General features: G+C 32.2%; 1 protein-coding gene across 5 annotated transcripts; it reads right to left on the bottom strand.

The window, feature by feature from the left end:
* Positions 1-50,038: 50,038 nt before the first annotated feature.
* LOC142333265 (uncharacterized) lies at positions 50,039-106,574 on the bottom strand. 5 transcript variants are annotated; one of them, XM_075380277.1, is made up of 5 exons: positions 106,501-106,574; positions 104,423-104,572; positions 103,480-103,629; positions 81,436-81,661; positions 50,039-50,970 (listed from the first exon to the last, which is right to left on the bottom strand). In XM_075380277.1, exons 2-4 carry the CDS (start codon positions 104,498-104,500, stop codon positions 81,575-81,577), a joined length of 315 nt encoding a protein of 104 aa, XP_075236392.1. In that variant the 5' UTR covers positions 104,501-104,572; positions 106,501-106,574; the 3' UTR covers positions 50,039-50,970; positions 81,436-81,574. The 5 variants fall into 5 exon arrangements, 3 of the variants coding, with proteins under 3 accessions (XP_075236392.1, XP_075236394.1, XP_075236393.1); XM_075380279.1 differs by lacking the exon at positions 106,501-106,574 and adding an exon at positions 106,134-106,489; XM_075380278.1 differs by lacking the exon at positions 50,039-50,970 and adding an exon at positions 76,812-76,984.
* Positions 106,575-144,179: the final 37,605 nt, after the last annotated feature.

Here is a 144,179-nt window from a genome sequence, read left to right as displayed (position 1 = left end):
ACATTCTTCATCGCTTATTATTTTCCACTCTGAAAAAATAAAACCGATATGTGTACAGGTATATTTATGTTACAGACATATTATTATCGATTAGTTACACTAAATAGCTTAAAAATAAATAAAACGTTGTTTGTACCAAAAGTAATTTAAAGCAAACTTGTACAAAGGAAAGCTCAATGAAAGAAAAATTTTTTACACTTTTTACCAAGTAATAAGTGACAAAACAGTAAGGAAATTTTGTTACTGTTTTAGTACATTAATGTTTTTTTAATGGCATTTTTTTCTCATAAGTAAACTACTTCTTCCTCTAACCAGTCCCATATTTGCATTGGAATAGCACTTATTGTCTTAGTAAGTGACCTTGTCGGACGCCTTGGCAGTGTCGAGTTCGCAAACAGGTTTCGCAAGATGTTATTAAATACGTATGTGTTCCTGCGATCTACCGACTAAACCTCCACCCCTGGCTACTCAAACTTCCTGGTACAGCTGGTGTGCACTACTTCTGGAAGGGGGGAATGCGCCCTCACACACATTCAGACACCACAGTCAACAGACACTGACCTCACACGACCACAAGTTACCTCACATCAGACTAAAATCACACCACATACTCCACGACATCCAATCATCGCTCCAGAATGCCTCACGCCTCACAGTCCACACATCGTGCCACAATCGATCGGTCGCATCCGATCGCATAAACAAACACCTCACAGGCAATCGAACACTACAGCGTACTTAACTCACGGGTAACTAATCGGACGCGGGAGCGGGGTGCCCACGACCTCATCACACCCAGGCGACTCCCACACGTACGGGGAACCCCCTAGGCTCTCAGCCGCGTGCCTGTCCACCTCCGAACCCTCCGACGACCACTTCTTCTACCCCTGCGAGACTCCTTCCAGATGTACAGCTCCCCCATGATTTTCCTAACAAACCTTGCTACAGCCGTCCAGTTTTCCGCGGTTTCCAACATGATCTGCTGCAATTCCCTTCTATCTATGGTGTCCAATATTTCTCTCCTCGCATCCTCAAATCGGGGACAACAAAGGAAGACGAAATACGCTGTCTCTTCCTCGTTTACTCACACCGGACGACTAGCGGAATGATCAAGCTTAAACCAAAAACTATATTCTCTTAACCCAGCGTGGCTCGCTAGAAACTGTATGAGACTGTAATCCGACGAGCCATGAGACCTCTCGCACCAACTTCTTAGGTCCCCGTTAATGCGGTATGTCCATCGGTCTGTATCGCTAGTGTCCCACCGCATCTCCCATTCTCTCCTCGTTTCTTCCATAATGGAGTTAGCCACTCTCCTTTTTTCCGCAGGTGTTGACACCCGTTGCTCTTTAAACTTCTTCCTGCGGGTGATCTCCAGGTCGGTAATATTCCCGCCAACACTTGGACTGCCTCTCGAGAAAATGTGCGAAGTGCAGCTGTAATACGGAGGCAGCTCCTTCTGTGTACCGACTCAAAAGTACCCCTGTATACGCCGTATCTAGTGATCCCTCCCCGTATCTCGGCACCGTACAGTAACGTGGAGTATATCACTCCAGACAGAAGCTTCCTCCTCTGCTGCCTCAGTCCCCCGCAGTCCGGTAGTAATCTGGCAACCAGACGCATCACCTTTTCATGCCACAGACCTGCTAAAAAAAATTAAACGTTGAAATTTAAAGCGAATGAAAATTCTTACCTCGATTGTAGTTGAAATGCGGTGATGCTACGCTCCGCTTTAGAGATGGGTGTTTTTTAGATATTTCCGTTCGACAAAGTTTTGTGTATATAAATAATGTACTACAATCTATAAATCTTTAAATATTGTATTCCTTATATAGAAGTTAGAAACTGAAATTAATGCATCATTAAAACACCCTCACAGTGTATCCTTACAGTGTAATCCTCACAGTGTAATTACTTATGAGACTTATGAGACAGAGCGTTTCTAAAACGGTGGGCTGGCTGCACTTTTTAGAATTCTAATCGTAAAACCAAACAAAAAATACCGTTAGGAAAAATGGCAATTTCTCCTTCGTTCTCCCACGGTCCGCCATCTTGTGATTTTTATATAAAAATGTATATCTCAAGTTCGGAAAAACGAACCATATTAATATTTGGTAAGCGTCTTGGTAATAAAGTATTAAAATTAGCGAAAAACAGGTCTTAAATACCTTCGCAAATTACAAAATGGCGGCCATGTTTATTTTCCAATCCGTTTTATCTCAATAAATATTAGTTTTATCAAAATTTATATTATTTGCTAAAATATTAAGCCTTTGAACAAAATGATGTTTTATTTTTTTTTTTAAATCGGTTAACAAATAGTCGAGTTACGGGAAAAAACTTTTGTGTATAATTATTAGGTGTATTATTGTGAGAAAATTATTACTTATTTGATATAAATTTACAGTACTAGAATTAACAATAAATAGAAACAATATTTCATCGAATTGAACGTAAAGTGGAGGTCATGAAAACACACATAATTACAACATCAATTTTCTCTAGTAACTCGGCTATTTGTCAACCGATTTTAAAAATTAAAATGTCATTTTGTTTAAAATAAAAGGCTTAATATTTTAGAAAATAACATAAATTTTGATAAAACTAATATTTACTGAGATATAAAGAATTGAAAAATAAACATGGCCTCCATTTTGTAATTTGCGAAGGTATTTAAGTCCTGTTTTTCGCTAATTTTAATACTTTATTACCAAGACGCTTACCAAATATTAATATGATTCGTTTTTCCGAACTTGAGATATAAATTTTTATACAAAATTAGTTTTACAAGTAGAATCCGAAAAAGTAAGCCAGCCCACCGTTTTAGAATGCAAAAAATCAAACAAAAAATTTAAAGAACAAAACTCAGTAGATGACTTTTAGAGATGCATTTTTTTTAAAAGGTAACTTTACGATTATTAAAGCAATTATATAGTATATATACATACAAAAAGTGAAATGCGCAATGGCTGCCATGTACAGTCGGCAGCACTACTTTACGCAAAGGCAAACTTGCCACTCCGTCTTCATGGAGCAGTGGAAAGTCGAGGGCTTTTGCCGTAAAAATGTTTTACAAAACTAATGAGAGTTTGGAGGGTACACAGAGGGAATTGTAAAGTTCCCATTCTTTTTTGTGTCATCTGAATTAACGCATAAGGTTTTACAGTCAGCATTATTCATCGCGTTAAGGCTATACAATCGTGAAATTGTCTAACTTACTTTGTGATCCAAATAGCTTGCAATTTTTCAGCAACATGTCACAAAGAGAGTCAAAAGTTTTATACGTCATAGTTTTGTCTCCGTTGTATGCGCAAATCGGTTGACATACAAAATAAAGAGGACACTGAAAATCTTTATCGGTGCAGTTTACTTCATACGTTAAATAAGTTTCACTTGTTTCTATATTTAAAATTAACGAAAGCCAGTAGACACATATAAGTGAAACTAATAAAAAATATTAGTAATTTATCTTTGTTTTATTTCTACTTTACTAGTAAAAAAAGACCTAGGATAAATTTTCTCACTACTTGGGAAATATAATTTTTTTTAGGGAGGGACAGATACCCGACTAACCCACACTTGCATGCTTTGGTGATAAAGTAACAATCAACACTGGAAACTACCAACAATATGTTGTTAAAATTAACCTAATTCGGACGTATATATACGTCCATTTCTCGATTATACAAAAGATATGAAAAAATAAAGTTTAACTTTTGAAAATGACGTCATCCAGAAGACGTATATTTTTCATTAGACATACTTCAAGCCTTTCACCAAATCTCTCATAAAACACAACCGTTTGCGTTACGGTAGCATTTTCCTTTCTTATAGTCTTCTGAAGTTCATCCAAATTAGGGGTCTATTTACGTACACTTTGGATTTAGGAACTTCCTTAGGAAAAAATAACATCTACTGAGGTTACGAGAACGAGTAGGCATTGTTTGGCATTTTTGTTACATTTTGGTGTAACACCAAAATGGTATTAAGGGAACGCTGTTCAAATTCGTTTGTTTTCTTTGTTCTCCTGTCATCTTCTTTCTTCCTTACGACATGATCACTCGAGCGGATAGCCTTGATTAATACTTTTTTATTATCCTTAATCGTTAACGTAGTGCTAATAGTTAAGTGATAGGTGATAAATAAAACCGTATCATTTTCTTACCGTTTCGTTGTAGGGTAATTGCAGTAAAATATTTTACTATTATAATAAAATTTATGAAATAGTTGATAATAGTTGTAATTAATCGGCAGAAAATATGTTTTTAAATATTACACTACCTAATTATTTTGTTTTCTATTACAATAACGTACTTAGTCATCGTACTTTATTAATTAATTTCGCATTTTATCGGATAAATTTGGATTTAAAGTAATACGTGTAGTTTATGCTATAGATAAAGTACCTTATTTTAAGATCGTATTTTGATTTTAATATCAACTAAATATATTAATTAACGAATTCATAATAATTATTTATAAATTACGTATTAATGAGGTGTATTACGAAATAGTTTAATTTTGACGAATGTTAGTTCTGCAGTTTACATTAGCCGTACTACAGGTGTCAGCCAAGCACGATATTTTCGGTTAGGTTGGTAACGACATGGCTGCAGATATTTTGGCTCAATACTATATCACCCACCGGGTTGGTCTAGCGGCATCGCAAATCAGCCGATTTCCAAGTCGAGAGTTCCAACGTTCAAATCCTAGTAAAGGTAGTTACATAATTTTATATGGATTTGAATACTACTAGATCGTGGATACCGGTGTTCTTTGACGGTCGGGTTTCAATTAACCACACATCTCAGGAACGGTTGACCTGAGAGCGTACACGACTACGTTTCATTTATTTTAACACATATACCTTACGGTGGCTCCGGAGACAGAAAAAATCTGATGTGGGAACCACATGACTTCCTTGTACGCCTATTAAATTTCATATACACATTTTTTTTTAATGAAAATGTACATAAAATTTTATTTTATAAATAACTTGTGATATTTTTTCATCCTTTTTTTTGTTATTGTTATTATTAAATTATATTTATCGTATCGATTATTTTTTACAATCAGAGGTTAATAATTATTAATGAATCGATATATTTAAATTAAAAAAAAGAAGAAAAAGTCTGATTTAAACCGCCTTCCCCGTGTAAGATCCAAATATTTCATTAATTAACATTTTACTTGTCTATAACTTTGAACCGATGAAAATAAGTACCGCTTATGATATATCGCTGAAAAGCTCTCTCTGAATGAGGGTTTATTACTGCGGTTAAGAAAAAGTCCAAAATCCAGTTTTTTTTTTGTAGTTTGAGCTTTTTTGGACACTTTTGGACCAGTCGATTGCAATCAAAAGAGAGGTGCACAAATAGATGTTACAACAGTCCTAAATCAAACATTTCAATACCCTACGGCTAATCGTTTTTGAGTTATGCGAGATACATACGTACGTACGTACATACATACATACATACATACATACTTACATACGTGCGTACAGACGTCACGCCGAACTAGTCAAAATGGATTCAGGGATGGTCAAAGTGTATATTTCCGTTGAAATTTGAAAAACGAAATTTTTCGTCATCGCAATACTCCTTTACGTTCCAACGCGATGCAGTCGAAGTGGAAAATTGACTTATTCATTATTTACGGAGATATAAACCGAAAAACGATTCGTAAACTGTTAAAGATGCGACCTGAAGTTTAAGAGGTGATAAATTAATTGTACGGGCTTGTATAAAACTTTGAGCGAGATTCGTAAGAGTAGTTTTTTACGACAAGCGATTGAAATCAAGCTACGCGACAGAAGACTAAAAAACCGGTGCCCTTTTCCCTTATGACAGCAAAAATATACATTTAAAAATGAATTTTAAAGTACGTTTAACATCATCAAACGCAGAATGAAATTATGTTAATTTTGATTCGGCTTGTTTTCGAAAATCGGACGGGGAGTTTTGTGTTTTTATAAGGTTTGAAATTCGAATAGTCGAGCGTAGAATGTACTTTCTGATTCCGTCGAATAAAATATTTCCTTTTTGTAAGAGGGTTAGAATCATAGAATCATTGTAATAAGGATAAAATCAAAACCTAAACCGACAACGATTGTTAACGTTTATATGCCTACAAGCGCCCATGATGATGATGAGGTAGAGTGTGTATACGAAGAGATTGATGAAGCAATTAAACACGTAAAAGGAGATGAAAATTTAATAATAGTTGGAGATTGGAATGCAAGCATTGGAAAAGGCAAGGAAGGAAATATAGTGGGTGAATACGGGCTGGGCAAAAGGAATGAAAGAGGGGACCGACTTATAGAGTTTTGCACGAAGTATAATTTAGTAATTGCCAACACCCAATTTAAAAATCATAATAGAAGAATATACACTTGGAAAAAGCCAGGCGATACTGCAAGGTATCAGATAGATTATATCATGGTTAAGCAAAGATTTAGAAATCAACTCGTTGACTGCAAAACTTACCCTGGAGCAGACATTGATAGCGACCATAATTTGGTGATAATGAAATGTAGATTGGGGTTTAAAAACCTGAAGAAAAGGTGTCAGATGAATCGGTGGAATTTAGAGAAGCTTGAGGAAGAGGAGGTAAAGAAGATTTTTGAGGAGGACATCGCAAGAGGTCTGAGTAAAAAAGATAAGGTAGAAAATGTAGAAGAAGAATGGGAGAATGTTAAAAAGGAAATTCTTAAATCAGCAGAAGCAAACTTAGGCGGAATAAAGAGAACTGGTAGAAAACCTTGGGTTTCAGACGATATATTGCAGCTGATGGATGAACGTAGAAAATATAAGAATGCTAGTGATGAAGAAAGTAAAAGGAACTATCGGCAATTAAGAAATGCTATAAACAGGAAGTGCAAACTGGCGAAAGAAGAGTGGATTAAAGAAAAGTGTTCAGAAGTGGAAAGAGAAATGAACATTGGTAAAATAGACGGAGCATACAGGAAAGTTAAGGAAAATTTTGGGGTACATAAATTAAAATGTAATAATGTGTTAAACAAAGATGGTACACCAATATATAATACGAAAGGTAAAGTCGATAGATGGGTGGAATATATTGAAGAGTTATACGGAGGAAATGAATTAGAAAATGGTGTTATAGAGGAAGAAGAGGAAGTTGAGGAGGATGAAATGGGAGAAGCAATACTGAGATCTGAATTTAAGAGAGCATTAAAAGATTTAAATGGCAGAAAGGCTCCTGGAATAGACGGAATACCTGTAGAATTACTGCGCAGTGCAGGTGAGGAAGCGATTGATAGATTATACAAACTGGTGTGTATAATTTATGAAAATGGGGAATTTCCATCAGACTTCAAAAAAAGTGTTATAGTTATGATACCAAAGAAAGCAGGGGCAGATAAATGTGAAGAATACAGAACAATTAGTTTAACTAGTCATGCATCAAAAATCTTAACTAGAATTTTATACAGAAGAATTGAGAGGAGAGTGGAAGAAGTGTTAGGAGAAGACCAATTTGGTTTCAGGAAAAGTATAGGGACAAGGGAAGCAATTTTAGGCCTCAGATTAATAGTAGAAGGAAGATTAAAGAAAAACAAACCAACATACTTGGCGTTTATAGACCTAGAAAAGGCTTTCGATAACGTAGACTGGAATAAAATGTTCAGCATTTTAAAAAAATTAGGGTTCAAATACAGAGATAGAAGAACAATTGCTAACATGTACAGGAACCAAACAGCAACAATAACAATTGAAGAACATAAGAAAGAAGCCCTAATAAGAAAGGGAGTCCGACAAGGATGTTCCCTATCGCCGTTACTTTTTAATCTTTACATGGAACTAGCAGTTAATGATGTTAAAGAACAATTTAGATTCGGAGTAACAGTACAAGGTGAAAAGATAAAGATGCTACGATTTGCTGATGATATAGTAATTCTAGCTGAGAGTAAAAAGGATTTAGAAGAAACAATGAACGGCATAGATGAAGTCCTACGCAAAAACTATTGCATGAAAATAAACAAGAACAAAACAAAAGTAATGAAATGTAGTAGAAATAACAATGATGGACCACTGAATGTGAAAATAGGAGGAGAAAAGATTATGGAGGTAGAAGAATTTTGTTATTTGGGAAGTAAAATTACTAAAGATGGACGAAGCAGGAGCGATATAAAATGCCGAATAGCACAAGCTAAACGAGCCTTCAGTAAGAAATATAATTTGTTTACATCAAAAATGAATTTAAATGTCAGGAAAAGATTTTTGAAAGTGTATGTTTGGAGTGTCGCTTTATATGGAAGTGAAACTTGGACAATCGGAGTATCTGAGAAGAAAAGATTAGAAGCTTTTGAAATGTGGTGCTATAGGAGAATGTTAAAAATCAGATGGGTGGATAAAGTGACAAATGAAGAGGTATTGCGGCAAATAGATGAAGAAAGTAGCATTTGGAAAAATATAGTTAAAAGAAGAAACAGACTTATAGGCCACATACTAAGGCATCCTGGAATAGTCGCTTTAATATTGGAAGGACAGGTAGAAGGGAAAAATTGTGTAGGCAGGCCACGTTTGGAGTATGTAAAACAAATTGTTGGGGATGTAGGATGTAGAGGGTATACTGAAATGAAACGACTAGCACTAGATAGGGAATCTTGGAGAGCTGCATCAAACCAGTCGAATGACTGAAGACAAAAAAAAAAAAAAAAAAAAAAGTAAGAGGGTTAAGGTACAACAGTCTACATAGATCACAGGTCTGTCAAGTAATTCTATTTACCGAAAACCATCAAACCGATATAAAATGTTTTTGGTATTTCATTACTTTTACCCTAGTTACAATTTTAGAGAAATTTAATTTTATAAATAAAAAATGCAAAACGCAAATTAAAATTTCGTTTTTTACGGCTTTAAATTCTGTATGCCTTCACCAACCCGGTAGGGGGAAGACATCCACCTTGTGACGTTACCGGTCGCCGCACCACCCCCTCCGTTTCGAGCCCTGAGATCCTCTAACCGATTACTTCTCTCAGTCGTCAGCCAGGCCTCGGTCGGGATCCCACCGATGTAAATGCCTCGGCAGACATCGCATCGGTAAAATACAAATCGAATTTTGCCTTCACGTAGGCCTCAAACGGTCATCTTCACATCCGACCTAGCATGATTTCCTCAGACTAACTAACCGAAACCGCGAATCCCGCGCCTAGTCTAACTTTGACAACACCGTTCGTGACTGTGCACGCCTCAGAAAACAAACGAGTTTTAAGATAAATCAGTGTTACACTCGTACCGATCAAAACGCCTTCACCGACCGGTTCAAGTTACCTCTTTTACGTCGCATTTATGAATTATAATTTTAAAAAAATTTATATTATCTGTACATTGAATTTTTCCTATCCTATCAAAAAATGTTTTTATAATGCGATTCGTTTAGATAAATTTGTTGTTCGCGTTCATATACCGCAAATAATTTTTTTTTTCACAAAAATAACTTAATTTAAAAACTATATCTAATTACCTGACACATCATTCAACGTTTTTCCTTTAGCCAAATACTCTTTTTTATATAAATTTTTTATCGAAGTAAGAATTAAAAGCAAAAATCATATATCTAATAAAATCGTTTCCGAATGCCGATCGGCTGGTCGGTTGGTGACGATAATTTTTTTAAATCTATATTTAAAAATATACTGTCGTTTAGAATTATTTACATAATTATACTGAAACATGGCGAATGATGATTACTTACAAATTAGTGTTGGATTTAAAAATCCTGATTTTGGCATATTTCTTTTAATAAAAAAATTTACCCGTTTCTGCTTATTTTTAAGAATTAATTGGTAGTACGGCCAAAGTATTTATGCGGTACATTAATAAACTGAAATGATAGTTTAGCAAATAACCGATAAGTCACGTACTACACATTACGATTGTTATTTAAATGCCTCTTAAATATTTTTAAACATTACTAATTATTAAACTGAAAACTTTAAATAAAAAAGTTATTTTTTTTACTAAAAACTTTACTAAAGCCTTTTACTTAATTTTACTTTTTTAATACAGGTATACGAGTACGAAACAGTTTTTCCCTTATTCACAGCCTGGGTGGTTAGTACTGATAAGATAGATCTGAATCTCTTAACCGGCTTCGCCAACCGCTCTTCACATTTTCATTATCAGTAGCGGCTCGTAGCTAAAATCAGCGGGGATCAGTCCTTTTCAAGGCAACGGTTGAAGTTCTATACGTACGTACGTACAGACGTCATGCCGAAACTAGTCAAAATGGATTTAGGGATGGTAAAATGAATATTTCCGTTGAAATCTGAAAACCGAAATTTTTCTCCATCACAATACTTCCTATACTTTGTACAAGTAAGTAAAAACCTACTTTTATTGCAAATTATAAAATAATTTTTTTAAATATATGTACTGTATTAATAAAATAAATCATTTTTATTTATTTTCACGTACCGATTTGTTTTTAACTTGCAAAATCTCACAATATATAATAATTTAGGTGACAAAAATCAGCGATCAAAATTTGCATTATTATATTACATTATTATCTTTACAAAATTAAAAATACATAAATTATTTTGCCGATTTTGCTACAAAATAATTCCCGGCGATTGGTTTACCAAGTTTATATTTTTTCATAAATGCGCTCGTTTTGAAACTCTTTCTTTCCGCCCTATCACTGAAAAGAAAAAAATACATAAGTAATAAATTATAAACCTTTGCTCGCTTCAACCGGTAGACCGGAATCACATAAAAGTATTACATCCCACCATGTAGGTTTGAAAATACAGTTGTAAGATGTTGCGATAGCACAAGCAATAAATGCGCTGCTATTACACGTCAATAAATGTTTTATTCTCTTTGTATTTCTATATTTGAGCCGACAGTGCCGACGATTAACATATTACTAATTAAGGTATGCTTTTTTTTCGATAGTTTTATTAAATAAAAAGGAATCTAAAGTTAGGTTCGGCTAAATAATTTTCTTTTACATTTGTTTTACTTATGTAAACAGACAAAAAATTGTTTGTTTTATGATTCGCATAAAATATCTATACGGTTTTTAACTTCCAAATTAAAAAATATCGTTTATTATTAGATCGCCTGTTAAAAAATCAACACCCGTATTGGTAGTAACTATTTACGGGATAGAATTATCATAAACATCGCAAGAAGGTCGACACTGTTCTGAAAAAAATTATAAAGCTACAGGGGTTAACTTGTAATAACAAAAATATCTTTTCTTCTTTTTCTTTGATCCCTAGCTGGCGACTGGAGGGAGAGACTGGCCGCGCAACCGGTATACGATGCTGTGAGTGCCGCACTTTTCCGAACTTTGTTCACAACACTTTTCCGTGCTTTACCGTCTATAGCGATGATCCTGGCCTGGTCGAGATCAACTCGCCGATTCCTCAGGTCATCTGCAATTTGTTTTATCCAGATTTTCTTTGGTGCAGCTCTTTGAATTGTAGCAAGTCGCCTACAGAGGAGTCTGTGCGGCAAGCGATCTGGATCCATCCGGTACGCGGTTGACCAAGCCGTCTCAGCCTCCGCAATTGGATCTGCTCTTCGACTGTCGGTTCCTGCCCGCATCTGGTGATCTGATGACTTCATTTCGGATGCGGTCGTAAAGCTAGACCCGTATGATCAGATGCAGGCACCGCATTTGGAAACCCTGTAGCCGGTTCAAGTCTGTTTGGAAGAGGGTCTAAATTTCTGATCCGTAGAGCAGAATTAGGATGATAAGCGTGCGGAAGAGGCGGATTTTTGTCTGCATGGTAATCTTTGCTCGCTTTCGTAGGCACCATTTTAGCGAGACGAAAGCTGTAGCTGCCTGCCCGATCCTGGCGTGGATTTCAGCTGTAGATGCCGCTTTGTTTTACTGGACCGGCGATCCGAGATATGTGAATTATTGTATCTGTTCGATCTCAGCTCCTCCGAGGTAAACGATGGACTTTGAGCCGTCAGTTTTTAGTACCTTCGTTTCGTCAACATTGATCCTCGGTCCAAAGGACTCTGCTACACTGGAGATCTCATACGAAATATCTCGGCATCACTGGCAGCAAATATGGCGCTGCCGACTGCAAACATCAGGTCGGTTAGATAGTTATCCTTATCATACTGTACTCCACACCTCTCTGCAAATGCTTTTCTCATTATAGCGTCGATTAAAATGTTTAATAGTAGCGGAGAGATGACATCCCCCTGGCAAACTCCTGTTTGAATGGAAAACGAATTAGATAATTCGTTTCGGATTCGCACACAGCCGGTTGATCCGTTGCATGATGCTTGGAAAAAGCGAACGGTTTCCTGGGGTACGTGTTCGGCTTTCAGTGCATTCCACAGTGCAGACCGGTCGAATGCTGACTTGAAGTCGATGAACGCAACAACTGTTCGTATTCCGCACTTGATTTTTTTCTTCCATCAGCTGGCGGATGGCGAAGAACTCATCACATCAGCCACGATGCGGCCGAAATCCAGTTTCCTCTTCACGGCTCGTCTGTTCACGATTTTTCTGCAGTCCCACTTGAATGACTTTCATAAAGACTTTGCCGATGATTGAAAGGAGACTGATGTCACGGTAGTTTTTGCAATTTTGACTGTCCCGCTTTTTACGGATCGGTATGATGAAGGCTTTCTTCCATGTGGAAGGTACATACTCTATGAGCCGGATCGACTGAAATAGCGTGTGGAGTCGGTAAAACAGAATGTCTCCTCCAGCTTTGATCGCCTCCGCTGTGACGTCATCCACTCCCGGTACTTTTCCATTCTTCAATGTCCTTATTGCTGCTTTAACTTCTTCAATCGTTGGTTGATCACGACCAGTTCAGTCTGGCTATGGGTAGTGACTTGCGCATGGCGCGATGAAGGCGAACATGTATTTTGGGCCGAATTAGGTAGTGTTCAGATCCACAGTCTAGTCCTCGCATGGCACGCATATCCTGAAGCGATTACCGGAATCGAGAACTTTTCAGAACATAGCCCGACGCTGCAGAGTCAATGCCAGATTGATTTTGCCAAGTGATTTGGTGCTTGAGTGGATGTTGGAAGATCCTATTTCCTACAACCAGATTATTTTATGCTGCGAAGGGCAATAAGCGAAGGCCATTGTTGTCGATTTCATGCCTGAAGTTGCCCTTTGTTAGCTTCCATCCAAGCCTATTCGTACCGACGCGGGCATTGAAATCGCCGGCCAGAATGATCATCTCAATTGTTTGGATTAAATCCAGCGTGTGTTGGGGCTGAGTATAGAATTCATTCTTGGCTGGATCGAAGCTTGTTTCAGCAGGGGCACGGACTGACAGGATGTGGGTCCTGATAGAGCCATCAATGCTGAGGACTGCTAGCCGACATGATATTGGCTGGAAGGTGACTACGTTTTAGCCGCTCCTAAAATATATTTTTTTAAATATTAAATCAAACATTAAAAAAGTACATTCATCAGGAAATACACGCAATATTTATTTTAATAGTAGTCTAAAGCACGATAATTGCGGCAGTTCAGTTGTGGCACAACGTTGTTTTTTGCCAGCAAGCATATGAAGTCAGTAAATGAACGATTGCCTTATACGTAAATCTGTTGAGGAGGACGGCAGCAAGCGAAGTACTGAGTACGGCCGTGGCGAGCGCTCAAGTCTGTCGTCTGTTTAAGCTGACAGTCAGGTATCTGGTGTCTTGTTGCGCCATGGCGATTTTCCTGCCATTCTGCTGTTTCAGTGAAAGTTCTTTTATGTAAAACGTTTACATTAATTTTTTTAAAAATGTAACTTGCTTTAGTTAAAATCCTAGGATATTCTAGTGCATTTATTTTCTAAGTACTTAGTTCAGTTAGTATACTTTTGGTCTAAAGTTAAGTTTGGTTATGTTATTTTAACCAAAAAAAATGGATGGACGCAAAAGGCTTAGCGGTGCAAAATACCGAAAAGTAGCGGACCAGAAGATAATTAATTTTAATGAAATAGTAAGTAAAACCGTAAAATTAAATAATTAGAAAAAATATTAATCCAGGGGAGACTTCTTCCCTACCTGATTCGATTAAAGAGTATCTACGATCATCGATTGAACGCAGCGATGCTATATTGAACGCACCGTCGAACGCAGCGTTGAACGCAGCGATGCTATATTGAACGCGAATAGATTATTTGTTTCAGTTTTTAATTTTTTTATATATAGAACAATGTATAAGAAGGAGAAACAAATGATGGAAATTGATAGATTGAATAAAGATTTTAAACGTAAACGTGCGGCTTTCATGTTGGGTTTAGCCGAAGAGGAAGCTTTATTCCCTAAACGTTTCAAACCGATAATCGAACCGATCCAACAAATTAGAGAAAAAATAGATAAACCAAAACCGTCTCCTCTACCTCTGACCGATGGAGAAATTGATATAGATAGAGTAGGACGGGAATTGGGCGATAGACTGATGAGTAATTTAGACAGACATGAAGAGAGATGTGAACAGAGTTTATTGGAACAAGATTTAGAAGTTTCAGATGATGAAGAAGATGTAGCTTCTTCTACAATGTTATCTCAACAAACAACCCTACCATGTGAACAAACTCAAACTGCGTATGAAGGTGACGAAGAGCTTGTTAAATATATACATATTTTGCCAGACACTCCGTCTACACAAATTTCTGAGACGCAAGAAACAATTACAGGTGAAGATTATTCAGAAGCTATAAAACCATACAAACAAATGTTGAAGACCGGTCCAAAAGTATCTCTAGATCATGTAAACGGTGTGAAATACGATAAAAATACAGATACGGCTACATTGGGCGATATTAAAATTGAATTTGTCGGTGATAAAATCCATTTGGGAGAGATGATATATTCGGCCACACCGGGCGTTCTCGAGCTGTTGTTGTTTAAAAATCCAGATCTGAGAAAAGTTCACACGGCAGATATGCAAACTTACGGTGAAATGTTGAAGCGTACCGGTGCTCACTTGACGGACGCCGGCGCAGTAAAAACGAATAAATCTTTCAAATACAACGAAGTCATCAGAAAACTGTTCCCTTCAAAAAGACCCGTCAAATCAATTTCACCATATAAGACACCATCGTCATCGTTCAGCGGCACCGGGCTGTTGCACGCGCAACTCAATTATAATCCGGTCTATTTATATTGGCACGATCCAAACGATCTGGTAGCTAGATTGCATACTCTTGTAGGCGAATATGACGCTGGAAACAAGGGCGTTTCTAACGAACTGATATCCATATTAAAGAATTGAAACAAGTTGAATTTGAAGAATAGATTATTTGTTTTTAATTTTAATTTTTGCAAATATAGAAATGTCACGATTAAGATTAGGTCGTAATGGACGTCGAACAGCGAGAAAACGAGGGCCTCCTGGGGAAGGTTTTTCGTCGACTAGTGATGGAAATTATGATATAAATCACCATAGATTATGCAACGTGTCCGATCCTATCGGTGATTCGGATGCGGTGAATTTGAAACATGCCAAACAAATTTCGTCGGGTTTCCCCATCACAACCGATGGAAATTACGATATAAAAAATCATAGGTTGTGTAACGTGTCCGATCCTGTCGATGATGCGGACGCGTTGAATCTGCGTCGAAGCAAAACTATGTTTGATGAATACACAATCCATCTGTATGAAAAGTTTATAGATTTAGAATGATTAAATGCATACGATGAGGTTATTAGAAAATACATAGAAGATGAAATGGAAAGGCTTGCTAACGATACTTTACGATTTATAAATGATGAAAACATCAAGCTTAAAACAAAAGTTGATAGATATATAGATGATGCGATAGAGACGGCCATTAAGGAAATTTTGGAAGCGATTAACAAAAACAATAATGATGGCATAAAAATAAATTTGGTTCGTCATGATGAATAATTTATTTGAATGAAAAAATAATTTTTTTTATATAGAGAGATATGAAGGTGAAGAAGAAAAATATTTCCAAGAAAAAAGGCGGACGCGGTATAATCGGGTCAGTAATCAATAAGGCTGTAGATTTATTACCGTTTGAAGCTCATATACCAGGTTACAATTATTGCGGTCCGAGCACGAATTTGGATAAGAGGTTGAAGCGTGGTGATAGAGGCTTAAATAAATTAGATGAGGCGTGTAAACTGCACGATATAGCATATTCGAAATATTCAGATAATAAAACAAGATCACAAGCCGATAAAGCGCTTGCCGAACGGGCTTGGAAACGTGTGGTCGCACCCTACGCAGTAACTAACGCGATGAAACTTAAATCCAAATTTGGCGGTCGATTGAGATTGAAGAAAGGCAGCGGTACGGCTAAGAAAAAAAAAAAAAAAATAATAATCGATTCAATACCAAATCGCGCTTTGTACGATCACGAAATGATTGAATACGTGAAACAATTGAAAATTCCACACTTCCGCGGTGTTTTTATGTTGGACGCTTTACCGAAAATGATTTGGAAAAATGAATGCTCGATAGTGAATTTAGACACTTCAAACGGCCGCGGTACGCATTGGGTTTGTTTCCGAAAAATCGACAAAAACGTAGATTATTTTGATAGCATAGGCGATGCGCATCCGCCTCCAGAACTGATGAATTATTTCAGAAACTCTAACGTAACGTACAACTACAATAGATATCAGACCGATGATGATGTGATTTGCGGTCGATTATGTTTAGAATTTTTATCCGAATAAATTATACGTTTTTTGTTTTTTATTTTTTCTAAATAGATATGTCGTGTCTATTATCGATTGACGGTAACAGTTCGATGATTAAAAAATCATTTTTTCCTCCGATCGATCTTTCAAAAGGCCAATACGAATCGGGTCTCAAATGGTTGATGACAGCCAACACTATCCCGAACGTCGAGGAAAACAAAAATAATAAATTTTGTTTCGCTTTGGAAAAGGATGTCAAAAAAGATGAAAATAATAATTATGTGTTGACAAAAAAGCAATACATAACAATACCAACGGGCAGTTACGAAATTGAAGATATCAGTAACTATATACAGAATAAAATGAATAAAATTAATCAAACCATCACATTGCGAGCTAACCCAAATACGTTACAGTGTGAAATTAAAAGCACCGTATGGATAGACCTGTCGGATACAGATTGCAGTATCGGCAGGCTGTTGGGCTACGGGCCGATAATTCTGAAAGCGAATGCAACGCATCTTTCGGATGAAATAATAAATATCGCTTCCGTGAATATAGTACGCGTGAAATGTAACATTATTTCGGGCAGTTATAGAAATGAAAATCAAGACCGCATTTTATATGAGTTTCCGCTGAGTGTAGATCCGGGTGATATGATTGAAGAATATCCTCCCTATATTGAATTTCTACCGGTAGATGTGAGAGCAATTTACGATTTAGTTATATCGTTGACCGATGAAAATGATAATTTATTGAATTTGCGTGGTGAACGAGTAAACACGATGTTAGTATTGAAAGAATCAAGGACCCATCGGAGTTTCTGAATATAATATTGTAATTTGGATTTTTATTTTGTTATTGTAGATAGACATGCCGCTAGTATTTGAAAGTGATGATGAAATTAATGTTAAAAAACGTTACAAATTGACCGAAGAAAGCGTTAAAAAATTAAAATCTTTAGGTTTTGAAATCGTCGACAGGAAACTTAAAAGCACCATTACGTTATTGAAATAAAAAAAATTAAACTTTCTCTATAGAGATGAATTATTTAATAGTTAATAAAATAGCGCGTACAGATGAGTCCCTAACATATAATCAATTTCACAATCACTATTCCTTAGCGAATAAAATCGAAAAGGAGATTAAAATCCCTATAAATCAACCAGACGTGTATACCGTTCCGGGTGAAAGTTATTTGATTGTTTCCGGTAAACTCGTCGGAGCAGACGGAAAAAAATCAACTACTTCAGAATTAGTTAATTTTTGTGTGGCCTTCTTATTCCAGGATATACGATATCTTATTAACGCGCAAGAAGTAGCTTCGGTGAGAAATGTAGGCGTGACAACGGTTATGAAAAACGCTCTTTCAATGACAAATTCTACGTTGACATCTGCCGAAATAGCGGGATGGATTAGTGGAAAAAATAAAGTCCATTTAGATGAAAATGGTAATTTTAATTTACGCGTACCGTTATCGATGCTGTTGGGTTTCGCTGAAGACTATAAAAAAATAATCATAAACAACAGACAGGAATCGGCGTTGAGACGTTTTGATAGCGATGTAAACGCGATATGCGCTACGGTTTCCGACCATAAATCTACGATAGAATTAACAGACATCGTGTGGGTTGTTCCGTACCTCAAGGTGGCACCCGAATATGAATTGGAATTAGCTAAAATAAGAGATCAAAATAAAGATGTGCGTATGGCGTTCAGAGCGTGGGACCTTCATGAAAATACGGCGGTTCCTCAAACAAATTCTTTTATACGGAATGTGACAACGTTGTCGCAAATTGATAAACCGCGTTATGTTATTGTAGGTTTTCAAACCGATAGGAAAGATAAAGCCATGAAGGACGCGTCAGAATTCGATTCGTGTAACGTTAAAAATATTTGTGTAATGATTAATTCGAATAAATATCCGTATGAAGATTTACGAGGGAATCAAGCGTTGATGTATAGAATGTTTATTAATTTTCAAAAATCATATTATAAAAATATAGATTCACCGTACACGTTTTCAGATTACAAAACCAAATACCCTCTGTATGTGATCGACTGCTCGCGTCAAAATGAATCCGTAAAGATTGGTGTAATCGATTTGAAGATTAAAGTTGAAGCGGAAGAGAATTTTAAACCAAATACAGTAGCATACTGTTTATTGATATACGATAATGTAATCGCGTATTCTCCGCTGACTGGTAAAGCGATAAAGCAAGAATAATAAGTGAAAGGTCGCAGATATTTTTATTTTCATTTTTTTGCCATCGATAGATTTTTAGTTTTGTATTATTTATTTTGTGCGAACAAAGGTTAATGCTACAGACCAGGGAATCCCCATGATGTCATGCATACGCTTTATTATGTTATTTGTATGAATGACTTACATTTCTACCGTTTAATCGGTATTTTGCAGCATATCACAAATCTGAAGGAACATATACAATAGATAAATAAATAATTTTTTCCCTCGATAGATTATTTGCATTGAATTATTTATTTTACAATATAGATTTCAAATGGAAATTTTTAAAATTAAGAAATTGAATAATTTCGTTGATTTTCCTAAATACGCTACCGAACAAAGCGCCGGTTTAGATTTAGTTTCAACGATCGATACTATTTTAAAGCCGGGTGAAATAAAAATAATCGCGACCGGCATTGCTATATCGCTGCCTAAAAAGTATGAAGCGCAAATAAGGCCTAGATCGGGTATGGCTATGAGCTATGGCATTACTGTTGTGAATTCACCGGGTACAGTCGATGCTGATTATCGCGGTGAAATTAAAATCGGTCTTATAAATTTGAGCGATAAAGAATTTACAGTGCAAAGAGGAATGAGAATCGCGCAAATGGTAATATCGAAATACAAACGCATATCGTGGACGGAAAGCGAAACATTAGATGAAACCGAACGTAATGATAAGGGTTTTGGCTCGACTGGTCTGAGACAATAATCTGTTAATTCGTATGAATGACTAACATACAGATAAATTTATCATCAAGGCCGCGCTGTTAGATAATTTAACATTAACAAAAAATATAATGTTTATATTTAATTATAATTAATTTTTTATAATGTTTCTGTTAACGATGAATATATTTTATTTTTTCGTTTTTGCAAATGTTTTTCAGTAACATATACAATAATGAATCGTCAATAAGAAAATTGTGATTGCGAAAGAATGTGAAATATGTGATTTCTTCCTGTAAATGCTGCATATATGTAACTTTTTCTCTAAAACAGTGTGCACGTCTTAAGTAAGTTGATCGATTGAAATTGCAAACTCTACCCACAGTCTGGACGACGGCTCTCTCCGGGCTGTGGCTCGTCTAAAAAAATATAAATATATTTATGCTTTAGACCAGGGCTTCTTAAACTGCACACTTTGAACACGCCATGCGTCGGGGTTGATCTGATCGTAATTTGTTGTCATTGCACTGGTAAAGATTCGAGTGTAGTTATTTTTCTGTTTGTACTTCAGTTTGGACTCAGCTTTGTCTTCGTAGTGACATGTGTGTATTTACTGTGTAATTTTCAGTTGGTGTTTTTAATTATTACGTTAAAGTTCAACTACATTTTGTTTAATTATTTATTATTATTTAACCATCATGGATAAATGGCTAATTAAAATTCCAACTAATAAGTCTGCCACGCCGTCACAACCAAGTTGCAGTGCTTCAAATCCGACTTCTAGCAAAACAAAAAAAAGAAAATATGACGAATCATATTTGCAGTATGGCTTCACATGCTCTTCTCACAACAATGAAGAACAACCAGTGTGCTTAATTTGCAAAGAAGTTTTGGCTGCAGAAAGCATGAAACCGTCAAAACTGCAACGACATTTGAATACTAAACATGCAACGTTATCAAAAAAGCCAATAGAATATTTTGAGCGTCTTTTGCAAACATCAAATAAAGAAAAGAACACTTTGGAGAAGTATGTTACTTTGAATGATAAATATCTATTGGCATCGTATGAAGTTTCGTATTTGATAGCAAAAACGAAAAAGCCTTTTACTATTGGAGAGCAACTTTTACTACCTGCAGCTATAAGAATGTCTGAAATTGTTCATGGAAAACAGTATGCTGCTGAAATTAGTAAAATTCCATTATCAAATGACACTGTGTCCAAAAGAATTTCAGACATTAGCAATGATCAATTTCAACAGCTTCTTATGAGGCTTAAAGACAGCTCAAAGTTTGCAATACAACTGGACGAGTCGACAGACATTTCAAAAATGGCACAGTTGTTACTTTTTGTAAGATATATTTACGAGGGAAGCATTCATGAAGATATACTGTTTTGTCGTCCTCTGGAAGGTCATACTCGTGGAAAAGATATATATAAAAAAGTAAATGAGTTTTTTGAAAAAGAAGGATTAAATTGGAAAAATTGTGTTGGTGTGTGCACGGACGGTGCTGCAGCAATGACCGGACAAGATCTTGGTTTTACAGCATTTGTTAAAGCCGGAAATGATCATATTACATTTACACATTGTATGATTCACCGAGAGGCACTTGTTAAAAAAATTGCACCAGAATTAAACACTGTGTTTTTTGATGCAGTCAAAATCATTAACTTTATTAAAAGTCGAGCACTTAATAGTCGATTGTTTAAAAATTTGTGCATTGATATGGATTCGGATTATACAAGTTTATTGTTACATGCTGAAGTTAGGTGGCTATCAAAAGGTCGAAGTTTAAAACGATTATTAACTTTAAAAGATGAAGTTCTTATATTTCTAACAGAGCAAAATTCTAATTTGGCCGATTATTTTCAAGATAATTTATGGCTTCTCAAGCTTTGCTATTTGGCAGATATTTTTGATAAAATCAATGATATGAATTTATCAATGCAGGGAGTCTGCGTTAATATGTTTATGTTAAAAAATAAACTTGAGGCCTTTGTTAAAAAAATTCTTATATGGAAGAACAGAGTGGAAAGTGGATCGCTCGAAATGTTTCCATTTACTGACGAGTATATAATTAGTAACAATATTTCAAAAAAAGATACTCCTATAACAAAAATTATAGTTAATCATTTGAAGGATATGGAAGTTTACATGCATAGGTATTTTCCCAATGATATCGATACACAACAATGGATTTGCAATCCATTTTCAATTGAAATGGAAGAAATTAATTTTTTAAACTTAAAAGCACAAGAAGAATTTGCCGAATTAACAAGTGATACTACCTTGCGACTTAGATTTTCTCAAGTGCCTGTGCATGAATTTTGGATAGAAATCAAATCAGAATATCCCCTACTATCGGAAATGGCAATGAATAAATTACTGCCATTTTGTACAACATATTTATGTGAATCAGCCTTTTCCACATTAACTTACATAAAATCAAAATACCGTTCAACTTTAATAAACGTTGAAAATTTATTACGATCTGCACTAACTCAAATTGAGCCTAGATTTAATTATTTGTGTAAAAATAAACAATCACATCCGTCACATTAATATTGTTTGATGTTAATAATATGTTTTTATTAAAAAAATTGTTACAAAAGTTTATTTTTTCTATTGAATATATAGATATAGTTTTATGTTTTCTTATAAAAAAATTGTTACAAAAGTTTATTTTTTCTATTGAATAAATATATATATAGTTTTATGTCATTCTATTTATTGTGTTTTATTACGACCGATATCCCGTCAACGTTTCCAATTATATATATGTGAAATGAATGGGTACGTATTCTTTAATCCTTATTTTATTTACATTGTAAAATAGTGCGATATTACATCTACATCGACGGTTAATATATATTTCATTATATGGAGGAGGGGGTCGTTTAAAATTTCCTAAGCTTGAAGGGGGTCGCTATATAAAAAAGTTTAAGAAGCCCTGCTATAAAGTATAAATGTGATATCGATATCATTATTAAACTCATAGAACATGGAGCTGATATTAACGTAATCGGTAATAATGGATTGACACCTTTAAAACATGCTGTTCATTCTCGTATGTTTAAAGAAATTATACAAACACTTATTGATAATGGTGTGAACATAAACACACATAATGAAAATAATAATACACTTTTATTATATATATTAAAAAATGTTAATTAAAGAGCATGTGAGTTTTGTGATTCAGAAAGGTGCTGATGTAAATATTTGTGATAACAAAGATTTAACGCCAATAATGTATGCTATATTTATACGGTAAAAAACATATTACATTAGAAATTATATCTACATTAATTCAAAGTGGCGCACATATAGATGCTATTGATAAAGATGGTCGTACAGCTTTATGCTATGCACTTTCTAAAAAAGGCTTTTATGATGAGGAAATTGCAGTGTTACTGTTAGATAATGAAGCTAGTGTTCATAAATGTTTGGCAAATCTTTCTGAAAAAGAAAAACCTTTACTTTATACTCTAGGTAGTATCGCTCATGTAAAAATTATAATTGAACTTTTACATTGTAAAGAAGATATTAATGAGAATGCTGGAGATGATACATTTTTATCTAAATTATTTTGTTATAATTTCCAACTTGCTTTTTTGCTTACCATGGATCATAAACATTTAATAAAGAAAGATAAGAAATTAATTTCCAATATTTTTACAGCATCTCCGGATATTTATTTTGAAAAAATATTATTTTGTAGTGATTTAGATATAAATGATTTGGATGAATCCCTTCGAATGGAATTGATGTATGTTCCGATGTATGTTCAATATCAAAAAAGATTAATTAAACTTATCAAAGCAGTGTTAGAAAAATTTTATCCAAAATTTTCATATTCTGAGTCGAGTAAACTACTTAACTTTGCTTTTTTACCAGACATTATCAATGTGTTAATTATATACGGTAATGCTGATGTTACTGCAAGAAACACATATGGAGAAATAATATGTCACAACATATTACAAAACACAACCTTTAATCGTAATATAATACAGTTTGTAAAATATTTACTTTTAATTCTTCCTGAAGAGTTGGATAGATACTCTCAAGTAAAATTAAATTATACTGATTTTATTAATGATTGTAATGTAGTAGATAATTTATCATTTTTTAAATTTTGTTGTAGATTATCAGAATATGAGATGAATCTAATATCAGAATCTGATAATTTTTGTGTTTACAATGATGAGGAAATTAAACAACTGTTTCCAATTTATTATGATATTATTATTATGAAAATAAAAAAATTACAGATTGATTTAAGTAAAAGACAGTTAATAAATACTTTAGAGAGATTAATTATAACCAACAGAATCATTAAATCATATGACCCCAAGAAATATGAAGCTGATAAGAATAATTGTTGTAATTTTGAACATTCTGATCACTTATGCAAATGTGTTTTTCTTAATTATGACATAATATATTTTATTTCTAAATATTTGTATGACATAGATGTTAATTTATTGCTTGCTTCATTATAGTTTTGATTTGAAATAATTATTCTATTACATTATGAGTGATAAAATGTTGTAATAAATAATAAAAAAACAATATATCGGTAGTACTATTCTTTCTCTTCCACGTTTCATAATTTTCTGGAGTGATGTATAAAAATAACAACAACAACTGTGAATATTACTCACTTTATGTCAATGTTACATGTCTTCTCGAAAGTGTGTGAATAACAGCAATGTTTTTTGTTATATTTGTGGACAATTTATATTGAAATCTCAGAGTAGGTCTATGACTTCATTAATTTAAAAAAGCTTATAAACTTTTGGTTGCTCAGTTGGAGAACAAGATGAACCATGGGCTCCACATAGTTGTTCAACTTACGCAACTGACCTTAGAGCTTGGGTTACTGGAAAAAGAAGTTCAATACCTTTTGCTGTGCCTACGATCTGAACCCAATGATCATATTTCAGACTGTTACTTTTGTCTCATAGGTTGCTGATCATACATCCAATACAAAACATTTATCACATATCCCAGTATACTATCAGCTTCCCAAGACCTGTATCACATGATGAAACCTTACCTATTCTGAAAAGGCCAACAGAAGATAATCTTACAAGTGAAGGATCAGGGTATTTAAAAATGGACAAAGTTAGTGTAAATGCTGAGGACAACTTGCCACCCACCTAATTTCTCAGATGGAAATGAAAGAAAGCAGAGCTTCTAGCTTCTAGACTACAGGAATTGTATTGATTGCAGGAAAATGTCAAAACATCTGTTTATCACAATCGTGAAAAAACATTTACTACCTTTCATTTCTTCAAATATGGCCTTTTCCACAGATATTGATGGAATTTTGAAATCTGAGGTGCGAACATAAACCAGAACAATGGCGATTATTTATAGATGCTTCCAAAGTAAGTTTGAAATGAGATGAAGTTTGAATCTAGATGTTTTTGAGACTGAAGATTTTTTCCACGCAGGATGTGCTCTTTTTGAATCCTTGATATTCTTCTATTAGGACTGCTTGTTCATCGACTCTGTAATAGCGTTATGGAGGATTTTGTAGGTTACACGGAGAAGTGATATTCCTCTATAGTTGTTGGTGTCGGTTAAGATTTCCTTTCTTGAGCAGTGGGTGAATGAGCACACATCTCCAGTCATTTGGTATCTTCTCCGCCTTCCATAACTCCTTGCAGATCTGATGTATAGTTTTTACTCCATATTTTAACATTTCTGCCATGACCGTCTTCTCCTGTATATCTTACTCTACTAAAGGGCATTTGTAGGTGTGTGTGTGTCCATCCCCCCTTAGCTTAGCACTGAAATGTACCAATCACTACCGGAAAATCCCGGATTCGTTGGTATCAATTTTTAGAGTTAAATATCTAATTTAACTTTTCTAATATGAATTTTCATCATTAAAAAAAAAAATATTTTTACACAAGAGGTAATCAATTTTGGACATCTAATAATCCCATTCTGAGATGGTGCCCGCCAGGCCTTAGCTGTGGACTCTGCAGCTAGTTAATTACTAAATTCTAATTCTTATATAACTCATTGAAATAAAATAATTAAAAAATTTCTCAACAATAAAAAAAAAAATCAAATAAAAATTGATTAATTTTTATGCTACAGAAACGTTGTAATATGATAATTACATGTACAACTGCTTTTGTCACTGAAATGAATTTTAAGTTGATTTTACAGAGGGTACCTCCCCTCCAATCCTGTTATTATGCCAAAAACATAATACAAACAAGTTAGTCTCACGACTCCTTGCCTAGGACATCTTGGCTCGCCCGCACGCAAGAGAGCAGGGAAGTCGAGGTGCTTCCGATCTTGGCACGAAGGACCCTGATGGTTTGAGTAGACAACGTTTTGAGGGGAAGAGTATGTGAAATGCATGCCTGGAACCTAGTACGTTAAGGCCGGGAAGGGCAGCTCTCCTGTGAGGGGCATCTCAGCTATCCAGAAGCGGAAGTCGGGTTGTTCCTATGATGCAGGGTAAACTCCCGATGGGGGGGCAGCAAGTCAGGGTAGGTCTATCTGCTACCACGACACTCCGGAGCGATCGAGGTAATGCTTTATGGCTGTATCGGGTTGCTCTGGGAGTGTTTAAAAAAAGGAAGAAAAAAAGTTAGTCTCACGAAGACGGGTGGGGATTTTTCTGTTTTTAAATTTTTTATTTTTTTCATTTTCATTCACATTTCCATGTATACACCAACACAGGGTCGTGAGACGGGGGAGTATTGTACAAAACCTAAATTATTTCTTATTCACTAGATACAATAAATAGCTGAACGAAAAAAAATTATTTATTCAAATAGTTTTATTTATTATTTTAAACAGTTACTCATGAAAAAAATATATTTAAAGTATGAATGCATTTACAAATAGAGTAGTATAATGTGTATTACAAGCACCTTCCTCTCACAGCCAAGCTCGTATTTTCATCTGGTGCACTATACAAATAACTATAGTAGTAGAATTTTAAAAAAATAGATAATTGATGAAATCTGACGAACCTGAATACCTATTATGAAGGATACGATACCTACGCTTGTAATATTCCACTAGGCTTTGTATAAATATCAAAGATCATTTTAAATAAAATTTACAAGATTTGATTGACTGATAGATTTGGATGGTATTTCTCCTGCCACCACCCCATTTGGTTGCCATAAAACATAAGACCGAATATCTGTGCCACAAATGGCTACTGGATCTGTTGCCCTAACCGAACCTACAGCCCTTAATCTTTCCAAGCAATCCTCCTAAGCTTGCACATCACAGAGACTGCGTCCACCGCTACTTGCCAAATGTGGTTGCTAAACAGCAACTTCTCATCAAACAAAGCACCTAGGCACTTGTGAACTTAACTCAGCTGATTACACAGCCTTTAGATTTAATGTTGGGGTTACAACTGTACGATAATTCGTCTGCACCCTTGAGAAGCTCATACTCACATAGGCACAGAAATCCTTAAATGTTGCATGTCCATCCACCCCTCTGCGGCAATTGACAAATCCGCCTGCGCTCAATCTTCTAACTGCTGCCGTGAGTTACTACGAACTAATAAAAGACAGTCATCAGCGAATGCCTGGGCCATGACCCCTTCTGGGAATGTCAATCCCAGAAATCCGTCAAAGACCAGGTTCCACAGCAAGGGACTGAGAACGAGAAACCCTGCGAGCTTCCACTGGTGACGGACTTTTACACAGCCAGGTGCACATCTCTAAACAGAGCCATACAGTTAGACAAACAATCATGCACTACGGCGTGCTACAAGAACATTGCGGCATTCCAACTCATAGAGGACAGAACTCAAACACAATGAAGGAAATGCTGCCTCTATGTGTATAAAAATTTCCGAAACATATTTACCCTCCTGGGTGACAACTGTCCTCGAAAGCTTCCCCCAATTCAGGCGTCACCATACGCCATATTATGCCATGCGACCTGCATTGCTTGCAGGTATTTTATCTCAAATTCTTATTAAATAGTAAATAATAAATACATGTCATTACCTTAAATTTGCAAACATCTTTAGAGATGATAAATATTTCTGAAAATAAAAATTAGGTGATAAATTTAAAAGGTGGTATTTAGTGGTATTTAAAAGCAACCATCAAATTTTTACTAAGTTAATTATTAAAAAGAATTTTTGTAATTTTAACTTAAATATTATATGTCTAATACATTAACAATGATGTTTTTTTTCACTTTACTTAATCCATTAACTTTAAGAAATAACTATTTTTATTAATCTAGTCTATGAATTGCAAGAATAAACAGAAAAAATATAATTTTTTTATCAATAATAATTGTGAAAAAAAAACCAAGAAAAACTTGGTACATACAAACAACTGCCTTTTTCATGAAGTACTGTAACAGATCAACAGCAAGAATTAGCTCAAAATGTAACAGAGCAAAACTTCATACAATTACACAAAATGAAGAAGTTTACTTCTCAATTGCTTTAGATGAAAGCACTAATAAAACTGACTCTGCGCAAGTTTTATGTTTTATTCGAGCGACAACTAAAGATTTTCAGTATTACAAAGAACTTCTTGCGCTGGGTACACTAACTGGAAGAACTAGCAGATTTGACATTTTTGAAAACTTAAGAGAAATATGTCACCAATTACAATTAAATGTCAGTAATTTAGCCAATGTCTGCACCGATGGCGCACTTTCCATGAGAGGTAAAAAGGAAGGATTCGTTGCTTTATTAAAACAAGAAGACTTAAACTTGAAAAAATTGATTTCATTTCATTGCATTTTGCACCAGCAAAATCCACCATTTTGCAAGAGGCTCAGGATAGATCTATTGTGATTGTCAACTATATTCGCGTAAATGCAATGTTTATCGTGAATTTCGGCAGATGTAGACTTTAGACAAGGAAACATACATACAGTATTAATCTACCGTACTACTGCAAGGTTCGCTGGCTATCAACAAGGCAGGTTTTGATAAGTTTTAATTTTACGACGAATTTTAAACTTTTATCAAGAACAAGAAGAACTGTGATTATCAGATGAAGCATTGAAACATTGCATTTTTGTCTGATATCAAGAAAGAAGCCATAATAATAAAGGGAGTCCAACAAGGATGTTCCCTATCACCATACTTTTTAAACTTTACATAAATCTAGCAGTTAATGATGTTAAAAACAGATTTAAATCCAGAGTAACAGTGCAAGGTGAAAAGATAAAGATGCTACGATTTCCTGATGATAGTAATTCTTACAGAGAGAAAAAAAAAATTGAGAAGAAACAATGAATGGCATGGATGAAGTCCTGCGCAAGAACTACTGCATGAAAACAAAAAAATTAACATTTTTCAAAACATTGCTCTCTCCCTCATGTAAATCTGCACAACAATTCCCGGCGTGCAAATTTCAGAATAGTTAACAATGTCGTCAAATCACATGATTTATGCACATTTTGAAAATTCATAACTTTGTTCAGAATCAAATTTTGAAGTGTTTACTGTAGCTTGTTCTTAAATAGATGTATATATATATATTAAGTGGAAAAATTAGATTTTTGTCCCAAGCCTGCCACCACAGATAAGCTAAAACTATCAAAAGATTTAAGTTTAAATTTTTTTTAAATAATAAAAAAAGAAAGAAAAGGTTATTAGTTCTTACTCAAGGTATGATAAGTATGGTATTGGTCATTTTTACTTATTAGACTTATTAAGGGTTTCAATGTATAGGACCAAAATTAAAGGGAGAATTTGATGAAAAAGAAATGTTTATGTTCCAATGTTTTATTAAAGTTTACGTTAATGTCTACAAAGCCAAAAATGAGTACATGCTGTTAAAAACAATCATGGCCAGTCACAAGCAGGCTGGGATAAGAATAGAAAAAGACCTTTTTGATTGCCATATATTAGGCAATCAACTTACAAAAAAAAATAAAATAAAAAAAGATGAAGCAACCAAAAATAATAATATTCAATTGGTTGAATGACTTCATATGGATTGATTCATCACTCTAATTTGTCTTAACAGTATTTCTGACTGAAAATACTACTTACTTTCGCATCATCTGATACACTGATTATAATGGAAAACTAACAGAACTCATTTTTATAGTTACAATATCCTGAAACAGTAATATTCCTACAAAGTCAATAATAACAAAACTTCTTGCTTTATAAAAAAAAAGAAGATATTGATATAACAATCTTTTTTATTGACTTAATATATTTTTTAGTAACATTTAAAAAGTACGCTTGTTTTTTTTTCTCAGTTGACTCCCTATCCTTAAGTCTGGTCTGCATTAAGAAGCTTTGCTTCAAAAAATTATTTTTGGTATAAAATAGCAGTGAAACAACAAGCTTAAATCATTTTACATAATAATATATCTAAATTGTTATTACTCTATTATTATATGTTATAACAAGCTGTTTTACAATTCTGAAAGGATATCAAAACTATTTATCCTTTAATGAATGAGTCACAATTTTATAAATTAATGCTGTGTTAATTTTACAACCATGAAATGTTTAATGAATGTATATTTTTAAAAGTATTATAAGTGGTAATTTTGTTTTTTGAAGAGAAAAAAATTATAAATTACCTCATATGTTAAAAAGTAAACTTGATGCAAATGTAAAAAAAACTCAATATATCATTAAATAACTCAGTATCTCTGAATATAATTTCCCTGATTCTTTTGGCATATTTTCTTATATTTGACAATATCAAAAACAAAGAAGATACTTATAAATTATAAATAATAAACAAACTTATTTTAAAGTAAATAAATATGTTTAGCAAATAAAATTTTTCATGGTTAATAATATTCTAAGAGGGGGACTGGATCAGGAGACCACAGAAGACAATTATAAATAAAGCTATAATAAATCAATACTAAAAATTGTCAAAGAAATCTTTAGTGAAATGTTTTTGGATAAGTATAATTTATATACCAAACAAAAATTATCTGTTAAATAATACACAATGTTCAGTAATTAAATAAGAAAATTCAAATACATAAAAACAATGGAACCCATACAAGAGTTGAAGGAAATCTTAAACGGAAAATAAAAGCAACCTTGCAAAAAAAACTATTAGGTTTCAGATATTAGCCTACAAAATTTAACAATTTACTTAAACTGCATTATTACCAATAATAATACCGTATCCCAGTTTAAGTATGAACAGTTACACAATTGAGGAACATTTGAACAACTTTAATCATTTGATAATAATTCATTAAAAAGAAAATTTTTACAATTAATTTCATTTACTGAAATGAAAAATGTATAAAAATTATACATTAATTTAAGCCATTCAATTTTGGATTGATCATCAAAGATTAGTGTTATAAACAAGATTTGTTTTGTAATTATAGAATAAATTATTCGGTACTTACGTATTAACGCCACCGCAGCTACAGCTTTATTTAAAATTGAGTATTTATTTTTTTGAGTCTCTATTAATTAACCTATTTAGTCTCTATTTTTAACCTACTATTATTGTTATCATGGCAATAATTACTGAATTTATTAAATAAATACTCAAAAAATTACGGTGTTAATTAGTCAAGGTTAGTGACCAAAGCGAGCATAGGTAAGTTTGGTTAAATTATATTTATAAAATAAAGAGACTGTTTTGGATCTATGAACTCTATATCAGCCTATTTTCCACCAAAATCCGGTTGACTACTTTGTTTTTAAATGAAGCTGTAGCTGTGGTGGCGTTAATACGTAAGTACCAATTACTTTTACTCCAGACAGAGAATTTACTACTTTACATTGCAATGGCAAATTGAGTTTGACATTAAATCTGTTGAATGACTAATACTTGTTTTACAAAATTATTTTATTCATATTTTTCAAAGTTATTTTGTGATAATAAATGCAATATGAATGTACAAGCTACAAGGACACATACTCGTAGAAATGATACTGCCCTAAGTAGTTACTACAAATAACTTACACCAATGTAAATTAAGATCAGAAAGTATTACAGGAAATAAAATATGTAATAAGGGGAAGATGTACTGAACATAACATTATTAAGATACAAAAATATAAATTTCAAATGCTAACAAGCAGGCTAAAATATACAAGGCTGTTACTAAAGTTCTTCTGTGATCATGCAAAATGAATATGCATGTATGAACCATGATTCATATATGAAGAACGTCTAGGAAACAAAAGTAACTGAGGAATGGTTGACCTGAGACTACACTTAATTTACATTCATACATATCATCCTATGAAGTAATACCTTACAGTGGTTCTGGAGGCTAAACAGAAAAAAGAGGACCTGTATCCTAATCCAGCGGGTTGGTCTAGTGGTGAACTCGTCATCGCAAATCAACTGATTTTGAAGTCGAGATTTCTAAGGTTAAAATCCTAGTAAAGGCAGTTACTTTTTTACAGATTTGAACACTAGTTTGTGGATACCGATGTTCTCTGGTTGTTGGGTTTCAATTAACCACATGTCTCAGGAATAGTTGACCTGAGACTGTACAAGACTACACTTCATTTACATTCATACATATCATCCTCATTCATCCTATGAAATAATACGTTACGGTGGTTCCGAAGGCTAAACAGAAAATGAAATGCCCTGTATCCTGGGGCTTTATGAGTGTTTTAAAAAAATTCTACTTTACTTTTGTGATGGGTGAATGATAACCGTGTTTAGAAAGACAACAACAAAATGGAGTTTATTTCAATATATTATATGAATTGCTTATTTTACCTACTTAAAAAATTATGATGATTTATATAGTTTTTAGAACATCATAATTTTTTAACAAAAAATATTGTGATACTATTGTTTTTAATGTAATTTGGTGTGGTAAATTTTGAAACAGACAGGTATACACAAAGCTACTGTACATTCAGAACACCACCAAGTAGTTTCCTTTCTTCTAGATTTCCCTGAGGTTGCCTTGTTTTTTCAGAACAGACTTTATAGACCTTTGTGAACTGTGCTTTTTTTTCAGTTTGGGGTATTTTCTAAGGAAAATGACGACCTGTAAGTTTTTACTGCTGTTGGGTGTGGTTTCCTGTGCAACAACTTCTGCCTTTTATCCTAAATCGATATAATAAATTTTTCTACATGACACTTATGTAATTTAAAACCATTTTTTTTTTGCATGGAAAGTATTTTATTACACATGTAGAAATATTTGTGCAATATTCAGATTTTCTGTCAAGACATGTATATAACATATTTACGCAGTTATCTGTATAATTTTACTTACACATAAAATATTTCTATAATTATACATTTAACTTTATGTATTTGTAGAATTTCACAATATTAAAAAATAAGCCTTGACTTCACAGAACACTTTGCCATTACAGCAAAGGATTACATCAGAGGATGAATGAGGATGATATGGTATGTGTGTAAATGAAGTAGTCTTATACAGTCTCAGGTAGACACATTTCTGAAATATGTGGTTAAAAGAAATCCAACCACCAAAGAACACCGGTATCGGCGATCTAATATTCAAATCCGTATAAAAGTAGAACTGCCTTTACTAGGATTTGAACCTTACAACTGATTTGCAAAAAAACATGTTTACCACTAGATCAACCCATTGGGTTAACAACTAGCGTTATCTATCATTGCAGAATACTACTGAAGAAAAAACTATATAAAACAGAATATTATGAGAGAATGAATAATAACCAGACAAAAAGTTTATGTTGGAAACATCAAAGACTGGTAAGGGATTAAGTGATAATAAGTACACTAGAAAAAAACATTTGAAAATTACTTTTTTATAAGTACATTATATTTAATAATGCATTGTTGCAATATCATAATGAATATCAAATCAGAAACATGCAAGGTATTATTCTTGTGCTATAAAATTCCATTTCCATATTCCATGCAAAAGCTTCAAGCTTGTGTGGCCATAATGTTATATGTTAAAAAATTTATATTTTTATTATCTGGTATAAGATTAACATTCAAAATATGTTAACTGTGGTAAATATGTTAGGAAATGTTTTATAAAGGTAAATGAAAATTATCACGATAAATGTCAGTAAGATTGGAAAAAACAACCAGGAAAATTACCACAAATTATTTGATTGTAAAAGATTACAATTTATAAAATAATCAGTAAGGTGAGTAACAGCATTTTTAATATTTAAATTTGGATAATATATATTTAACAAGAAAAGTTTTAGAGGTTTTTCTACATAAAACCATGCACATTGAAGTCTCCTAATAATGAAAATAATAATTTAACTGTGGCAGCACTGTCAATGTATGTGATAATTGAAACAGAGATACAATTTATTCTTATGTTGTAAATTATTCAAAGAATTATAAACATATTTACTTTGTAGCAATACTTTTTTTGTTTTATTATTACAGCAAGTAGATTTAGTACAACTGAAACAGAAAAGAGAGGGATGTTATTAATGGTGATATTGAAGAAGACCCTTTAAAAATTGAAAAGACAGGCTTAATTAAATCAGAAAGTTTAAAAGTTGAAAATGAAGGGGTAAGGGCATTAGATTTTGCATACAGTGGAACACCAATTACCCAGATGGACCTTTTCCAGGCCAAATCTGGATAATTGGAAAGGATAATTTAAGAAATGGCTATTATATATACTGTACATATTCTAATATTTAATTGGTAACACACTAAGTAAAAAAAATGTATATGAAAAAGTATTACAGTAAAATTAAAATTAAATTTTGAATACATGTGCAATGTAAGAAAAAAACAGTAACAGTATAAAAAAATTCAGAATGTAGAAATTAGCTTTATTAGTTTTTTTTTGTCTTCAGTGATTTGACTGTTTATAATATTAATATTTTCCTTCTACCTGACCCTCTAATGTTAAAAACGACTATTCCAGGATGCCTTAATTTATGGCCTATAAGTCTTGTCTCTTCTTTTAACTATATTTTTTCATATGCTTCTTTCTTCATCGATTTGCCGCAACACCTCTTCATTTGTTACTTTATCGACCCATCTGATTTTTAGCATTCTCCTATAGCACAACATTTCAAAAGCTTCTAATAAAAGCTTGCATATAAAGCGACACTCCAAAAATATACTTTCAAAAATCTTTTCCTAACATTTAAATTAATTTTTGATGTAAATAAATTATATTTCTGACTGAAATCTCATTTCACCTGTGCTATTTGGCATTTTATATCGCTCCTGCTTCGTCCATCTTTAGTAATTCTACTTCCCAAATAACAAAATTCTTCTACCTCCATAATCTTTTCTCTTCCTCTTTTCACATTCAGTGGTCCATCTTCATTATTTCTACTGCAATTCATTACTTTTGTTTTGTTCTTGTTTATTTTCATGCGGTAGTTCTTGTGTAGGACTTCATCCATGCCATTCATTGTTCTATCATATATATATACTATATAATCAGCAAATCGTAGCATCTTTTTCTTTTCACCTTGTACTGTTACTCCGGATCTAAATTGTTCTATAACTGCTAGTTCTATGTAAAGATTAAAAAGTAACAGGGATAGGGAACAACCTTGTCAGACTCCTATTACGGCTTCTTTATTATGTTCTTCAATTATTACTGTTGCTGTTGGTTCCTGTAAATGTTAGCAATCGTTAAAATGCTGAACATTTTATTCCAGTGTACGTTATTGAATGCCTTTTCTAGGTCTATAAATGCAAAGTATGTTGGTTTGTTTTTATTATCTTCCTTCTACTGAAGGAAGATTATCTGAAGCCTAAAATTGCTTCTCTTGTCCCTATACTTTTTCTGAAACCAAATTGGTGTTCTAACACTTCTTCCACTCTCCTCTCAGTTAAGCTAATTGTTCTATAATTCTTAACATTTATCTGCTCTTTCTTTCTTTTGTAACATGACTATAACATTGTTTTTGAAGTCCTATATTACTGATCCTATTTTCAGTTCAAAACATGAAACAAGCATGATTCACTTCTGTTACCACATGATAAAAAAAAAAGGAAGAATCATCGAGGGAAGCGAAATCTTAAACATCAGGCATCAGGCATCAGTATTCACTGGAACTCATTTGTCATTAGAAGACACTTCTATAAAGGACAATGACCAACACAGTCAGTGTGTCTTTATAACCATCTCAGCTCATATGCATAGTTTTTGTATGTCTGTTTGGGTTTGTTAGCTACTTTAAACAAGGGTCTTATTTTGTTTTAGAGAGGTTTAAAAACAGTCACCATTGATATTTACCTATCAGTGGACCAAATTTACATGAGAAAGTCAAGTACTTTGCAAGACAGTTAGTTCAATTGCATAGATTTTAAAACTAGAGTTGGTTGGCTTAAGTTTAGATAGGCATGGAATAATTTTTAAAAATGTTCATAGTGCCAGTGTAAAAGAAGTTTGTAATACATGGATAAACAGTACGCTAAAAGAAATTATGAGTACATACAACAAATCTGACATTTTTAACGCTGACGAAACTGGACTGTTTTACAAATATTTAGACAAAACTAACTTTTAAAGGTGATAAATGCCAAAGTGGAAATTGAAGTAAAGACCACATCACAGTTCTTTTAGGTGCAAATACGGTGGGAACAGAAAAGTTGAAACCTCTGGTAAATTGAACAATGTTTCGCTAATGTTAAATCTTATCTATTCAGTATGAAGCCAATAGAAAAGCATGGGTTTACTAGTGAAATCTTTGAAAAATGGGTCTTTGAGAAACAGAAAGATGTTCTATTTCTTGTCAACTGCCCAGCACATCCAAAATCATTGTTGTCAATAAAATGCATAGTCTTATTATATAATAACTTTTTCCTGAGTCAAATTTTTTTATTCCTTGAATATTCAAGTTATAGCAAATATGTTTCTTGTTAAATATTGTTAAGAAATCCAGTAAAATAAAAATTGATAGAAAAAATCTATTTGAATAGTATTTAATTTTTTAAATTAATGTATTAGTTTTTTTTTTTTTAATTCCCTAGTCCGAATTAGTAGTCCAGTTGTTGGAGATCTGGAAAATTGGCACCCCACTGGATTATCTTATTACTTGATTTGTGAATTTTGGGTTTTTAAGTTCATTTAACTTGTGTTCTGTCATAAAAAAAATTGTTTTTAATTCTGTTTTTAAGTTCATTTAACTTGTGTTCAGTCATAAAAAAAAATTGTTTTCAATTCTGTTTAATTAATACCAACTTATTAAGCTGTGTGTGAATGATAAATGGTCAATATGGTTGGGTAAAACTGCTGTTTTGAAAGTTAAGCGATGACTGAAATGTGTGTAATTTTAACCTCTTTTACATTTTAATAATCTCTGGTTGATTTGTTGTTAATTGCATTGGGTTTCATATTTGAATATTATTAGGTAAGCAATTAGGTAAAAAAGAGACCCAATACAGAGTAAACACATTTTTGACATAAAATTTTATTATAAAATTTAATTCTGTATTTACATTAGAAAAATTTAATATATTACTAAAGATATTTGAAGTAATTGTACTAGGAGCCACCTGACGCAAAGTGTTTTCAGTTACTTTAGTTTTTTATTGTGAATGTTCGTTTTCACTTATTGATAGTGTTGGACTTAATTAATCCTTCAAATAACCTAAGAAAGAAATTGCAACTAGACAAATCTGGGAAACACTTACTGTCCGCTGGCAACAGTAAAAGCTGAAAGAATGTGTGCTAATGAGTTGGAGTTGTTTATGTGCAACACATTGTTTCTTCATCTCGATGGAAGAAGACTTTTTTTCCTCACAATCTGTTAATAAGGTATAGAATTGTTTGAAAATTGTACAGAACACTTTTATATTGACGGTACAGTAAAAAAAATTGCCCTTCTATACAGAAACATCAGGAGTTTCATTCACTAACCTTGATAAATGAAATCATGCCTCAATCTGACAAAAAATATATTGTTGGGTCTATCTGTCCATTGACAATGTTTTTGAGAAGCTGATCCACATTAATTAAGATATTTCAATTTGTTCTCATATATTGTTGCACGATGAGGTTTCAAATATAAATTGTGAAGAATCTTAAGGCAAAATAAATGTTTTAAATTGCTTTATTGTGTCACTATTATATAAATTTTTTGGTCTGACAAATCCTTTTTCAAATATTGGCTATGACCTCTGGAGTAATTAAAGAAGGCCATTTATTTCATTGTGCAATTTGAAATGGGATTCCATAATTGAGAATGTGTTCCATTTAATGTCTTCCTAGAAAGGATTCAACAACACTAATTTGCTTCCAAAATAATAACTTATTCTTACTCAAGAAACAAAACTTATTGCACTGAAGCATGAATAGTTTACAACTGACAGCAGTAGATTAGTCATAACATACACAACCAATAAATGGTGCTAACTGGAGTACAAGCTCTTAATTCGGTTTTTAAGTTTCTTACTGTTATGTATGTAAGTATATATATTAGCACTTTTGCAATGCGCTTCATCAGTTTGTATACACAGTTCAATTGGGGGATATATCCTGTTGTTTTAGCCTATGTTGTAAGAGATTACAATGACTGCTTTCCTTAATGGAGGGCATTATGTTTTGGGTACCTTTAGCACAAACATTCTGTACATAAATAAAATTTTATGTTAAAATGTGTGGGTTAAATCTGATCAAATGAATATAGAAGTAAAATATATTCACCTGTTAAAAATTTGCTAAATAGTTAGTCTTGTTGTAATTGAAATATTTTTATATTAATTCATAAGTTATCTTTTAATTTAGTTATTTTTAATTTACAGGTTACTCTCAATAAAGGAACCTACAAGGGAAGTACCAAGAATTGTATTACTTGCAAGAGATGTGTAAATAATTCTGTACATGATGGAATTATAAAAAAAATCCAGTGTGCGTACAGTGGTGTTACAATAGAAACTTTAGTATAAAATATAAGTAGTGAAAACAAGTTACCTATGCAAAAAGGAAAAAAATTGGTTTGTGAATATTGTAATAAAAGATTCAGCTGTAATTATTTAAAGAGACATATTTTAACTTTTATGCTAAAGAGAAGAAAAAAAATTGTCAAAAGTCTCTTATTCATGATGATGATATAAAACGCACCTTATTACCCATAACAAGAAAATTATGTTTTAAGTTTTCTCAAGAGACATTTAATAATAAATTCCATTTAAAGAGACATCTTAATATACATACAAAAGAGAAAAATTATATTTGCAACTTTTGTCATAAGTCATGTCATAGTAAATACCAATTAAAGAGACATCTTAATTTTCATACAAAAGAGAAATTTGTAACTTTTGTCAAAAGCCATTTTACATTACAGTTTAAAGATACATCTTAATATTCATAGAACAGAGAAAAACCTTTTTTGCAACTTTTGTCCAAAGTCTTTCAGTGAGATATATAATTTAAAATTGCATTTAAATATTCATACAAAAGAGGAAAATTATGTTTGCAACTTCTGTCAAATGTCATTTAATCACAAATACAATTTAAAGAGACATATTATTAATATTCATACAAAAGTTACAAATTATATTTGTAACTTTTATCAAAAGTCATTTTATCAAAAATACTATTTAAAAACGCATAATGTTCATTTAAAAGAGGAAAATTATGTTTACATTTAAATATTCATACTAAACAAGAAAAATTAGATTTTTAATTTTTGAAAGACTTTTAATCGTCTTTAATTTAAAATTGCATGCTAATTAACACCCCAAAGAGAAAATTATTTATGTAGATTTTGTTAAAAGTCTATCACAGTTTGTATTAATTTATTTTGATAAATTTATTTTTGTTTTTTTTTTTTTTTATGAATGTAACTTTTATGAAAGTATAAATTGTGAGAAAATGTAAAAAATTATTAATTTTTTTACCAGACAAGGTAATTTTTACCAGAAGAGATATAAACACAGGCGAACTCATGAATGTACATACATTTGGAAATTTCTATTACTTTTTTGGTATATGAAGGGCATCGTGAAATGTCAACATATGCAAAAACAGTAATACTCAGATTTTTACAGTAAAAATTGTTAATATTGAATTAATTGTTGAAATGGAGATTGTTTTACTTGCTTTGGCAAGTAATCATTTATGTAGACATAGCATTTATTCTATTTCTTTTGTATTATTGTACAGAGTGATAATACTATTCAACATACTTTTATATTAGTATATCGATAAGCAATCAAAAGGTTTTTTGATTTAAATGTCAACTCCCATGTGTACTACATATTGTATACACTAAACTTGGGATTGTAACTAATCTGGTTGGGATTATAACTAATCTGGTTGGGATTGTAACTAATCTGGTTGGATTGTATAAAATAACGTCAAGTTATAGAAGGCAGTTGAATGTTTTGATTGTTGTTAGATAACACATGTAGGTGGTAAGATAAAAATGGATAATAAAATTAGTGAATGGTTAGAAATGGAACTGTGTGACATGAGTGATGAGTCAGAAGGAGAGGAATCTAATGAACAGAGTGATTTATTTGGCAGTGATGCAACAGATGAAGATCCAGATTTGCAAGTAGAATTTGAAGAAGGCAATTCTTCAGATTCTAATGATGAATTGTTATTTAAAAATGCAAAATAAAAAAAGGTCACACAAAAGGTAAAAATAGAAAAAGCAGTACACTTACTGCTTACAGTCAACATCAATTCCTAATAATCCAAATACTCTTAGGCCTAATGATTTTTCAAAAAGCCCTAGTTGAATTAAAATGGCAATGATGATGATGATGATTTTGGTCTACCTAGGGCAGCAAATAGCCCTATTCCTGATGTGATATGGGGTGACGTAAATGGAGACCTCAATTATGAAAGAGCTACAGGACTTCATCCAATTATACCTGCAGAACTTAAGAGGTACAGAAGAGATTGATTTTTACAACTTGTTTGTTGATGAAATTTTAAAGATAATAGTTCTTGAAACAAATAAATACTTGTATATTGAACACCAGTTAAAAATATTCTTCAAGAAAATATGAGATTCTCTCCTTGCAAACCAATTACACAAACAAAGAACAGATGAAAGTATATTTTGGTATATGTATGTGGATGGGTTTGAACAAAAAAATCCTATAAGAAACTATTTTAGTACAAATCCTCTTTAAAAAAGGAATTTCATGTGGACTCTCTAGAACAAGGTTTGAAAGTCTCCTAAAATTATTACACTTTTCTGATAGCTAAGAATGTCCTCCAGAGGATAGATTGTATAAAATAAACCCACTAGTTAAGTCTTTTGAATATTAGATTTCAGAAGGCTGTGGATACACCAAAGTGTATCCACAAAGTGTATCGACGAGGCTGTTTCTTTTCGAGGACATTAAAATTTAAGCAGTACTTGCCAGGGAAATGACAAATGTGGATTAAAACTTTTAAGCTGTATTTAGAAGGCATTTATGATGGTAAAGATTGTTATTTGTTCCTGCAGGGTAACAGACACCACTGCAACTCAAGTTGTCCTGAGATAAATCAATCCTCTTAAACCAAGGTTGAATTCTACATGTAAATAACTTTTACACAAGCATACATTTAGCCAGTGACCTAAAAAAAAAAAGGTTCCCTTGTTGGGTCACTAAGAAGAAATAAACTCAACAGCAAGGAAATTGTAGACAAGATTACAAAGGGGAGAAATGACAGTTGTACAAAAGTTATTGCTGGGAAGTGGGTGAATAAGAAAGAGGTTTTGTTTCTGACAACTGTCAGCCACAAGTGGGAAAAGAGAAAAGAGGTCATGAATTAAACTACCTACAATACGAACTGAAATCTTTTACAGATGTATCTGATCAAAAAGGTGCTTACTTATAGTTCCTGCATGAGAAAATCTGTAAAAACTCACACTATGCATATCACAGAAATTGCCATTTACTAAAAAGTTAATGGCGAACTGCCTAATGAAATTCAAGAAATAAAGCGATCCTATTGATGAACATAGTTTGTATTTAGTTAATTATTACAGTATAAATAATTTTATCAAATTATATGTGAATTATAATATTTGTGTACCACATAGTACACACGATCCAAGTATATTTTCATCCAATTTTATTGTTATGAACCACATGTACCGGAAATGAGTACACGCTCAAAAAAAGCACTAAAATAATTAAAAACAGAGGTAAAATATTATGAGAAGATATAATGGCCTTGTCTGTTGGGTTAAGTCCTGTGAAAACGACCTGGGAGCTGAGCTAACAACATGTTATACGTAAATATGTCATACGTAGTTCTAATCAAGAAACGTGCTTGTTCTAATTGAAAGGCTGTGGTGAATATTATAACTTGTTTAATACAAATATGTGACAAAACAAGTGAATAATAAAAAATTCTATAAATTCCAAATTATAATTAATAAAAAAATCTATTCGTTGTAACAACATGAATGTAATTCTCAATCAGAGTTTCACAACCAATAACTTAAATTGTCTGCTTTTATTAAAAATATTTTATATTGATGGATCAAGTTTTGTCACATGTGCTACTTAGCTCAATGACATTACATTTTTTTTATAAATCATTAACACTGGGCATGGGATTCCTTAATCAGAGATATTGGGGTTAGGATTCTCATTTTTGTCCTTTGTTTTTTGCTGTTTACACGGTAGATTAGGAACCTTACTTTTTTCTAACGTACAGCTGAGATTCCTGACTAGTTTTAATGGGAATTCGTTTTCCACTTAATTAGAAAAAAATTAAATCTTTAAAAAAACAGGTACCATAATGTTTTTAATTTCTTTGATGCACGCTTGCACAGAGTTCAAGCAGACAAAAATAGTTATGCTTACCGTGCTCATCCGTCCTTCAGGCATTCAAATTTTAAGTCATTCTAAACACCTATTAATTTATCTTCGTTCTTGTACGTTGGAATTCAGTGACCGGTAATTTCTGTAATCTTTTCTGCACTTTTATAGAAACTACAATGGAACTTCTAAAGTTTCCTTCTGGTTCCAATTCGAGAACTGTAGATAAATGGGGACTTCCACAATATCGTAACAAATCAATTATCAATATCCTCTGTGCGATATTATTGTTTATCGAATTTTATTCCTGTCTTTTTTTTATGATTTTATCTGTTTTACATAATTCTGGTGAAGAATTTTCAGAAATAAGTATAAGTTAAACGTACGACACATTATCTCACAAGTGAATGAATTTAAATGACTAATGATTTTAAATTATTTTAAAAGCGATATACTATTTTTTTTTTAATTAATATTATAATTTTTAAAAAATAGTGTCATCATAATACTAAAGTCCATGATTTCACAATTTTTTCCTTATCTTATTTAACTGAACGAACAAAACTTTAAGCCCTTGACTCTGACGTTAATAATAAGAACATAAATAAAGGGTTTAATGTGACGAATTCAAAAAATTAATATTTTTCCATCAGTAAATGCCTAACTGAAGAATAAATCTGAAAAAATTAAACAATACCATATCGGTACATCGCATGACTCTCTCCGAAAACATTTATTTGCCAATAATAAAAGGCTGAACCCAATTATAATTATATAATTTTTTTTAAATTCTAATCGGTTAACTTTTTTCATCTAGACCTCATTCCACGCCTGATGGATTCAAACCCAGAACCTTCCAAAAGGAAACCGCTGTGGCTTAGAGGTCCACATAAATAACATATCTAATGATATTGTCAGAATATTAGATATAAATGTTGACATTTATTAACTGCACATGACATTCTAAGTTGAATTAAAGGCTGTTGAAATTCTGTTTTATTTTATATTAATGAGCTGACTAAATTAAGAAAATTTTTTTAAATACAGTAAAAAAATTAAAAATAGAAAAAAATAAAAGGTCTTAATTCGTTAGAAATACAACAAACAAAAATAAAATCTATAATATCGCTGCGTCATTTCTGTTAAATATTTATTGAATTAAAAGTGTAATATTTAACAGTGTAATAATAGCCTTGTATTAAAAATTTAACGTGCATCTGAAGTTTTTTTTTAACTGAAAGTATTAAGAATACTCACCCCGTTTGGGAGTCGAGCAAATCTCGACCAAAAACTCAAACTGGGAATCTTATTACCAGTTAAATGGTTACGCTCTTATGAAAGTCACAACTTTTCTTTCTCATAAAAAAATCTGATGTGGACACCACACGACTTCCTTTTACATACACTTTTCATTAATAACTTATTGTTTATAGTAAAAATATTTTTACAAACAAAAGTTAATAATTATTAATAGATCAATAAATTTAAGTTAAAAAAAAATGTATGTATATGAAGTCGGATTCGAACCGACATGCACATGGTTACAAAATCGACACGTTCTCACTTAGCAATATGAAACGAAACTAATATAAAATGCTGATACGGACAGTACAAAAAGTGATGCACAATGTGATGTCCACAACAATGCAATCTTGCAACTGTCCATTTTATTAAAGAACTGGAGGATCGTATCTCACTTTCAAATGATATAAGTTTATAAAAATGATATACGTGCAGCAAAACATGTGTACATGTAACATGTAATTTAAATGAAGTGCAGCAAAAGATGTTCCTTAAGGAGACAATTTAAAAAAATGATCTCAATTTTTAAAAATTATAAATAATCTGTGAAAAAATCTTCCCAGAGTTTCTAATTCTAAAAACAAATTTTTGTCAGAAGGATGTTTTTGCATATCAGTACGTGAGTATATTGGCCTGTGTTTGGTCCGATATCTCGGGACCTCGTGGGCAGATTATATTTAAACTCTGTAGATAGGAACTACCTTCAATTGGGAAGAATATATTAAATTTTTGCAGTAATTTGAAAAAAGGGATAAGGTATTTTGGGTGAAATAAAATTTCAAATCTTTATTGAGGGAAAAAATGTCTTTTACAAAACTAAAAAAAAATATAAAATATTAAATAAGGTAAATAAAAATATTTGGGGAAGAGGAATGAATCCGCAAAAAATGGTTTTATTAAAAGAAAAAATTTATATTCGTATAAAGTCTTGCCCATCAAACTCCAACGGTCTCTAGTAAAAAAAAACAATTTTTTTGAATTTTCTTTTAAATTTAAATCCATGTCCGTAAGATTTTGATCGCATTTAAAAATTAAACACCTTAGTTTTTTAATAGTCCTTGCTGTTTAGAAAGTTTTTTTTTTTTAATTTTCACCCCTTTCCCAGAAAATTACAACTTTATTTAGAATTATGGCTGTATGTTTGTATTTTTTAAACAATTTTAAAAAGTTAAATATCAGCATTTAGAGATTTTCTTAAAAATTAATCTATTCGTATAACAAATCTATTCGTATTTGAAGAACACAAAACAGTAGTCTCAAGTTCTCTACAAGTGTAGAAACTTTTTTTTTTGTATTTATTTATTTTAGAAATAGGTGTTCATAAAAAATCTGATGTAGACACCACATGATTTAATTGTACGCCTATTAAATTACATATATAATTTTATTTCATTAATAAAATATTTTTTTATTATTGAATTATTATTTATCGTAAAAATATGTTACAATCTGAGGTTAATAATTATTAACAAATCAATGTATTTAAATTAAAAAATAAAGTTAAAAAAAGCGAGGAGATGAAGTATGATTCGAACCGATGTGCCTTCCCCTTGTAAGATCAAAATATTTCATAAATTAAAATTTTTTTTTTAGTAGTAACTCTGGAACCAATGAAAATAAGAACCGCTTATGATTGAAAATCATAAGCGGTAAATCATTAAGTCCTAAGTCCAAATTGTTAAGTCAATTTCAATCAAAAAGGGAGATTTCACAACTAGATGTTACAACAGTCCTAAACCCAAAATTTCAACATCATTGTTTTTGAGTTATGCGAAATACATTTCACTCTACTCCCGAACGGGGAGTCCATAATATTTAAAGTAAAAAAATTCAGATGCGTTAATTAAACTTTAAATCGAAGGATATTACACTTAACTAGGTATTTAACAAAAATGATTCAGCGACAATGTTAGTTTTTCCTTATTTCAATGAGCTCATTTAAAAAAAAAAAAAAAAAAAAATTGAATTTCAACAAAGTTTAATGCAACATAGAATGTCACATTCAGTTAATAAATAATTATCAATCTTATCTTAAGATTTATTTCTTACAATATATTTCTGGTAATGTCATTAGAAATTTGATATTTATGTGGACATCTAGGTCATAGTGGCTTCTTTCTGGAAGGTTCTGGGTTTGAATCCTAGTTAGGCATGGAATGAGTTAATGATTATTTTAAAATATACTATATCTTTTCATTTAGTGATTAATATATTATAAAACTCAGAGATTTAGATGACAAAAAGGCTGATACCCGATTACAATTATATAATGTTAAATCTCTGAGTTTTATAAAATATTAATCACTAAATGAAAAGTTATAGTATATTTTAAAATGATTTAAAAAATTGTAATTGGGTATCAGCCTTTTTGTCATCTGTGGAAATAAAATTTTTCAGCGAGACATGCAATATACAGTTACGGTAGTATCTATAAATTTTTTTGAGATTTTGAGATTTATTCTTCAGTAGGCATTTACAGACTAAAATATTTAATATTTTAGAAATTAGAAAGGAATTACAGGATGCCTTTAAAGGCATTTTGCAAATTAGGAACATAAAGGACAGTAGGAAAGGTCTTGCCGTACCGGATGACAGTCATTTCAGTATCTGTCGTTAGTAAAAGGTTGGAGGGGCAAGGTCCATCAGAAATATAAAAGGAGGCCTGGAATCTGTTTAGGATGAGGCATCAACCTCACTCCCAAATGTGCATCAGAGCAAAGACAGAAGGGTATGTTTTTGGATTATTAAATTTGTAAATCTGCTTCTTGATTTTGAATTTTAATCAAAGTAATTCAGGAGAACCGAGTAAATTGAATTGTAGGACAAAACTGTCGTCGTTGCAGTCAGCACTTGTTTTGTTGGTGTGAGGATAGTAATTTTTGGCGTTTTAAGACAATCAAAAATGATTTGTGTATAGTCTAATTGAAATAAGATAGGTTTTTACGAAAATTCTCTAAAATTCCCTTCGGTGTTAGGAAAGGCGCAGACCTAATATATCCCCTTTAATAAAAAAATATTATGTCTGGAAATTAATTCATGACCAAATTCGTTTTATGTACGAATAACTCAGAATAAGAATTTAATTGGCATCAATGAAATATTAATGTGTTATTAATAATGTGTTATTCGTACATAATAGTATAAATTTTTTTCTTCCTTAACTGAAAAAAATAAATACCGGTGCAAAAAAAATTTCAGTCTGTAAATTACTATTCAAAAAAATTTTGTTATTTTCAACTACGTTGACAATTCTGATGACGTAATTTGTTTTTATAAAATATTTTAATAAAGGTAAAAGCAAAAAAAAAAATCATTTTGAAATTAGTTCCTTCTTTTTATTTTAAATTCAAACATTTATTTTAAATTCAAACATTTATTTTAATGAGATTGTTTATTGAAGATTACTAAGTTACATCAGGAGGGATTCATTAGATTGATTAAACAACTGTAATACCATTGACCAATCAGAAACACAGAAAAGTAATTAACTTTTTCAATTTTTATAACAAAGTTGTTTGTCTATTCTTATAACAAAGTTGTTTGGATTAGATACGTCATGAGGGAGTCGCTTGAGTCTATAACAAGTAGTAAACAACTCTATATGATTGACCAATCAGAAACACAGAATAGCAATTCTGTTTTTGAATCTATTAACGTCATACACATAGTCGAAATCATTTACCTGTGAGCATCTCGTTCGTGAGGTAACTTTGAACTACAGTCTAGAAAGGAAAACCACCAAATTTAGGACATTATTTAAAGTGAGGGAACATTTATTTTATTGTATAAAACATAGATATTTTTTTTTAATATATCTGTTTTAAATTAAACATTTCTTTCTTAATTTACAGTTTAATGAAAATTAAAATTTAACGCGATTTTTTAAGCACATTACTATTTTTAATTTAAATCTACTGTAGATAAATAATAATCTTCTATTTTACAAAATTTGTTTTAATCAAAAAAAGAGGTGGGTGATGATTTTTGATATGGATACATCAATATGACTAAATATAAAAATATTACTATTTTTTATAAAATTAATTACAGATGAATTTTATGTATAAATTGAAATAAATTTTATTCTGGCAAAAAGTAAAAGACGAATATTTTCAATAAATTTATAGGAATTGCCCGATTTTTATATTACATCTAGATGCATTATTTGTATAAATAGTAATTGTAATTTATATGTATTGAATACATGTTTTTTCTTGCGCTTCACTAACTTTAAATGCTCTACTGAGTACAAATACCTTAGTACAATGAATATCTAGCAGGAACTATCAATTTTTATTGTTTGATGTATCAAATACTTTATTATTGCTGAAACAGGAATATTTGTTTAGAAACTGTATTAAAAGAACTTATTTTGAATTAGGAATGTGCAGTTGTATATCATAATATATATATCACACTTATTCTTTTATACTTTTCAGATTATAATTGTGTTATCTCTGCAGTACAACAATCTGAATCTCAACAATTTTCATTATCTACATTGTTGAATTTCTTATTTCTGTAATTCTTTAGAAAATAAAAGCCAATTATCACTTAAAAATTTATTTTTGTTTCGTATATTTCTAAATTTTTCCTGGATATCAGTTGCAGTTAACTGCATCATTCATTTCTGGGTCTCTCGATTGCAATCTAATTTATATGAAGTAATTTCTTAAAAAAATGATATTTAACAACAAAATTAAATCTAAAATGTCCCTTTGATTATCTACATATAAACAAATTTAAGGATACAACACATACATACATCTATAAATCAATTTTTGACACCATCAAACTGTATTTGAATGTATATTAGTTTTCTGCCTTGAAACATCAAGGAACTATTACAGTATATCAGTCAGTAATCAGTTTAGTTTATTTAAAAGGTCCATCACTAATATAGTTAACGTCTACGGTAATGTTAAATCTAAAAATACACTACATTAACCCGTTTATATGAGAGCAAACTATAGATATAAACCCCCTGATTTTAGTCTTCTAGGGTATATGCCCTATCTTGCCTGCTGGTTAGTTTCCCAAATCTTGTAAAACTGAAATCGAGCACCTTCTCTTTTATTGTATGAGATTACCTGTCACCTCCTATTAATCATTCTGCACCTCCCACCTCAAATGCATAATTTTAAATGTAATTGTATTTCATATCGTTGTTGAAAAAGGACCTCTTTATGGATTACTGTATATAATATACTATATTATAATACAATTTAATTTTTTTCTATAATCCTCCAGATAAAAGATAACTTCAATATTACTTTCTATTATTTAATACCCCGTTCTCACCTGGATTGTTAATGATCATAATTTGATTCAATTTGCTATTCATCAGCAACTTGTAATTTATAAAATTTTTAAATGGAAATTTTATAAATTACAAGTTAATATCATTTACATCAAACATACTTTTCTTTATCTTTGTTTCAATAATATAATTTATAGAGCTTGTTTTGTTTTAATTCCTACCCAGATCGGCCATATTATACTGTGAAAATGCATTTTAAGAGAATCTTAAAAGGGGTAATTAAGAGGTCTGGATAGTAATGCATGCATTGCAGAGAAGTGAATGTCTCTGCAGAGTGAGTCATGGAATGGTGGCCTCCAGGAACAAGGTTGTATGAAACCCTAGGCCCTGGAAAGCAGTGCACTGCCGAGGTGGTCTGTTTTTATCGTCGGTACTCATGGGACATTAAGACCACTTTCAAAATCACATTATTTATCGTGGTTGGCGATCCACCTAATAAAAAAAAACCCCACCAATTCTGATGGAGATCAGAGTCGATCCAAAGAGGCAGTACAGAAGAAAACAACAAGTGGTGAGCAAGAACGTGACGCTTTGGAACACCAAACGATAGAAAAGACCGCCATGGAAGTACAGGTGGCGTCACAAACGGGCAATAACATTGTTCCCCGAATTGGAAAGCAAGACCGGTAAGAGTATGGGTACACCTCTACCGACCGGGGAGTCAACCCCCGCCGCCTCTGACTCGAGCCAAGTAACGCAAAGGCAACGCCACTCCATTGAAGCAGACACCACTGACCAAGTAGACAGACAAAATGATGGAACAATAGAATAACAATAGAAACAATAACATAACAATAAATTTTGTTTGAAATAATATTGACTGGGTTTTTAAAATTACCCTTTTTTATAAATTATTTAAATTTTGTTGATTTCATTGAAAATTAATCATTTAAGAAATTAAAAACATAATTTAAAATATAGTGGCAATTTCTTGATTAAATGTAGTTTCTAAATATGGTTCACGTAGTATATAATATATATTTATTTTCAAATATATATATATATATTTTTTTTTTTTTTTACTTTGATAGCTTATATAAAATAATAAATATTTCTTAAATTTTTTTTTTGGGCACATCTACAGTTAATTTGAAATATTTTAAATTTTGAATACCCCTAGTCAGCATTCAGCCACCTGCCTCAAAGGAGAATCATGCTTGCATGTTAGTTTAATTTCAAACCAGGGTCAGCTGATTTTAGAGGTGCCATAATAAATTCTCAGTTTATTTACTAATTCTTTTATTAAAAAAATTAACTTACAGCAACATTTACCTTTTTCTGTGGTAAAATCCTAAGTAGAAGGATTTTTTCTAGCATAACAGTAATCCAAATTACTTCAAAATTTAATCATTTTTATATGTAATATATTTGCCTTGCATATTAAAAAGGCATGAACTGATCTTTTACATATTTATAAAAATAAGGCATGTATCTTTTACATATTTTGAAATTGTGGGGGAAATAAGTGATTGGTGTAAATAAAATCAAGATCAAAGTGTTAAATTAGCATTATCTTCCTCACTACAAAAATATACAAACTATATGAGACTTTGAAATAATACAGATTACCAGATTATATTCAACATCTCATCAACATATCAACTTTTCACTTCATGCTAATCCTATATCTTCAGAGTACCAGATCGACCAATTCTTTCAGCTGCTCGATGGATTAGTCGTGGTGATAGCCAAAGCTGTGTAGCCAAATGGTAATAAGGTACTACTAATTTTTTACTACATTATATAATTTCTTGATAATACTAGTATTTATTAAGATTCCATCCATTTATGCAATGTTTAGCTTCAGTTAGAGCAACCAAGTAATGGAGCTGCTCATTCTGTGGCTTCAACCAGCCATTATCACTTACCTTGTACCAGGGGCCAGGGTCAAGGCATTAGACCTCCCTGGCTAGTCTAGTGGTTAACTCGTCATTGCAAATCAAATGATTTCAAAGTCGAGAGTTCTGAATACTAGAGTTGAATATATACTATATTTGAATACTAGATTGTGGATATCGGTGTTCTTTCATGGTAGTTTCAATTAACCACACATTTCAGGAATGGTTGACCTGAGACTGAATAAAACTGCACTTAATTTGCATTCATACATATCATCCTCTGAAGTAATCTCTGAAGTAACGGTGGATCCAGAGGCTAAACAGAAAAAAGAGAGGGTTAGGCATTAGTGATACTGCAGTTACTTTTATTTCTAAATTTTTTAAAAAATTTTAGGTAGATCGATATTAAATGTCATATGGAACACAGAAATTTTGTGTGGCAAATATAATATAATACAATATAATAAACATCAGTATAGAGAATTAACTTAATAGTGTTACATATCAAGAAATGCCAGTATCTGGTCAATGCCTAATTTGTCTCCGATAAATATTTTATTTAAAATATAAACCACCAAAACACAGTAATTAGATAAGTTAAACTTACCAAATTAATTTCCACTGACTGTTTTTCACAGTATCCTTCATCTTCAGTCTGTATTAAATTCTATTCTTATTATATTAAAACTTCTTTTTTTAATGATTTCTCTTTTATCATAAATTATGTTATGTATTGTGAAATTTTAAATGATATTGAACATAAATGTATCTAAAAAAAAAAGAATATAAATCAGTTAAAAAGAATGAATTATAATTTAATACAAACTGAACTGCAAGATCTAATTACTATGTTTAGGTGATTTATATTTCGCATAATGTTAAATTTATATAATTTACACACACACACCAACCACACACCCACACCCCAACCACACCCACACACACACACACACACATTGGCTTTGGCTAAGGACCTAAAACTTATCTAAGTAAACTTTTTTGATATCTCCAACCATTGGCCCAGGGGTTGGAAAAAAATGGGGTTCTGAAGACAAAAAATTCATACCTCCCTTAATAAGCACAGTATCGAATCGGTTTAAAGTGGTCGTTAGTCCTTTAAACATTACCTAAAACTTTTGTCTGAAACAATTTTTGATATGAACAACCCTTACAGCAAGAAATGACCAAAATATTGCTGGAATTGTAAGGTGGAGTTTGTCATACGTAAAACATATGAATATTTTTTTCACATGCAACCATTGTCGTATCGAGTAAATTTGAAATTTGTTTTAACTTTAAGATGGAAATCTTTTTTATCCGTTACTTAGCACCGGTGAAATATACCTCAGCCTTCCGGCGTGCTGGAAAGCGGATATTTTTTTTAATTTCTAAGATTCGATTATGTCCCGGTTAAAAAAAATTACACGATTTAATAGGATAAATAATATATATGGCTATATGATAAAATTATTATAAAAATCGACTAGAAAATATTATAAGTAAACGTAATATTTTTGTTAATGAATACTAAATCTTTTATTTATCATAAAAATTATACCTTTTCTAGAATATAATCGGTATGTGTAGGCAGACCACGTTTGGAATATGTAAAACAAATTGTTGGGGATGTAGGATGTAGAAGGTATACTGAAATGAAACGACTAGCACTAAATAGGGAATCTTGGAGAGCTGCATCAAACCAGTCAAATGACTGAAGACAAAAAAAAAAAATCATATAAAATATCGTATAAAATAAGTTTCAGAATAAATAAAACAGATAAATGCACATCTCCGTGGCGGAGTGGTAGGTAGCGTCTCAGCCTTTCATCTGGAGGTCCTGGATTCGAACCCCTCTCAGACATGGCGATACTCATACTCTTCAAATTTCCATTCTCACAGAGAAAAATTACCAAAGGGTTGATGCCCGTCATCTCAAAAAATCGTATCAAAAATTATAAAAAAACGTTGAAAAAGTAATTAAATTCATAAATCGGAGCCCCTAAGGTTACATTTTAAAAAAGTACCCGTTCTGCCCGCATTAATACTAGACACAGTTGGACTTTCAATTTCCAAAAATGAAAGTATAAAAAAAATTATATTTTAGCTATTTCAGTTTTACTCAGCGCCCCCATGTTACGGGGATTTAATAAGTTTATTACTGGAATATTATTATTTTTTTCAATCGGTTGGTTCAATCTGATGCAATATTAATAAATAATTCGAAAAAATGGATTGTTTGATTCTCCCTGGTCCAATGGAGACGAAAAATCAACCTGAAAAATCAATTTGTAGCAACTTTCAATTGTTTTGTGATAAACTGGTTTTCGTTTACGAGGTAGAAGGCAAAAACCGATTAGAAATGATGTTGAATATTCCTACCGTTAAACCGATCGATTTAAAACTTGAATACGTACTTTCATTCTACTAAATCTCAATTTTCTGCAATCGCTATATAAAAATTAAAAATAACGAAAACTAGCCCTCCCTCGACTTTGTTTTTCAAAAATTTAATCCTATCAATACCTCATAAAGAACATTTTTAGTCGTTTTCCAAGTGTTTATGTCGAGTCGGTCTGAAGTAATTAATAAAAATACAGGTATGCTACGAACATACAATTCCAGAAATTTCTATCTTGATTTGTTTTATCTAATGGCGGTTACAAACTTCAGCATCTACAAAAGCCCCAAAACCCAAATCGTTATACTATTTGTTTATAGCTATGCTGTTTCAGCATCGACAGAATTTTAGTCGGGAAGTTAAACACAGATGAGTTCAACGGTATTACTAAAACAGTCATTAATACGTGAACGTAGAAAGGAAATCGACCAAATTTTTTTCTACAAACAATCTTCATTTTAAAAAGATTGTAAGGACAGAATAATAATCAAAAAACAACTGGCTTACACTTTTCGTAAAACAAAAGAATACAGACACTGAAAAAAATAAAAATAAATAAACGTAATTTTAGCGTTAACGAGATCGCGTTAAGCAAATTAATCTCTACGATTGGAAATATTAAAAATAAAATTAATTTTGTCAAGACGGTGGGAAATTATTCTTTAAAGAAAATAAAACCGGTTACAGATTCCTACGGCAAATGAAAATTTATATTGAAATTAGAATAAAAACCAATTTGGTTCGTTATAAGAAAAGAGAAATACGCCTTTGCTAGGCGACTAAAAATAAAATAAATTTAAGTAAGAAAACGATTATCGGGAACTTATTGTAACAGCAATGCAGAAAACTATCGTTAAATAAAAGTACGGAAACACCGTTTAAAAAACTTTAAAATTAAAATTTTTTTCTTTTAATTTTTCTTTCTCGCAAAAGTTTCTAGAACGCTAAACGTTACTCTTTAACGGTCGACGGCATTGAATCTTCATATCATCGAGTCTTGAGTTAAAATCTTTTTTATAATACCAAACTTAAAATAAGAAAAGTGAAGTGTAGCGGCCGGTTACAAGGTATCATTTTATAAATTCATTTTTTTAAATTTAAATTTCTATCTATTGCATTTACAACGCTTATTACTGATGTATATAAATATATTTTTATTTAATTACGATTATTTTATTCAGCATAATCTAATTTTATTTACGATCACTAAGATTAGACGCATAATAAATTGTTGCCGGTATCGCTTTTGAATAATAACTCTAAATTCTATTACGCTGGAATGAATCTTCGTTAACTTTATGAAAAATAATTACATTTTTTCTCTTTGTAAAGCTATAAGGAAAAAAGAAATTGTGGAATAAACAAATAGATTTTGAATATTTTTTTACAAACTACTTTCTATTTTTTGTTATATCCGAATACTTATTTAAATAAAATAAATATTAAAAAAGAAAATATAATTTTATAACCAAGAAAAATCCTTTCCGATCGTGGATTTATTGCGTTTTATTACTTTTAGTTGTAAATACAGTAAATTACAGAATGTTTTAAATGTTAAATATATTTATTATCTACTACGGTATATTTTTTTTGGCATTGAACACATTTAAAACAAACGAGGTACAAGAACCGTCATTCAGATAATACTTTTTCTGATAGTAATGATGTTCACTACATCCGCGATCATAGTGAGAACGGAGAGATGTCATTTGTAGAGCTGATAATCACCTGAATTTTAGTTTAACGCAGGTATATAGCAGAAGCTGTTCGTTCAGCTTTAACGAAGAAGGAAACAGGAAACCGCTTCACTCCTGAGGTTTCCTAGTTAAACTTGGTATATTTTGATTGTTGTTCTTAAGAATGTATTTGAAGTTGTGGCTTTTGGCCGGTGTCAGGCTGTTTTAATATTTTCCTGACACTGGTTAATTATTTCTATATAGTGAAAAAATAATGATTCAAGAAAAAAGTTTAAAAAATTCAAAAAATCTTTATTTTATTACTTTTTCTGCTCTCCTACCCCCAAAATCACATCCCAAGAAAACGATTAGGTTTATTTTCATTTAGTATGTTAAATGGAAGAAATAAGAAAATTTCACTGAAAAATGTACAACAAAAGTTATCTAAGGTTTCTTTTTAAGGGGTGGGGGTGAATTATGATGATTTTTTATTGTAATATTATTAATAAAGATTTAAATAAACTAGAAACTTTTTTAAAAATTCCAGAATTTGATATTTTTAAACTTTGATCGATTCTCCCATCACCAATATTGTCTCCAAAGTTACGAAGACAAAAAGAAAAAAAAATACCGTGGACACCGCATGACTATTAAACGCCTATTAAATTACATATACACATTTTTTAGAATGAAAGGTAAATAAAATTTTATTTCATTAATAAATTCGGATATTTTTTTCATATTCTTTATTTTATTTAATTATTATTTATTGTAAAAATTGTTTTACAATCAGAGGTTAATAATCGTTTATAAATCAATGTATTTAAATTAAAAAAAGAGATGAAGTCGGATTGGAACCGACCCGATTAAATAAACAATTATTATTAATTAAATTCTGAATAAGTGCTCTGTTTCTGTCCAACGTATGGGCCCAAACGGACGCAGCATAAAAGACCATACTTTCGAAGACACCTCAGTACACCGTGTACAAATGACGGCCCGATAGCCCGTAATCCTTCCCAGCAATCCTCCTAAGCTTGTGCATCAGAGACACTTACGTACTTATGAACTCTAACTCGGCTGATCACACAGCCTTTATACTTAATGTGAGGGTCGCCTGGGCCGTGACCCTTTCTGCGAATGTCAGTCTCAGAAATCCGTCAAATACCAGGTTGCACAGCAGGTGAACGAGAACAGAACCCTGCGGGCTTCCCCTGGTGACGGACGTTTCTACAGCCAGGTATGTATCTCTAAACAGAGCCGTACGCTTATACAAATAGTCACGCACTACGGCCTGCAGGGCTACGGGAACATTGCGGCGTTCCAACTCATAGAGGACTGAACTCCAACACATACCGGTGTTCTTTGGTGGTAGGGTTTCAATTAACCACACATCTCGGGTATGGTCGAACTGAGAATGTACAAGACCACACTTCATTTACACTCATACATATCATTCTCATTCATCCTCTGAAGTATTATCTAAAAACGGTAGTTACCGGAGGCTAAACAGGAAAAAGAAAGAGAATTCCAACATAAGGATGGAAATGCTGCCTCTATGTCAGTAAAAATTGCCAAAACATATTTACAGTCGGCGCTTTCCACTTCGGCAAGAGCATTTAAGATGCGATCCTTGGTTCCAACCCCTTTAACGAAGCCGTACTGGCCTCGATTAAGAAGCGAGTTCATATCGATGCTTTCCAGAGCCGTTCCACAACCAGCCTTTCAAGCAACTTGGCTGACGGGTCGATAACTGCTGATCTCACTCGGATCCTTTCCTGATTTTAAGAGCACCCTCACCAAAGCCACCTTCCAACAAGTCGAAAAGCAACCCTAGCTTAGGCACCCCGAGAACAGCCTGCCAAGCGGCTCTGATAGAAAATAGCAACATATGATAGAAAATATCCGAGTCAAGTTGATCAGTCCCCGGTGCCTTTAAATTTTTGAGCAAGTTAGGGTTAAACTAGACAATAACTCCATCAAAATTTTTATGAATGTTTAAGCCACCAAAGGAAAAACTGAATAGCAACCGCATTCGTGTAATTTGAAGCCTGCAATTTTTAATTTTTTTTTTTAAACAAAAAAACACGGTATTTCCTTTAAATACAAATGACCTGAACAATTTCAAGCTTTTAAATATTTGTTCTGACTTTATAAATCAGAATGAAACTTTATTAAAAATAAAAGATATGTACTTCATCGGTTAAACGCTGTATGAACTCTTAAGAACAGAAAGACAACACTCTTAACACTTCTTCCGATGTGAATTGGACATAATAAAACCTTTCTTTATTAACTTTTTTCTAATTAGTAAATAGTGAAACAGAATTTTTGTTCACCTGGTCTAAGATACCCGCCTCAGAATTGTTTCATACTATCAAGATGTATTATTTACACGCTTAATAACACATTTCAGCCAGGTTTCTATGTTGTTTGCATGTACCGCCTGTAATTTCATGTAAAAAATGTTACATCACATCGATTATTATACTCAGCAATCCTGATGCTCAGTATATATACAAAATTTGACTTAAACTTTACTGAATAACCGATAACTAGATATTTGAAAAAATCTTTAGATTCAACCAAGTCGATATTCAAAATGTGCGTTTTCAATTTTTTCTAAAAAACTTAATGAATATTACTAACACCGATTGTAAATGCCATGTTATTTCATAAGATATCGATTATTGAAATTTCCAATATTAATATTTTTTAAATTATTTTATTTTTCTGACAGTACATATATGTATTATTACACATCCATAATATTTGATTTAATATTTTACAGCAAATACGACTATGCGTTCTTACGTACGATTAAATTCCATAAGGGCATAAAGTTGTAGATGACCTGAAATGAATCCCAGTTACTTCTAAAAATAGTAGAGCCATCCTCAAGAACAATAAAAATCATGTGCCAGATTTACCAAAAAATGCGAGAAATGATATGTTTCCTACGGCCTTCTTCATCGAGTCAAACATATCAGCATGCCGAGTCTGCAGAAAAAATTCAACTAATATTTAGCTGACAATGGATTTTAGTAAACATCACTGCTCTCATAGAAGGCTGCTCTAACCGGTATCTCTTGTGCTTTGTTATCTTTACATGCATTACAGTTGTAAAAAGAGACCGGGACAAACAGTCCAACGCTACATGTTAATTTTTTCCTTTCTATTTTGAAACAATTGATTATAAACACACTGCTTTAACTCGGTAGGAAATATTCATGCGCTCCTGCTATAGCACTACGTAGATGGGAAAGTGAAAACGCTAATATTGCACAATATTAGCGTTTTCACTTTCCCATCTACGTAGTGCTATAGCAGAGCTGTAACTCTACAAGGGAAAGTATTATAATCGGTCCGATTCGGGCATATGTGGTTTTCAGCCGATCTTCAGGTTTTGACATCTAAGTCATCCAAAAAACCAAAATCCAAAACAAATTTGATTTTGGACTTTTTCTTAACCGCAGTAATAAGCGTTCATCGAGAGCTTTTCAATGATATATCACAAGTGATACTTTTTCCATCGGTTCTAGAGTTGAACCTAAATGAAAATTCAATTTATGAAATATCTGGATCTATAACGGGAAGGCATATCGGTTCGATCAGACATCTCCTTTTCCATTTTTTAACATTTTTTTTATTATTTTTTTTTATTTAATTAAATATATTGATTTATTAATAATTATTAACCCGTGATTGTAAAAAGAATTTTACAATAAATAATTATTCAATAATAATAAAAAAATATGAAAAAAAAAATCAAAAGTTATTAGTGAAATAAATTTTTATGTACTTATAAAAATGAGTAGACTATATGTAATTTCATAGGCATTATTACATGTGTGTGTACGTAATAGAGATGGTGAAACATCTGATTATTTAATAATAATTGAAAATTATAATTTAGAATCATATTATTTTTGGAAAGAAAGGAATGAAAAAGAAAGTGTAACAACTAACTAAACTGGTACAAGGGATTTATTTAATAAATTCAAATATAAAAATATTCAAATTAAAAAAATATTTAAAAAAAAAAGAAATGATTGTTGATTTTTTAATAATTCAAATAAGTGAAGATATTTTTGAAGAAATGTTATTGTATTTATTAGAAAGAATATAACTGATTTAAGTACATTAGAAAAGAAAGATATGAAGCAACTGCAGACTACAGTAGTATAATACATTACCGTTAAAAAACAAAGTGACACCGCAGACAACCAAAAGACATAAATCATTATTAATAGACAAATAACGACAGCTGTCCAGTATATTAAAAAACAGTTTTGTAACTCATGTTAGAAAGAGAGAGATGATAGTGAGTGAGCTAGTAATATTATGAACAACTAACAAATCTGTTCGTTTCTTTTATTCTCTTGGTCTTTTGACTATGTAGGCAAGGCAAATAAAATGTTTAGACTGCAGAATTAAATGAAATAACTATTTAAAACTACATTATCTATACGAATATAATTTTGTCTTTGATTAAATGTTTTTAAAATTTTTACATTTCCAAGCATATAACTTAGAAGGGATACGAGGGCTTTTAAAATATTAAAAGTTGATAATTTTTATTAATTTACTATCATTATTTGTTATTAATTTTTATTACATTTAAAGGAGGTAATAGAAACAGAAAAAATAATTATCAGCTTCCATTACGGTCCAAAAGCGTACTGCCCCGGGTTGTCTGCTACAACTTGATTGTTTTTCAACGGAATTTTAAAAGTGAGGTGTCATTTTGTTCAAAATAAAATGCTTAATAAATTTTGTAATTAGTAAAAATGTTATCAAACAATTACAAAGATATTGACGAATAAAAATTATGATGGCCGCCATTTTGAAGGTGAAGTTTTCAAAATTTTTATTTTGTAAAATTAAAAACTAGATTTTCTAAATTTAATTAATGTTGTTTTACCCGCTCCTGAGAAATATTTTTTTTTTTTTAATATCACAAACTGGCGTCCGAAGGAAAACAAAGCTGAGCAAGACTTATGTTGATATGATTATTAAAAATTTTAATCTGAGAATTTGGAATTTGAATTTTATCTTAACATTTTACTTTTAACAAGTAATTGTGAATAGCGATAAATCTTGAGATCAACAGTCCACACGTAATTACTAAAAATCTATTCCAAATGTTTGAAGTTCTTTACGCATATAGTACGGGCGAACCCGCGACGAGGGATGCTAGTAATCAAATAAAATTTGAACGTGAATTCTTTTCGTAAAAATACCATCACCAAAGAATAAAAAGCAAATTTAGTAAACAGTAATAAATAACGAATTAACACGCAAGATATATTAACAAAAAACAGTTATCAAAATATTAACTACTGATTGAGAATGAGATAATTAAAATGAAACCGCAGCATTTGCAGAAAATAATTTTTCGGGTGGCATTATTGCGGCGCCAATAAGCCGTAGACAGTCAAAACATTAGAGTATTATTCAACAGTAATTAATCTTATTCGATGTTTGTACTTGTGAAAAAAATAAGTAACATTCATATTTCAAATGAGCCGTCCGATTATTTATATCATTCTATTCTACTAATATCTCAATTCGATTATGCCCGTCGCTAGACGAGAGTAATAAAATAAACAATTAATAGTGGAAATCGTAGTAGCAGCAATGTTAAAAGTGACACTAATAATTACAGTTCGAACCGGGTCGGTTCGGTTTTAAGTCTCTCATCCTGTACATATGAAAGTAATTTCGCTCACTAGTAGTTAATTTTCGGTACGGTTTTGGAATAAAATAAAATTTAAAACAATCGCATACAGAATTCGTAAACCAAGAGTAAACTATGCGAGGTATATGACAACTGAATTTCGTTGTAATAAAACAGGTTTGGCTAATTATCCTTTGAAATATTTATTAAATTAAAATCTATTGGGAATTCGGTAAAAATAGCGTTTGATAAATTTAGTACGTATCACATTCTACCTTCATTATATAAAAACTAACAAAATAGAAAAATTCCAGTACGGTACATAACATACAGTACATAGTATTTATTTAATACCTAAGGCAGTATTTGGAACTATCTTGGATTTAAAATGCATTACGATTTTGATTCGACGAAGTAGATGTCCACATTACGGCGGTGAAAGAAACTAGCACCGCGTGAGAATTCAGATAACCGTACTAAAAGATCAGCGAAATCGTAAAAATATAATATAAACAAACTTTGTTGCACAGTTAAATTCCTCAATTAACAAAATAATCTGCTAATTACGCAAAAATGGTAACGTAATTTTTTCCATACAAAAGTAATAAGTGAAATCGGTAGGCCGAATTCAAAAATTAGTCGGATCCAAAGTTCTTTAATAATAAACTCCACTGCCCAGTCAAGGTAACCCAAAATATATTTTCATCATATAAATCTATTTTCATCATCGCTTGAGAGGCGAAATAATAGTAAGTACAAAACCATAAAGTTAAATCGAGTAAATCAAATAACTATAAGAAAATTCATATAACATTAAGGACTTGGAATTTAGCGTTTGAAATAAATTCAATGCTTTTTTTATTGCATTTCATTCAACGTACACGTGTAAAAATTACTTACGGCAGAAAAGTTTCACACAAAAAAACTTTGAGGTGCCGACCTGACGTGTCACCTACTAAACGGAGAATAATAGAGGAAAAACCTTCGCTACATCAAAGAGGTTAACGAATATATATATTTATTATTTGTAACCCGATAACAGGAACGTATAGTAAATTTCATTACATTCTGATTGTTCATTTAAAATAATTAAAATATTAATAATAATAATCGACGTTTTATTTTTTTAAACAAAATCAGAATTTTGATAATTTTCAAAATTATGTTTTAACAGTAGATTTAAATTACAATTTTACTCCACAAAGATATACGCAGTATTTACATCTACATTAGTAAACCTAAAATTGAACTTAAAAAAAAAACATAAATAATAATAACACACACCTCATTGGGTGCAATAAAACTAATTTTTATCTTTCTTTAAACAAAAATATATCGCTTAGAATAAATCCTTTTCTACTTCAGCCTATCACCTTGAATTGATTTTCTTTATTTGTACAAATATAATTTCAAGAAATGCGAGTGCAAATATTTTTTTGGAAATTTTGAACCGAACCGAAACTTTTTTCATATAATACTTTGAAAATAAATTTAAAGAGCATTTCAGAGGACATAAATTAAGAAAATTAATTTTTTACAAAATTTTTTTAACTTAAAACTAGCGTTTACCTCGTTTCCTCTTCTCAAAGAAATCTAAAAAAAATTATCTTATAGAAAAAAAAAGGGTCTTACACTTCGAACGGCGTTCTCCTCCTTTAAACAAAATATTTGTTTAACAATTAACTCGTTGGATATACATTATAGAACAGTTAATAAATAAAGACTGAACTATTGTGTTAAAAGCACGAAAGCGTTTTCATGGGGTTTTTTAACCCTCGAAAATACAACCTGGTTCGCGAATGAAGTGTTTTTTTTACAAATCTTACACTTTTTTGTAATGTCGTAATAAATGTTACATTTTAAAAAAATCATTCGGTCGTACTTCGACTGATTTAAACATTAATTTTTGGTGAAATTATTACAAAAGTTGATCGAATGACAAAAATGCTGTCCGATTCTGAATTCGGCTCAACGAGTAGGGAACGGGAAAGTCACGCGCTACTCTTCTAGTACTCGTGGTATGAAATATTAGAGATACTTACGCTTTTTTTTTAATAACTAAAAAAGTTTAAAATCATGTCACCGTCTACCGTTTGGTTACAGAACGTAACAAACAAAACTTTCTTAGATTTTAAGATACCCTGACAAAAATGCTCAAAATATTATTGAAAATTTTCTGGCAGGTCCTTTAAAAAGTAATATTTTATTAATAAAGAGACACTTGAGGGCACAAAAACACCGACCAATTGTTCTCGAGAAAAAATAGAAACAAGCAAGCGATCACGGTAAAATTTAGACGTTAAAATTAGCCTAATTTGATAGTCGACGGTACACAAAGAACTATTTTTAGTAAAGGAACATGCCTGATCTTAAACTACCACCATCAATGTACCCTTTATGAGTTAGTCGGAGAGTTTTCGATTTGGTTTACAAATTTTAACCTCTCGCAGCAGGTAGTATTTGAACCGGCAAATCTCACATTATAAAACTAATTATTATAGATAAACCTTCATTCTGATCGAGACACAATAATACATTATATAGATTACGTCTAAAAAAATTACAAAAACAAATTATAAGATAAACAAGAGATGAATATTAAAAATTAAAAAACACGACTGCCCAAAAGAAACTGCTGACAAACGTTGTTCTTTTTCTTTTGGTTTGGTTCCATTATGATTTTCTATACTAGTAAACACCCCGCTTGAATTGTGAAAATCGGAAGATCGGTTGCGAAGATGTAATATTTCCGAATAACCGTTATTTGTTAAATCGAAAGTATTTGATAAACGCAAAAGTTAGCTTTCAATCTACTAAGTAACAAATTTTGAAAATCGGACGATTGTTTGCAAAAATATTATAAGAACAACCCATTGCACCTCCCAAAACAGCACCCTATGAGCATTATACGTGTATTACCAATCGATGATCGCACGAGGTTTCTGCATCACTTCACCAGTAGCCTTTTACACTCAGTTCCCCATGGGAAGCCATATTATTAGATAGATAGATCTATTTATTTTATTTTTTTCTATTTTAATATTAAATAGAAATCTTTATTAAACAGAATTTTTTTTAATCTATTTAATATTAGTCTATTTTATTTAACGTAATTTTCTTTCTTTCCTGTTTAGCCTCCGGTAACTACCGTTTAGATAATTCTTCAGAGGATGATATGTGTATGAGTGTAAATGAAGTGTAGTCTTGTACATTCTCAGTTCGACCGTTCCTGAGATGTGTGGTTAATTGAAACCCAACCACCAAAGAACACCGGTATCCACAATCTAGTATTCAAATCCGTGTAAAAATAGCTGGCTTTACTAGGATTTGAACGCTGGAACTCTCGACTTCCAAATCAGCTGATTTGGGAAGACGCGTTCACCACTAGACCAACCCGGTGGGTCAGGAATGGTCGAACTGAAAATATACAAAACTACACTTCATTTACACTCATACATATCATCCTCTGAAGAATTATCTAAACGGTAGTTACCGGAGGCTAAACAGGAGAAAGAAAGATTAAGTTCATCATAATTTATTTTATCGATAATATTATCGGTTGTTGTATTATCTTTTACAAAGTTTATAAGTGTCGTATGAAAAAAAGTATAGTAATGGTCAATGATGGCAGTCTTCACGGTCGCCCCGATCACGTCACTCTTCCAACGGAACCGCTATTAAAGAAAATATTGTCTATGCGGCTGGTCGACAGCATTACGTCATCGAGACTGTTTTGTAATCGTATACATTTGTTTACACATGATTTAAATTCATATAATTGCACAATACTAAGAAATGAAATTCAATTTATCAGCTTATTATTATCAATAATATTCAAATTCGTATCCCCCTATTAAAACTACGTTATCATCCGTCTTTATATTTTGTAGATAAGCATCTAAGCTAGTCAGGCAAGAACGTATGTTCTGGAAAGGCGATCGATAAACGGCAATCAGTTTACGGTTCCCGTTATTAATTCTAAAATTAATACCGACTGAATTCGCATTTTTTAACTCTTTTCTTTCTTTCTTTTTTCCTGTTTGTCCTCCGGGAATTACCGTTCAGGTATTCAGAAGATGATATGTACGAGTGTAAATGAAATGTAGTTTTGTACAGTCTCAGTTCAACCGTTCCTGAGATGTGTGGTTAATTAAAAACCCGACCGCCAAAGAACACCGGTATCCACGATCTCGTATTCAAATCCGTATGAAAATAAGTCACTTTACTAGGACTTGAACCTGGAACTCTCGGCTTCCAAATCAGCTGATTTGGGAAGACGCTTTCACTACTAGACCGACCCGATGTGTTGCATTTTCTAACTCTAGTTACACTATTTCGTGTTTAATATTTTTATCTACAAATAAACATATACCAGTCACTCTTTGCGAGTTATTCTTTTGAATAATACGTTATAACCTAAACTGAAATTAAATTCAATGTCATCACCGATCCAAGTTCGGTCAATATAATAATCTGAAACTTAACTTTACTATTACTTAAGTAAAAAAAAATTTCATCAAAATTTTTTCTTATGTTCATATGAATTATATTTAGTTCTTTTTCTTATGCTTCTTATGTTCATATGAATTATATTTAGTTCATATTTAAGGTTAAAATCTAATCGAGGATTAAAATTTTAAAAAATAGTTTACTTCTATTGTATCATAGCAGTCATAAAGAATACACCAACTAGCAACGATCTAATTTTACCAGACATATTTTGGAACATAATCGTAATAATAACCCAAACAATTTTATTAATATTCTCAAATATACTGTAAGCCGTCGCACCCCTTAAGAAATCCCGAAAACTGTATTTTCGATATATATATGAAGGAACTACCGCATGAAAATAAACAAGAAGAAAACAAAAGTAATGAAATGTAGTAGAAATAACAAAGATGGACCACTGAATGTGAAAAGTTTTTTGAAAGTAAAGATTTGAAAGTTTTTTGAAAGTGAAAGTAAAAGATTGAAAGTTGAAAAGATTTTTGAAAGTATATGTTTGGAGTGTCGCTTTATATGGAAGTGAAACTTGTACGATCGGAGTATCCGAGAAGAAAAGATTAGAAGCTTTTGCAATGCGGTGCTATAGGAGAATGTTAAAAATCAGACGGGTGGATAAAGTGACAAATGAAGAGGTATTGCGGCAAATAGATGAAGAAAGAAGCATTTGGAAAAATATAGTTAAAAGAAGAGACAGACTTATAGGCCACATACTAAGGCATCCTGGAATAGTCGCTTTAATATTGGAAGGATAGGTAGAAGAAAAAAATTGTGTAGGCAGGCCACGTTTGGAATATGTAAAACAAATTGTTAGGAATGTAGGATGTTGAGGGTATACCGAAATGAAACGACTAGCACTAGATAGGGAATCTTGGAGAGCTGCATCAAAACAGTCAAATGACTGAAGACAAAAAAAAATATGAAGGAGTATTTGCAAGCCCCAATCTAGTGATTAGGTATCTCAATTAATATAGTCGAAAACGGGGAAAATTTGGAAGGTTTGATTAAATATTTCTTTTTTTTACTTTTCTTATAACTTTCAAGGCTGACTTTCAAAAAAAAAATGTAGAAACTTGTTTTTAAATCTTTAAATGAAATTTCAAAAATCAAGTTGATATCTTCATTTGTTACCGACAAATTAAAAAAAAAAAAATACTAAGTTTCATTGTTACTTTGTTTTCACTCTTTTATATTCGGAATGTTAAAAAATCCATTTTATTTAAATGGAACAGCGCAAGAACATGTACTCAAATTTTCAACCATTTTTCAGTATTTTTGCTGGACGTTGATGAATCAGTCATTCAGGACATGTTCTTTTATACACACCGGGTGATGTTTAAGTACGGGAACAGCTTTTTGCTGTGTATCTGAGAAGTATTTGGAAACGGGAAGAAATGGAGTTCCACATTTTTAAAAAATCAGCATTATTGTTGGTTTTAAAATTTTATCCGCTATGTTGAATCACTTATTTTTTTTATAAATAGGAAGGTGGACGTATGACGGATGATTTCGATTTAAAATTTTACAAGAAAAACAGTGGTGAAACCCGTTTTTCTGTTAATTCCTTCGTTGTCGAGTTATAAGCAATCAAATTTGCGATGAAGGAAAAATCGTGTTAACAATAAAACGAGGTAAAACGCGCTTTTCCATTTAATACAATAAATACAAAATACTATAATCTTATTGTATTTTACATTCATAATGCATACAATAACGAATTTTAAACAGCGCTATAATATATATAACAAAAAAAAACCAGATATTCAGTAGAAATTTCTGGGCTTGCAAATACCCTTCAGATAAATATCTAAAAACTGTTATCGGCATTTTTTTAAATTCTGATTTTGTAAGGAATGCGACGTTGTACAACATGACAGCTGAACTAACACAGCCCTTGTTAGTATTACTGTATGTTCGATACGAAGAGTAGTACACGCCTTCCGATAAATTGATTAAAAAACATACATAAAATTAGAAAAATTGACTGCGTCGGGAAACGCAAGTAAGCATATAGTGGGGACGAAGCCGTATGGGGATACTATATATATATATATATATATATATATATATATATGCTGTACTTTTATGTTGAAACAAGAAGCCGAAATGAGAAATTAATAATTCGTAATGTTGTAAAATAACAACTGATTTACCTTATAAATCTGTAACAAATTTTTTAATTTCAAAATTGTTAAATTTTTTTCAAAGTTTGCTGTATTAAATAATTTAGAACTGAAAACATTTAACTAAATTTTAAAATTAAATATTGTGATAATTTAAGTAAATAATATCTCGCTTTATGTAGCCGTTTAATTTCTAGTAGTATTCCAAATTATTATTTTTTATTATAATTATTGAGAAGGCTGTTGTTATTAGGGTTTGGGCCATTAATTCATGAACTGTTTACAGTTTGTTATCGGATGTAATTCTGAAGGTAATATGTAATAAAAAAGTTACAACGGGGGATCTCAACTCGTTTTACTTCTATCGCGATTTTTCCGTTTTTCCAACTTTTATTGTTCATAAATAAAAAACGAGGCGTTGAAGAGAAATGGTTTTCGACACTGTATTTTCTGTAACACATTAAATTAAAATCGTGTATCGTTTTCTATTTAAAAAAAAAATTGTTTCAATATGGCGGATCCAAGATGGCTGTCAAAAGATTTCAAACTCATCGTAAATAGAAATTTTCTTACTACATAGATCCGTCTTTGTTTCTACCTCCTAATATTCCACGTTTCATAATATGAATCCGTTTCCGTAGTTTAATTTTAATCTGTACGGTAATATCGTCAGGCGAAGCAAAACAAAAGCCGTTGAAGATAGAAAAGGAACGTAAACGAAACACTATATATGCTTGCGAAACATATGTTACAAACTTCTTTCATTAATGCGGTTGAAAATAATGTTATTCTACACTTCACTTGTGTAATACTAAACGTATTTTAATGTATTAAAATAATTCTCGTAGATCTATATTGCAGTTTAACCGAATAGCTCTTAAGCTCTTAAATAACTGGTTTATTTTCATACCGGATTAGAATTGCATGACAAACGTAACGGTAGTTACAGTTGTTACGGACTCGTCTCTGATTTTTATAAAATTTGAAATATAAAGACGTAAGTTATGAGTTATAAAACAACTTTTTTTTTGTCAGAAACCCCTTTCACCCGAATTAAATCCCTCCTAATTTATGCAGGACCCGCACCAAAAAATCTTTATATTGCACTATACGCGTGTAATACACATATAAACGTGAAAGATCGAAATTAGAGAATGTCGATCGACATTTCTTCAGTGAATGAAGACGCACAACAAATACGTCGGTGAAAGATCTAAATGTTTACTATTTCGTATTATACATTCGGAACTTCACCGGTATATGTCGATAAACACAGATAAGCTGTGGCGGGGGTCGAAACGATAACTAGAAATTAAAATTAAAAAAAAAAAATTACCCGAAACTAAGGCTAATAGATTACGAGAAATCCTGCTAAAAAACCAAGTCCTAAAAAAAAAAAAATAATTACACTCACTTTGCTCGCTAACCTCGTTCGGTTAACATTAAAAACAATTATTGCAATTAAAAATGGTCGGGTTGTATGTATATAATGCACTGATTAAATCGCTTATAAATCTCACTTAACTGTGGAAATACCACAAAAAATAATAATAAGAATAATGGAATTCAAAAGCAGTTTCAACCTATCTCTTGATGTTTCCAAAAAACTGAATGTTTTACCCGTAAGAATCTATACGTATAAAAATTATTAAGAGTATTTTTCAATAGTTGTAAAAGTCATAAAATAATGCGTATAATACAAGAAGTACGGATGCAGAAGATTCACAAATCCCGGCTGTATTTAAAGAACAGTTTCGAAATCATTTATCTATTTAGGACCTAAAATTTATATCACGTTAGACGATAGTATAAAGCGTATAACTGTTGAAAATGTCTTCATAAAGAGGTGAAGAAATGGATTACCAGTATTCAGGACACTACTGTTATGTTTTCTAAATTACATCGAATAAAATTAATATAGAATGAATAAAATTAAAATACGTTCAAATTTTCACGGTTTTGTGCTCCTGTTGATGAATGAACCTCCACCTTACACGTAACGAGTAATATAATATGAACTAGCACCGATGCGACAAACCTTAGATTAATTGTACTTAGATTAGGCTACATTTTTGTATTACTGGCTGTAGAGACCTGCCGTAGGCACGCCCTTCGCAGCTAGACCCCCCCGGACGGGTTGCTCTGGCGGGCGGCGTCTCGGAATGGGATTATTAAGTGTCCAAAATCGATTACCTCTTGTGCGAAAATATTTTTTTTGAATGATGAAAACCGATATAACGAAAGTTAAATTAAAAATTTAACTCTAGAAAGATACTAACGAATCGGAATTTTCCTCTGATACAGTAACAACAAAAGTATTTGTTGTCAAATCCATTCTTAGATACAGTCCTAATTTTTTTTTACCGTTAAGCGTGTTTAATTTAAGGAGGTTTTTAAAAAGTGTTTTTAATATTTTTTTTTTTTTCTACATTTTATCTTCATAAGTTTATACGTTACAGCTGCGCTAGAGCACATGTTTGAGCGTATTTAGCGAAAGATCGTATCGGTACGTTTTACCGACTGCAATCTGAACACAGGGTAAACTATTTAATTTCCGTATAACTAAGATACAGTGGAACAACAATGTATCCGATACGTTTAACAGTTAGCGTTCAACCGGCTGACGATACGTACGCCGTTTGAATCGTGAAAATCGGACGAGCGGTTGCCGAAATACTACGGTGGAAACTCATCACACCCCCTCACCGATTTCCGAACGGCGCCCCGGGGGCACTTGAAAATATTATCATCCGATGGGTACCGCTGGGAGCGGATAGATTTACTTCCTGGGGGGTTGGAAAAAATCTTTCAGAGCGCTAGGACCAACCGATTTCGAGATATTTACGATTTTCTTACCGAAATTCAGATGCGGTTAAAAGGTATTAAATATTCCCCAAAGGTCGTTTTAAATAGTTTTAAATATAACGTATATTAATAAGGTATATCAATAAATAATAATATAACAAGTATACATCTAATCACCGCTAGACATGTACTAACGAATCAGGAGTTTCAGCTAGTGAACAGTACATTCCCGTGCTAAGCTAAGGGGACACACACACACATACAAATGCCGTTTAGTAGGATAGAATTACCTGCGGCAATGGAGCTTTTAAGCGGTCCTCTGTGGCGCGAGTGGTAGCGTCTCGACCTTTCATCCGGAGGACTCGGGTTCGAATCCCGGTCAGACATGGTATTTTCACACGCTATACAGAAATTGTCATTCATCTCATCCTCTGAAGCGATACCTAAAGGTGTTCCCGGAGGATAAAAAAATGTAACTTTAGGTATTCCAGAGAATGGAACTTCGTGTATTTATTTGTAAAAGTATTATCGGAATAAATTTGTATTTTAAATCGAATATACAAATTATACATGTTATTCTCAAACACTGGAGGCGATTAATTTGACTCACCGCATTCAGGGTACGCTGATAGCGACTGGACCTTATCATTTATAAAATTCTGAAAATTTGATTAGATTGTTTATAAATGCGGTGAATTTGATTAATCGCCTCCAGTGTGGGAGAATAACATATTTAATTTGTAAATTTAACGTTAATTAGACGAGATTAGCAAACGTAGGTTACATATAGCGAAAATTTAAACTTCCTTTTTTACGAGCATTTCTTGTAATCTATTTACCGTAAACATTGGTATCGAGTGACTTTTTTTTAATTTTTAGTTATCGTTTCGACCCTCTACCCCAGAACTTATCTGTGTTGTCACATATTCTGGGGAAGGTCTGAATAAGTAAATATTTTGATATTTCACAGATGTATTTGGTGTGAGCCGATATGTACCGGAGAAAATCCATATTTGTCAGATATCGAGCTTTCACAGTAACATACAATAATTGTCGACTAAAATTTTGTTTCGTGTAAATTTAGTTAAGAATAAGGTTAGATTTGCTTAAAGTCGAGTCGAACAGAAATCTTGAAATGTGAATTAATCGGATAAACTACGGAAAATTTCAACCGACTTACTCGTAAACCTAACATTAACCTTGTTCTAAACTAACTATACTCGATTAAATTTCATTTAAACCAAGCGTTTTACTCCGCAAATAATGTATATTGTACATTTACCAAAACCCACAGCGTAAACTAAACCTAAATTAATTTAACCTTAAGTGAATTTAATTTCATCGAAACCAATTTATTCAGTCCCAAAATAAAGTTTATTTACACTTGTAATATTTTGAAATTTCGGTAAGGGTGCTGCGTAACTTGCAAGGGACGTAACTCGATGGAAGGCGTTTCCCACTAATAATTTTAATAGTAACGAATAACTTTCTTTTACATAAGTTATATTCCAAATTTCATGAAAATCAGTGGCGAGACCGTAACTTATATAATTACCAAATTTATTATTAAATGTGGACATAAAATATACAGGAACCAGAGATAGTTAAATTTAAATTTTGCATCTTTTTCATAAATAGAGCGATTTTCCTATAAATAAATTTATTAGTGCACCTTTTTAATTAGAATAGTCGATTTATTATACGTCACACAATGTCTAACAGTACAAACGCAAAGAAGAGTTACTAAATTACCTTTAACTTTCCCGTCTCGATAGCGCTACAGCTCTAGAAAGTATTGAAATCGGTCCGATTTCGGCATATGCGGTTTTCACCGGATCTTGACGTTTTGACGCCTAAGGAACCAAAAAAACCGAATGGAAATTGTCCTGTTGTTAATGTTCGTATAAACGTGTGTTCGGTGTTTGCATATAAATCACCTTATATCTCAAGAACTATTGGACCGATTTAGACCAAACTTGGTCTGATTACTTCTTCGTATGAGGCACATGCCATTAAATTTTTAACTTAAAAGCTCAAAGAGATGAGGCTGTGAAGCAAGGTCACCCTCAGTCTCGAGATTTCGCCTAATTAAGGTCATATTTTACTTAGGCGCATTTGTTAATAATTAAAAAATAACAATATTTGCAAAAAAACTTTTTTTAAAATCGCATGCCCACCACAAAAATTGCTCTAATTTACCCCTATGTTGTGACGTCACAGGTGAGCGGTAGAATTAAATAAATGAATAATATTTAAAGTGTAAAAAGTAACTCGGTCTAACGGGGAAATTTGTTTCTATGTAAGTTGTGAAATTACATTAGTTATATTATATATCATTTGGTAATTCTGAGCAATTATTCCCCAACCTCAATTTTTCCCAGATTGCAATACGTTATATTGGAGGTCAACACGAAGACGAAAGAAGAGACACGATTTGCCCGAAAGTTCGTAGATAACGTGAATGAGCAGTTGAAGATAACAAAAAGGGCAATATCCGTGTTCGGTTATGAGATAAACAAATAAATATATATATATATAATAGATAAATTTAAAAGCATAACCAAACTTAACCTTCGCTAGTCAAAGTTAGCGAGCGAAGCGAGCGTAGGTTAAGTATGGTTAAATTATATTCATAGTTATATTGGTAATGTTCTGGAAAATTTTTTCATTTTTATTTTATTATTTAATTATGGTAAATCATTTATTTACGTACGTCTACGTTATATAGAAAAACCGAATTTTTTTTTTTAAGTCAGTTCAGTACCTCCAAAGTGTGATAAGAAAAAAATAATTTTTATTTTTATAATTCACAACCGGTAGACTGAAAAATATATCATAACTAGTGTGTTAAGATCGGCTTGACTTATGACAAAAAAAGTCAAAATCCATTCGTTTAACAATCAGTTAAAAGAATAAATTACATACATACACATACATAGATGTGCGCGCGCGCACGCAAACTCGCACAAAAATGCAAATAAAATCAACAATAATCAAACAAAAATCAACAATAATTTGATGATTATAAAGGATTAATATAAAAGCAATAAAGGATTAGGACGCGCGCCCGCGCGCCCACACACAAACACACACTACAAGCATGATTGAAACAAGTTATTCAATACTATTTTTTAAAATATAATAAAAATGGTAATACACTACATTCTATATTAAATATATTTACATTATTAAGTCTATATTAAAAAGCACATACCATGATGTTAAAATAAAGACGTTAATTTTGTTTAAATAAAACAACACACATTGATGAAACGTAAATTTTAATTTCGTTTATCGCCCGTAACGCTAAGCGACTGGATCGAGTGAGTTAGGCTGTATACATGTTCGTCCATCTCCGCGTACAATCGGTGATCTTCTGTGTATACACGTCTTCTTAACTCGTACAATATAGATTAATGTTACGGTTGTTTACAGTTTTTTTATTATCAATTACGTAATACGTACGCGCACCCTCACATATACATTAAAAATATATTTAAAACAACTAAAATAATAAAATAAATGTTAAAACATAATTAAAAATTTAATTTTATACATAAATATTTTTATTTATTATCAAAAGTTAATAAACTAAATAAAGGTTTATTTAAAAAAGAAAATAGATTAATATTAAAAAAAATTAATTATAAAACCGTTTAGAAATCGAACTCAGATTTTTAAAATATACTGATTTAATAAATTATATTAAGGTTACCACTCTTCCGATCACCGTGGCGGTGTGGTAGCGTCTCGGCGTTTCATCTGGAGGTCCCGGATTCGAATATCAGTGAGGTGTAACATTTTGCTTATGCTAAAACTTTCCATTTTTACATTCCTTTGTAAACTTGTACGGTGAATCATTCATCAGTTGTAGAAAAAAGAATTGATTCAATTGAATCTCATTGAATTTCAATTAAAATTTTATTTCCCGGTAATGTATTATTATCTATTACATATACAATTATTTATTATATATACACAGTGTATCACGAATTTCTTCCGGGACTTTCACAACCTACTCGCGAAGATAATGGAGAAAATTCATAATAAAAATTTGTCCTAAAATGCTTCGTTTGCGAGTTACGTCGGATTTCAGCTATCCCGGTGAAATAATGTCACTGAAATTTTTAAAACATTAATTAAGGGACAAAATTAGTGAATCGTTTTGTTTTTGACCGGAAAAATCTAAAAAAAATATATCCTAGAACCGTATCTGCAGTAGTAGTAGAAATCTAGTGTGAAATTAATAAATCGGGGTAAAAACCCTGTTTTTAATGTTAGAGGTACAATAACTTTGTTAAATAACTTTTAAACAAAACTTGTAGAGGATTTAATTCTAAACAAAATGGTATAGAGTAAGTTGAATCAAACAAAGAAAACTTTTTCACGTCTCTTTCATTAGCCGTAAATCGCAAACGAAGTATTTTAGGACGAATGTTTAAATGAAATTTAAACGAGTAGATTATTTTCACGAGTAGAAAAGGTTATGAAAGGGCCCGGGAAAACTTTGTGATACAATCTGTGTAAATATATAATAATTTTTATGAGGCTGTTATTCTTTAACGCAAAATCTACACGGCCGATCGAGGTGAAATTTTGTACTAACATAGGTTTTATAACCGAAAAGAATTTACGACTATTACCGTAACGAAATATTCCATCGTTTCATGACGGTAATCGTTTAAATTGCTTGCGGTAACAACCGGATTATGTTCCTTTCCTATATTTAAATTTACTACGGTCAAACCGTTGATCGATCGAATTCTGACACCATTTACAGTTTTTGAAATTAAATTTTCTACAAAAAAAGGTCTCTCTCTATCTTTTGCGATACTATTTGGATTATCGGTAAATATACCTTTGAATGTTCGGCGTACATTCCTTTAGACTTGCCCTTTAGATTCAAACACCTTCAGTTTTCAAATAAAGTCGCTTGCTTTATGCTCATGTAGAAACAACGTATATATACATATTCCAGAGAGAAGAACTGTAATTCTGTATGCAATTTCAGCGTTTAGATTAAAGAAAATTGGTCATTTTCTTGTGGTGTTTGTCGGATAACGCTATGAATCGTGCAAAGTACATTTTTACCCGTACGAAAGAGCGTAGAAATAACGCTCAATTACAGTTATTTTTTTTAATAGTTTTCTTATGTTCGAAATCCTGTTTAGATGAAATTTAGTAACTGAAATCTGATAAACTTCCCGTTATCCAATCAAGCTGAAATTTCACGTGTATGCGAAACACGTGTTTTGCATTTCACGTGTGTCATCTAAACAGGATTTCGAACATAAGAAAACTATTAAAAAAAATCATACACGTTTGGCATGAATTATAATATAATATACCGTATTTAATATCGTTCTAAAACAAACACGTCGAACATTTGTAAAAACATATTTATTTGTTTACTTACGGGTAACAAATCATATGTTTCGGTAACTAAGGGTGTGTTGTGGCAGCGAAACGATTTTGTTACGATTACAAAATGGATTTGTTACTATTAACTATCGTTACTGATTTTTTACTGTAAGTTATCTGATTTTGTTACGACGACAAACCGATTTGTTGTCGTAAGTAAATGAATTCTGTTACTATAGCAAAATCATTTTTCTTCGTGTAGTGTAGATTCTCATCGGAACAAAAAGATGAAACTAGAGAACAAAACAAAAAAAAACTGCAACACACCGTAAAATACGGTTGGAGAAATAGCATGAAAAGCGAGCGAATGAAAGCGAAAAGGCAAAACGGGCGAGATTTGACGAGTTGATTTTTAGCGGGCGAAAGTTGAGTTTTTATTTTATTTATTACGCGCCCGCTACTAGAGTAAGAAAGAATGAGAAAAAATTATAAACCGATGTGAACGAATCGATAGCATTTGAACGAACAAGCGAAGGCGGGAGACCAAAAAGTAAAAGTAAATAAATTTAAAAAAATTTCTCTAAAAAGTAGGAAATAATTTTTCAGTAACTGTAATATAATCAAAGTAATTTTCAATATTTGTAAAAAGAAATCCATTGCGGCTCATAAAATTTTACTGAAGAATTGGAATAGGTGTTCTGCGAGGATTAATAAAAGTAAAAATTGAACAAAAATTAAATTGATAAGACAAAGTAATATTTTGTGAGCGCAAAGTTTTTACTAATGTTGAAAATTTTTACAAATTACAAATATTTTCTAGTTTTTAGAGCAATTTCGTTTTAAAAGAAACCCATTGTTTAACAATTTAAAAAATTTTTTTACGTAAATATATCAAAAATAAGATACAAACCCTTTTGGGGCATAACTATCAATATTCCTGCAGAAGTAATTTTTAAAATGTTATCAATATCCTCTTATGTAAAATTTTACATACACGCGCGCGCGCGCACACACACACGCATGTTAGGATTCAGTATGTAGAATATGTAAGCATTATTAGTGGTATGTATTCCTGGTTGAAGTCTTTGTTACGTATTTTATTTTATTCAGTTTTAATTAAAAAATCACTGTTAGCATTTACACTTAACATTGGCTAATATAATATAATTCTGGAAGAATATTTATATTGAAATAATTTTTTTATACGTATAATAAAATAAAAAGTTTGTTTTTAAAAAAAATATTTATCGTTAAGAAATAACTGTGTGTATGTGTGTGTCTCTATCTCTCTGCGCGCGCGCGTGTGTTACATGATAATTAGATGTACAGTTAAACCCACCTAGGTCTAGTGGTCCATATTTTTACATGGATTTGAATACTAGATCGTGGATACCGGTGTTCTTTGGTGGTTGGGTTTCAATTAACCACATATCTCAGGAATGGTCGAACTGAGAATGTACAAGACTACACTTCATTTACACTCATACATATCATCCTCATTCAACCTCTGAAGAATTATCTAAACGGTAGTTACCGGAGGCTAAACAAGAAAAAGAAAAAGATGTACAGTTAAACCTGCAAAATATTCGACATAATATTGATATTTTTATTTGATGATATATTTTAACAGTTTGTTAGTTATAAAGTTTAAGTTTGTGCAAATATCTTTTTAATAACATTTTTCATTATCCATCATAATCACTTTCTCCGTTACTTTTACTATAGTTTTATCAGTGCTTTCTTGATGAGTATTTAAAATCATAATCCATACATAGTTATACCTAAAACAATATTACCCTAAAATATGTAATTGGTTTTTATACTGCAAGATAAAAATTATTAAAAAAAAAAACAGACTACTCCTGATTGTACACATCTACCTAGAATAACAAACAATAGTCGAGCGAGTTTTTCTTTATTTTAACGGCACTTTTTTCAGATTCATTAGTATAAAAAAGTTAGGGTTCAAATACAGAGATAGAAGAACAATTGCTAACATGTACAAGAACCAAACAGCAACAGTAATAATTGAAGAACATAAGAAAGAAGCCGTAATAAAAAAGGGAGTCCGACAAGGGTGTTCCCTATCTCCGTTACTTTTTAATCTTTACATGGAACTAGCAGTTAATGATGTTAAAGAACAATTTAGATTCGGAGTAACAGTACAAGGTGAAAAGATAAAGATGCTACGATTTGCCGATGATATAGTTATTCTAGCAGAGAGTAAAAAGAATTTAGAAGAAACAATGAACGGCATAGATGAAGTCCTACGCAAGAACTATCGCGTGAAAATAAACAAGAACAAAACAAAAGTAATGAAATGTAGTAGAAATAACAAAGATGGACCGCTGAATGTGAAAATAGGAGGAGAAAAGATTATGGAGGTAGAAGAATTTTGTTATTTGGGAAGTAGAATTACTAAAGATGGACGAAGCAGGAGCGATATAAAATGCCGAATAGCACAAGCTAAACGAGCCTTCAGTAAGAAATATAATTTGTTTACATCAAAAATTAATTTAAATGTCAGGAAAAGATTTTTGAAAGTGTATTTTTGAAGTGTCGCTTTAAATGGAAGTGAAACTTGGACGATCGGAGTATCCAAGAAGAAAAGATTAGAAGCTTTTGAAATGCGGTGCTATAAGAGAATGTTAAAAATCAGACGGGTGGATAAAGCGACAAATGAAGAGGTATTGCGGCAAATAGATGAAGAAAGAAGCATTTGGAAAAATATAGTTAAAAGAAGAGACAGACTTATAGGCCACATACTAAGGCATCCTGGAATAGTCGCTTTAATATTGGAAGGACAGGTAGAAGGGAAAAATTGTGTAGGTAGGCCACGTTTGGAATATGTAAAACAAATTGTTAGGGGTGTAGGATGTAGAGGGTATACTGAAATGAAACGACTAGCACTAGATAGGGAATCTTGGAGAGCTGCATCAAACCAGTCAAATGACTGAAGACAAAAAAAAAATTAGTATAGTCAGCGATATGAAATTTAATATTACTTTTATGCGTTATCTTGTACTCGGGAGTTACCACCTCATATAGCCTACACAGGCACCCGACTACATCAAATATAGAAATAATATTAAATTTCACATCGCTAACTTACTGTATCATGAAAATGTGCTTGTAAGAAAAGAAAGAAAAACAAATATTTTTTGTCGTTTTTCATTATTATTCTAGGTAGATTTTTGTACAATTAGAGTAGTCAGAATTATTTTATTTAGGACTTTTTTGTTGTTTACATAACTTTACCTGGCGTACATATTTTTGTTTTTATCTCGAGAATGAAAAATATTTCTTTTTTTGTCGTTTTATGTTCAATTAATGAAATATTTTGCTTTTACAAGGGGAAGGTACATCGGTTCGAATCCGACTTCATTTCCTTTTTTAAAAAAAATGGAAAGTACATAAAATTTTATTTCATTAATAACTACTGATTTTTTTTTCATATTTTTAATTATTATTGAATTATTTATTATAAACCTTTTTTACAATCAAGAGGAAAATAATTATTAATACATCAATATAATTTAAAAAGAAGTTGAAAAAAAAGATTTCACCGGTGCTAAGGAGGGAATAAAAAAAATTCCCACCTTAAAGTTAAGAAAACTTCAAATTTACTCAATACGACAATGTGAAAAAAGTTTCACATGTTTAGCTTACGACAAGCCCCGTCTTACAATTCCAGCAACACTCCGGTCATCCCTTGCCGTACGGGTTGGTTATATCAAAAATTGTGTCTGACAAAGTTTTACGTAATGTTTAGACGATTAAAGAACACTTTAAAGCGATGCGATACTGTGCCTATTAAGGGAGGTGTGATTTGTTTTTTGTCTTCAAAACTTCATTTTTTCTACCCCCTGAGCCAATGGTTGGTGATATCAAAAAACTTTACTTACAAAAGTTTTAGGCTCTTATCCAAAGAATCGTAGAAACATAAACGAATTCGATATTTTACTTAATAAAAAGGTTATAGCAATATTTTGTTTTTTTTTCGAAAAAGCCCTCCATTTCCATCCCCATCGTCCGATTTTGGCCGTTAATCAACTCGTACGAGATTTTGGGTCGCATCTTTTTTTCAGGGAACAGTTTGAAAGTGATTGCGGAAAATTACGGCAGTTATCGTGTCCACGAGAAAATGAAATATATATAAGCTTTTGAGCTGACGGTGGTTTTGGAGTCTGGAGGATGTGAAACGCGAAGATATATCGAAATTTTCCCGAAGTCGAATCACGGTATCCATTACAATAGGTAGCTTTCTAATGAAATGTACCTAATAGCTTACCTACCTCCCAACACATTACGAATATACTAGTTGGAATTCAGAATAAAATTAACCTGTTTATCTTATTTATTCAACTAGTTTAGAGGAACATATATCAGACTTGAACATGTTTTTGATAGATTTAGATCCGCTAATATTATACCCCGCATTTAAAAATACATATGTAAAATTATATAAATGTGAAATTCGTTTAAAAACAAATCGTGAAAGAATTCCTTTAAATTCAGAAATGAATTTGACAACACCTAAACCACTGAAAATACTTCATATCGATAGGCGTTTTTTTTTTTTGTTGTTGAAAAACAAAAGATTTTGTCAATTTAGATAGTTTTTTAGGTATACACAAGTATAATGGATTGAAAGATCACAATTAACAGAAGCAGCTGATAAATTATTAAATTAATCTACCCGTCATAAAATACCTGAAAAAATTTATTTCTAATAATGATACCGAATTCAATAATTCAAAAATGAATGCGGATATATAAAATTAAAATATATTTTACAAGCACAACATCCATCGTCAACGTGAAAGATTTCAGTCTACGGTAACTGAACATATCAGAATCTTTAATAACCGACAAGAAATTAAAAACGATAGTTTTAAAAATGAAATAAAATATGCAGTTATTGCGTACAAGAGTAGTATTTATTCTGTTACCAAATTAAAACGGTTTGAAAATTTTATGGACATAACCCAACTTCATTGTTAGAAGCAGATATACAGCGGCAGATAATAAACGATTACGTCAAAAATCATAAAGTAAAGAGAAAAATAAATATGATAAAGGAAAAGTCAGTTCGGTGAAAAACAGCACGACATATACAAAAAGTAAAATACATTTAACGACCTCGAAAGGTTAAACAGATACAACAGAAAAATCCTCCTATACAGAAACTAATCTGTATTTAAAATATCTTGCAGGTCCTAACTATTAATTCGGAAACGGTCCCGATAGAATTAGATTTAGCCAAATTAGAGGCTTTTTACCGGTACATTTATTCATTATGATAAAGTAGTAAATCTATTTATAAAATTTGAATAATATTTAAGAATATTTATTAAATTGTTTTAATTATACCTTTTAATTATAAATTGTATAATGTAAGTAAAAACAGTCATAAGTCTAGAGATGGAAGTAATTATTTAAAATTTATTACTCGTTCGAAAATGAATAAGTTAAAAATAGTCTTGGTAAGTAATAAAGTAAGAAATAAAAGACGAATTGTTAATGGTCTCGGTTAGATTGTTCTTTACTACCAATTTACATGCTTATGATGGAGAAAAATATAAAAAATTGTTAGAAGAAATAAAACAAACAAAATGTTATTGTAAATCAGATTAATGACCGGTAGTCTCTTAGTACAGATATTATGAGTTTCATAAAACAGTTAGTATAATTGAAGATAATTTTATGGAATTACGTAATATGTAAATCGTTCTGTTGAATTAGAAAAATTAAGAAATGTAACAGAATTAATTAGTAAAATAAAGTTTTTTTTTCAAAAATATTATTCGTTAAAAGAAATAACTTATATAAATAAAAAATATAGATCGTCTTGTAAATTAATAAAATTAAAATTAGATTTTGAAACTTACCTTATTTTACATCCAATATCCAAAATATAAAATTTTGAAAAATGTAAATTAATTATACACCTTTATCCACTGTTACAAAATGTATTTGAGTTTATTTAAATATTTCTCCCGATTATGAATTCATGTCTGCTACTTTCAAAATGCTATAATTACTGTGAATGTTTATTTTCTAATAATAATTTTTAATGAACACTGTGATACAGAATTTATAAATATTTAATTTTTAAGAACGTGCCTTTGATAAAGATGCTTTGGTTAAAGATGTAGTCCAAATACTGAAAACTTTAACCTAGATCAGTAACCAAAGAAATTTTAATATAACCGTTTTAAAATGAACTCACCGTGTTGGTCTAGAGGTGAACTTGTCTTCGCAGATCAGCTGATTTCGAAATCGAGAGTTCTAAGGTTCAAGGATTTGAACAGTAAGATCGTGAATAACTGTGTTCTTTGGCTAGTTGGGTTTCAATTAATCAACACACCTCAGGAACGGTCGAGCTGTGACACTGTCTGTACAAGACTACACTCATTCATCCTCTGAAGTAATAATACATTATGTGGTTCCGGAGGCTAAACAGAAAAAAAATTAAATGATTATTTTTTTATATAAAAAACGTTAAAATTAGGTTGTGTTTCAATCGCTACTGAGATACATATTATTCGATAAAACTGCATACTACTCCTTCCTGTAAAAATCCGACTGGATTTGGATTCACCTTTGATAAACATGTACATATTGCCAGTTAAAAAGTAAAAATCTACTTTTTGCAAGGAGAGGTTTGCACACTCGGTCCTGAGTTCCATTCCCGGTTTGACTTCATGATTATTTTATACATATAAAATTTAGTTACTTTAATCTCGTTTACTTTATCTAGTGAAAGGTTACGCTGTTATCTTAAAATTTAAAAATAAAAAAAATATAAAATAAAATGATCGCAGTAGGATTAGAATCGCTGAAAAGAAAATATTACAATATAGAAATATAATAAATTACAAAATACCTAAATTTGAAGCAAAAAAATGAATTATTTTCGTAAAATAACTGACGTAATATTTAAATTGACAGGTATATTACCTCCGATAAACGATCTATGAATGTTCGGATAATCGAAATTTCAGATATTAATTTTAAAAAACAGTTACTTCAATTTAGATATTTTAATGTTATTTCAGCTGCAGAAAGAGAAACAAAGAGATTTGTTTAATGTTAACTTAAGAATACTGAAAACAACACGAACGTTCGGATAAATGAACGAGAGAAGTCGGTAAACCGAGAATCTTATAATTAAAATACCTATAATAATTCGATTTTAAATAACAAGATTAATCCACAAAATAAACCGGCTTTCCTCTTTTTATTGTACTGGTACTTAAAATAAGTTATTTTACTTTGTAATCTTAAAAGCAAATTTTTATCTAGCGGACGGCATTAATTTGTACGAATTAAATAAATTATTGTATTATATATTTGACAACTTATATTATGAAAATAATAATATTAATTCGCTATTACTTTTCTTTCTTTCTTCTTATGACCCCCGGAATGTTTACTACAGTTTAAAGCTCATTACTGTCACTACTATATAAATAAAAATAAAAAAACAAAAAACCTGTAAATAAATAGCCTAAAAAAAACTTTTTTTACTAGATTTAATGTAGTTGTATATATCGAGAGATATCGCCTATATCGAATGTTTATGTCTAAATCGATCGGTTTACAAACCAATTTGGTAATTTGTAAAAAAAAAAATTAAAATATTTAGTTCATTTAATTTTCACCATTCCCGTTTATTCTGTCACCACATTATTTAGTACCGTACTATTTTTCTTAGTACAAAATACTAATATTTAAATTACTTACCGAGTTTGTGTAGAAGAATCCTTTTCTATTTTGTTTTTGTATTTATACAAAATATTCGTAAAACGCAAGATAAATTAACTACAAATAATGCATTTTTCATCGACGTAACACGATGTTTTGTTGCATGTAGTAAATCAGATCTGACTGTTCGGTACGAATCGGTACAGAAAGAGACAAATAACGTATGAGAAAGACAGCGAACGAGACGGGTACAGCAGCTAGCCCACACACAGCAAACGCAATATAGACTACTTACTTCTCTTGTGTCTTAATACATCTCTCGTAAGCACACAACATAAAGTTACCCCGCTCTTTTCTTTATCGCTTATTTTGATTTAATGTCGTTTTTTGTTACTGATAGTTCTATATTAACGTAAAATTATTTGGTTTAAATTTTCGAATAAACATTTCATTATGTCCCATAGTTTTAAAATATTTACAATAATAATATATTTAAAATGGTATTTTTTATTTAATAAATAAGTTTTACAACAAATAAATCGGTTCGTTTTAATCGATCAGAATCGCACCATCTGAAATAATTTTTAACTAAATTGATTTCCGAGGTGTTAACGAATATTGAATACGATATTTAACATTTTATTTTTGAATCGGAAAATTTTGAAGTTTCGGAACCGTCTAAATTTTTTTTAGCTCTTACCGGTAGTTTACATAGTTTAATGCCCACAGGAACTCTTTATAACAGTATTTGTAAAACAACAAAATTTGATGTATTCAAATAACAACCGATGAACCGAGTAAATTTATTGATTTATTCAGCAATAAAAAGATTACTTATTTTAAAGACATTCTGGCGGTGTTTAAAATCGTTATATATAGTTAGTCATGTATCATAAATATATGTGACTCAAGCGTTATTTATGATAAAATAATCACAACTCTTCTTCGTAAACGTACAAGCCTATCACTCTCTCTCTCTCTCTCTCTCTCTCTCTCTCTCTCTCTGTGTGTGTGTGTGTATGTTGTATGTGTGTGTATGTATGTATGTATAAAATTCATAAATCGAATGGTTGATAATTCATTTATCTAATGATATCTGACATGACACGAATCACAAATCGCTTCTGAAAACGACGCAGCCAACTTAAGAATAACAAGTTCTCATGCTATCTCCCAAATAACAAATTTCTTCTACCTCCATAATCTTTTCTCCTCCTATTTTCACATTCAGTGGTCCATCTTTGTTATTTATACTACATTTCATTACTTTTGTTTTGTTCTTGTTTATTTTCATGCGATAGTTCTTGCGTAGGACTTCATCTATGCCGTTCACTGTTTCTTTTAACGCCTGTGTAAGTATATATATATATATATATATATATATATATATATATATATATATATATATATTTTAATTTGAATTCAAAACTTTTCGGGTTGAAGAGAAAGGCGCTAGTACCTGCCATGAAATATTGTGTGTGTGTGTTGTATTTGAGATCAATGTCGTAACAATTATTTCATGTCTTATTATTTTTCTCATTAGGTTGTCGTTTTATACAAAAAAACAAAATTCGGTAACCTAAATTGTTTATATTGAGGCAAAATATTTGTCATATTTGTTAATTAATTAATTAAGATGGGTTAATTGAGTATTTGTTTTAGTACAATCATTTTTTTTATACGCTAAATGGCAACATCTTGTTGCTAAGAAAGTCAACTTCCCCTTCCACACTTCATTAAACTACAAGCGTTTAAAGTTAGACAGTTTACGACAGTCATTAGCAGTGTCAGCCTTGTTCAGTAGCGGTGTTATGTATATAACTATTATTTATAAAATGATTAAACCGAACCAAAATATAAAATTAAACTTCAACATTGTAATAGATTCATCACAGATTTATTTATTTTTTTTAATCGTGAAGATTATTTCGATTGAAATTATTGAAAACATCCTTGTAAGTCAATTCTTATCTACGAAACCTGGCTAAACAGTTGGTGGTGGTGGTGTCTAACATGAGAGTCAAACCGCAGACCTTCAGTATATCAGTAGGTTTTTAAAATCTTTTATTATAGTTGCGTACACTTTTGATCGAAGACCAATAAATTCTGTCGTAATTTCACCGGTTAATTTTCATTTCAAGGGTGCAGAAAAAGCCTATCCTATTTGAGTTCGGCGATGTGAATAATTTTTTACGGGAAACAAGAAAAAATTACAAAATATTTTCGACGAAACGACTGTTATTTAGGTTTAACAGCATTATGGATTATTTTATAGTGGCGCAAACATTTTCGGCGAAAAAAATTAAACGGTTGTTAAAAAAATTTTCGTATATAATAAAAACATGCGGCTTAAAAATATTATTAACGAATCTTTTAGGGAATCGGTGATTCCGGCGATGGAAATTAGAGAGGTTTTACGACAAGAATATTATTTAAAGAAATTTAGAGAAAATAGGAAGAATCCGGGCGCGGTTATTTTGGATCTTTACGAAAAACGAAAATTACGAGAGTATTGCATAAAAACGGAAAACCAGAGAAAACGGTATACCAAACAACAGTTAAGGATTTACCGGGAAAAACCCTCGCAGGTGGTGAGTTGATTTTAAGAACTTTTTGTCTGGAAAATATTGACAGATTAATTACGGACTTCGGCAAAATAAATTACACCGAGAATAGCGGCGTAGGGAAAACTAAAGAAAAATTATTCCGGCCGTTAACAGAAATGTTTTGCGATAATATTATGTTAATAAAAATTTTACCACCAGACAGCACGGACGAAAATAACGACCGATTAGTGAAGAAAAATTTGTGCGGCGTTAACGATTCTTTATTACGTAGCATTTTCCATAAATATAATTTAGCTAGACGCGGAGTAAAAGCAAAAATGTCGACAAAAATTATAGAAAAAAATATCCAATTTCACCGAGAAAAATACCGGGCGATAATTCCACAGCGATATTACGATCTTTATCCGAAGAAATTTGTCTCTCTGCCGTATAAGATAGAACTAGCAGACGAAAAATTATCCGATATTTTGAGGGATTTACCAGAGATTTTACAACAGCTGGAAAAATACGATATTTTTATGACAGACATCGATATTACCCAGGATTTTACAGGAATTTTTAATAATAGAAACGGAACAATATTTAACAGAAAATTTCGACTCTTGTTTTCCTTGTACCGACTACAATGACAGATGCTCAAATATTATTGTACAAAACGATAATACTGTTGGATCGGACTGCTTAACTTGGTCGCACAAGAATATAAGAGAAAAAATCTACAATAAATTTGTATGCCGAATGACATCTCCAGGTGTAAACAAGGATATAGGATACCGCATTGCAAATTTTGTTAATCGTCCAGACAAACGATCAAGAGAAACTTTTACAAGCCCAGCCTCACAGAAACACGGGATGACGCGCCTGGAAGCTACGTTTTACGTGTATAACAACAATAAGGAAGAGGGATTTAGCTTAAAAATACCACGACGAATGTACTAGAAAAGTACAAAAAAATATTTACGAATGCACCGTTCTATTCTGCGTCTGTTACGAAACAACGGGGAAAAATCTGTAGCGTGTTAAAATATACCCGCTGCGTTGTTTATAAAGATTTACTGTATTATCGTTTACGGGCAAATTCTCTTACTAAAAAACTAATCGGATACAAGATAAAACTCGATAAAGACAAGCAAAAAAAAAAAAATTAATACGCTACATTTTAAACGGATTTAGCTTTAATATGCTGCCGATAAATTTGTTGGAAACGGAAGAGAAAAACAACAAATTAAATATTTTCTACTCCGCTTACGTAAAAATAGGAGAACTTTTTTTTCCGGTTATAATTTTCTATTTAGCGCAAAATGTGTTGATTTAAATACCGGACAAACGGGCTTAATACAAGATATTGTAAACCACGATTTCCAGAGAAACAATCGTCCCTTAAAAACACCTTAAATTTCTACAACATCCAGCAAATCGTGCCGACTACAGGTTGTGTTGTTTACGGCGTACAAAAAAATTGTACAAAAAAGTACAAAAAAATATTTACGAATGCACCGTTCTATTCTGCGTCTGTTACGAAACAACGGGGAAAAATCTGTAGCGTGTTAAAATATACCCGCTGCGTTGTTTATAAAGATTTACTGTATTATCGTTTACGGGCAAATTCTCTTACTAAAAAACTAATCGGATACAAGATAAAACTCGATAAAGACAAGCAAAAAAAAAAAAATAATACGCTACATTTTAAACGGATTTAGCTTTAATATGCTGCTGATAAATTTGTTGGAAACGGAAGAGAAAAACAACAAATTAAATATTTTCTACTCCGCTTACGTAAAAATAGGAGAAACTTTTTTTTTCCGGTTATAATTTTCTATTTAGCGCAAAATGTGTTAATTTAAATACTGGACAAACGGGCTTAATACAAGATATTGTAAACCACGATTTCCAGAGAAACAATCGTCCCTTAAAAACAACTTAAATTTCTACAACATCCAGCAAATCGTGCCGACTACAGGTTGTGTTGTTTACGGCGTAAAATTGTTGGAGGAATTATCCAAGAAACAAGAAAGAATTTCGAACAAGCTGAAAAATCTCTAGATATCGCCAGCGCATTACAAGTATTGAAAATAAAGAATAACGAGCAAAAATATAGTGCTGAATTTTATAAAAATTTACACAAAGGTAACCGGATCGAATTACCTGTAAATTCTAGCGTAGAAGTGTTTGGTTTTATAGTAATAACAACAGAGAAATTCCCTGTTGTTACGATTTACTGTAGAAAGCTAGGAGAAAAAACTTTAGAATTTACTGTTAAGGGACAATTTAAGCGTAGATTAATAGAATTTAATAAAATCGCAAAACAAGAGGGATTTATACAGATGTCTTATAAAAACAATTATTTCCACTACTGGCCTAAAGAAACACCATTTTTCAAAATACAATCTAAAGAACATATGTGTACCACAAAGGTTTTTAAGTACGTGGATATTTCTGTTACTAGTCCCTTCGAAAGCTTAACGATCGAGGAAAAAGAAAATATACAGAAAAAAGAAGAGAAAGTAAAAATATCTAAAGAAATAGTAGAAAAAATGCTGTGCAGACATTTTACTTAAGCGCTAATTTTACTGTATCTAAATGTAAAAAATAGAGGATTTAGAAGAGGGTGTTTATACTATTAATTCTATAACAACAGATTTTAGAGAAAAAACACGTTATGCCTTTACTTTAGAAGAGAAAGGGACCGTAGAATACGTTTCCAATTCCTTTATGGAGAAAGAACCAGACTTTAATTTTAGGTTTAAAATTTTTTTTTTGTCTTCAGTCATTTGACTGGTTTGATGCAGCTCTCCAAGATTCCCTATCTAGTGCTAGTCGTTTCATTTCAGTATACCCTCTACATCCTACATCCCCAACAATTTGTTTTACATACTCCAAACGTGGCCTGCCTACACAATTTTTCCCTTCTACCTGTCCTTCCAATACTAAAGCGACTATTCCAGGATGCCTTAGTATGTGGCCTATCAGTCTGTCTCTTCTTTTAACTATATTTTTCCAAATGCTTCTTTCTTCATCTATTTGCCGCAATACCTCTTCATTTGTCGCTTTATCCACCCGTCTGATTTTTAACATTCTCCTATAGCACCATATTTCAAAAGCTTCTAATCTTTTCTTCTCAGATACTCCGATTGTCCAAGTTTCACTTCCATATAAAGCGACACCCCAAACATACACTTTCAAAAATCTTTTCCTGACATTTAAATTAATTTTTGATGTAAACAAATTATATTTCTTACTGAAGGCTCGTTTAGCTTGTGCTATTCGGCATTTTATATCGCTCCTGCTTCGTCCATCTTTAGTAATTCTACTTCCCAAATAACAAAATTCTTCTACCTCCATAATCTTTTCTCCTCCTATTTTCACATTCAGCGGTCCATCTTTGTTATTTCTACTACATTTCATTACTTTTGTTTTGTTCTTGTTTATTTTCATGCGATAGTTTTTGCGTAGGACTTCATCTATGCCGTTCATTGTTTCTTCTAAATCCTTTTTACTCTCGGCTAGAATTACTATATCATCAGCAAATCGTAGCATCTTTATCTTTTCACCTTGTTCTGTTACTCCGAATCTAAATTGTTCTTTAACATCATTAACTGCTAGTTCCATGTAAAAATTAAAAAGTAATGGCGATAGGGAACATCCTTGTCGGACTCCCTTTCTTATTAGTGCTTCTTTCTTATGTTCTTCAATTGTTATTGTTGCTGTTTGGTTCCTGTACATGTTGGCAATTGTTCTTCTATCTCTGTATTTGAACCCTAATTTTTTTAAAATGCTGAACATTTTATTCCAGTCTACGTTATCGAAAGCCTTTTCTAGGTCTATAAACGCCAAGTATGTCGGTTTGTTTTTCTTTAATCTTCCTTCTACTATTAATCTGAGGCCTAAAATTGCTTCCCTTGTCCCTATACTTTTCCTGAAACCAAATTGGTCTTCTCCTAACACTTCTTCCACTCTCCTCTCAATTCTTCTGTATAAAATTCTAGTTAAGATTTTTGATGCATGACTAGTTAAACTAATTGTTCTGTATTCTTCATATTTATCTGCCCCTGCTTTCTTTGGTATCATAACTATAACACTTTTTTTGAAGTCTGATGGAAATTCCCCATTTTCATAAATATTACACACCAGTTTGTATAATCTATCAATCGCTTCCTCACCTGCACTGCGCAGTAATTCTACAGGTATTCCGTCTATTCCGTCTACAGGTTTAAAATAAAAGCAGATATACTAAAACGTGGAGAAAACAGGGAAAAAATCGTGTTATTTTCGTCTTGCGATGAAAATCTAATCGAAAATTATTTTTAAGAGAAGTTCTTTTAAAAATACAAAAAATAAATAAATTTTACATAACTTCTACAGGAAACCACCAGCGGTGTCCTTTGTGCCACTTACATTCGCACAAAACAGTTCATTTATATCTATTTAAAAAGCGATCGGTTAATTACGTGTTTCCACCTTTTGCTTGCATACCTCGCATTTAATCCATCCCCAGAAACAATGTAAAAAAGTACGGTCCGGTGATCTAGGTAGCGTCCATTTACCGGTAATTTTTTTATCTAAGAATCGTCTTGGTGCATCACGAATGAATTAAGACGATTCTTAGATGAAATATTTACCGGTAAACGGATTGAACGTAGCCGTTAATATGTTGTTGTTCCGTCAAGTCGATATATTTCAGTTCGTTTTATCGATGAGAAATTTTCAAGGGCTTTACGTTTAAAACTTGTTTAAAAATTCCGGATAATTTCTACTTTTTGTTTTAATATGAAAGGGCCTATTAACAGGTTGTCGATCGTGCCGCACCAAACGTTGTCCGAAAGCGGTCGCTGGAAATTTAATTCGACTACAGCATGCGGGTTTTCTTCAGAACACCGATAAGTATTCGGTACGTTGTTTACGCCATTAAGAGGAAAAGTAGCTTCGTCCGAAAATAGAATAAATGGAATTAAGCGGTAATAATTATTAACCCGTCGATAAAATTGCAGTCGTCTGGTATTGTCACCGAGCCGGAAGGGTTGAACTTTTTGTACATAAGGAGTCATAATGCCGTAATGACTTCCATACACGATTTTGAGGAATATTACGTCGTGTAGAAATTCTTGGCGTGCTCGTAGTAGGATTAAGCTGTTAGCCGGTTGTAGCACCTGATGAATGTTTTCTGTTGCATCGCTGTTTATCGGTTGACTTTCAGATGAAACATGTGCTCTGGGAAGTGTTATTTTCACGAAGATTATTAAAAATTCCTCTAAAATACTTTACTAATCGTCCAGGATACCTACGTCGGTATTCTTCCGCTGAAGCCGGACCATTTCTATCGCAAAAAGCCGTACACAAAAATCATATCGCCATATTCTGCGTGACTGAAGAGACGCCGTATTTTTTCAAAACAAAAAATTCCAAACAGAATTTCACTTGTTTAAATTCAATATCAATTGGAAAAATGTAGGTACAGTTTAGAGTACAATAAACAAAAATACTACATAATATGATTTTCAAAAATAATTTAACGTAATCAAAATTTTGTCAGAAACAACTAAATCGCTAGTAATTTATATATATATATATATATATATATGTGTGTGTGTGTGTGTGTATGTCAGAATATCGTATTTAGCGTATGTAAGCACTATTCCGGTTTGTATTACTGGATTAGTTCAGGGAAATGTACCGATTGCTAGGCAGGGGGTGGCAATTATCATTATCGAACAAACAGTTGTGTACAACAATCCTAAATCCAATTTGGAATGGTAAAATCCTGCTGTGAAGTACTACAAGTGAGAGTAACGTTGACATCGTTCAGCGATATCGGAATAAGTTACTGAGAATTATAACAGAGGCTCCGTGGTTTACAAGAAACTCTAAGATACACGGTTATCTGAGAGTTCGGAGCGTTCGAGAGGAAATAAAACGATTCATTAACAAGCACAAAATGAGACTGAACATCATACGAGCTAATTCGCAGTTCGAGTAATAGCGACAAAATTCGACATTTAAAACGACTGCATTTATTGGAGTTGTAAGGTTCTTCGAAATTTGGATTAATCTACTACACTAGGTCATTATACTTTGTCAAAATATCTCGTTTTGTTTCGCCGTTTCATTTTGTTTTCATCATTTATTATTTTTTTTATTTCCTTGTACGAAGTAAAGGATCGCGAAAAATTTTCGGTTATCAGATCTCAATAGAAATATGCATTTTGACCATCCGCGAATCAATTTTGACTAGTTTCGGCGTGACGTCTGTACCTTTTTTTTTTTTTTTAAAGAGGTGGAGGACCCCGTTTACGGGCGCCTAAGCAATGTCGGGCTCGCTAACAGGTTCCGCCAGTTATAACAAAGGGCGTATGTATACCTGCGCAGTACCGACTAAACCTCCATCCCTGGCTTCTCCCTTCCTGGGACTGCTTACGTATGTACCTCGCATATCTCAAAAGGCTAGCTATAGGATGTTGAAATTTTTAATTTAGGATTGTTGTAACATCTAGTTGTGCAACGTCCCTTTTGATTGCGATCGACTGAATCAAAAACGTCCAAAAAAGCACAAAATCCCCAAAACCGCAGGTCTCAGTGAAACCTTTTCAGCGATATATCAATCTAGTTGTGCAACGTCCCTTTTGATTGCGATCGACTGAATCAAAAACGTCCAAAAAAGCACAAAATCCCCAAAACCGCAGGTCTCAGTGAAACCTTTTCAGCGATATATCATAAGCGGTACTTATTTTCACCGGTTCCAGAGTTATAGCCAAACAAAATGTTCATCGATGAATTATTGGGATGTTACAAGAGGAAGGCACATCGGTTCGAATCAGACTTCATCTCCTTTTTTTAATTTTTTTTTCTTTCTTTTAATGTAAATATATCGATTTATTAATAATTATTAACTTCTGATTGTAAAAAAACTTTTACGGTAAATAATTATTCAATAATAACAATAAAAACAAATATCAGAATTTATTAATGAAATAACATTTTATGTACTTTTCATTTTTTTTTAAATGCGTATATGTAAATTTAATAGGTGTACAAGGAAGTCATGAGAGGGTCCACGTCAATTTTTTTTCTCTTTTTTCTGATATTTCTTTGTTTCGTTTGTTTTTTTTTGTGATTCCTTGTGTAACTGGGGTATACTTCTTGGTATTTCTTTTTTTCCTTTTTACGTTACGGACTTAATCAATTTCTCGGACTAATCGGTGTATTTAACTATTTATCTTTATTATATACTTTAATGAACTATAAAAGATATGTATACATAAGCGTACGTGTATTTTTTACAATTGTATTGTATTGTATTGTATTTACAATTCTTAAAAGGATTCGATGGAGACCTCTCTTTGCACGGCTTTTGTTTATTATAATCAAATTTATTTGCGGTTCAGATTGTAAATAAAAATAACTTGCTTTGAAACAAAAAATTAAAAAAAAAAGTGTAATTTGATTCGAATGGATTTCAAGTGAACTCCAGTTATTTGACGTTTATAAATGTACACGATACGTGTACATTTATAAAATCTATGCTCCTAAATGGAAATTCCTGTATTCCTAAATTATAATTTATCTTCATTACATTTTATACGTAAAAATTTTAAATATATTTAATTCAAATATATAAATAAAATAATTATCGAGATCGGATCAGGAGTTTCTGATATACGAATAAGATTTTTACAAATATGCAAACAGACGGATATTCTATTTTATAGGGTTATAAAATCGACCGTCTATAATCATACATACGTCTTTTTGAAAATATTTTATCTTAAAAAATTATTCCAGATATAATCTACTAAAAATGTTGAGCATCTGCAGTATTTTAAAAAATAAATATTATATAGATAAAACGTAACATAAACCTCTCTGCTCATAAAATAACAGAGATAAAAACTATCGTAAAATGTACTTGAAACCAACACGTCCAAAAAAAAAGTCTTAGAACAAGAGAAAATTAATTATAATAATAAATTTTGTCAGCAAAATTTTGGGTTAGGACTATGCGAGAGAGGAGAGGAAGAGAGAATAAATTTTATATAATATTCGATTAAAAAAGTTAATTACATTTTCTATTCGGGTTATAATCGAAGATCGATCGGAAATTAAAGAGATATACGACAGTAGAAAAATTATTATTTATTCAATAATGAAATTAAAACTATTTACCGACATAATCCCCGCTAAATGTAGCCATCTTTCCGTGAACTAAGGATTATTCAACTCGGTGTCTAACCCGTTCTTATACCGCAATTTTTGACTCGATGGTTATTGCCGAATTTGGTGCTATGTAAAAACGTTTCGAGAGAACCGAACAAAAAAAAAAACCTAATGGTGCGAGATCATGACTGTAAGGTTAATGTGTCAAAAACTTCTGAATCGATTTCTGAATGACGTCGCACGTCTTTGAGAAGTATTAGGGACTTTATCGTACAGATGAATTACGTTTTTTGTGAAAGAACAGGAACGATTCCTTTCCTTATAACAGAAGGAAATCAACATTTTGCAATAATAACTGTCGATAGTAAGTTGTTCTTTCAAATTAGTGACAATAAATTCAGCCTTTGTAATATCAAAGCAATTTTTTTTCCAAAAGAGTAACGGAATGAAAAAGCGCTTGAATGTCAGTCCTAATGAAAAGTAACATTGTAACTTCCATTATTTTTAAACTAATTAATTTTAATTTCGATTATCTAAAAAGGATAATCACAATTTCATTTTTACTTCCTTGTACGAAGTAAAGGAATCATTATTTACCATCCCTGATCCATTTTGACTAGTTTCGGCGTGACGTCTGTGTCTCGCGTAACTAAAAAACGATTAGTCGTAGGATGTTGAAATTTTGGATTTAGGAGTGTTGTACTATCTAGTTGTGCACCTCCCCTTTTGATTATAATCGACCGGACCAAAAATGTCAAAAAAGCCCAAAATTCCATAAAATTGTATTTTGGACTTTTTCTAACTGCAGTAATAAGCCCTCATCGGGAGCTTTTCAACGATATATCATACGCGGTACTTATTTTCATCGGTTTCAGAGTTATAGCGAAATAAAATTTTAATTAATGAAATATTTAGATCTTACAAGAGGATGGCACATCGATTAAATTACGACTTCATATGGTTTTTATTATTAACTTTTTTTTTTAATTTAAATATATAGATTTATTAACAATTATTAACCTCCGATTGTAAAAAAAACAACTTTTACAATAATTAATAATCCGATAATAAGAATAAAACAAAAACAAAAAATATGAAAAAAATCAGAAGTTATTAGTGAAATAAAATTTTATGTACTTTTACTTAATTACGGGTTTATGTACTTTTTTAATTTTATGTACTCACCACACACCTACGTGAGCGTCGTAAAACAAAATTAATATATGAACTAATATAAAAATGCTGTTACGGACAAATAATGTGAAAATACGGAAATAATCTGATGCGATATGGCGCCTACCCCGATGCAATTATGTAACCGTCAACTTTATTATAGAATTCGAAAATCGTATCTTATTTTCAAATGAAGTGCGGCATAAAATGCGTATACGTAATTTAATAGGCGTCTAGGGAAGGCATGTGGTATCCGTATCAGATTTTTTATAAATAATCTTTGATCTCATTTCGACTTTTTTTTGTCTATTTCAATTAAAAAATACAACAGATTAAAGATGCGATGAATGTAAAACCTGAAGCGTATATTTATTTATATTCACATATACGCGAAAAGAAACTCGCATAAAAGTTCCAAAAAGTAAAAGAAATATTTTTACGGCAGTTCTAAAACAGCGAAGAATTTTTATCGAAGATTATTTTAGTACACGTAAAAGTAAAAGAGAAAGTTAGGTAAAGAAAATTTTCCGATGAAAGGAAACAAGAAACAAGTGTGGAGCATAAAAAGGAAACGGGAAACATAGACCGGTCTTTTGATATTACGGTACGTAAAATTCGATATCAAAGTAAATCAGTCTCGATTTACCGAACGGAAATTATCGGAATTTTGAAAACTTTTGATGTTGGCAGGTAAATGGTATTACCATTATAAAATACAACCGGTAATAAAACGTAAAGTAGATTTTAAAAAAAATATGATAATGAGAAACATTATTGATTAGAAAGATTTGTAAGCCATCTTACAATTATGTAGCTACTTTTTTCTTTGTTTTTCTATCGGTGAATTACACTTTACACTTTTAGAGCTCTTGTATTGATAAAAAAACCATATAAACATGAATTGCAAAAAACAGTTTAGAAGAAATATTTATTAATAAGAAATGAAAATTCTTATATAAAGATAGATTATCAGGATATTTTATAGGATTTAAAAAGATCAATTTATCAATTTGATCCGATTATTTAATATTGTATCGTTATTAGTCGAAATGAAACGACAGCATTAGAGTAATCTTACTCTAATTTATATAAAAACAAGCACAGAAATTACAATAAAAATAAAGACAGCGCCGATTTAGAGATGACATAACTTTAGGAAACAGATTGTACTGAGATCAAATACCTTGATCCGATAGTACATACAGAATGCATTTACATGAACATGTAGGACCTCTTAAGGATATGAATAAAATTAAATTACGTTGTACGTATGCCAGTGGTAATAAAATATTGCCCGTAAAAACAGTCTGCCAAAAGAAATTACTACACGGTCATCTTTGCGATCAATATTTGGAAAATAAAAAAGAAAATATCTTACCGGTACATTTACAGTGATGACTGAACAATCTTTGTTAAAAATAATAATCACAATTCTGTACTTAAACAGAAATACACATATCTTCGCTGCGCGTAACACCCGCTTAAGAGATTCATTCTTCAGTCTTGAATATCCACAATATCAATATTACAAAACTAAATTGGTTTTGAAAACCAAGACGCATTTGGTCATCAGGAAACCAAATCGGTCTTTTCCTGAAGACAAATTTGGCTTTAGGAAGAGTATAGGAAAAATGGGAAGCGATTTTAGTAAGATTAAAAATAGAAAGAAGATTAAAGAAAAACAAACCAAGATACGTAGAATTTATAGTCTTAGAAAAGGCATTTGATAACTTTGACCGGAATAAATGTTCGGCGTTTTAAAAAATGTAGGGTTCAATTATAGAGATAGCTAACATTTACAGAAACCAAACTGCAACAGTAATAAATGAAGAGCATAAGAAAGAAGCGGTAATAAAAAAGAAAGTTCGACAAGGATGTTCCCTACCCCCGTTATTTTTCAATCTTTACGTAGAACTATCAGCTAATGATGTTAAAAGAACAGTTTAGATGCGGAGTAACAGTGCAAAGTGAAAAGATAAAGATGCTATGATTTGCTGATGATACAGTAATTCTAACTGACAGTAAAAAAGATTTAGAGGAAACAATGAACGGCATGGATAAAGTCCTACGCAAAAGCTACCGTATGAAAATAAACAGGAACAAAACGAAAGTAATGAAATGTAGTAGAACTACCCGTACATTACCCGTTGATGAACAACCGAGTATAAAAATAGGAAAAGAAAAGATTATGGAGGTAGAAGAATTTTGTTTTTTGGGAAGTAGAATTACTAAAGATGGACAAAGCAAGAGCGATATAAAATGCCGAATACCACAAACGATACGAGCTTTCAATCAGAAATATAATTTGCTTACCTCAAAAATTAATTTAAACGTCAGCAAAAAATTTTTGAAAGTATATTTTTGGAGCATAGCTTTATATGAAAGCGAAACTTGGGCGATCGGAGTACCTGAGAATAAAAGATTAGAACCTTTTGAAATGCGGTGCTATAGGACATTGTTAAAAATCAGACGGGTGGATAAAATGACAAATAAGGAGGTGTTGTGGCAAATCGATGAAGAAAGAAGCATTTGGAAAAATATAGTTAAAAGAAAAGACAGACTTATAGGCCACAGAACGAAATTTTCTAACCTGTACGAATAGACAGATATCTTTTTAAATTATCCCTGTGACAAAATGTTTTCTCAAAAAAGTTACAAGTGAATTTCTTCTCACCATTATGAACAGAGAGATGTGTATTTAAATTACAGCTTTGATTAGAAATTTTTTTACAAAATTATACAAGCGAAATTTTTCTCACCAGTATGAACAGAGAGATGTTTTTTAAACTAATGCGTTGAATACATATTTAATTACAAAAATTACAGGTGAATTTCTTTTCACCAGTATGAATAGATAGATGAGTTTTTAAATTACCCTTTTGACTAAATCATATCTTACAAAAATTACAAATGAATTTCTTCTCACCAGTATGAATAGATAGATGTGTTTTTAAACTACAGTTTTGATTAAAAGATTTTTAACAAAAATTACAAGTGAATTTTCTTTCACTAGTGTGAATAGTGAGGTGAGTTTTTAAATTATTCTTTAGACTAAATGATTTCTTACAAAAATTGCAAGTGAATTTCTTCTCACCCATATGAATAGAGTGCTTTTAAATTACCGCTATGATTAAAAGTTTTCTACAAAAATTACAAGTGGATTTCTTCTCACCAGTATGAATACAGAGATGATCTTTTAAATGACTGCTAAGATTGAGAGTTTTTTTTACAAAAATTACAAGTGAATTTCTTCTAACCATTATGAATAGAAAGATGTCTTTTTAAGTTACTGTTTAGATTAAATGTTTTTTTACAAAAATTACAAGTGAAATTTTTCTCACAAGTATGAACAGAGAGATGTTTTTAAACTAAAGCGTTGATAAACATTTTATTACAAAAATTACAGGTGAATTTTTTTTCAACAGTATGAATAGATGATGTATTTTTAAACTACAGTTACGATTAAAAGTATTTTTACAAAAACTACAAGAGAACTTTTTTTCACCAGTATGAATAGCGAGATAAGTTTTTAAATTACTCTTTTGACTAAATGATTTCTTACAAAAATTACAAGTGACTTTCTTCTCACCAGTATGAATAGAGAGATGTGCTTTTAAATACTACTATGATTAAAAGTTTTTTTACAAAAATTACAAGTAAATTTTTTCTCATTTGTATTAGTAGAGATATGTGTTTTTAAACTACTGCTTTGATCAAAAGTATTTTTACAAAAATTACAAATGAACTTCTTCACACCAGTATGAATAGAGAGGTCTTTTTAAACTGCTGCTATGATTAAATGTATTTTTACAAAAATTACAAGTGAATTTTTTTTCACCAGTATGAATAGAGAGATGATCTTTTAAATGACGGCTACGATTAAAGGTTTTTTTACAAAAATTACAAGTGAATTTTTTTCACCAGTATGAATAGTGAAATGAGTTTTTAAATTACTCTTTTGACTAAATGATTTCTTACAAAAATTACAAGTGAATTTCTTCTCACCAGTATGAATAGAAAGATGTGTTTTTAAACTACTGCTTTGATTAAAAGTTTTTTTTTACAAAAATTACAAGTAAATTTTTTCTCATTTGTATTAGTAGAGATATGTGTTTTTAAATTGCTGAATCGTATAAATGTTTTTTTAGAAAAATTACAGGTTAGGTTTTTTTTTGACAACATGAATAGATAAGTGTGACTCTAAATTAGATCTCTGAGTGAAAGACTCCTGACAAGAAACACGTGTGTGAATAGGAAGATGAGAAGATATGACATTCCTTTCTTTAACTGGTTTTTCTGTAATTTGCAAGCACTTTTCTTTAAAAGAAAAACTGCTGAAATCATCATATGCTTCATCGATGACATTATCACATATGCACTTATATTTTAATTTATTGCAAACCACACATTCTGATGTCTGTAAACTACTTTCAGTAATTCTTTCCTCTACATCATCGATAACTTCTTCAACAAGATCCTAAAAAAAAAACTTAACTGTTAAGTTAAAAATCTATCGGAAAACTTTGTTATTTTTAATAAGTTCAACTACAAATTGACAACATATACTCTAATATTAAATATCTTATGTTCATATTTAAGCAAGCACAATATGTTTGTTTCAAAGTAGCAAAAATACATTTCTTTAGTATAAGCAGTTAAAATACAGAAGACAAAATATAACACAATCAAACTATACGCTACATAGCACAGAAACTAAAACTGATCAGTCAACAGGCAATTTCATAATGCCAAATAAAAAAAAAACAAATTTAAAAAAAAATTACTGTAGTATAGTTCTGTTAATATTATACTGAAAATAGAAACCTGGCAATAAGTGTTGATATTTTCCAAACTCATCCCCAGATTAAGATATTGGTCATTACATTTGTTCTTAAAAAATCAAACACAGAAAAGAGTAATAAGATCGGTTTATAATTTTTATTAGATTTTCATCCTATGGAAGAATTGAATGAAATGAAAAATAAGATTGGATCAGTAAAGACATATGAGTGAAGTGGTAGACCATCAGTACTTATGAAGACGTATCGACTACTATGTGATGTAGTCTTAACAAATCCATACAAAAGTTAGTTTAACAGAAAAACAACTGCAACAAGGCAATTTGTAATACGCTCAGTCTTGTCCCATATAAAGCGATTCAAAAGTTATTGCCCAGAGACTGTGCAAAGAGAATTCAATACTGGGAATGGTTTCAACAGTTTCTAGACGATGTTTGTGAGCTGCCAACTATTTAAGCACAAATGTAATTTATACTACCGTTTAAATATGAATTAAATTCTCTGTGAAAAGAAACTCTAAGAAATTAACCTTGTTTTGAGAAAGCCGATGACATCCATGGCTTCAAAAAGGCAAGTTTTTTTTGCTAAAAAATAGTGACTTATCAATATATTCTACTAATTTTCAGATTTATATCATGCAATAGTCATATTACATTGAATAATCATTTTATAATAATTACAGATTACAATTTAATACACATGAAAAAAGATTTGTCTGACAACTGGAGGAAATTTGAGGACTTCGCACGTCTGGTCTTAAGAAAAAAAGATGAGGAAGCCAGGCGAAGAGGCTATTAGGAGCCTTCTGTTTTTTCTTCTGGAGAGGTATTAGATGACTTTTATTGTTGGTTGAATTCAAATGAGTGAAGCGTCTTCTTGTTTCTGATTTAGTGTGTGTTGTAAATATCAAGACCGAGACCCGGCCTCATGGTCGGGGTCCGTAACAGCATAGCCGGGGCGGGCTCCCCAGCTACGGGGTTTGAGGGTGGCATACTAAAAGACCGAGATCCGGGCCCTGGAGCGGGACTGGGGACAGCTTTGCTGGACCTGGCTACCTACCTGGGGATTGGAGGCAGGCAAGCAATAAAACTAATGAAAGATCTGACCGGGGGGGGGCCGACCTGCCGTGCCGGAATTATAGCCGGTGGGCGGGAAGGCCCCCTTAGAGTATCAGGACACTCTCCCGAAAAAAAAAAAAAAGGTTTGACAGATAAATTTACAAAAAAATATGATTAGCTCACAGAAGAAAGTAACGGAATACAACTTCAGTTCTAAATTTCTTAAGGAAGCTCATCACGGGACACTTTTATCTTCAGATTGATTTTGCAGATTTCAAGTGCCTAATATCTCGTGTAAAGTTGCCTATATCACTGGTCAACATGATTTTTGTCTCACGAGTACCAATAGGTGTACTTAATGCAGTTCTTTATCCTGTTTTCAAATATGTATTCATAATTTCTCCATTATCTACAGCTTCCTTGTTATTTTTATTTATTTAAATATTTAAAATGTTTTTTGTCCATTGTCAACTAAAAAATCCTAGAGAATTGTAAATGTGATGGAACCAAATGAGCCAATTCAAAGAGTAGTGCTGCTGTTGTTGTGTAGATTCAGACATGTATAGACATGTACAAATGTTACCTAGTGCAGAATACATTCATCAGAACAATGCTAGTTGTGAGATAATAGTGAACCAGTAAACAAATCATTGTGACAGCTTTCTGTGTTTGAATTATTTTGTATTACATATTTACAACTTTATTTCTTTTAATTAGTCGTTAATTACAAAATGCCTAGAGTTTTTATAAATCATTTTAACTTCTTTTTTTATGTATGTGGTGAAGTAATGCTCTAGTCCCAAATGCAAAACCTTACTTCATTATTAAAAAAGTATAATGAACTTTATTTTTGGTGTAAAGTCAGGACCAAACGGGCCTGGGTCCCATATATCTGTTGTTTGTCATGTTCTAGGCTTCTCACTGTGTGGAAAAATGCCACATGCCACATGCCATTGCTATCCCTATGATTTGAAGGGAACCCAAAAATCATTCTTTTGACTGTTATTTCTGCTTAACAAACAATAAAGGGATTACATCAAAATCAAAACATACAGTGGTGTAATCTAACTCACAATCCACAATGAGACCAGATACACACTGCGAAGAACTGACCATACTAAAGCCTCCAGAACATCTGACATTAGATGAAGGAAGTAAGTAAGAAAGTAAGTCTAGTGGAAGTAAAAAAGAAAAATAAACATATTCGGGTGATACAACTTATGAACAAGCATTTCATCTGAGCCTCATTTACTGACTCAAGAAAATTTTAACGAACTCATAAAAGATTTAAAGTATCCAAAAAACAGTCTGGAATGCTTGCTTCCCGGCTAAAAGGATGGAATCTTCTTCAAAAGAATACAAAGATATGTAGCATTTATCGTAATCATCATTCTTAATTTAAAGTCTATTTGTCTGAAGAAAATGCTTAGTGTTTTGTAATGACATTTCTTCTCTTATGCAGACACTCTGTAATGAACATAACCCAACAGAATGGCGTTTGTTCATAGATTCCTGTAAAGTTAGTTTAAAAGCTGTGCTTCTGCATAATGGCAATAAATTCCCATCAGTACCTGTGGCCCATTCTGCTACTATGAAAGAAACTTATGAAAACTTTAAATCTATATTGGAAAAGCATCAATATGCAGTTTCTAAATGGAGTATTTGTGGTGATTTGAAAGTGATTGCATTTATTCTTGGTCTGCAGCTTGGTTACACAAACTACTGATATTTATTGTGTGAACGGGATAGTAGGGACAGAAAAAAAACATTTTATTAGAAATGAACAGCCTAAACCCATGGCCTAAAAATGTGTATCTACCTTTGTTACATATCAAACTAGGATTAATGAAAAATTTTGTCAAGGACATGGACAATACTCCTGGTTCATAAACTTAAAACAGAAGTTTTCTAAAATTATCTGTGAAAAAACTAAGAAATTGTTTAGAGAAAGCTGATGCCCTCCATGGCTTCAAAAAGGCAATTTTTTGGTTAAAAAATAGTGGCATTTCAATATATTCTACTAATTTTCAGATTTATATCATGCAGCACTATTATTACTATTGTATAATCATTTTATTATAATTACCGATTGTAATTTAAAACACATGAAAAAAAGATTCTTATCAATGAGTACTGAAAAACCTTAGAGAAATGGCATAAAACCACATTAAAAATCCCAAGGAACCCTCAGAATTCTCATTAATACCACACTAAAAACTATACATGATGTACAGATCTTGGAAGAGTAGCCTCATGGCTGTTAACAAAGAGCAATAAGAATGGTATTACGAAGTAAAATATTTCTTGTGTTTATTCATTTCTATGTTTTATGGATGTTTTAACAGCAATAATACAACATGCTGTCTGTTGGGAGGCAAGCAGTTTGTTATGTTACAGAATTTGTTATGGCTGTGCCACATTTACAGTACCATAAGAGACACAATGAAGTAGTTTCTCTGAGGACAACAATGTTCTTTATAAAACTGGTTTCTGTGAATAGATTATAAATTTACTTGCAATTATATATCAACTGCATTTCAGTAGGTTTGTTGTGTGATGAGGAACAATATATTTTGGCACTATGAAGAAAGAAACAAGAAGCCTTATATAAAACCTCACACAGAATGTTTATTCTTTATCAAAAACAACGAGTTTTCAGGAGTGACTTGGGACTTGTCAATCATACAATCCTACACATACTGTTTTATCATATCACATACAGTTTGGCATCACTTTTTTAAGCTTTTAATCAAAATATCTAGTGTTAAACAAGAATTCTAAATATTAGGTAAACCATAAAAAGGAAATGAAAATATCTTACTTGTCTAGATGTTGAAAGTTTATCATCTGTCATAGCAACAGGAGCAATCAAATGTTCTGTTCGCTCTGTTTCATACTTGATTTCTTTTTTAATACTCAACGATAATGGATCTTCATCAAAAAATGAACTATCAGTTTGTGCATACATACTCTGCAGCAACACATAAAGTAATAATAATAATTTATTATTGTTATATAATTAACAGCTATTAAAAAAATATCTATTTTTCTTACAATGATAAAATAAATAGATTTTCATAGAAATAATTCATCCGAGTGAGTACATCTATAATAACATTCATCTGGAACCTTTCAGTATATAATCACCCATGATAGTGCCAGAAAGGGGAAATATTGTAAGCATTGGCAGTAAATTAATAGATCAATAGAAAAATGTTTGCACAATTTAAATTGTTTGGTAAAAGAAACAGGTTGCTGGTGCAAATATAAAGAAACACATCAACCTTGTTTGGAAACAAAAATTGCAGTGACATAGAATAAGGATTATTGAAACCTATAACAAAGTTTCTTGTAACTGAACATGCTTCATAAAGGCAAGGATAGCTTTGTACTCTTTTAAAACATTTATATAAACAATGTTAAATGTGGGTATAAAATGAATATGTTAGTCACCTTTGTTTAAGGCATGAGGCATCTGCTCACTGTATTTTATTTGTTACGTATTGTTGAACAAAATTTATCTACCATAAAATATTAAGATGAAATTTCTTAAACAAAGCTATTTTTTAACCCCTTATACTCCACTAATAAATGTTTTTTACACTATAAATGAAAATATCTCGTGTCAGACATGAATGCTCAATAATATGTGGGCTATAAACAGTAAATAAAAACATCTTCATGAACAGAAAAATTAAAAATTCTTACAATAACTAGCTTTTATGTTTGTAACTTAAACCAAAATAAAGAAGAAAATAGGTTACTTGTTTAAAAATTGTCAGTTCATCATCAGTCTTGGCAAGATGTACAAACAAATATTCTTGTTGCCCTGTTTCGTGCATGTCTTCTTTTTTAATGGGCAGGGATAATGGATTTTCTTCCAAAACTCAATCGTTAGTTTGTGCATCCATACTCTGCAAAAAAAAATATAAAGATATATTAATAGCCTACTACAAAAGTGTGACTTAAAATAAGCATGTTAAATGAGATATTACTGAAACATAACATTTGATGAAATCAAGAGCCTGGATCTAACTATATTGTTAAAGATAATTTAAGATATGTTATGTATAAAAGTGGGTTTTAAAGCACTAAAATGCATCGGTTATGTATGGAAATGATTTGCTATACAAATAATCTATATTTATAACTAACACCACATGAAAACCAGAGTTTTATAGTATAACTGAATTTCTAAATCTCCCAAAAATATACATGAGTAGGCAATAACAGTAGAGGTCAAGGTTTTTCATTACCTAAAATGATACAATTTTTTGCAAAAGAAAACCTTTCTTTTGCAAAAGAAAAAAACTATATGCTATGTATATAGACTATGATGCTAAATTAAACAAGGATTATTGCATGTTTTTAAAGTACTAGTGGAAGTCAATTCAGTTATATTATAAAAAAAATTTAATTTTTAGAGAATCAAAAAATTTTCAGAGGAAAAAACATAACTAATGAGTTAAGAAGCCAGTAACATAAAATAAGGATATATATTCCATGAGCTATTAGAAGAACGCGAGTCAAAAGTGAGTATCCTAACCTGACCCTAGTTATAACTTTGTCACACAAGCATCTTGGGCTGACAAACGCCAGAGTTGATGGTTATCGATTAGCATAATATGACATGACATCTAACCTGACCCTAGTTATAACTTTGTCACACAAGCATCTTGGGCTGACAAACGCCAGAGTTGATGGTTATCGATTAGCATAATATGACATGACATCTCAATGTTATACTGTGTTTTTAACACAAGCATACCATTCGCTTTGGCTTCTTTCTCTTTTAATTAATCTGACATAGTAACATTAGACATGAAAACTTGTAAAACTGCAGACTCTCATATGCCATTATCAACCAAACCAACCATTAATAAACACATTACAGTTTATTTTGCATGAAATATTAACTAAACATATAAATTTATTACAGTGTTTCTGGTAAAGCCAGACTGCATTAATTTTCTGTGGTACAAAGAACCCATTGTGGAAAGGTTAAAAATTTAACATAAAAATATGAGATTATCTCTTCTTATAGAAAGTTTATGAGAACCTTCTACAACTACCTTTTAGAGAATTGAACAATCACAACCAGTACATAAAATTTAATCAAAAATATAATTTATATGTACGATATGATTTCAACTGAAAAAACACAAGCACATCGAAATCTGCCTATTTCCATAAATATGTTTAATATTTTAATTATACTTGTTTGAGAATACTTCAAACTATTTCGGCTACAGAATAATTCTGAATATCTGTCTCTTGGTGTTCACGACTAATTTCCTGTTTGCTAATGCTCTGACTCCGTCCCGGGTGACCTTCCGTAATTTCACAAAAAGTAACATTGCGATTTCTTACCATCTGGCTATGCAAATATGATTAATTATTAAATCTGTTATTATACAGTTTACTATATTATATTAAGTTATATTAATAAACTTACAACATGTAAATAATACATACATCTTTCACTCTGTAAAAATAATTTAAATGACTATCAAACACACACAGATCACAGAATAGATTTCATATATATATAACCGAGGGTGTAAACAGTGACAGCACATAGTAGGAATGCACATCACATTTGTAATCATACACCACAGTCTACAATATATGTAAAAATAATGAAATAAGTTGCCGAGTTAGTAACCACCATGAATTCTCAAAGCGTCTACTGAACAAACGTGTGAGGAACCAATGAGTTCACTCTCGCCTTCAATATCATTCTGAATATCTGTCTGTTGTTCATGACTAATTTCCTATTTTCAAACAGGTCGGTTATCACTCAAACCCATTATTTCACAAAAAATAACTAAACTTTTCTTACCATCTTTTTTTCTAATATATTCAATAGGTTATTACAATTACTTCGTTATTATTAGTTTTTGTTGTATCCCATCATTCGATTTATCGATGTATGTAGATTATCGATGTAACTTTTGGAGCCAGTCAATAAAATCTGTTTTCAGTATTCTATTCAATTTTCACTTTTGTCTTTGTTATTTATGTTTTAATTAATAAGTATTTTTCTACAATTTGAATACGCGTGTCTTTAATTAAATAGAGACATAAAACTTTGCTACGAGGAGTAATATTTGTGTACAAAAAAAGTTTAAAAAAACTTATTGTTTTTACACGTTCAAACATATTTGAGTCAAACTATCGACATTAATACATGAATAATAGTTTAATTGAATAACACTTAATAATTTGAATAATATTTATTTTATACTGTTAAAAATGATTGAAATATTCGTCATATAAAACAAGTTCATAGAATATATTTTGAGTAGTTTAGTTGCATTAATTCTTCGGATGACGATTTAATAGTCAGGAAGGTTACCTGCGGCTTGTGAAATCATATATATGATACAAACAATTTTATTTTATGATAGTTCATTTTATCAAAAATTTTGTTTTTGGTTATTTAAATTTATTTATGCAAAATCAAGAATTTATCTGATACTATTTTATGTATCATATAATTTTACTCATAAAAAATAATACATAACTATAACCTCAAACCTTGATACCTTTTTTACAAAATAAATAAGTAAATATAATAAATTTTTATGAATATGAACAACAATATTCACTGTTTGAAATATCCGTCTTTAAAAATCCGTGTATATTTTTTTTTTTTTGTCTTCAGTCATTTGACTGGTTTGATGCAGCTCTCCAAGATTCCCTATCTAGTGCTAGTCGTTTCATTTCAGTAGACCTTCTACATCCTACATCCCTAACAATTTGTTTTACATATTCCAAACGTGGCCTGCCTACACAATTTTTTCCTTCTACCTGTCCTTCCAATATTAAAGCGACTATTCCAGGATGCCTTAGTATGTGGCCTATAAGTCTGTCTCTTCTTTTAACTATATTTTTCCAAATGCTTCTTTCTTCATCTATTTGCCGCAATACCTCTTCATTTGTCACTTTATCCACCCATCCGATTTTTAACATTCTCCTATAGCACCACATTTCAAAAGCTTCTAATCTTTTTTTCTCAGATACTCCGATCGTCCAAGTTTCACTTAAATATAAAGTGACACTCCAAACATACACTTTCAAAAATCTTTTCCTGAGATTTAAATTAATTTTTGATGTAAACAAATTATATTTCTTAATGAAGGCTCGTTTCGCTTGTGCTATTCGGCATTTTATATCGCTCCTGCTTCGTCCATCTTTAGTAATTCTACTTCCCAAATAACAAAATTCTTCTACCTCCATAATCTTTTCTCCTCCTATTTTCACATTCAGCGGTCCATCTTTGTTATTTCTACTACATTTCATTACTTTTGTTTTGTTCTTGTTTATTTTCATGCGATAGTTCTTGCATAGGACTTCATCTATGCCGTTCATTGTTTCTTCTAAACCCTTTTTACTCTCGGCTAGAATTACTATATCATCAGCAAATCATAGCATCTTTATCTTTTCACCTTGTACTGTTACTCCGAATCTAAATTGTTCTTTAACATCATTAACTGCTAGTTCCATGTAAAGATTAAAAAGTAACGGCGATAGGGAACATCCTTGTCGGACTCCCTTTCTTATTAGGGCTTCTTTCTTATTTTCTGCAATTGTTATTGTTGCTGTTTGGTTCCTGTACATGTTAGCAATTGTTCTTCTATCTCTGTATTTGAACCCTAATTTTTTTAAAATGCTGAACATTTTATTCCAGTCTACGTTATCGAAAGCCTTTTCTAGGTCTATAAACGCCAAGTATGTTGGTTTGTTTTTCTTTAATCTTCCTTCTACTATTAATCTGAGGCCAAAAATTGCTTCCCTTGTCCCTATACTTTTCCTGAAACCAAATCGGTCTTCTCCTAACACTTCTTCCACTCTCCTCTCAATTCTTCTGTATAAAATTCTAGTTAAGATTTTTGATGCATGACTAGTTAAACTAATTGTTCTGTATTCTTCACATTTATCTGCCCCTGCTTTCTTTGGTATCATAACTATAACACTTTTTCTGAAGTCTGATGGAAATTCCCCATTTTCATAAATATTACACACCAGTTTGTATAGTCTATCAATCGCTTCCTCACCTGCACTGCGCAGTAATTCTACAGGTATTCCGTTTATTCCAGGAGCCTTTCTGCCATTTAAATCTTTTAATGCTCTCTTAAATTCAGATCTCAGTATTGTTTCTCCCATTTCATCCTCCTCAACTTCCTCTTCTTCCTCTATAACACCATTTTCTAATTCATTTCCTCCGTATAACTCTTCAATATATTCCACCCATCTATCGACTTTACCTTTCGTATTATATATTGGTGTACCATCTTTGTTTAACACATTATTACATTTTAATTTATGTACCCCAAAATTTTCCTTAACTTTCCTGTATGCTCCGTCTATTTTACCAATGTTCATTTCTCTTTCCACTTCTCAACACTTTTCTTTAATCCACTCTTCTTTCGCCAGTTTGCACTTCTTGTTTATAGCATTTCTTAATTGCCGATAGTTCCTTTTACTTTCTTCATCACTAGCATTCTTATATTTTCCACGTTCATCCATCAGCTGCAATATATCGTCTGAAACCCAAGGTTTTCTACCAGTTCTCTTTATTCCGCCTAAGTTTGCTTCTGCTGATTTAAGAATTTCCTTTTTAACATTCTCCCATTCTTCTTCTACATTTTCTACCTTATCTTTTTTACTCAGACCTCTTGCGATGTCCTCCTCAAAAATCTTCTTTACCTCCTCTTCCTCAAGCTTCTCTAAATTCCACCGATTCATCTGACACCTTTTCTTCAGGTTTTTAAACCCCAATCTACATTTCATTATCACCAAATTATGGTCGCTATCAATGTCTGCTCCAGGGTAAGTTTTGCAGTCGACGAGTTGATTTCTAAATCTTTGCTTAACCATGATATAATCTATCTGATATCTTGCAGTATCGCCTGGCTTTTTCCAAGTGTATATTCTTCTATTATGATTTTTAAATTGGGTGTTGGCAATTACTAAATTATACTTCGTGCAAAACTCTATAAGTCGGTCCCCTCTTTCATTCCTTTTGCCCAGACCGTATTCACCCACTATATTTCCTTCCTTGCCTTCTCCAATGCTTGCATTCCAATCTCCAACTATTAATAAATTTTCATCTCCTTTTACGTGTTTAATTGCTTCATCAATTGGTTCCAGTAAATATTAGCAATTCTTCTATCTCCAAATACTTGAACCCTAAATTAAAAAAAATGCCGAACATTTTTTTCTGTCTACTTTTTTAAATGCCTTTTCTAAGTCTATAAATGTCATGTATGTCGGTTTGTTTATTTTTAATCTAACTTCTACTACTAACTGAGCGCTAAAATTACTTCCCTTGTCCCAATCCTTTTCCTGGAACCAAACTGGTCTTCTCCAAACACTTCTTCAACTCTCCTCTCAATTCTTCTGTAGAGAATTCTAGTTAAGATTTTTGATAAGTGAGTAGTTAAACTAATTGTTCTACATTTTTCATGTTTATCTGCTCCTGCTTCCTTTGGTATCATGACAATAACACTCTTTTTGAAGTCTGATGGGACTTTCCCTTTTTCATAAATATTACAGACCTGTTTACGTAATCTATCTATTGCTTCCTCTCCTGCATTGCCCAGTAATTCTGCAGGTATCCTGTCTATCTAAGCAGCCTTTCTGTCATTCAAAACTCTTAATGCCGTACTAAATCATTCAGATTTCAGTGTAATATCTCCCTTTCCACCTCTTCTTATTCTTCTTTTATAATACCAGTTCCTAATTCATTTCCTTCATATAAATCTTCAATATATTCCACCCTCCCATTGACATTTTCTTTTGTATTATAAATTGATGTACCATGTTCATTTTACAAATATTAGAATTTAACTTACGTACCGAAAAATTCTGCTTAACTTTCCTGTATGCTCCATCTATTTTACAAATGATCATTTCTCTTTCTACTTCTGAACATTATTCTTTATTCCACTCTTCTTCTGCTAATTTGCACTTTCTGTTTATAGTTTTTCTTAATTGTAGATAGTTACTTTTATCTTCTTCATCACTAGCATTCTTATACTTTCTACATTCATCCATCAGCTGCAATATATCATTTGTTATATAAGGTTTTCTACCAGTTCTCTTTCTTCTGGCTATGTTTGCTACCTTATCTTTTTTACTCACACCTCTTGCAATATCCACTTCAAAAATCTTCTTTCCCTTCTTTTCTCTAAATTCCACCGACTCATCTGGCACCATGTCTTCAGGTCTTTAAACCCCAATCTAAATTTCATTATCACTAAATTATGGTTACTATCAGTGTCCTCCTGGATATACTTTGCAGTCGAGGAGTTGATATCTAAATCTTTGCTTAACCATGATATAATCTATCTGATACCTTGCACATCACCTGGCTATTTTCATGCGTATACTCTTCTATTATGATTTTTAAACTGGGTGTTGGCAGTTAACTAAATTATACATCATGCAAAACTCGATAAGTCAATCCCCTTTTTCATATCATTTACCCAGCCTGTATTCACCCACAATATTTCCTTCCTTGCCTTTTCTGGGGCTTGCCATTTCAATTTCCAACTATTATTAAATTTTCATCCCCTTTTACGTGTTTAATTGCTTCATCAATTTCTTCCCACACTGTACTTGAACATCATCATGGCGCTAGTAAGTATACAGATGTTAACAATCGTTGGCTTAGGTTTTGATTTTATCGTCATTACAATAATTCTAACGCTATGCTTTTTGAAATATTTTAGTTACTTCCCTATATTCTTGTTCATTACAAATCCTACTCCTCCACCCCTTTATTTGACGTTGAATTAATTATTTTAAAATCAACTGACCAAAAGTCGTTTTTCTCTTCCCACCGATCCTTGCTAATTCCTACTACGTCTACATTTAACCTAACCGTTTCCCTATTTAAATTTTCTAACCTACCAACCTTTTTTAGACTTCTAACATTGCACGCTCCGACTCGTAGAATGTTATTTTTTAGATTTCTGGTGACCCCTTCCTTAGTAGTCACAATTGGTGATCCAAACTGAGGACTAGTTTGCCTCCGGAATATTTTACCAAGGAAGGGCCCCCATCTTTGTTACATAAAAACGCACAGAGCTACATTTTCTTGGAAAAAATAGTTAGCTGTAGTTTTCCATTGATTTCAGCTGCGCTTTACTCAGAACACTGAGTGATATTTATATTCTTTATTAATATAAAGTCTTTCTAACCTATGCCCTTAAGAGTATGCCCTTATTAAATTAAAAAATGTTAAATGTTCTGAAAAAATACAATAAAATAAATTAACAGCATTCATCTCTGCCAAACCACATCACAGAATTGTTTTGTAACTCAACACCACCACACTTCTGCTTACGAGATTTATTCAAAATGCATTGCAGTATCTTATTTAAAATACAATTAAAAGATTTTCTTTTACAAAATAATATTATTCTCTAGAATATTTTTAAATAATAATTACAAATGTTTTATTAAAAAAACCCACCATCAAGTTGAATGAATATAATTACACGCTCAAATAACTATCTATAATGATTTCTGAATTGTGGACTATATTTTATGTATAGTATCTTCGTTTATTTTTTATTTTTTAAATAATTAATTTTGTACTTTACGTTGCTGCTCTATTATGGTTTCCCATAACCCATACAGGCAAATTCTGGTATACTACCTTGTTTTATCTACGGAGTAGTATTTTACCCACTCTTGCTGTGATCTCTGTATCCTATTATTGTTTGTCAAACAGAATATTAGTCTGATATGTTGAAGAAACATTGACACGTTGCTAAAAAATTACATAATGTGAAAGCGAGTAAATTCAGAATTTTTTTTACTATTGCTATGAATTTTACACAAATCTGGTGAATAATTTTTCACAGTTGAAATGTTTTAGTCACGTATTCAATACACTCGTATATAAAAAATTAAAAACTACCTGATAAAATGCAACAGTATCAAAATATTATTTTTTTCATTTATATTTTACTAATTACAGATTCTTTTTAATTAATATTATTACCTGAAACATGCAATACTGCATAACACTACAATGGAAGCATATTAGTTGATTATATACCAACAAGGAAAATTTCAGTGAATTATATACATCTTTCACTTTCCTGAAAAAAAAAAAAAAAATTTTCCAATTAAAAACTACCGCACGCAAGAGTTATTGAATCTATGCTTTCATCCAATATCATCTTGGTATGAAATCCATTCAAGTTTGGTATTTTCATGCCTAATTACCTCACACCGAAGTTCTGCAGATGGAACTCTCCTTAACGACTGTAACTATGCGATTAGCTTTTCGTCGTTCAGGATAGATAATAAGTTAACATTAATTTATTTTATCGTAGATACAAATTTTATATTAATTTTAACTCTTCAAATAACATTGTTCTATAGGCTTGCAAAAATCTGTTTTTTTTTTGTTCCTATCAAGCAATAAAGTTAACAACTTTAGCTATCAAGGGCTTCACCCTCAATTGACTTTTTGAAAGAACATTATGCGGAACAATAAGCATGTAAGGAAACAAGTAAAGAATTATGTAAAAAAAATTATTCTACTCTTTTACTGATATTTTGTGATGGGGCCTAGAATGACTGTATCTCCATCTTTCGACCGAAATTAAATGACATCAGTGACTTGTATTAAGGAATCGTCTTACAAAATTTCATAAAATTCTGTTGATTCTGATCGAAGATATCAAACAAAATAATATGTGACGAAATAAACAAAATGTGCCTGAATAAAAACAGAAATACCTAACCAAAATGACGTATATCATTTAATTAGTACAATAAACCGTCTATGAGAGCACAGATAACAAAAAAGTAAAAATGAATTTGTTTTGCGTATCCTTTTACGAAGGTTTGAATAAGATTAAAAACGATCAGAAAATGTAGTAAGCGAAATAAGGGGTGTAAAATTGATGTACCCTTTGCATAAAATGATGAGATATGGGAACCTTAAAATCCATATTTCCTTGCGACTTTGACTCGAATTTCGAACATAAAAACTGAATCTCATCTAATATCCCACAGGCAGAAATAATTATGCCAAATTCTTTCTGAATCGATCCATCCAATCCGGTTACATCGAGTATCATGGTTCGTTCCGCCACCATAACCATAATGGGACCGGGTACTGGTGCGGGATTTTTCCTCGGCTACTGTGTGGACCGGAATGAGGTTACGTTCCCCTTGTTAGGTGACCTAGGTTGGTCGATTTATTTAGGTGCAGGTCTGAATTTCTATGTTGGTTCTAAAATTTCTTCTTTAATCAATCTTACCGACCTTTCCTAAAAAAAAAAAAAAAATAATAATCTTCCATAAAAATTATTTAAAATATTAACACTTACTGTATTATTATGAGGTGATGACGATGTATATTTCTTAAAAAATCTTTCTATTTTAGATCATATAATTTTGTCTGCTTAAATAAATTTTTGTTAAAACTATTTTCATTTTTAATATTCAATTTATCGATAACATTATCCATACTTTCAATGATATCGCTTAAGAATTCCAATTCGAAACAAATATAAATTAACGAACACATTAATAACAACACCCATATCGCAGTCAATGTAAAAGTTATTGTAAAAATTATTAGCATAATTACATCTTTTAAATCAATTTTATCGGTGTTTATCACATATGAAATGTACGCAAGCTTTGGTAAAACGCACAAAAATCCCCAGTACATTACCATACCTACTGTCATGAACCTGTTAATAAACAGATTGAAAACAAAAATTACTACCGGTTAAGATATATAAATATAATTTTTCTTCACTATGCTCAGTTACTCCGTTTATTTTTTGATAATGATAAAAAATTAATTTTCAATAACGTTTGAAAGATATTACGTCCCATCGGGATTCAAACGCCAAACCTTCTGGATGAATGCTGAGACGTTACCGCGACCTCAAAGGAGCTTTATAAAGGACTACCAAACAATAAAACCAGATTTATTTTTACTCCCTAATTTCTCTTGTCCCAAACATCTTTCTATTGACCGGCCGAAGAATTCTCTTAATTTTGTCTTCGAGTAAAAAATCACAAATGAAACTATCACTAATATTTTGCATTAAAGCGTTCAATTGAGCACCTTTTGTCACGCAGAACACATCAATCCGACCGAAAAGTCCTGCCTAATCTTTAATCGGCAGGTCTGAACTAATGGAACCGATCTATCGTGTAAAAACCATGTCTCTTTTATAAAACCAAAAAGAAAAAAAAGATGTGGGGTTAGATCGCGCGATCTAGGAGGCCACAGCAAACAAGCTGTATCATTTGATTCGTACGGACCGATCCAGTGATCGGGGAAAACGTCATTCAACCGTTTTTGTACAGAGTTATAGCGGTGAGAAGGCGCACAATCTTGTCGCCAAATCAAATTCGGCCATCTTGCAGTCGAGGCATGAATCGTGCACGCTGCATATCCAAATAAGCAACTTCTTTTACGCTTATTTCACCGAGAAAGAACGACCGGTAATATTTCTGACCCGCTGTATGGATATTAAATACCCTAACTTTTTCATTAAACGCAACACGATCAAGGAATTGTCGTCTTCATGAAGTAATTATTTGACCGCGAATTCGGCACGCACAGCGTAATCGGCGCGTTTCACAGCATAAAACGGCTGTAAATGATATTGTTACTTGAAGGATCGCAATTAAACTTTCTAAGTAAGGGGAGCTGAACTGTAACTTCAGATTGAAGTTTAGCGTACCGGAAACACAGAAGGCTTTGTGTTTAGAAGTAGCCGACTTAGCCAGTGGCTCTCTCAAGCCAAAATATGGCGAATCATTCTAAGGCCATGCGCATAACTAAAATAGCGTTTTGTCTTTTCATTCTAGCCTTAAATCAACGTTCTGCACCTTATCCAGAAGTTATAAGAAAATAAAAATCCCATCTTATTTTTTGAATACACGGTCGAATTAGTTTTCTTACTCTCAACTGTTCAGAATAGAAGCTTTTATTTTCTTCATTTCTCTTATTTTTCACTGTATCTGTCATTTCTTTTCTACATTTTTTTCCGTGTCCGTATTTAGAAAAAAATTAACTTTTTTTTCTATATCTTCTTTTACTCGATCTGTTTTCAGACATACAGACTTTTGAACTAAGAAAGTACAGCTTTTTCAGATGGTGATCGTAAAAGTAAATATAAAGGAGAATTCAAAATATTTGGTACGGAAATGATTTGTTTTTTAGTTACGGCTTCCGAAATATTACACACTGATTTTTTTCTCTGTAAATAATACACTATTTCTTTTTGAATATTGTTTATGTTAAAATTTATTTTTTTATTTTAATTTGACTTAAAAATTACAGTATTATTAAATTAAATATAGTTAAATATAAATTAAATTAAATTAAAAATAAATTAAATATAGTATAATTAAATTAATTCCCAGAAATGTGCCTCTAATATCATTCGAAAAAAACTCAAGTCAAAAAGCTTTATTTTTTTTTAATTTTAGGTGATATCGTTTCCCAAATTGTCAATTAACCAATTAAAATATCGTTAATATAGCAAACCCGTTTGCTTAACATAAACCAAAATAGTGAGATTTCATTTACCTAAAAATTATGGATTTCAATTTTAAAAAAATATGATTACCGTATCGACAAAATGCCAAATATTTTAAACTCAAGTATAGAATTTATTTTTAATAATACATTAAAAAGATAAAAAAAAAGTCCTTAGTGCCTTTTCTATCTAAGATCCCGATGATGGAACATTTAAAATTAACGCTCTGCATATAAAAACATTGAATTTCTTTCACTTCTTTTAGATTATGATATAAATAAATCGACGTGGATCAGTTTACGGTAAAGTTTTATTAATATAACTATTTTGAATATTACCTGAGAGAACCGCCATGAATCTTCCCAGAGTAATGGCGAATACGGTAGTTGCTCGACAAAAAAAAAGTGCTACTTGCGGAGTAATAGCCTCCATAACTTCTTACGCGTGCAATGGTGTGATGGCCTGGCTGAGGACAGGAATAGGAGAACACTTGACAAAGTCCAGCGGTGTATCGCATTGCGTGTGGTAGCAGGCTACAGAACGATGTCGGCTGATGGCACATTTGTTATATCCGGAATCAATGTTACACTTGAAGATAGGTGAGAAGGAGGGGGACTCCGAAGACGGTTGCATTGTTCGGCTTGTTGGACAGACGGCAGGAAAGTACAAACCGAACGATTTCTGATCTACACACCGATTCCTGATACGAAGAACTGGATCAACGGGAAACACGGTGAGGTGGATATGTGTCAATATGCGTGAGCGTGTGAAAATATCAGACACCCACGCATGTGATATTTTCATGGATCCGATGAGAGAAAGAAAAACGGCTCTGATGCAACATCACCGAATCACTCTACGAGGGATGCTCTTCTCAGAGTTCGGTTGGAATGGTGCATCCAAGATTATTTACAACATTCTAAAACTGAAGATGACCCAAAAAGACCTGCACGGACGTGTCTCTGCACGAGGAGGATTTGTGGGACCGCTTGAGGGAGGTAGACATCTCGACAGCTGAGGCATGGGGGATTTTACTGGGTCGCGTCTGTCGAAGAGGCTATCGGGACTCCACTGAACTCGGGCAGAAGACAGAAGCAACCAAGATGTGGATGAGTGTGTTCGAGTGTATGGGTGTGCAAATGTGTGTGGAGCAAGAAATTTCGACTGCGGTCGAGCCTTACTGGCCGTTATTCTTTCGGAAAATAGAGTTTTAATCCTGTACTAAGCTGGGTGAGACCTTGGACTACTTAGGTTCTACCTCTAACCCATACAGTTCATTTACTGTCAAGTAATACCTGACGGTGATTCCCGGAGGCTAAACAGGAAAAAGGAAGGGAAAGTTCTGCCTCTGTAATGGAAGAAAGGCTTGTTCAAGTGTAGCTGTTAACGCATCTACGGTCTTACATCTTGCCTTGTGATGCGTATGGGTAGTGAGTTGCCTGGTCGCCGGTGTTGAGGGTTATTGTCGTTTTTCTTCTCCTGATTCACTCGAAAGACCTGATATCGAAAAGGTTGGAATCGTGCATGTCGTTGACGGGGGAAGATTTTGTCCGTCCTGTTTGATCGACCCGGTTCGATTTGTGTAGAACCCGATATAACCAAACAAGAGCGTTGTGGTACCTACTTCCTCCTACGTAAACCCCACCAAAAAAACTCTATTGACTAGCGTATATTATTTTAAGCGACTTACCGTATTGCAATCCACGAAAGTGGATCGGCTTTATCCATTAATTTATCGATATCAGTTTTACTCATATAATTATATTTTTTAAACGCAGAATATTTCATTAAATCGATTACCTTTTTGCAATTACTTGGTGTAAAAATAAAATCGTACACAAGTGGCAAACAAACACAAAATGTTAGAATGTCTTCAAATATGAGTCGCCTGTAATTTGAATCGTTCCAATGTACGTAAATACTAATAATACTATAAAATAATAAAATAATTACCGATATTAATAATATTTTTCCCTTTAATGGTGTTTTTTAATATTTTTATTTTTTTGATTTATCAATAACCTGTAACCGAAGAATGCTAATATTGTAGTAAACATTTCAGCCACTGTATTAGATTTACTCTTGTTTGAATATTAAAAAAATATTACTTTACCTGAAAATTATAATAAATTTGTACATTCAATTTATTACTAATATAAATAATAATTTTAAATCTGGGAATAATCGGATAATACAATTAGGTTTTGCAATAAATTCTTTGTGATTATAATGAACAACGGTCTATAATTTATTTAATAATTAAATCTGCAATTTAATTATTAAATAAATTATAGAGTGTTTATTTTATTTTTAAATAAACTTGTTTTTAAATTTTTTTGTATGTTCAGTTGATGTTACTACGTAGATCTTCTCAGAATTTAATCCTTTACGCATTTTTTTAATGGAAATTTAAAAAATACGTCAAACTAAAATAACGTTTTTGACGCCAGCATTTTCATGTTTTTTTTTTTATAGCTATTTTGTAAAATATTATTATAGATGCAGTTGTAGGACCGAATTTATTCATTTATTTAGGAAAAAAAAAATTATTTATCCATTAACATAATATCTGTTGGCTCCATTTTACCTAATTTTCGTAAGGTGTGCTCGAAAACAACTTAGAGTTTCCAGATTTAAGTTAATTGAACTATTTTGTTTATTTTTCCCTTTTAGAACGTGTCCTGAAATTCTTTCCGTTCCTTTGTGAGTCAAGTCCTGTATACGATCCATTAAAAGGCGAAGATTGACGTAAATAAAATGTCTTTTTGTAAAGTTTATCCGGACCGATTTTAATATTTTCTTTTTGTTCGAAACCTTTTCTGGAGTGTAATTTTTCTGGTAAACCGGAAAATAATACCTTATCGTTTGAAATTATAAATTTTTTACCTCCTGTTACTCGATTTCCCGTCCTTAAAATACTACAGAAGTTTTACTACAGCACCGGCTCGACGTGGAACGGAACAGTTATTAAGTTCTATATATTTATATTCTTTATTTCTAATACGCAATTGATTTTGTTTGTGGAAATTTTCAGATATGAGCGTGATTCTAGTTTCGGTTTAGAAAATAATAATATTGCCGCATTTCAATCTGTTGCATTGACTTTGTCAGAACTAAATTCTCTGAAAATTTTATTTGTTTATCAGTAATTTAATGAAGATATTGTAATTATAAATATAAAAAATGAAATTTTGCAACACCTATTTTTTTATTTTTTATTAATTTCTCAAAAATTACTAAGAAGTAGTCGGGGACCGGTTTTATTCAATTTAACGAATTAATGACGGGACGATTTACCCGTTAATTTCACTTCTAATGCTTTCATGTCACCCTCCGAATAAAAGCCAGGATTAAACAACTTTTATAGCTATAACTGTAAATGAAATATCTCTGTCTAATTTTTATATGAATTTTATTTTTGTAATATTTTGATTTGTCTATCTCGTCCTGTAATTTTTTTTCTTTTAGGTAACTCAGCATGTTTCCTGTTAATGTGTGATGTACAAGGGCTGCAATTTAGCACAATGATAAACACGGATGTATTTTTAATTAAAATAAAGTGACCGATATTTAAAATTTAAAAAGATATCTAAGAGGTTAAAGGTATTATCGTAAAAAGAAACTCGTAAATAAAAAAATTTTAACTTTAAAAGTCTAAAAATCATCAACAAATAAATCTTTTATAAATTTTTTTTTTTTAATTTTTTTTGCTGTTTAATTGCGACATCAGATTGCAGTACGAGTACGAGACTTGTAGTACCTGAAAAGAAATTAAAATCAATAATTTATTACTCTAATTATTAAATTTACTTAATTAGTTCATAATTCTTTTTATATTACGCCTTTGTTTTTCTTTTTCCATTCTTAAATTTCTGGGTTTTCTACCTTAATCGACTTTGACCTATTTTACATATACGCAAATTAATTAAGTTGCGCATATGTAAAATAGCATGTAAATTTTAGTATCGTGGTGTGTAAATTAATTAGGACGAATAAATATTTTCCTTAACATTTCATTTTACGATGTGGATTGTCTTGAAATCACCTTTAACCGCTTGATTTGTTTAAACTACGAGTTTAACTGCTTTTTATGAGTAAGGTTTTGCTATTTACGGAAACCGACTGTTTTTCTTTTAATATAATTGCTTTTGGGGTACTTTGAGAGGTTGACTACGATTAATAAATACTAATGTAGCAGGTTTTTGTTCGATTATAACACGATTTGTCTCTCTAATTTATAAATATAGTGCAAAACGTTTTGTTTTCAGCAAGGCTACAACTATTTAATTACGAGCGACTTGCTACTGAAGTCAGTGTTGAGGAAAATCTAGAAATTTCCACAATAATTATTACCCGCTCTGATTTAAGGAAAATCTTCAAAGGGAGAAAGCGGATGAAATCCAAACATTCTTCCTACAACAGACTACTACAAAACAGTAAACAATTCATCCTCAGAAGTCAAAATATTTTCCGAAATCCAAAATATTTTTCGGGTGATGGCGTCAGTATTGACTCAACAGCGCAATAGTAGGTCGTTTATGTAAAGCGAAAGGCTAGATATCAAATTTGAAAAGATTAACGGTTAATAATACCGCAATACAGACATATCGTTCGGCTTGGGCCAAAAATTAGGAATCTGGTGTTTTGATGACTGGAAAATGTAAAGGGTTATCACAATTTTTCAGTTTTCAGAATGAATGTTGTTATACAAACAACAGTCAAATAACTTCATGATATTTGAAGTCGTTTGTAAAGCGGGTACATTCGGTTTAGGTGGTGATAGAAATTTGTCGAGTTAGATGCGGGGTCTCTGATCTTTCGCGTGTACTCTATTAGCTTAGTTCTTGAGGACTACAAGATAGAGTTAGGTGTCTGATGTTTTCTTGAAGGCAAACTTGACTAGGGTGGAATTTACCGACGTAAATGTCTCTCGAGGCATCTGCTTCGGTGGCATCTGAAGAGGCCGAACTGATGACTGTGGAATGCAATACAAACCTTCATCACACCGTACAGCAAAACTCTTTTCTTGTAATTTAATAAAATATATTGGCTTGGAAGAAATTCTTATTTGCTTTAATAAATTATCGAACGATTAAAAACTAACTCCGACAATTTATTAAAAATAAAATTCGACGATTTTCATTTACCGTCGATGAATTTTGTGTGCTCAAATAATTTTCATTAACGCCTTCTCAACAGTGAATTGCTTTTTAATTACGTTTTTTTCTATTACGTAATTAATTATTAATTTTACGATGCTGTTCTGATAAAGGTTTTATCCCGGTATTCCATTGATCCACCCAGGAAAGTTCTGGAACAGTTCTTTTAATTTTACTTATGAAATAGCACAGTTAGTTATTCGGCTGTTTATCATATCGTTTTGTTCCGATAGACATAAAAGATTTATTTACTTATAATTGAAGTTATAAATTGCAAATATAGTAGGGAATTATAGAGAGATATAGCTGAGATAATAGCATGACTGGTAATGAAAAATTGGTAAAATGTCATGAGAGAGAAAAAATGGCAAAGTACGGATTAGAAAAGAATAGTGATTAGCTAATCAAAAATTTAAAATATCACGTACTCGGCGAGAAAATTAATTTTATATTTTTTTTTTTTGAGAATCAGGTTTACAAATATTGGAGAATTATCAGGAGAGGGCTTTATAATAAACGCTGCTTTTTTTAAGTTTTCAAGCCTGCAGTTTTAATTAATCGCTGAGAAATAAGGCTAAATTGTTTTAGGTAGATTTCATAAAAAAGCTGCCATTGTAATGGGTAATGGGTACCGTGATTCGACTTCCGGGAAATTTCGACATTTTTTCATCTTCACGATTCACAACCCCCAGACCTCAAAACCACTGTTCGTTCAAAAGTTTATATATATATATATATATATATATATATATATATATATATATATATATATATATATATCACTTTATAACTACCATAATTTTGGCCAATCACTTTGAAATTTATAAATAAAATATAATGACCCAAAATCTCGGTCACGTTTGTTAATGAGTAACATCGAACCGTGGGGGTGGAAATGGGGGGGCTTTTTTAAAAAAAAAATATCGCTGTAACTTTCTTATTAAATAAAATATCGAATTCGGTTAAAGTCGACCTAATCTATGGACAAGGGCCTAAACATATCTAAGTAACGATTTTTTTATAACACCAACCACTGGCCAAGGGGGTGGTAAAAATAGGGTTTAGAAGAAAAACAAATTATACATCTCTTATTAGGCACAGCATCGAATCGGTTTAAAGTGGTCGATAGTTCTTTAAATATTACCTAAATCTTTTGTTTGAAACAATTTTTGATATGATCAACCCTTACGGCAAGGGATGATCAGTATTTTGCAGAAATTGTTAGAAGGTAGGGGGTGTCGCTTGCTAAACACGAAAACCTTTTTTATATGCAACCATTGTCGTAGGGAGTAAATTTGAAGCTTTTCTTAACTTTAAGGCGGAAATCTCCTTCATCCCCTACTTAGCACCGGTGAAATTTACCTCCGCCTTCCGGCGTGCCGAAAGGGATTTTTTATTTTGTGTCCAAATATTACGATATCGATGTTGCTGAAGCGGTCAAGAAAATGAATTTATCGGCTCGTACTCTAATTTTTGTGATCTTTTGCTATCCGACTTCCTTTTATTTAATTCGCTTAAAAATATACAACAAGTTGTCTATTTTTAGGTAAAGAATCGAACTTCACAGTAAGAATTTCGCTCTCTGTTCAGTAGAAAAATGATTTTATCACGAGGCATAAAACAGCATGTAAGAGATGATATAAGGTGCTGTTTATTTTATTTACTTTAATTCTGTTTATAGAAATTCTTTATTCTGGATAAACGGTTACTTACCCTCATTTCACTTTAAAATGAATAGATCTAATTCTGCTACAAGTAGCAATTAATTTGCTAATATATAAGAATAATTTACCTTTAGTAAGAAATTTAAGTCCAATACATATAAACCGGCCGGCTCCATTTTCAATGGTTTTTGGGTACCGATTAATAACATTTTGATTCCGTGTTTAAACCATATCGGTTTATTTTTCCACGGGCTTGAAGCTATCGAATTCCATAGATGTTCACTCTAAAAAAAGATTAATTATAATTTTACACGTAAAAAAGTACCGACTACCATCCATAAACATTCAATAATAAGTTACGTTATCCAAATTTATCTTACCGTATTTATTAGATATTGTCCCATAAAGCAGAACATTGCGTAAGAACCAACAGATGTTAAATATGCCATCACGTATTTTCCTTTGCCAGCAATATCGCTGTTCTAAAAAAAAAAAAAAATTAAACTATAAATACGTAAATAATTTTTTGAACGCATAGTGTGCTGATATATGAAAATATATTAAACCGAATAAACAACGGGAAACCACTTCACTACTAATTTCCTGGGCCCGTAACGAACTGATGAACGTCACCGAACTGATCGGTGATGATTGCCTATGACGTATGCTAAATGCGAAATAAAATCGCAATGAATTATTTGTTTAATATTCTATAATTAAACAATAAAATTACCATCTACCGTACCAAAAGATATAAAAATCAAATCTTTGATTATAAACGGACGGACTTAAGAAATCTAAAGTATTCGAAAACATCGTCTCATTTTTCCTAAGGTATTTCGGAAGTTAGCCCCTAGATTAAACTTCCGACGAGATGCCGCATAATAGATACTTTGCGCAAGGGTGCTGTATACAATTAATTTGCAGTCGCAGAGAACAGAAATGGGACATTGTTCTGAGTGATGATACGCATGAGATATGCTTAGTGTGTCCTATTCGCAAACGGAAAATTCTCCTCTCGACGGCTATTCGTGCACGGTAGCTCTACGGTGATAGAGTAAAAAATACTCTATGTATTCTTTAGAGTATGTATTAGAGTACAGAATACTCTAATACAGGACCAAGTTGATTGTGGACGATAGCATTCCGTACACTTCACCACAGGTTACGGACCATCCTCTTCGTAAAAAAGGCAAGATTTATCAGAAAGAACACAATTAGTGAAAGGAGGCTGAAAAAATTCTTTTGCCGCAATATCGGCGCGCTCATCGCCTGTAATTCTGATATGGCTGGGATCCTGCACAAGCTCACAGTTGTGTTACGTTGAGTCATTTCAGAAATAACACTCTGAATCTTACTGGTAAGAGGGTGACTGGAGTACATGTCACTAATCACATATAAGGCGCTCATGAGATCTGAGCATATCAGATTATGTCATTTACATTAATAAATGTGTAATAATAATAATATATGACAACAATTATTGCCAACAAAATATACAAGCACCTGGAAACTAACAATGTCCTCCATTTGCAGCAGAAGGGTGTGCGGAAGCCGCGAGGGGAACAAAGAACAAATAATCATTGATACGGTAGCCACGATACACTAACAGAAATCTGTAGGTGAACTATATAGACCATAAAAAGGCATTCGATAGTGTGCCGCACTCGTGGCTGACAAAGATCTTAATTATAAGAAATTATAAGAGAGTAATTCTTAAAGAAAATATCAACAACAAATGCAGGCTACGTATGCAACACAACGAAACATAGATCATATAATCACCGGTTGTCCGATTCTAGGTCCGACGGAGTACCAGAAGGCACAGCAACCTGCAAAAATTGTATACATAGAACTCTGCGATTGATACTAGTTAGAGCTTCAAAAAGGGCCTAACTATACTAATGAGCCAGACTCAGAATCAGAAAGAAGTTTATATAATCCCGATAATTATATCCGCGGAGGGAATAATCCCATCTCCTATGCACAGCAGTCCTAAAAAACTGAAGATCCAGTGGAAGACCCACGCGATGATGCAAAGGAACGTGATAATCGACACCCACCTTGATGCCCGGTAGGGACTTAGTAAACAATAGAAAGCCTAATCTCGTTGGTATAAATCACTCCGAGTTTAAGGAATGTCACCGGTAAAAGTAGAAGCTGTGAAAGTGTGGGATAATAATAATAGTATGGAAATTAAGTAAAAGGTAATAAAATTGAGTTTATCTATAATAATAACTGATAAACTGATAACAGTGACTTTTAATTTGTTTTTAATCGGACCATACTGTGATTCTATTAATTGCGTAAGATTCATTTAAATATCTGGCATCTCAATCCTTCTGTGCCTGTAAGAGGTTATAGTATTTTCTTTTGTAAAAATATGCACGACAGAAGCATCACGACTGTTATAACATCAGGTAATCTTTTTACAATAATTGTATATAAAAAATTAAACTCCAACTAACAATTTAATGTAATATTATCAAAATTCTTCTTAATTTTTATTTTACTAATAAAAGTTTTCATTTAGTTATTATTATTATTACCTGAAACATGCAATACAGAATAACACTGCAATGGAAGCATGTCGTTTGATTCATTACCAAAAAAGTAAATTTCAGTGAATTATTTACATCTTTCACCTTCCTGAAAAGAAAAAATAAATAAAACAAAATTTAGCTCGAGACGGAATTATAAAATCTCTTTGTTTTATCCAATAGAATCTCGGTTTGAATTACACCCAGGCTCGGTATTTTCCGTTCTTTCTACAGAGATATCTCATTAACGACTGTAATTTATTTTTAAGTTGTATTTGCTTAAAATAAAGTAAATAAAGAAACCTACTAGAGTTTATGGACTTAAATTTGTAAAACTAAAAAAAAAAAACATTTTCTAACGAAACAAATTTTTTTGTTTGTATTAATATTTTATTGACATCTGAATAATTGATTCGATTTAATTGCGCATTTTTTATTAATGAAAAATCATAACCGGTCATTTGACCGGTTTGATGATAGACATTTATTTATTAATGTCAGCTGTTAGGACAACTCCGTCGTGAATGCCGTACTATAACGGCGATTGGTATATTAAATTTCCCTGAACTAATTCTAAAAATTTATCTTGTAATCAAACTTATCGAACCTTTCCTATAAGAAAATAATCTTCCGGAATAATAAAATAAAAAATTAACACTTACTGTATTATTATGAGGTGATGGCGATATACATTTCTTAAAAAATCTTTCAATTTTACATCACTTAATTCTGCGTCTATCGCTGATAAATCTCTATTAAAATTATTTTCATTCAATTTATCCATTACGTTATTCATATTTTCAATGATATCGCTTAAATATTCCATTTCAAAACAAACGAAAACCAAAGAACACATTTCTAATAATGACCACAAGCCAATCAATGTTAAAGTTACAGCATACATTATTATTTGCATAATTAAATTTAGACTCAATATTATTTTATTTTCATTATTATAAATTGTAATCAATAAAAGCGACGGAAAAGGTATAATTATGTCATTTAAATCGATTTTATCATTATTTATCGCGTATAAAATGTACGCGATTATTGGTACAATGCACATAAATACCGCGTACAACACCATTTCCGTTGATATGAACCTGTAAACAAACCGATTAAAAACAATAAATACCGTTAAGATTTATGAATTGACTTTTTATTTATCTTTTTTCTCTTTTGATAATGATGAAAAATTAATTTTGCATGACGTTTGAAAAATATTAAGTGTCATCGGGATTCGAACGCAGAACTTTCTAAATCAAAGCTGAGACGCTTCCGCTTCCCTTAAGCTCACTCACTTGTTTCTCATATCCCTAAAATATTTTTCTTTACTCACTGATGAATTAATAACCGCAAAAAGATGCTTATTGAACCCGAGAACTACGAATGAAAAGCCTACAGATCTGCGAAAATAGTCCATGATATTATTTATATTATTCCGTTTTATATTGATTATACAGAGTAAGCAACATAAAATCGGACCGGTAATGAAACCGCTACTGTTTATGAAAGATTTTCACACAAATAGCGCGACTAGTGGATGTATATGTTACTACTGATTGTTGCTGCCGTTTGTGAGGTGGTTACTTACTAGTGCAGTATACGTTTTGTTGCAGTGCACTTGTATTTGTGTAAAATGCCTTGTTCAATCCAGGAGAGGATAGCTGTAGTTGAGGCTTATATTCGATTTGGATCTACGTAGAAAACCTTCCGACTTGCTAATCTTACTTCACGAAAACAGTGTTGGTGAACAGATAGACCTGAAGTCGTATTTCATGTCAGACGAGACGTGGTTTCATTTGTCCGGTCGTGTAAATTCGTAGAACACCAAGTATTGGATGGCGAGGAATCATCACGAGATATTCGAGCGTTTAATCACGATGAGAAAATTGGCGTTTAGTGTTCCGTTTCCGGGAGCGATAATTTTTGACTGGACTGTCAATATACAAGTTTACCTCACAATTTTCGAAGAATTCTATACGCAATTAACCGATAATGAAAAAGAATACAGCTTTTCTTCCAACAAGGCGGCGCAACGTATCACATCAAACGTTTCATTGAATCGCTTCATACAGCTTTCACAAATGAACGAGCTGTCAGCAGAAGATGGCGGCCACCATGTTTCCCACAGATATATAAGGAGAGAGATTATGCATGTAATTCCTACAATACGCATTTGATCACAAGGTGTTGCGTTAGTCGAGCACAAAAGTGCATCGATCCTCAGGGTAATCATTTTGAACGTATTTTGTAACAATCAGGTAAATAAATACAACATTTTAATTAGGTTTTATGTTTTTCTTATTTAATTTATCCGTATCAATTATAAAATCTCATTCCAACATAACCAACCGATTCTGCAACGGTTAGCTTACGGGTTCCAACAAGACTTTAAAACATTCCACACTGTTATCACTGACATCGTTATTTCACCGCCAACATACCGTACAGATTTTCGTGCATTTCTCCGATTATGCCATCGACGATCGTTGTGTTGTCACGCGAAGAATCACAATTAAAATTTCTACGGAACATTCTGTAACTAAAAATCTCATTCGGCAAACTGCAACTGCAAAACACAAAAGCTTTCTGCTCAGTACTCACCTACTTAGATAGTGGCACTCTGTAGCCGATAGATAAGAGAATTAAACTACAGCCATTCACGTAACTAAAACTGTCCATTTTGCTCTTTGGTTCTAGCTTTAAATCAACACTGTTCATTCCATTCACAAGATATTATTACAAACTAAAAGCCTAACGTTACTTTTTGTACAGTCGGTATATTTTTCTCAATTTCCGTATTTAGAATGCCACCGGTCTTTTCTATTTGCTTACATTCAGAGTGTTAAAGTAGCAAAGTACACGTACATTCACAAGATGATCCCAGAATTAATGATAACGGCAACAATCAATACATTTATAAATATAGATTGCATTGTTTTTTAGTTACGGCTTCCGAAATATTCCACCCTCATTTTTGCTCTGTAATAATAATGTATAATTTTTTCGGATGCTACTTATAGTAACAATTATTCATTTCAGGTAGATTTTATAAGAAAGCTACCAATTGTAACGGGGATTCGACTTCCGGAAAAATTCGTCATATATTCGCGTTTCACATCCCCCAGACCTTAAAACCGCCGTCAGCCCAAAAGTTTATATATATATATTTCACATAACCGCCATAATTGTGCGCCAATCACTTTCAAATTGTTCTCTAAAAATAACTCCTCCCAAAATCTCGAGTTCTTTAACGAGCAAAATCGGAGCATTGGGGTAGAAATAGGGCGGTTTTTCGAAAAAACAAAATATCGCTGTAACTTTCTTATGAAGAAAAACATCGAATTCATTTAAAAGTTCCTATTGTTCTTTGGAAAAGGGCCTAAAACTTATCTAAGTAAATTTTATTTATATCACCAACCACCGGCCCAGGGAATTGAAAAAATGGTGTGTCGAAGATAAAAAAAACCATAACTCCCTTAATAGGCACAGTATCGAATCGGTTTGAAGTGGTCGTTAGCTTCTAAACATTACATTCTAGACAAGGGATGACCAAAATATTGCTGGAATTGTAAGAGGATGGGGTTTGTGGTATGCTAAACATGTGAATCTTTTTTCACTTGCAACCATTGTCGTATTGAGTAACTATATAGTGAGAGTTTCTTTTATCCCCTACTTCGCACCTTGAAATCTCTCTCCCCCTTGTGGCGTGTCGAAAAAAAAATGTTTTATTTATCTTTAAAACTATTTTTTTTTATGATAGAAAATTTTTAATAATCTATAAAAATCAGGAAAAGTATTTAGGTTAAAATCCTTAACAGCTTTTCTAGTTTATAAGAACTCGATGATGGCATGCTTAAAATTTATGCCGTGCACTTAAAAACACTGAATTTCTTGCAACTTTATATTACGCGAACATCGACTGTATATAGTTCAGTTTACGGTAAAGATCTATTAATTGAACTCTAACGACTAGCAAACATTATTTTAAGCGACTTACCATGTTAGATTCCATGAAACTTTATTTGCTTTATCCATTAATTTATCGATGTCAGTTTTACTCATATATTTGTATTCTTTAAATGCAGAATGCTTCATTAAGTCGATTAATGTTTTACAATTTTTTGGCACAAAAATAAAATCGTACACAAATAATAAACAATTGGTAAACGTTACAATGTCTTGTAATATTACTTGCCTGTAATTTGAATCGTTCCAATAAATGTAAATACTAATAATACTACAAAATAATGAAATAATTGCCGCTAATAACAGAATTTTTCCCCTTAATGGTGTTTTTTTATTTTTTTCATTCATCAGTAATCTATTACCCAGTAGTGATAAAGATACAGTAAACATTTCAGCCACCGTATTACATTTTCTCATGTTTGAATATTAAAAAATAAATTACCTGAAAATTATAATAAATTTGTACATTAAATTTATTAGTAAATAAATAATATTTTAAAACTGGGAAAATCGGATAATATAATTAGGTTTTGCAATAAATTATTTATGATTATACAGAACACCGGTCGGGAAATTAAACTCTTAAATAAAGTACGGGATATTTAATTTTGAAATCGGAAATTTATTTTTTAAATAAATTATAGAGTATTTATTTATTTTTTTTTTAAACGTGAGATATTTAATTTTTAAATAAAAGTCAGATGTTTATGAATATCTGTGACTAATGCAGTGTGGATAAAATTATATAACACGATGATGTTTTCCACCACCTCTTATTCCGTTTATACAATTTAACTTTAGTGTAACTACACTGGTACCGATGCGCCTTCCACTTATAAGATCCAAATATTTCAATAATTCAAATGTTATTTGGCTATAACTCTATAACCGGATAAAATAATTACCATTTATGGATACATCGTTGAAAATATCTCAATGAGAGCTTATTACTGCAGTTAAGAAAAAGCCCAAAATAAATTTTTTTTTTTATTAAAATTACTTAATTTTAAATAAAACTTGTAAATATTATAATAATTAATAGGCAAAATTCAATCGATACATAACGTCATGAAATTAATTATTATGAAATAAAGTTAATGATAATACGATTTTTAAAATTATTTTTATCGTTCGGTTTTTTTACTACTGCATAAATCAAATAACATGTATATATACACCAGCCAGCCAGTCTAGCTAGAACCCGGACTTTCGGAGTTCAGGTCAGCTCAGGCGAATCCCGGTGCCAATTCACTGGCTGCTGGTGTCTTCGGTCGTCATTCCCATCTACCTAGAAGGATCCAGCCGTGAACTCCCGCACAAAACGTTATCCTCATCGTTGTGGGAATAATACTAATAAATATATATATTCAGGCTTTTTAGGACCCTGAAAAAGAAACTAAATTACAAAATACAGAATAATAGTAACTATGGGAACTAAAATACATACACCACCGACGATGAAAAATTCATAACCTATTTCTTTGCCACGGTGGCAGAAATATAACAACGAAGTAAAAGAATTAATCTATATTTCCCTCATGAATATCTTTTTTCACAACTCGTCCTTCTTGCGGATGAAAAAATAATGAATATTTTTTTTATTTCTTAACCTACAAGGGAGCTACGGCGTCGGTCTATGGTTTAAAACTTTCCCTTAAATAACACTAACATATCCTGCAAATTTGAAAGTAATCGATCGGTTGGTTTTCGCGTGATGCTATAAAAAAACGAAGATATATATATATATATATATATATATATATATATATATATTTATATATGGTTGTTTTTTTTGTGGAGGGCGAAAAGCCTCTGTACGTTATCATAGCCCGGGTTTTTTTTATGAAAAAAAAAATAAAAGTAATTAAAACTAGTACGTAAACTGAAACTTAAAATAATAATAAAAAAATAAAAGCAAAACAATTAAACAAAGTCCGAGATGGGTGTAAAAGTTCCATTCTCGGATAACTAGAGCACAAAAATGATACAAAAAAGTTAAAAAAAAATAAGACACAAACATAAAACATAGAACTAGGTTAAAACTAAAATAAAGAAATTAAATAAAACTTAAAACTAATATCACTAGAATCTTAAAACTAATAACACAGAGTGAGTCATAAAAACATAAAAGCTAAAATAATAAATAAAAAACTATATAAAAAATAAAATTTAACAGATTCGGATAGGGAGTGTAAAAGGCTCCCTCCTCGGTTAACAAAATCAAATGTATTAATAACTCTTCTAGAATAAGAAATACCCCACAATATTAATTTGTTTGGGTTAACCCTACACTACGCAGAAAAAGAAACATCCGGTTTAAAACTTCATTGTCGTTGCACAAGTTACCACGGATGTTTCTGGATGTTTCTGTGTGTGTGTGTGTGTGTTAGTTCTAGAATATATATATATATATATATATATATATATATATACATATATATATATATATCTGATGCATGTAAAAATTTGCTTTCAACCTACTAACGAATACCCACTTTGAATTTTTGAAATCGGACGATTTTAATTTTTAAACAGCACCCCATTGCACCTCCCAAAACAGAACCCTAGGGGCACCCCCCGTTTGTTATCAGTTGATGGTGATGATCGGTCTAGCCTCCCACGAGGTACACCACTCCAGCCTCACACGCAATTCTCACGGGTAAACCGTAGTTGTTAAACATAATTTTTTTAATTTATTTAATATTATTTTATTTTATGTAACGTAAATTTAAGTGTATTTTTTTAGTATTTTGGCTCACGGTTCACAGTCCATTAATTTAATTCTTTAATGTTTGCGCTTCAACCGGTAAATCTCCAGTACCACACATACACAAAAAAAAACACACACACACACACACACACACACACACACACACACACACACACACACACACACACACACACACACACACACACACACATATATATATATATATATATTTTAGAGATTTTTCGAAATGAAACATATCTAAAAAATACTCACTTATATCAAGAAACGTGGGTAAAAATTTGGTTGCGATTGATCGAGTAGCTTTTTACTTCCTTGTACGCAGTAAAGGAACTATTGTCATCGCGATAAATTTCGGTTTTCAGATTTCAAGGGAAATATCCTTTCACCGTCTCTTAATCCATTCTGACTAGTTTCGGCGTGACGTGTTTTTTCTTTTTCCTGTTTAACTTAAAACGATTAGATCAAAAGTGTCCAAAAAAAAGCAAAATGCAAAATAAACAGATTTAGGACTTTTTCGTAACTGCAGTAATAAGCCCTCATTGAGAGCTTTTCAACCATCTGTCATAAATGGTAAAAATAAATTTCTACCGTTTCCAGAGTTATAGCCAAATAAAAGTTTAACGAAGGAAATATTTGGATCTTACAAGGGAAGGCTCATCGGTTCGAATCAGAATTCATTTTCTTTTTTTAACTTTTTTTTAATATAAATATATTAATTTATTAACAATTATTAATCTCTGCTTGTTAAAAAATATTTACGATAAATAATAATTAAACGAAAACAATAAAACAAATTAAATTTTGAAGTTATTACTGGAATAAAATTTTATGTACTTTTGAAAATCTATATATGGAATTTAATAGCCTTTTTCACATATGTGTATATGTAATAAATTTGGTGAAACATCTGATAATTTAATATTAATTAAAAATTATAATTTAGATTATTTTTGCATTTTCTAGTTTAATTTTATCAACATTAAAGTTAACCACACAGTAGACCCTCGCAAGAACAACATATTCACTGAGGCATACATGCCCGATCTTCAATAAAATTCTTATCGTTAAGTTCATTACTCCTCTGATATCCTCGGACAATATTCTTCCCAGGTCGGAGTCCATCATCGTGTCGTTTATTTGTATTCTTTTGCCGACCATTTAATCGCTCTTTGGTTTGATATAATTCTTCTGATCTTAATTTGCGTACACGTTCTCAAGTTTTAAAATCGTGTAACTGTCCGCTTTATTAAAGAATTGAAGTATCGTATCTCGCTTTCAAATGAAATAAGTTTAAATGAAGCGCATCAAAAAATGTGTATATGTAATTTAATAGGAGTACAAGGAAGTCAAGTGGTGTCAACATCAGAATTTTTGTTTATCTCGAACAAAGAAACACGCTGTTCTACTTTATATAATTGTGTAGATATGTATATGATTGTTTAAAAATAGAACTGATATTTTATTTTGTTTTTCTCCCCCAAAAAAATTACCAAATATGTTATTAAAATAATTTAAGAATTATCGATTTTTGAAGCAGTATTTACGCGCATAAGAATAACTTCAATTTGAATTTCTTAAATCTGAGAAAGTCTAACTACCGAGGGGTAGGATAAAAATAAAAAAAATTATTTACAAAAGTTAAAGATATAATTATAATATAATATAATATTATATAATTTGCTAAATAATATAATTATTTAGCAAAATTTTAAGATACGGTACTCACGGTGAATGTATTTCACTATCTTCATTTAATATCATTTTTAAAAAAAAGATAAAAAATAAGCTTATTATCTTCCACAGGCATTGTCTTAAAATCCTTTTATTTTAATTGTTTAAAAGCTCTTGTGGTCATTAATACTAAAAATAGTAATGAGTTTTCTGTTAGCGGGGGTTTAAATAAGATCAGGAAATATCTTAATTACCTATGAAGACGTAAAAACTACGTAAAAAGGGTTTCTGTCTGCCCTTCTGATCGATTGCAGCCAAAATTACATGACATCAATGTCCCTATACAGAAGCGGTGCAAAATTTCACCCTAATCGATTCATCCGGTCTAGAGATATCAATAAAATTAAAAAAATAATAATCAGTCCACTGTAACAAGAAATTCCAGAGGAATATACTCTGTTGGAATTTTTCTATCTTAAAATTGTAATTTTTTTTTTGTTTCTTTTAATCGTAAAGATCTTTAAATTGCCTTAGTGTAAAAATTTGATCCGATCCGCTTTATTATGTAATATACAATATATTACAAATACTCGTAAATCACGTACAAAGTAAAAAAGTAACGCTTTAATTTTATTTAGAATATTACTTTAAAAATGAGAATATTTTAAGTTTAAAAACCACTCAAAAATTAAATGTTTATAGAGCCATTTAAAGATTAAAAAACATAACAATAATATATAAAAGAAATTTAAAGAGCTTATATTAATTTAAACAAAAATAATTGTTTCTTTTTTATATAAAAAAATTAATATTTGTAAAATGTTAGTTTAATAAGTAATTTTTGGCACTCTTCTGTAATATGATTTAAATTTCTGTAAATAAAAATTAATTAAATAAAAATCATATACATATTAGCTTACCCAACGACCGATGAGTATACTTACAAATAAAACGAAATGTTCTGGTACGGGTTTATATACTATCAAACAAACAATTTTATTTTTATACTTGTTTCTTTATTCATACTTCAAAAAATAAACCTTTTCAGAGAAAAATACTCTACATATTTAATGAAATATTTGAATACTTCATTTGATGTCAGATATTTTCGTAAAAATATGAAATTTTTTATGAACGTTTGAAATAGATATTGAAAGAGGTATTTAAATTTTTAAATATAAATTCTAAAATAAAAAAAAATTTATTTAAATTTTTATATCCGACAGATATTTTTGTCGCGTAAAAGCTACGCACTGATATCGACCGATGGCATCAAGTTGTTAGAATATTTTTTTAGTGGAAACTAGTTTTACGCACTAAAACAAAAAATAGAAAAAATATACTATATGAAATATTGACAACCGCGCGCCCTTTCATTATCCTATATTAAATAGCGACACGTTTTTAGAATTGAAGTTAAATTGCCATTTAGAAATAAAATTTGTGTAAAATATAATTTGAGAATCCGTGTACGCATAAACAACCTCGAATAAGAAGTTTTGAAAATTTTGACTTTTATTAATTTAGACAAAAAGCGGCAGAAAAATTGTGTATTACATTTTTTTTATTGTAATTCTGTCGGTATTGAAAATGTAGTATTACAATATCGTAAACAAAGTAGAAATCAACCACTAGAAAATTTTCGTTAGACAGGAGAATTTTTCAGTCAAATCGCCTAGTTATTAGGGAAACTTTGATCCCTAATAACTTTTGACTGGGTGGACCTAGACGAAAACCCTCCCGGTTCTGCATGAATCATAAGATTGCACATCGTTTGGCGCCCTAAAAAAATTTTCCCAAATTGGGGAATTTTTCAAAGTCAAATTGCCTAGTAATTTTGGAAATTTTGATTTCTAATAACTTTTGAACGGGTGGAACTAGAAGAAAATCCTCCCGGTTCTGCACGAATCATAAGATTACGCATCTTTTGGAGCACCAAAAATTTTTTCCCAAAATTGGGGGCCCAAACTCAAAAATTTTGAACCCCCCTTGTGGGCTATCAAATTAATAGGAATTGGGCAGAGGACCCAGAAATACAAAAATAGTCAATTTATTTCAACCCCGTGGAGGAGGGGATGGAGACAAGTGTCTCTGGGTCATCTAAGACTCAAGAAAAAAAGGTCTGGAAGATTGTGGAGACCAAAGGTGCTAAAAGGGCCAAAGCGGGATCATCTGAAGAGGAGGATGCCCCGGTAACCCTAAAAAGTGTTGCATGTAGGTTGGGACATGCCTTACTTCAGCTGCGAGGGTCCTTGGGAAAGTGGAAAGGTATAGAATAACATCTCAAAGAGGTGCATATGGAGAAATGAAAAATGCTACGGTCATCACTACTCACAGAGGGGCGACCAAGCTGGTTGCCTCCAGAATTCGGGTGGGGTGGGCCCACTGTCGGACGTATATCAGAACAGAAAATGAGCGCTATAATCGATGTTGGGCTATTGGGCATGGTAGCAGAAATTCCAACGGTCCTGACCGTGGCAGTTTATGCTACAACTGTGGCGGTGCGGGGCACCTTATTCGAGAATGCCGAGAGGCCACTAGGTGTTTAGACTGTAAGAGCTCGACGCACAGGACCGGCAGCCCCGATTGTTGTAAGACATGTTAAGGATCCTGTTATCGAATCACAACCGTAGCCTCCTCGCCAATGATCTGGTAGAGGAGATTGCCAACCGTGGGAGTTTTGATTTTATAGTGGCTACCGAGCCAAACTACTACTCGGCCAGAAATACCGAATAGTAGTATGTCGCGGTAAAGCGAGCAACAGGCAGTAGGGACTTCAATCATTATCACAGAGCGCAGGGTGTGGTAGCCGTGGAACTGGAAGAGTATATTATGTACGGTGCCTACATTAGCCCTCTAATGTGCCCGCTGAAGAGTACCAACACCGGATGACACAGTTTCAACGTTTGGTTATGCAGTCCCCCAAGAGAGCTATTATTTTGGGGGACTTCAACTGTAAGACTGTGGCGTGCCAGGTTTTTCAGGCTGGAGTAAGTTCCACGTTGGCGAAAGCAAATCCGCCGTACTGGGCAGGAAGTCTATAGATAGTGTCTTTATACGGCAAGCCTCTGAAACGCATCACGTCGTTGTTAAGCTTGCCGTGAATGGTTTCGACCTAGTTATGGTTAGTTTGTACTTTCAGTACAGAGATCCCACTGAATTACACTTGGAAAGATGGGATAGAATTGTCAGGCTGGTAGCAGGTCGTCCTATTCTTATAGGAGTTGATGCGAACGCCAAATCGCTTCTTTGGCACAGTGGGATCACAATCTCGGCTGTGAACTTCTAGGAAACTTAATCGCGCAGCAGCAATTTGAAGTATTCAATTTCGCCGGCGAGTTGGCTACTTTTTCCGGCGCAGTCGGAATGCAGAGGACCTTCCATGGCACCAACATTGATGTTACCATTGGTAAGGATATCCCTGGTAGGATTCAAAATTGGTCGGTAGTCGATGATTGCAAAAGCGATCATCGGCTCATAGTTTTTGATTGGGTAGGTGGGCTGCGCGATGTCTTCAAGGCGGACGATCCTGTTCAGCAGGGGCGCTTCTTGCACAGGCGGGCGGATTGGCCTAAGTTTTCTAACATTGTTGCGGCCAGGATGCGGGTATTCACTCGTACCCTGGACGAGGTCCCTTTAGATAACCTGGAAGAGAATTTTTCTTCTGCGGTGGTAGAAGCCGCAGAACTCTCAATCCCCCGGAGCACGGGTCGAGAGAGAATAGCTGGTTGGTGGACTCGGGACTTGACTGCGTCAAAGCAGGCCGTGGGCCGACTCAGGAGAGCCCAAAGTGTGCGCGTGATGCTGACCGGCACGAGGTCCTGTTTGCGGAGTACCATCAGAAAGGGAACGGGTATTTTCATAGTATTAGGACATCGAAACGAGATTCCTGGCGCTCTTTTGTTCAAGAGCAGAGGAATAATGACCCTTGGGGTATTGTTTATTGAGTACTTGGACATAAGCGGAAAAAGGACAATCTTTTGCCGGCTCTCTCGACCCAAGACGGCGTTGTAATTGAGAAAGATCGTGTTCTATCCCTTCTAATGGACGATCTGCTCCCCGATGATACCGAGGTTGGTGAGACCTCGTATCATCGGAGAGTTCAAGCGGCGGTTGAAGATTTCGACACAGACTTTGTGTCTCCGGAGATTACTGAGGCGGAAGTCCGCCAAGTAATCTGTACCCTGGCTAGGAACAAAGCCTCCGGATATGATGGTATTACGGTGGAGCTCCTTGTTCGCACCCTGCCTGTGATTATTGGCCCATTGACTAGGGTGTTCAATAGGTGTTTATTTGCCGGGTATTTCCCGGCTTGCTGGAAACGTGGTATTTTGAATCTGTTATTCAAGGGTGGCGACAAGGACCCCACTGTCACGTCTTCTTATCGTCCTCTGACCTCTTGCCAGTTGTTGGAAAGGCTTTAGAGAAGGTACTCTACCTCCGCATTCTTAGTAGGTTGACTTCAAATTACATGCTGATGGACGGCGAGTATGGCTTTAGACCTGGAGAGTACGGAGGACGCGATTCTTAGGGTCCTGGATCTGGCTTCAGGCAGCGAGTGCAAATATGTACTCGATGTCTTCTCGGACATATCCGGGCCCTCTGCCTTGTTTCAATTGCAGAAGCGTGATTGCACGCAGAATGAAATTAGTACTCTTTCGAGTTACTTCAGCGATAGAACTGTTGTCCTTCGTGACGGCAGTTCGCAAGTAGGAAAGACCCTGTCTAAAGGATGTCCACAGGCAGTGTTAGGTCCACTCCTCTGGACCATCGAGTTCGCCTCTCTCATGCGGCTGCGTTTGCCTGGTGTCTGTCGCGCTGCGGCTTACGCTGACGATGGGCTGCTGCTGGTTCAGGGCGGTTCGCGTATGCCCTCTTTGCCACTTGGAGCGCTTGGAGCCTTAATGTGGCTAGTAGTCAGTTATATCTCTCAGCTAGATTCCTACAGAAGTGCGGTAGGAGTCTTTTCCGTTAGGTAAACTACTGATGTCGGTTGAACAAAGCAACTGCATCAAGGAACTCCCACGGTCCGACGGTCCGACATTGTCCCACGGTCCGACAATGCGGCTCTCGCCACGTTGACTCGCCGCTTGTGAGTAACTAATTTTCCCCTTGACCTCAAAGTTCCAGGGTGGCCTGAGTTCTGGCCCCCCCCAAGAGGTGAACGGTCGAACATCATGTGTTCTTTCGACTGGAGCTCCACGCAGACACACAGCTTATCAGCTGCCAGACGGAACCGAAATAAATATTGGTTTAAATTTACAGGGCTGGAGAGCACTGGGGTTCCCGTTGCCCTTAAAAACGAAGGAGAGAAAAACGTAAAACCATCACCCCAAATCCTGTATAAAATAGGATCTACACTTAGTTGTGGCGTGCCGTTCTTGCTGCCATGCTTCAATTGCGAGACTGTAAAGCCTCCTCCGCAGGCGGGAGATGGGCAACTGTTTAGAGCCGGTGCGTTGAGATCACCTTTCAGCTCCGGTACAGGCTCGGCTCAAAACCGCATCCCAAATACCTGGGCCTCCCTGCCTCTTCGCAATTTCTACATGGCCGACCGAACTTTCACCACTAAATCGATTGGGATAGCCTTTCCCAATACAGTGGTAGCCTCGTAGGAAGTTGTTTTAAAAACACCAGTGCATAAAATTAAGGCTCTGCACTGGGCACTCCTTAAATTTTGAATAAGCGCTTGCTAACCAGCAACTTCTCATCAAATAAAACACCTAGGTACTTATGAACTCGAACTCGGCTGATTACACAGCCTTTATCTTAATACGGGGTTTACGAGTACATGATAATTTGTCTGCACCCATGAGAATTACAAATTTCGTCTTGGGCACAGAAATAAATTTTGAATTTCCATCCGACCCTCTGCGGTTGACAAAGCCGCCTGCGCTCGATCTTTTGGCTGCGGTCGTGAGTTACCACATACTAACAGGAGACAGTCATCGGCGGAAGCCTGGGCCGTGACTCCTTCCGGCAATGTCAGTCCCAAAATTCCGTCGAATACCAGGTTTCACAGCAAGGGATCGAGAAGGGAGCCCTGCGGGCTTCCCTTCTCCCCTGGTGACGGAGTTTTCCACAAATAGGAGCGCATCCTTAAACAGAGCCGTGCGATCAGACAATAGTCACGTACTACGGCCTGCAGGACTACGGGAACACTGCGGCTTTCCAACTCGTAGGTTTCCGTAGGGTAAGGAAAAAGCTCTGCCAGCCGGATCTGCTCAGCCTGTCTTCGCCTCTCCTACCATTGATGCGATCTTAGTCGAGACATTCCCATTTGTCGCTATTGCTGAGCACTACTCTCAAGTTGCGCCATCTAGCGAAAAAAAACTAAACGCTCTGCTGTACCCAGACCGCCGCAATCATGACAGCTACTTGTATGGCATCTGCCCATCCTGTACGGATAGTCCCGGAATCATCCATGTCCAGACAGGAACCGGCTGAATTCGTAGCCTTTGTTACCGTGGTTTCGTTCCACCCAGTTCCTGACGTCACTGATAGCCCATCGCTCTGTCCATCTTCCTTCAGTGGTGTATATTGTCTTTGGATTATAGATTTTATATATTTCATCAAAATATTTGTAAAACGGTTGAATTATATTTTTATATAAAATTTTATGTCATTATGTGATAATTTTATGTTGTCTTTTAAACATATTTTATTTTTAATTACTAAAATATAATTGATCGATCAATTGTTCATTGTAACCATTTAATACAATATTTATTTCGCAATTTAGTTTTAAATTGTTGTGACCGAAATACCTAATAGCTCTATAGATTACATAATTAAAAGCTGCCGTTTTTTACACCAAGAATGAGATGAATTAGCTTGTATTATGGAATTTATATCGATTTCTAAAGCATTATTATTCAAATTTTTTCAATGATCATATCTAAATAATTAGCACTATAATTGTTAATTTTAGTTTTTACATTTTTATGAATAACATTATTATAATTATCATCGTTATACTTATACCCCGAATGTTTCTTTATCATTTTATCTATGATTTGGACTAATATTCTTTCTATCGTGCATTAAACCTGTCAGAACTAAATTCTCTACAAATTAACAAATTATATTCGTTTATAAATAATTAGATGAAGGTTTTTAACTCAAAATATAAATTTAAAAAAAAGAAAAATGTTTCAACACCAAAATTTCTTGTACATTTATGATAATTTTCTGAACAATTTTTAGCGACACAGTTGTGGCACTTATTTTATTACATTTGTCAGCTTAAAAACCATATGACAACATTCAATTTACCCTTGATCTAAAAATAAGGGTGAAATATTTCGGTCGCTAAAACTAAATGAAAGATTTTTGGTCTATTTCTATATGAATGTTAATTTTGTATAACATGACCTGAAAGTCTTCTTTTTTTCTTTCTTTTGTTTGCGAGACACTCTGTATTTTTCTTGTTACTTTGTGATGTCACAGGGCTGCAAATTAGCCTGACGATAAAACCGACTGTGTTTTTAATTAAATAAAATGATATTTAAAATTTAAGAGGATATTTAAGAAGTTAAAGGTATTATCGTAAAAAGTAAACTCGTAAAATATAAACGTTTAATTTTTAAAATTCTAAAAATCATCAACAATAAAATCGTATATAAATTTACATAATTTTTTCTTTTTTGCTGTTGAATTGTAACATCAGATTGCAATACGAGTATGAGACTAAATATATGAGTATAAGGACACCTAAAAATATAATTAAAAACAATTTTATTATTGATATTATTATAAAAATATAATATTATTATTAAAACTATTTAGTTAGCTTATAATATTGTTTTGTATTACGCCTGTGTTTCTCTTGCTTGATTCATAAATTTATAATTCATAAAACCTCCTTTACTTTCAATAATTTGTCACTTGTGTTTTTTAACCTTACTTATTAATCGGTTATTTAACCGATGGATCAAGGATTTACACTGAAATTTTACACTAAATTATCCCGAAAAAGAATCTCTACGACTTGAACATTACGAGAAAATATAAAGTGTTTTCAGGAATGTGCAAAATGCAAAAACCTTTTGGAAGAAATATTACAATTTATAAGTATGCTCTAAACATATATGTATATAGTAGAGTATAAATTACAGTATAGTATAGTAATTAGTGTAAATTAATTAGTACAAATCAGTTTCCTTTATGTTGTAAGCTTTAACTGATCTGAAGGAAAAATTTTTGCTTTTGCGAGTTTTAACTGCTTTTTGTTTTAAACAGAGTTCTAACTGCTTTCGGGCTGCTATGAGAGGTTGACTTTCATTATTAAACACTTTTCGAGGAAAATCTAGTGCCTCCATATAATCGGTACATGATGATGTGGTTTAAGGAAACTTTTCTCTAAAATGAAAGGGAAAAACGGAAGAAAACCTAAAATATTTCCTAGATTCTGTTCTAGGAAATAGGACTACAGAATACTAAAAAATTCATCTTCGCAAGTCGGGAAAATATTTTCAAAGAGATATCTTGGCTACCAATGTCGGAATGATTATTAAACAGTACATTGCAAACTTGTTTATGCACAGCTAAATTCTAGAAATTTGCCTCTAAACTATCTACACGCATTTCACGTAACTCAAAGGTAGTTTACCAGGTCGGCTTACTTTTGAAAGTTATATGCCCCCTTTAGTAATAAATACAAACAAACTTTCATTATTCTTCTTCTCCAAGATGTTCCTTCTATCGCCTTATATAACAAATTTCTTCGAAAAACGTTTTAAATAAACCGCTAAAAGATTCATTAATATTTAAGCCCGATATCATTTGCTGCGTGCATGCATAACTCTGGCTCCCAAAGTAAGTGAATTCACCATTCTCTTCCCCCTGAGTCCTCCCGTAAAGTAAATACAGATTAAAATATTCATCTATTTTTATTATTTTTTTCTCTTTTCTATTTAACTCTACATCTTTTGAAAACCTCCTCCTATTTAACAGACCCTCAACCAAATTTTCGTCTGATATTACCTGATGATCGGTAATTTTTCCTTTAAAATCTAGTTGAGAGAATGTAATTACCATCATATGCTACTTTTCCCATCACATACCATAAATTTAAAAAAAGCAGACGCCCATTTTTTTTCATTACCACCACCAATAATGTATACAGGAAACATCACTCACAATTCACACCCGATATTAATTTTTATGACATCCCTTTCATCTAAATTAAACATTTTTACACGCCTTCCCAAACATATAATAATAATTAATTACAATAATTAATCCTTCCTTTGCATTACCCCAGTGTGAATTCCTTATTGCAGGTTGTCATATTACATTATAATCAGGAAAGAATCTTTACTGAGTTAAGCTCTGAATATCTTCTTTTTCAGTGGATTCCAACCCAAACTAATCGATAGAAAGTATGAAGTTCCATTAACAACTAAACGATCCACTGGATAATTAAATTTAAAATCGCTGTTATTGTTTTATCATTATTATAAAGTGTAATCAATGAAAGCGACGGAAAGGGTGTAATTACATCGATTAAATCAATTTTATCGGTGTTTATCACATATGAAATGTATGCTAGCGTTGGTAAAACGTACAAAAATCCCCATACCTACCGTCATGAACCTGTTAATAAACAGATTGAAAACAAAAATTACTACCGGCTAAGATATATAAAAATCATTTTTCTTCACTATGCTCAGTTACCCCGTTTATTTTTTGATAATCATAAAAAATTAATTTGCTACAACGTTTGAAAGATATTACGTCCCATCGGGATTCAAACGCCAAACCTTCTGGATGAATGCTGAGACGTTACCGCGTCCTCAAAGGAGCTTGATAAAGGACTACCAAACAATAAAACCAGATTTATTTTTACTTCCTCTTTTCTCACGTCCCTAACATCTTTCTATTGACCGGCCGAAGAATTCTCTTAATTTTGTCTTCGAGTAAAAAATCACAAAAGAAAGAGTCACTAATATTTTGCATTAAAGCGTTCAATTGAGCACCTTTTGTCACGCAGAACACATCAATCCGACCGAAAAGTCCTGCCTATACTTTAATCGGCAGGTCTGAACTAATGGAACCGATCTATCGTGTAAAAACCATGTTTCTTTTATAAAACCCAAAAGGCAAAAATGATATGAGATTAGATCGGGTGATCTAGGAGGCCACAGCAAACAAGCTGTATCATTTGATTCGTACGGACCGATCCAGTGATCGGGGAAAACGTCATTCAACCGTTTTTGTACAGAGTTATAGCGGTGAGAAGGC

This window comes from Lycorma delicatula, chromosome 12 (assembly GCF_047948215.1).
Source record: "Lycorma delicatula isolate Av1 chromosome 12, ASM4794821v1, whole genome shotgun sequence".
Taxonomy (NCBI): Eukaryota; Metazoa; Arthropoda; class Insecta; order Hemiptera; family Fulgoridae; genus Lycorma; species Lycorma delicatula.
The sequence above is the reverse complement of the archived record's forward strand: the minus strand, read 5'-3'. Positions and strand labels throughout refer to the sequence as shown.

What these genes read in the sequence shown, in the direction of transcription:
- LOC142333265 (XM_075380277.1), bottom strand. Translation starts at nt 104,500, where the DNA reads ATGCACGAAACAGGGCAACAAGAATATTTGTTTGTACATCTTGCCAAG. An exon ending in AACTGACAATTTTTAAACAA is followed by an intron (nt 103,630 to 104,422) that starts GTAACCTATTTT and finishes GTGTTGCTGCAG; the next exon opens with AGTATGTATGCACAAACTGA. An exon ending in AACTTTCAACATCTAGACAA is followed by an intron (nt 81,662 to 103,479) that starts GTAAGATATTTT and finishes TTTTCTGTTTAG; the next exon opens with CCTCCGGAACCACATAATGT.